General features: G+C 35.1%; 7 protein-coding genes and 1 non-coding gene across 16 annotated transcripts; 4 read left to right on the top strand and 4 right to left on the bottom strand.

The window, feature by feature from the left end:
• Positions 1-5,037: 5,037 nt before the first annotated feature.
• On the bottom strand, positions 5,038-11,827 carry LOC122023372 (calcium-dependent protein kinase 2-like). Its single transcript, XM_042581436.1, has 9 exons — positions 11,642-11,827; positions 10,374-11,187; positions 6,657-6,800; positions 6,412-6,564; positions 6,221-6,333; positions 5,979-6,146; positions 5,755-5,882; positions 5,556-5,655; positions 5,038-5,485 (listed from the first exon to the last, which is right to left on the bottom strand). Exons 2-9 carry the CDS (start codon positions 11,155-11,157, stop codon positions 5,411-5,413), a joined length of 1,665 nt encoding a protein of 554 aa, XP_042437370.1. The 5' UTR covers positions 11,158-11,187; positions 11,642-11,827; the 3' UTR covers positions 5,038-5,410.
• A 2,257-nt stretch (positions 11,828-14,084) lies between these two features.
• On the bottom strand, positions 14,085-40,155 carry LOC122023802 (protein high chlorophyll fluorescent 107). The gene is made up of 8 exons (XM_042582155.1): positions 39,606-40,155; positions 27,353-27,496; positions 23,261-23,566; positions 23,102-23,161; positions 19,493-19,738; positions 16,653-16,763; positions 15,742-15,918; positions 14,085-14,479 (listed from the first exon to the last, which is right to left on the bottom strand). Exons 1-8 carry the CDS (start codon positions 40,134-40,136, stop codon positions 14,183-14,185), a joined length of 1,872 nt encoding a protein of 623 aa, XP_042438089.1. The 5' UTR covers positions 40,137-40,155; the 3' UTR covers positions 14,085-14,182.
• Positions 40,156-52,461: 12,306 nt separating this feature from the next.
• On the top strand, positions 52,462-54,789 carry LOC122023975. Its single transcript, XM_042582443.1, has one exon. It carries the CDS (start codon positions 52,582-52,584, stop codon positions 54,475-54,477), a length of 1,896 nt encoding a protein of 631 aa, XP_042438377.1. The 5' UTR covers positions 52,462-52,581; the 3' UTR covers positions 54,478-54,789.
• Positions 54,790-59,893: 5,104 nt separating this feature from the next.
• LOC122023351 (probable alkaline/neutral invertase F) lies at positions 59,894-77,199 on the bottom strand. Its single transcript, XM_042581402.1, has 4 exons — positions 76,786-77,199; positions 75,543-75,974; positions 65,432-65,990; positions 59,894-60,260 (listed from the first exon to the last, which is right to left on the bottom strand). Exons 1-4 carry the CDS (start codon positions 77,197-77,199, stop codon positions 59,968-59,970), a joined length of 1,698 nt encoding a protein of 565 aa, XP_042437336.1. The 3' UTR covers positions 59,894-59,967.
• An 8,291-nt stretch (positions 77,200-85,490) lies between these two features.
• Positions 85,491-91,101, top strand: LOC122023350. Its single transcript, XM_042581401.1, has 4 exons — positions 85,491-85,700; positions 85,781-86,006; positions 86,118-86,180; positions 91,001-91,101. Exons 1-4 carry the CDS (start codon positions 85,491-85,493, stop codon positions 91,099-91,101), a joined length of 600 nt encoding a protein of 199 aa, XP_042437335.1.
• LOC122023824 (homeobox protein knotted-1-like 1) lies at positions 90,330-105,976 on the top strand. 8 transcript variants are annotated; one of them, XM_042582198.1, is made up of 7 exons: positions 90,330-90,672; positions 91,001-91,109; positions 91,196-91,430; positions 91,506-91,619; positions 91,763-91,928; positions 105,016-105,251; positions 105,328-105,976. In XM_042582198.1, exons 3-7 carry the CDS (start codon positions 91,218-91,220, stop codon positions 105,523-105,525), a joined length of 927 nt encoding a protein of 308 aa, XP_042438132.1. In that variant the 5' UTR covers positions 90,330-90,672; positions 91,001-91,109; positions 91,196-91,217; the 3' UTR covers positions 105,526-105,976. The 8 variants fall into 8 exon arrangements, with proteins under 8 accessions (XP_042438132.1, XP_042438131.1, XP_042438126.1 ...); XM_042582197.1 differs by having other exon boundaries at positions 90,331-90,672; positions 91,179-91,430; XM_042582200.1 differs by lacking the exon at positions 90,330-90,672 and adding an exon at positions 90,675-90,815.
• A 3,667-nt stretch (positions 105,977-109,643) lies between these two features.
• On the bottom strand, positions 109,644-109,717 carry TRNAV-CAC. Its single transcript has one exon. It is a non-coding gene; the product is annotated as a tRNA-Val (tRNA).
• A 3,279-nt stretch (positions 109,718-112,996) lies between these two features.
• LOC122023357 (ABC transporter G family member 3) lies at positions 112,997-129,515 on the top strand. 2 transcript variants are annotated; one of them, XM_042581413.1, is made up of 12 exons: positions 112,997-113,223; positions 113,883-114,536; positions 115,203-115,282; positions 118,969-119,255; positions 119,337-119,508; positions 119,612-119,725; positions 119,830-119,958; positions 123,898-124,089; positions 126,659-126,745; positions 128,580-128,852; positions 128,974-129,081; positions 129,176-129,515. In XM_042581413.1, exons 2-12 carry the CDS (start codon positions 114,041-114,043, stop codon positions 129,431-129,433), a joined length of 2,196 nt encoding a protein of 731 aa, XP_042437347.1. In that variant the 5' UTR covers positions 112,997-113,223; positions 113,883-114,040; the 3' UTR covers positions 129,434-129,515. The 2 variants fall into 2 exon arrangements, with proteins under 2 accessions (XP_042437347.1, XP_042437348.1); XM_042581414.1 differs by lacking the exon at positions 112,997-113,223 and adding an exon at positions 113,236-113,629.
• The last annotated feature ends 1,518 nt before the right edge of the window (positions 129,516-131,033 follow it).

Genomic DNA, 131,033 nt, shown 5'->3' with positions numbered 1-131,033 from the left:
TAGTTTACATAGTCAAAATTATCAGCAAAATCAGGAACTAAAATTTCAGATCTCAAAACGTTGAAGGCCACCCCAAGTTTGATGCAGCATGACATCAATCTGGAAAGTTAATATGTGTTGATAGTCCCCAATACTTCAATGCCGCAAGATCATATGCCCTACCAGCTTTTTCCTCCATATCATAACCGCCTGAGAGGCCGAAATGACAAAGATAAACAAATATTGAAACAGAAGAAATGAAGATGAGTTTTTGAGTGCAAAGCAAGCTTACCGAGATAATTAAACTGCAGAAAAAGCGTATTCATTTACGAGATTCGGCACAAGGAATAACATAACAAACAAGATTACAATTTGTAGTTAGAAGGGTTTATGCAAAAATTGAACATGAAACTGAAGTAATTACTTTCCAACAAACACTTCATCTCATTTTTCAACTCACCTTGCCGCCCTTTCCTCATCTGGCCTTCTTGCTTGCAACTGTTATCCCAAAGATGTGCTTCATATCTACCAGAAAAAGGAAGCACATAATAGCTAGCTGAAAATATATAGAAATCCAGAAAAAGGAAGCAATATATAATTAAGATTTGAATACATCATAAATTAACAACAAATAATCTTAATGAATATATATTTGGAAAGAACCACACTGACCATAGGCATTGAAAATGTTCAAGCTCATACTGTAAACGCTAGGGAAAACAAAACGTGCAAACCAGTGCAATACTGATGCTCACATAAAAATGTTCTACTCATATATTGGATTAATGCATGAAAAATAATTGTAGAAATCAACAAACCAGTGCAATACAGATGCTCACATAAATGACCATGAAAAATACTTGCAGAAATCAACATCCTAGCGCATGTTGTTAGAACCTGCAACAATAAAGATAATTTATTAATTTTATTTTCTCAATAAACAATAAATCACTATAATTTAACAAATTAAAACTTTGATAGAACCAGCTATAGATCCCAAATCAGGTTCATATGCATCGTCAAGACTGATATAATTATTATCTTCAATTGTTCTGATAATTGACACATTGTCATATATAAAATATATTAAAATATAATAAAAATTTAAAATTAATCGGTTCATACCCTTGCTGTAAATACGGACAGTTACGTTTGTCATGTGATACTCCCCGACGTCAACATGCACGACAAAGCCTGGAATTTGATGTTGATTTCTCCTTTGATGATTTTAATCCCTTCCCACATCCCTTAGTTCTTACTGTAGAAGGATCAATAATACTAATGCCCTCATCAATAGATTTCTTTTTTTGACTTCTATCACTGCATGTTGTACTAATGGACATCTCTTGAATTTTGTTGTAGATATAATCAAATTGTTCATCCAAGAAGGTTGTCCTCTCATTACTCAAAGATGCATCATCAACTAATACTGAAGCTTTATAGGATAACCTCGAGTGCCTCGACATCAAATACCTTTCTGAATCTGGATCATCAATGAAATGTTGCTCCCCTAAAGTATATATTGCTCCAACTTTTGCATCTCGTGCCCATCATTTGAGTATATACGTATCAGGCAAAATAAACACTTGGTTGATACGAAAAAAAGCTAACATATTTCTGCATGGAATGCCCTCAAACTCAAATTTCATGCAGCTACATGATATGTAGTCTCTTTGTTTGTCATGCGTGAGCACTCTTGGTTTTGAGGAAGAAGAACTTTGAAATTTCATCACATTGTAAACCGCTGATGTAACTCCTGTAAATGTTTGTTGCACATAATAACTATGACTCTCAGTCATTTTACTTTGAAACTCCAACCATTTCTTTTTTGTGTATAGCTTAACCATTTGAGTTTCCATTGGCCAGGTTGTCTTAACCTTGGGATGCTCATTTATATCAATATGGTCTGCAACTAACTCATTGTGTCTTTGGTGTCTCAGTGCTCTATTAAAACGGGTGATAAAATCCATTAATGAGTTCTTATTTGAGACATATTTCTTGAAAAATGCATGTGAGCCTTCAGATCTTTGACTACTTGACATTCCTGCAGAAAATACATGACTAAAATATACTGGAACCCATCTGTGTCGCAATTCATACATCAAGGATAACCAATCATTTTTCTCTAGGTTAGCACACTTGATAGTCTCTTCCTATGACTTCTCAATATCATCAGGTGTTGTAGAATTTGTAATGACATTCTTTATGCTGTGATAGTGGTTTCGAAAAGTCAAAGGGTCTAATTTTTCTGGGAATTTGTTCAATATATGCCACAAACAATATTGATGCACTGTTTGAGGGAATACCTGTGCAATAGCTTTTGTCATAGAAGGATCTTGATCAGTGATGATAATGTTTGGTGCACCTTTAGGCATGGCTTCTAAAAACTTTGTAAGCAACCAAACAAAAGACTCAGTTTTCTCATCACTAATAAATCCACAACCAAAAAGAATCATCTGATGATGATGGTTAACTCCTACCAATGGTGCCAAAATTAAGCCATATCTATTGGTGTTATATGTAGTATCAAATACAACTGCATCACCAAATACACTGTATGCCCTTCTTGATACATGATCAGCCCAAAAGCACCTACTAAATTTGTTATCTGAATCAGTCTGGTAATCAAAGAAAAAAGCTGAATTCTTTTCTTGCTCAGATGTAAAAAACACAATCAGTGTTTCAGCATCAATACCCTTTTGTTCATCTCTAAGATTTCTCTCAAAGTTTCTAATATCTTTTTCTGTGCAACCTACCGACTCAGGGCCTCCATACTCTATCTCTAATAGACGCATTTGTTGGCAAGTTGGTACATTGGCTTCTAAAAAATGTTTTGTCAATGATTTCTTGGCTACCGAAACACTACGATGTGAGCGTAGCAAATGCACATTTGATGGAGTCGAGAGCGGATGATTATGGGTTTCTATGAAGTTACAGACAACCCAATTAGGACCCGTCTGTTTCTTGGCAAATGCAATATTTGACTTACAACCCGTTCTAACTGCGCCACGTGCTCTTTCCCTTGTTACTTGATTAGGATTTGGATGTTTATTGTTCCGCATTAGATCTGTATGCCCTTCTTTAAAGCATACAATTTGTTTTCATGTCACTTCATTTGTCATCTTATTTTTCCTACTCGTGCTATTCCTTGAACTAAATCCGGCTTCTCGAGCATATTGGTTATAGAATGAATATGCATCCTCTAGTGATGGGAATTCCATTCCAATTTTTGGCTTTCGATCATCAGCAACTTGGGGAATGAATTCTTGATCATCAACTCTATTTTCTTCCATTTCTGTGCGCCCTCGCATTATATTTGACAATAGATAAATAAATAATGAACAAATCATGCAATTTCTAAAGCAACACAAAGCATGTAATTTCTAAAGCAAAATAAAGAAGCAAACTAATAGTTTTCTAAAGCAAAATAACATAAGCAAAATAATTTAATTTCCTGCTAGTATAAAACAGAAAAAAAATCTGAGCAAGAACAATTGGGACATTATCAGTGACATGAAATACTCAAGAATACATATTTGCATCGATATGAAATTTATTTCCCTGCTATGACAAAAATACAGATCAAGATCCTGCATCACTATTTAATACAGATCCTGCTATGACAAATTTATGACAAGAACTTATTTCAATGATGTAGGATCCTGCTATGACAAATACTGTGACAAAATTTGTGACAAATTTGTTCAATATGTCATCGATCTTGTCATAACAAAAATACTCAAGCATTTTGTCATAACATGAATTTATTTCCTTTGAAACATGAGTATTCTTTGATACAAAAAATACAGATTTTGAAAATTCAAAACAATACTCATATAGCTAAGACTGATGTATCAAATATTTGTTGAACAATTGAAGATAACAAAAATGAAGCACATGTTGTTAGCTAAGACTGTTATAGCGTAATTATCTTCAATTGAAATGACCACATAATCCTGATGTAATTATTATCTTCAATACTCATATAGCTAAGACTATTATCCCAAAAATGTTGGAAAAGAAATATGTTGGTGCTTGACACCGTGTTGCTAGAAATATGTTGGTGCTTGACAAATGCGAGCAAAATTTTTAGGGCAAACTCATAGGAGCTTGTCTTGCGTCTCGGTGAAGTTGTTCCTACGGCAGCGAGAGAGGGAGGAGAGACTGCGAAACGGCAAGCTTCGGCGATAGAGGGAGGCAGCAAGCTTCTCGGCGAGAGAGGGAGGAGCGACGGTAGAGAAGCTTATCGGCGAGAGAGGGAGGAGCGACGGTAGAGAAGCTTATCGACGAGAGAGGGAGGAGCGACGGTAGAGAAGCTTCTCGGCGAGAGAGAGAGGAGCGACTTCGCGGCGAGAGATGGGAACGACGCACGAAACCTCCTTCGCGGCGAGAGATGGGAAAAAAAACCCTAGCCTGCAACTTTGATATTTTGCTTTCCTTGTAATTTTTTTAGTTTGGATTTTAACTAAGGTGACGTGGCTTGCCAACTCACTGTTGCCGCACCAAACCGTAGGAGACAAACCGCAGGGGAGCACCGCCGATATATATATATATATATATATATATATATATATATATGGCGACAACATGTTTTCTATTTTTTTTATTTTTAAAAATGTGTTTTAGCTTATTCAATTTAGAGTTTTGTTTTTACAATTTAAGGGTTGATTTATAATATTAAGTTAAAAAAATTCCAAATCGATATTTTTTTAAGTGTCTAAAGAGTGCGTGGCGTAAGGTCCGAGGCATTAAATCTCATCCACCCAAAGTTCTAACTCAATACTCCACTGCTTTCACCTTCATTTTTGTTTCACCCATGGATCTTTGGGTGGATGCGATTATAATGCCATAGGAGCTCCCTTAATTTTTAATAGAAATTTAAATTACGAGAGAAAGGCCTCCAAAATATGTACTCTCCTATTCCTTTCCAACATGTAAATAGACCCTAATTAATAAATATTGTTTCTATCATGAATAGACTTTATATCTCTTTTGAATGTTAGTCATTTTATTTTATTTTTATTTAGACTTTAACTCGTCTGCAACATGACATCAGAATGAAATCCCTATAACAATGAAACTAGAATTCCATATAATTTAAGCATTTTACAATACTCCAACAATACAAGATTCATAGTACACAGATCAGTGGGCATTGTATGGCTCGACAATTATTAAAGTATACAATAATTTTATAAGCCTCTTCTAACAAAGCAGTCTCAAAGTGCAATCTTCAAACTATTGCACAAACACAAGTGCGAAAGTTCTTCCCTAGACAACTGATTTGGATGTGATTTTTTTTTTTTTTACATCAATGAAAATGTCCCAACTCGTTCTTTCCTCAATTATGCAAGGTTGACCTGTGAACACCAGATCACGATCCATACTGTATCACAGTGGTTAATGGTGCGATTGGATGTTTGTTGACAACCTAAAAGAGTTTTCCTTGCTGCTGAATTCCACTTCTCATCATTGCACAGAACTCTTCGTAGTTGATTCTTCCATCCTGCACGAAAGTAGCCATCATTTGTGTGTAATATAATCTAAATCATTATCTAAAGGAAAGGAGGATTTACATTGTCACTGTCAACTTCCAATATAATTTCTTTAATGGTTGCAATGTCGCCCATTCCGTGCTCCTGCATGGCTGATTCCAACTCATCTCTAGTGATGAACCTGTTAATCAACAACAAGAGCAGATGGTGAGCTGTTACTCTAGATCAATGGTAATCGTTAATAGTTCTAATAAGGACTAGGAAGGAACATAAGACTCACCCACTGCTGTCTTTATCGAAATATTGAAAAGCTCTGTACAAATGTTCATCTCTTTCTAGTTTGTGTCTGTGCATTGTTGCGGTTATGAACTCAATGTAATCAATAGAACCATTTCCATCCACATCAGCCTGAATGAAATCCACAAATAAAGATGAACAAATGCATTGAAAAAAAAAGAGCAAATGGTAACTTGAAATTTGCGTGTGAATTTAGTATTGTCTTACGGCATCCATGAGCTGCTTAACTTCAGCTTCGGATAGCTTTGAACCAAGCCGAGCTAACCCACTTTTCAGTTCTTCATATGTTATAGTGCCACTGTTATCAGTGTCCATATTAGTAAACATTTGTTTCAGCCCTTTGATCTCATCTTCAGAAAGACTTTCAGCTATGACCTAAAATTGTTTAAGCTTGCATCAGTACTCAAAATTGAAACTCTAATTTGACAAGCATTTCTTTAATGACCAACCTTTAATGCCAACTTCTTGAGCTTGTTCATTGCTCTGAATTGTTTCATCCTTGTGAGAACTGCACTGTCAATAGGTTTATCTGATGCCTCTCCATCTCTGAGCCATGGATGTTCTGAAAAATCAATAACAACATTTACGAATACTGATATATAATGGCTGTAAATCAGTGAATTATAAATAATAAACACACCAAGGATTTCTGCCGCAGTTATTCTTTTCTTAGGGTCCTGTGTCAGCATTCTCCTCACAAGATCTTTAGCCCTGTATGATATTGATGGCCAAGGATCACTTTCAAAGTCAATATGCCCTCGTAGGATGGTAGCAAATATTGCCTTATCAGTTTCTGCAATTCAGCAAAAAGACAATAGACAAACTTAACAGAGATCAAATGAAAATGCTTGGAAATTGTCAGGCATCCTCAAATTATGCAATTACCAGCCCAAAATGGTGGTACGCCACTCAGAAGAATATATAATATAACTCCAGCGCTCCAAATATCAGCCTCTTTGCCATAGCTACGCTTTAGAACTTCAGGAGCAACATAGTATGCACTTCCCACTATGTCCCTCAATGTTTTCCCTGCAGAAAATCCAGGATTATGTCAGAAATATAAATTAACAACAATTTCACAGTATAACCATCAGAGTATTCGACTAAAGCTGATTTAAACCCATAAATGTGCCAAATCTCGCAACTGTATGAATCCAACATGAAAGTACATGAAAACCATTTAGTGTATAGTTTAAATTGACGACCTTCTCATAAGTTAGATATAAGATAGCAAAATAGTAGGTTGGTGTCATCTGCACCACTAATGGACCTTTAACATAGCACACTTTGTTTAGTTCATCACATTTTCTCCACCAATGTACAATATGACGTAGCACAATTCTAGGTTCATGACATTTGTTCCACTGAAAGGACCAATCAAGTCTTCCCCTATGGACTAATAATAAGATATTTCTTTTGAAAGATAGTAGAGCTAAGGTCCAATACTGTCTTGCTCTCTCTGCTATGAAGCTATCTTTCCTACAGGGAAACCAACTAAAGAGTTTTTTTTTTCCTACTCCCATGTGAACTTTGACTTGACTAAACCAAGCATCTATAGAACCCCATTAGATATTTATGCATATTTTAAAAGTTTTCTTTCATCCATTTTCTCAGCAAAGATACACAATTTGTCACTATCATGAATATGTTTGGTCTATCTTTTAATAACCCAGTTGTGTCTCTCATTGATTCGCATCCCAACAATTTAAACTTTGTACTAGTTGCCTACTAAGAAAGTAGTACCTATACAAATTTGAAACTCATGTTAGCATTTACTTTTCCAGCATTTAGGTCGAAGACCATGAATTAGCCTTCTCTTTGTTCACAGCCTGCACTACATTACATCCCAATAGTCTGGATAAATACTAAAAACATCATCAACAAATGAGTAGTCAAATAAGTCTTTGTGCTTCCCACTATCATTCCAAATCTGACTGACCATATCTAAGTGGCATCTACAGATCAATTCCAGACATATGTCCATCAATAAATGATTTCTCTCAATGATGTTCTATTTTAACTGTGCATAATTTTTTACAAATTTTAAAAAATTATTCACTTATCAATTCTTTTTTTCTTTGTTATTGTCAAACTCTAAATATTTTGATTTATAACTCATGGCTATTCATTACATGCCTCCTACAAGAATAATCCTTTAGTCAGGCATGTGGAAATCTCTTACAGGACCGCTGCTCATAATGGAAAAAAAAAAGAGAGATAATAAGGAGAAATCAAGGAGGCATTGATTATGATGATGAAGAAAGTTAATATCCATGTTGATCCCAAACAGTGGCATGATGATGATGATGATGATGATGATACGTGGGCAAATACAATGGCAACGAGGAGAACAAGGAATATGAGGAGGACAAGGACAATAACCATGATAACGTGACTTGTAAGGTGATACGTATTAACTAAAAATCCCCGAGTGCTATATCATAGGCACACTGGGAGTGTAAATAACAATAGCCATATATATATGTTATGACAACAATAGAATCCCATTTTTGGTTTTTATTTGTGATATTTTTATTCCTCAGAATTGAAGACCAACTATATTTAATTGAACAAATTCCAAATAATTGGTGCGTGGCTGTAATAAATTATTCGGTGTTTATCTTCTTCTGGATTCAGAAATAGTTGCCAGTATTCAACCATGGAAAGAAGGATATTATATGTATATCAGCCTGATTAGAAAACTCATGACATAGAAATGATTGAACACTTGGGTATAAACATAAAAGGAAATTCCTTGGTCTTAAACTATAAAGAGTCTTAGAAAGCAGAAATTGGATTGATAATTCTGTTTCTAGCCATCCCATCAGCACTTTTAAGCACCATAATTTCAATTAAGGGCAAAAATTAAAAGGGCACTTCTTATTATTGTTTTTGTCAAAAGAGCACCTCTTTTTCTAAAATAAGTCAAAACAACATTCCGGCATATTTCTCATCTTGAAAATGATCTTATTCTAGTGTTGTTGTAGCAACTACAACGTAGTTGTTATGTGTTAAAGTAAGCTGGCTCAACTTAATCAAAATTGCTATGCATAAAGCATTATTATATAAAAATACTCTTTACAAACTTAATTATAATTGCTTAAACTTGATCAAAATCGCTTTGCTTGGTCAAGAACAATTCAAAATTGTTGTAGCAGCCAAGGTTCAAAATTTCGAACCGAGCCCAAGTTTCAAACTTTGCCTAGAATAATACTATTTTGGTACTGTATCGGTGTTTCAATGTATGATGTCGGTAAAAAATTAGATAGGGAAGAAGAAAGGAGATGAACAAGTAAAATTAGAAGATTGTTCATCATATTCTTATCACATGCAAAAGATAAAAAAAATCATTATTTCAATTCATCTTGACATGTTTTGTAGTATGTCAAAGGTTTCATATGTTAATATAACATGATAGTATTCAACATAATTGACATAACATAGGATAGATCACCTATGACAAATAGTTTCGAGTTTCGATTATTTATCGAACAATACATTTTGACTGTGCCACTTGACACGATATGAGATTTCAAACCAGGGCAACTATAGCATAACTACTATAACAATGTGGCAATTATGACATAGCCGCTACAATGTTGTAACAACTATAGTCACAACTACTTCAATAATTTGGAAGTAATTTTGACCAAGTTAAAATAATTTTGATCAAATTTAAACAATTTTGACCAAATTGGTAAAAAAATATTTTGATATAACAATGTTGCATGTATGGTAATTTTGACCAATAACATTGGAATATTCTGATATAACAGGTACTCAACATGACGGCTGTAGCTGCTACAAAAACATTGGAATAAATATATTCTCAGAATGCAAAATATGCTAAGGTGTTGTTTCGACTTCTTTTTTTTTTTAAAGAGGCATCTTTTAATGAAAACAATAATAAGGGTTGCTTTTTTTATTTTTGCCGTTCAATTAATAACTTCAAGTGTGACTGCTCCCTCTTGCATCTCTTAATTCAAGAATATAAAGACAATTGCAGCCCACATTTGACATAATTATTGTACTATACTTACAACAAACCATTTTGTCTAAAATTAATTAAGATGACATCAATTTATATTTTATTTTTTAGTTTATATCCATTATTCATTTAATTGACATAGTTCTTGTCAGGGACCTAAACTGTAGCCATTAGAATAGTTTCTTCCTTAGATGTATGAAAAATTCAACAGACTAATTACAAGAATGCTGAGATAGTGAGCTGATTAATAGAGATGCTTTTTAAGCATCCATACCATGAACGCAATGGAAGTTGTGAACAATAATAAACCAGTAAATGTTCTAATGTTTAATGAGTAACAGAAAGAAATCCAATATCACAATGGAATAGTTCTATACAGCTCAACTTTTAATCTACTAGATAATCTGTTTAACATAAATTTTGAACTTCAAGTATGTATAAGCTAAAACAACAGGAAGCTGAGCATATGATTGAACTACGAGATGTGGGCTAAACAAGGAAGTTGGTCTTGATGATGACAAACAACAAACCTAAAGTAAGAATTAATAAACCATCCCATTGGCATTACTTTCAATGTTGCTATTTATGCAAGAAAAAAGAATGGTGAAGATTACCTTCCTCAATGAAAACTGAAAGCCCAAAATCAGTAGCCTTTAGCATTGCATTTTCATCCTTTGTAGCCATCAAGAAGTTCTCTGGCTTAAGATCTCTATGCATCACCCCCATGAAATGGCAAATACTCACCACATTGACAATTGCCCTACAGATAGTTGCAGCAGCTCGCTCAGAGTACTGCCCTTTAGCTATGATCCTGTCAAATAGCTCCCCTCCTGAGCACAGCTCCATGACAAGGTTCACTGAATCTCTATCCTCATATGCCCCCCTGAACTCCACTATATTTGTCTGCCCTGTAAGGTGCTGCATAATCTCTATCTCCCTCTTGATGTCCTCCCGGTCACCCTTATTGGATAGCTTCCTCTTGGAGATGGACTTGCAGGCATATCGGAGGCCTGTGGCTTTCTCGGTGCAGAGGTATGTAACACCAAATTGGCCACGCCCGAGCTCCTTCCCTAGCGTGTAGAAGGACCTAACATCCTCAAAGGGCTTTCCAAGGATGGTGTCATGGACAATCAAAGGGGGCTTCAAGGTGGGCAGGGGAGCGTGTTGGGTCACCACCAGTTGGGGGGGATGTGATTGCTGTTGCAGTTGATGGGGGTGGCTGCTATATTGGGTCCGTGGAGGTTCTCCTGAAAAAGCTACGGCATTCTGCTTTGGCACTTGTTGCTGCTGAGGTTGGTAGGATGGTGGTTTCGGCTTTTGGTGCGAGTGACCATTGGTTCTCACACCACCAACACCATGTGGTGATGAGTCAGTTTTTTTGCTGAAACACTTACCCATATCTATGTCAAGATCTCAACAGCAGTTTATCTGTCAAATAAAAAAAAAAACAGGGCTAACACATATTCTTTCTCTAATTCAGAAAATACTTATCACAGATTCAGACAACTGGAAGCATACTTGTGAGTTCAAGAAAGAAACAACAGTTAAAGCTAGTTTCAGATTCTGGAACCAATCAATTGCCAATAAAGACTCACCATCCTATGACCAAATCTAGTGGAAAGCTACTTAGCCACTAAATAAGATGCACAAAAGGTCTACAATTAGGGTTAGCTCCAAGGCCTTCCAAGTTCCAAGATTCAACCAAATAAACAGTAAGATTCAGGATCAGAAGAAAAAAAAAAAACACAAGAGATCAGCTGTTGTCAAAATCCCCTTTTGACCTTGACAGCCAGATCAGATGCCAAAATCACCCTGCAAGATGATCATATTTGACTTATGAATCGAGTTTGAAGCGATACATCCGAGAGAGGGGGGCACAAACCTGATAGACGAACTGCGGCCAGATTAGTCTGAGGGGGCAGGCAGACTTCTCCGAGGCACGATCAGAGGAAGAAGGAAAATCCTTAATGGGAGAGGAATGGAGCTGGTTGCCTGATGAATCGTGGCAGCAACTCCTTCCTGGAGAAGAAGAATTGTTTGAAGCAACCCTCGTGGCCTTTTTCTGTTATAAATTTCTTGTATTTTATTCCTATTGTAAATTACCCTACACATTGAACTGTTAAATTACATATACCGACTTGGCAGAAAATTAACAAGGCCCTCTTTTTTATCCGAATTTTAAAAAACATCCCTCTTTTAAAATTTATGAAAAAGGGCATCTCACCCTTGCTTGCATATCGAAAAATCAAAAAAGGCATTCCACCGGTGACGACGGGTGATTTAGAAGTGCAACATCTATTAATTGTAAGTCTCATTTGAAGAATCGTAGTTGTTTAGGAGATAACTATACGTTTTTATCGTTGCACCATAGCCCTGGATACTACTTTCAATGTTATTGTAGTAGTTATGACCAATAATTATTTAGTTATAGTAGTTACTTAATAGCTATTACAACTATTTTTTTTGAGTGATTTTAATCAATTTAAAATAAATTTGATGAATTTTAAATAATTTTAATTAAGTTGGTAAAGAGTATTTTTTATATAAGTGTTCAAAATTTATAATTTTGGGTTTAAGATTTTAATAAAATAGTTAATTTTTCAAATTGTAGTAGTTACCAAGTATCTTCTACACGTTGTATTCTATATATTATGGCTAAACTCTAAATCCTAAACTCGAACATTGAAATAGTTAATTTTTCATATAGTAGTAGCTATCGAGTATCTTCTAGTAGTAACTACTGAATAATTTCTACATATTATGGTTAAACTCTAAATTTTAAAATCTTGAATCCTAAATTTCTATTATAAATTAGAATACTCTTATCAATTTTATCAAAATTATTTTAAATTAATTAAAATCATTTAAAATAGTTGTAGCAGCTATTTAGTATTGCAGTTAAAAGTGAAGCTATTACCTTAGTGATCCCTCTAGGGTGGCTTCATACACTCTGGAAGAAGATAAATTATGGAGGGCATTTGTCCTAGTACAATAGTCCTTTGCATGAGAGATCATAATAACTACTTAATATGATAATAAAAGATGGAATCCGTCATCCCAGCAGTGTTGACCCCACAATTATATGTGAGAAAATAAATCGGAACATTATAATTGACATAACAAGTATTTAGTATCTTCTACACATTGTTATGATTACGTATTAGCTTTTATTTATTATAGCAGTTAATTGTAGTTGTTATAATAACTCTAAGAATAATATTGTAATAGCCCCTCGGTATCTGCTACAATATATTAGATAAGGAATATTTCAGGGATAAAAATATCTGAGGAGCTGCCCTTTTATTTATTTATTTATTTTTGAAAAGAACGTCATGTTTTTAATGATTTGTATAATTTGAGATGCTTAATTTTTGCCCAAAATCTTTTGTATGGCTTTGCACAAAATAATATTTTTTTTTACATATCAAATTACGAATGAAGCGTTGTTTTAATAATTTTTAAAAGATAAACGTTCTTTTCACATTATGAATAAATAATAATATGGTTTGATTGTCACAAGGTGATTATGGGCGAGGGTTACAAAACACTTTGGTTGTTTATATTTGGAAGGAAGGGCGGAGTTAGGACCACCCTCACTTTTTGTTTTTTCTTAATTAGAATTTGGCCTTTGTCTTTTAATTAAAACCGAATAAAAGGGGACACAGATGCAAGTGTAGATAGAGCATTACAACTAGCCACATAAAAATAAAATAAAAAAATAAAAAAAAAAATAGTTTGATGCACAAAACTCCCGAGGAAGGATCCATTGTACACAATCTTATCCTGTTTTTTTACAAGAGACTATTTCCAATATTCGAACCCGTGACCTTTGATCACATGACAATAATTTTACCATTACAACTAACCACATAAGATTTTATTTTACTCGCGCATCTCTTTTCCATCTCTTCAAGTAAACACAACCTCAGAAGGACACTTGCGCAAGAACACAAATAAGTCAAACACTCACAACCAATTTTGAAGTCACAGCAACCCTCTCCTTATACATCAGAAGCACAACTTATAAGAAGACACAGAAAATATTCATCTAATTTGTAATTCAAATTTCAACTCTAAGATTGCACACTAGTTATAAGGCTACAAATTAAGAAATTTAAAGCCACAATAAACCTAAAACCACTTCCGTGGTGAAGCTTCTATTAACATGCTTTCTTCAAATTTCTATTATTATCGTGTAAAATATAGATTGTAATCACATACAACAATGGCAAATAAACTTACTCTACAGCGAACCTGAAATTTTAGAGGTTCTATTGTGATTCTAACGGTAAAAATGACACACTACGAATTTGCTACTACCAAGATCAAAAAATGCGATCCTCAACATCCATCGCCATGAAAATATCCAAGCTAAACAAATTCCTCACGAGATTCCTCGCTTTCCTCATTTAGAAGCTTTTTATCAATCCAGAGTCGATACATCGAGGGATAATTTAGTTTTAGCAAACACATCCAAATTGAAATCACTCTCATATGAGCCTGTATTCTCTTCGCGCTCCAATACATTATCTGTGAGAGTTGGGTTTCTCAAAAATTCATTGGAGCTGTTATTTGCAGTTTCCAAGCTTCTTAGAATCTTCTGCTCCTTTAACTCAAAGCTCGGGTCCAAATTTAACAGTCGCTTTAGGCTATCAAGAGCTGGATCAATAATGTCGGTGAAGCCCATAACCCATGAAGCATCATCGACTAATTCGGTCCGCTGTTGGAATAGCAAAATTGTTACTACACAGTCTGCATTTGATAGGTGCCGAGGAAAGCATTATAGAACTGTACCAACAATCAAAGAGTGCCAAGAAATATTGCATCCCTAAATTTAAAAAAAAAAAATCACAAAGATAGTCGGCCATTTTATATTATATTCATGTATATACATATGACTATTTTTTTAGCTCCTAATCAGCAAATCAGGACATTTATGCTATGTTTACTCTAAAGCATGGATGAGGAAAGAAAAGGAATCTATGGTAGAAAATTATTCTCGGAGGAAGAGAAGAGAAAGGGTGAAGAAATTCCTTCCTTTGCATGCTTGTTTATCTTGATAGAGGAAGGTGAATACATACAATATAATTTTGTAAATAAAAAAAGGTACATGCGTCATTTTTTTAGATATATGGTGTAATTTTGTGAGTTAAAAGGGTACATGTGCCAATTTTTTTGGTATATGGTGTAATTTTATAAATGAAAAGGGATACATGTGTCATTTTTTTTTCCCATCCGCTGCTTTCCGTCCGATTTTGAGGTGATCAATTTTGTCTCTAAAACCATCTGTTGATGGATTGCGTTTCTTTTTCATCTAAAAATTTTAATGAAATAAATGACAGAAACTTTTCCACTGCAGAAACTTTTCCTTAGTTTTGATTTCCGCTCTCCAAGTAAACTGACCATTAGAGGATTGTCCAAGATTACCCAAAACCAGTTAGCAAGCTACTATTTTAAAAACATCACACAACATGGAAATAAGTTATAACAGAGTTTTGTAATTGTAAACTTTCGGAGGCTTTAAAATTTCTAGAACCATTAGAGTATTTTGACTTGGCCTACATATTTATTTGAAGCTTGATGTTAAACGAATTAGGTAGACATCGTAGTTATTAATTTGTGATGAAGCTTATGAGCCTATATGGTTTCGTGGAAAATTCTAGGGTATTGAAGTTGTTGACTCTCAAGGAAAGGGGCACTAAAAGCACAAAGTTGTTAACAACGAACACTAGTGAGCTTGGCTCACCAACTTTCAAGAACAAAGCCAGTGAATAATAATAAAAAATCTTATTTATTAGACATATAAGACTGCAAATTTTCTTAATTTTAAATACTCTGATATATCATTCGTCCAATGTGATTAAAAGATATGAGTAAAATAATTTTGATTAAAACAAACAAGATGAAATAGAACATAAATGCAACAAGAAATTTCAGTATAATATGAATAAAGACATCCCAATTATAATAACATCGACTCACCTGTTGATAATATAGATTACGAATTTCTTCAGCCCGAACAGGATCACCTCGTCGATCCTCCAATGATGCCAATGTCATCCATGTAACATAACTCTGAGAATTTATTTCAAGTGAAGATCTAAACAATCTTCTTGCTACCGACAGGTTTCCTATCCTTTGCTCCAAGACACCCCATGCCTGCAAAGTTACACTAACAGAATTTTTCAAAATATCAAGAAATAAAGATGCAACATAAGTGAGATATTGTCATCCCTGAGAAAACTCAATAAGCTCACCAACAAATGCCGGTATGCTACTAGCTACCAAAAATTCATCTTCAGTTGTTATACCATAGATTTCCATCTAATTGGCAGACAATGAGAATAAGTGGCGATTACTTGCACCTAGGATATATTTTTTTGAGTTATTTACACAATTGACATGCTAAATATTAGAGAACTTATATAGTTTGACATATTAATAAGCTTGTTTAAGCAATGATGAAACCTTAATCACTTGTTTTCTTTCCAAATAGATACCATTTTCATTCAATCTTACTCAACCAAAGATCTTAGAACAAACTGCCAAGGTTATTCAGTTACATGCACTGAAAAGGTCCACATGAGCCACTTAACGAAGTAATCCTACTTCATACAACAATGATAATCTTTGGTTTGCAGGATAGTTGGTTATAGGACAGAAAGCAATGTATTATTGTCACATTTTCTGGTAGTAATAATACCGTTTGTTCATAAAATTGCATTCCAACCTGTATTAGAAACAAGTAAAAAGCTGATTTACTAGCAAAGAACATTGACAAGCACAACATTGAAAGTAACCTACAAGATTTGCGAAAACACAGACACCTACTAATAGGTAGAATGTGTATATTGGATTCAGGGAAAAAACAATATCAATGATATGGTTTCTACCTGTAGGCAACGAGCAGCACTTTCAGTAGTTGAATCAATTGATAAAGCTCTTTGGTAAAGCTCCTTGGCAGTGCTAATATTCCCCTCTTTCCACTCCATCCAACCCCATGCCTAAAAAAGAAATATAACTTATTGGTACTATTGCCAGTTAAGAGAGACATTTTAACAACAGTTTTAAGATTTGCAATTTTCCCAATATTCCCATAATTGAAATCAAAATTCACTCAGAACATGCAGATCTTAAAATAGCAAGGATGTTAATGTGCTCAATATAGATTTTCTTAGAGTAGGGTGAAAAAGAAAATGTCACAAACTAGTGTAGGAGCTCATCACGTGAAGATATTCACATAAACATCCTTGACAGGTGCCTTTCGTATGCAAGCAGGGAGCACAAATTGCTTTTCATATGCATTTATTATGGTTAGATCTATGAGTTAATTCTGTCTTTTCGGGTAATTATGCAACCTCCAAGGTTTTATCTGATGTAGCACCAAGAACAACTCACCTCACCAAAAGAGGGAAATATTATTAATCGATAGCTAATTCAATACAAAGGATCATAACCTCTTTTATAACAGCCAGGTGAGCTTTCTTTGTAAAAATTTGAGTTAGTTGCCTAAAACTTTAACAAATTATCAAACAAATGTAAACAACCTTTTTAAAGAAACTCTAACTACATCATCTCCCCCACCAAGGACTCAAACTTCGTCGAGTACTGGGTGTGGGATATTCCATCAAGTCTTATGGCGCCTCATGAAGTGTGGAGTAGCCAATCAAGGAGTGCATCTATGGAAGACGACTCAAATGCCTGTTGTTTGATCTCAGTAAATTAGTTAGGTATCATTCATTATAGTTCTTTTGTGATTCATGCATCTTTTATATCTAAGGGGCCTCTCTCGTAGACTACCTGCTAATGCTTCCATAAGGAGCTATTACTATCTATGTATAGATAACCTCTCAATCATATGGGTCAACTGCATCAAGGGAGGCAGAGCTGGAGCCGAAGTGGCAATAGTACAAATTGTGAACACATAAATAGACAACTCGACTGTCCCTCAATAAGATATTAGATCCTTTATGGAAAATTGACTAACATATATTTTAGGTGGTAAATCAACCATGTAACAACACTAAGACCTATTTTTCTCACGTGGAAAGGATCAACGAAGAGAGCAAGGAGTTTCTTGTGGTGGTTTTTAGGAATCCCCTCATGGTAGATGTGAATAAGAACATAGTCTCTTACATTGCATTTCTCTAGTCCACGACGATGGGGATCTATACGAATTTTATCGAGTTAATTATTCAGTACAAGTTTTCTCCTAACATTGGAACACACTCAGAAAAGTCCTTAGTTGGCTCAGAAAGGTAGAAGGTGGTATCTAAGAGAATGGTTGGTAATGAAGCCAACTCGATAGGGTGATGATCTTTAAACCCATAGACAATCACAAATTGACTTCTACTCATGAAACAATTTTAGAATTATTATAAGACAATTTAGTAATGGGTAAGATAAATCTCAATACCTTGGGTTTTCCCCTCCTAGACGCCTAAGAATTTTTCTTGAGCTACGATTAACCACCTCATTTTATTCCTCAATCTATAGATGAAATGCAATAAAAATTTGAGTTTAGGTCCCAAATAATTTTCATAGGGCCTTCCAAAAGAACCTAACAAACTTGACATCCTACATGATCAATGTGGGTAATCTATGTAATGTAACGATCTCCTTAAAGAACAACCTAGCCATATATGAAATTCATCATTGTCTTGTTGCAGGGAGAGAAATGTGTCATTTTATAAAACCTATCTACAACAACTAAGATACAGTGATGACTTTGATTGGTTCAAGGGAGACATAAGACCAAGGATTAAAAATTCAACCCATGTCGAAGTTGCGATTCTGGACCAGAACGATACGGTTTCGGTACCGTATCGTGCCGTGCTAATATAGTTTTGGTATTTTTTAAATATAAAATATATTAATTAAAAAATAAAATATTTAACATAAATATTTAAAAAATAAACAATATAAAAAATAATCTTTAGAAAAGGGAAAAGATATGAAAACAGATAAATAAATAAATAAAAATCTTATTATAATTTTTAAATTAAAATAAATGAAATATAAAATTTATTAGATAATATATTAGAGTTTAATAAAATCTCTTTAGATTATCTCCATCATTGCTAGAAGTTGATTAAAATAATTAACTTAAATATAATTAAAAAAAATTCGAAATCTGACACCACTCATGAGCTCGCGCGACTTCGGCACTGTCGGGGTTGCGCAACCCCTCATCCATGGTCGCGGGGATCGCATGACTCTTTTAATCCAACCACAGTGGTCGTGCGACCCCTCTGCAACGGCCGCAGGGTCGCGCAACGCCTCCTCGGCAGCAACGGAACGGTTATGCGACCCCTCTGCTGCTGTTGTGGGGTCGAGCGACCCCTCCACTGTAGCCACGGGGTCGTGCAACACGTCACAAGTGTCGTGGGTCTAGTACTAGGGTCGTGCTAGTGCCGGTCGCCACTAGGTTGAATTATAGATGCAAGCGAGAATACGGTGGTTGTTAACATGACTCAATAGGTTGTTGACATGATTCATCTGGTTATGTAATTGACTAACTCGCAAATCATTTAAACTACTTCTTTACATTATAAACATTGTAGAAAGATATTTTAGAAACCTTAACCAATTTTATATCTTTATAAAAACACTAGTTTTATACCATTTTATAAGATTAATTATTGACATGTGGCTACTATATAGTCTTTGTGAGAGTAAGGCTTATCAAAGAGGTACTTGGCTGTTATCTAAGCATAGAATGAGACAATCTTACCACCCAGACAGGTTGGTGCCTTGGGTCAAGTGCAGACGCTTTTCTAAACAATGAACGAGCAAGGTCTGTGGATGAATGCTTATATTCCAGCAAGGCTAAGGACTGAAGGATGACAGGATCCCTTGGGTTTACAGCATTGCCAATCTTCAGAAGCTTCCTTCCTCTGTCAATGTTGCCTTGATTAACCTCAAACAGCGCCCAGATATGCCATGCAAACCTGTTCTTGGGACTGGCCTGTACAGCTTCCTGTAAATCAGCCAAAAATGAATCAATGTAACCCAAGCATATCCACTTGTGTAAAACTCTTAGCCAACAAGGCTGAATGCATGAGAAATAACAAAAATTCTAGCCACTAAGCATAAGTATCAATATTAAACAGAATAAAAATCTCTAGTTATTCATAAACCAAGCCGCTAGTTGGAATTTGCACCATGAGAAGAGATTGGGATTAAAAAAAAATACTTTTTGTGAGGAGATATCAATTCCTCCATGTTAATAATTAGATTTTTATTTAAGTCAGTTCTTAAGCGAAGAAAATGAGTATTTGAATGACTTCTTCATGGAGTATATAGATTGATGGAGTGGATGATGCAGCATCAGAATCCAATCTCAGAGAAAAATCTTTCAAAGAGAAAAACTTCATTAAAGTTAAAAAATGTGTACATGAAGGGTGAAAATCCCCTTTTATAAAATGAAAAATAGGCTTTCTCCTAACACTAAGAGACTAGATAGCTTCGTAATAACTAGTAAAATTTAACAACCTTGTATAAAACAATTATAACCTACAACTTTAAACAAACTCTCATCTACTGCATTATTCTCTAGTATCAAAAAGAATCAACCCTAATAAATAACTTCGTCCATGATAGACCAAGGTCATATTATAATAATTACAATAATAGGACTCAAAATAAAATGAAAATATATAATTAAGCCTATATAAATTTTTTAATCATGACTATGGAGTTGCAGAGAAGTGGATGCTAAGGTGGATATGCGGACATACGTGTTGGGAATCCAATCAAAATCTCACATTAATCTAATTGAATCTTATTGGATTACTGGGTTAATTTAATTGGATCTTAAACTTATTGGATTAATGGTTAATCTAATATTTATTTGGGCTTTTAAAATAAACCCAAACCAAGCCCACATTATTAGATAATATCTTAGTAGATAAGATTTAACCACGTTATTAGATAAGACTTGGTGGTGACGAACATGTCTTATCTGAGATAATCCTAAAAGTTAGGGTTTAATCTAAACTTATATATATGCATGGTAACTAGCACTACAAGCGTAATATATCGTGATTCTCCAATTGTGCTTGTGAGACGGACGGCGGTTGTGCTCGTGTGGATACCGCTAGAGGCGTGAGCATACTAATCGTGTTGAGATTGACTAGACTCTCCAGATATGCAAAAGGGATTTTACGTATTAAGAGGTAACAATTTTCCAAACTAATGATGTAATATGAATTTCATGGATCTCTAGTGGGTTTCTTTTCTGCTACATTTAATTTAAATGCTTTATTTTGCTACGGAACCCAACAATATGAGGATGGATAGGATAAGAAATGAGAACATTAGAGAGAGTCGGGGTTATACCAATTGAGAAAAAACTCCGATAGATATCTTTAAGATGGTACGGACATGTATTAGACGACTCATAAATGTTCTAATTAAGCGATGTGAAACTATGATAAATACACATATTAAACAAAAATGAGAGAGATCAAAAAAGACTTGGTTAGCAAGATAAAACATAATAAAATTTATTTAAATATATATGATGATATAATAGGGAACAGAGCCCAATCACATAGAAAGATCAATATAGCAGACCCCATTTAGTGAGATAAGGTTTGATTATTGTTATTGACTGACATAGAATCTGTATTGACCCCTTATTGATAGTTGTCATCATAGTTAAAAACATAGTGATAATCAATAGTTGTATGAACTAAAGTTCGATCCCTGCCAACTATCCACTCTTCCATGAGTGCATTAGATATATAGAAGGCCTTGTCTGGTTATAATTTCCTGATTTTTTTATTTCCAGACCAAGGATCAAAGGTGCACTTCAATTGTCCAAATAAAACTTACCGTTCCACAGATTTACTGAAATTAACATTATGATGGCACAAGCATTCTGTAGCAAACCTATGTCAATGAAACACTAGTGTGCTGATGTTGTCTCATTTAATATCACTGGTAAAAAAAACTATAGTTGATAGACAAAGAACATACCAAGCGGCAAAACCCTTAGATGAGCTTAAAACCCTTTAATATCCTTGGCACCGGAAGTTGAACTTAAAACCCTTCGACAAAGTGGATGTACAGAGTGGATAACCTAAACTGGAAGGATAAGGATTTTGAGCTAACAGCCCATAACGTTCACCCAGACACAACATGCATTGTGATCATTACTCTATTACTATACTCTGTAAGAAGAAGATTTCTTTTATTGACACTAATATCAACTTAAGCCGGTACACAAATCAAATACTACTGACTTGGTCAACCTTGAAGTTAAAGTAAAAACCCAAATGTATTTCTTGATTAGGTTATTAAAATAGACAATTAGTTTAGTTGGTACAACATGACCGAGAAAGAATGAGTGCAAGTTGCAAATAAATTATTCAGCGAAGAAGTACCATCAAGACATTCAAGATCACTATGTTGCAATCGAGGCAAGCCCATTATATATTGGATAGAAATGAAATGAAAGTTGATGGAAAAGTACATTTTGACACTTTAAAAATCAATAGGATATCATAGGGATGAACCTAAAACAATCATCCCCGAGTGAAATTGAATATGAAAACAAGTTTGAGGTTTTGCATATACATTGCAACCACACATTAGGGAAATCCTTATCCACTTCATCAATGGACAACGGTAAGTCAAGTTGTTTACCCCAACTTCGATAGAAGAGACCTGCAACAACCAAATTCCTCAACCAATAATGCACCTCTTTATAGGGTGTCACTAAAATTGTGAAATCAACTAGTTTGAATCATCTTTAAACTATTATCTAGTGAGCAAAAATCAGTCCATAGATCTCTAGGAGATTAACAACCCTAACTCAGTCATTCAATACTTTCACTCTATCATACAATACTTTAAGTGTCGTGATAAGGGTCATTAGCATTAAAATGTTCTCATTGGAGTTAGAACCTAGGCATGGCCCTAAATATGGTGTAGCCTACTTTTTAACTCCAAGATGATGGGGAGGTCAAACCCTTAGCTGAACCATAAGAGACTTTCGAAATGTTAGAAAGAGATTATAGTACTTTATGCAATGTGCTACATCCTATCTACACCCACATCAAATTATTCATAGAAATGCACTAGCAATTTCATACTTATATGATCAATCCATGCTTAATGTTAAACTTTGTAAGCATTTCCTTTCTCTTTTTCCTTCCCCCTCCTATTTTTCCAACACATTAACTGATAGCCCAACTCTGACTGCGCCACTCGTGTAAGTCCCCTTGTTTGGTCCTCAAGTTTTTCATATAAAAGATAGAATGCATGCCTTGAAAAAGGATAGGATTGATTGATTACATTAAGACCACAAGAATAACCTGGAAAAAAAATTTGTCACCTCAAAAAGCTTTCTCGCCGTGTAGTTGTTCTGCTGCTGCATTTCTACCTGAGCCCATGCCTGATTCAAGAGGAACATGGGAATTGATGAATTCTCATCCATAAGAAATAGTAGTTGAGAGTAAAAAACAAGTTTTATAGATTAAAAAGCAAGTCTTACAAGCCAACTTGCACAGCTTTTAGGGTTGCATTTGGTAGCTTGCTGGAACAAGTACCTAGCCCTCTTAAACCTCTTTCCTTTTGCTTCAAGGATCGCAAGACTTTGGTAAATGTACTCATTTCCACCACAGTATTTAAGTCCTTTTGCAAGAAGATTTCTTGCCTTTTTTATATTTCCTTGCTGTATTTCTAGTACTGCCCATCCATGCCAAGCTGCAACATGCTTCTTGTCAGCCACTGTAGCAGCATCAAAAAGCTCCCTGGCCCTACGGATATTTCCAGCCTTACTTTCAAGCATAGCCCAACACTGTTCAAACAAAAAGGTATGATCATGCCAACTATGCATACTTCTCAGCATGAATTACACAACAATTCATCACTGTCAAAAAGATGCTAAATGAGTAAGATGCTATACCTGCATCTTGATATAATATTAAAGATAAACGAAGCTTTCATAAACTACATATCCTTTGAACTCTTAAAATGCCTAAGAGAATTCATGAGGATTATGAATCAAGTCCTATCATGGTTGTCAAAATCAGATGATAATCATACAGATTGTCCTATTGAAGCCACTGATCTGATCTTTCCTTAGAAGTTGGTCATCTTATTTAGAGAAGTTAAAGAAGTTATATATTCAAAGAAATTACTTAGAAATGAGCTAACAAGACAAGAAAATAAATTAAATTAATTGAAAGCTCATCAATTCATGAATCAAAAGGTGTGAATTGATTGAAATTTGGTCAAACTGAATTGATTTTGGTAAAGTCACAATCTAGCCAACCAAGTCTACCTCTACCTTTGTTGCAAGATCAACCAAAAAACTTTTCACTGCATGTAATATATGAATAAGTAAACGAAGCAACTCAATGACTCATCTATCGCTTCTTCATGTAGTGATGATACTATTGGTTGAGAGAATAGTGTAGGACTGCCATCATCAATATAGCTTCAAAACCTTGAAATCAATTAAACCCAATAATATAGGATATTAATTATTTTGGTAAAATATGTATAAAAATATATTATTATTAAATAATTTTACATTAATAAATGTATGGTATCAAAGGTTTAAAATCTCAACCCGTGCCGAAGTTTTAGCCATGGACGGGAACGATACGGTTGCGGTATCATATCGCACCGTGCCGATATAGTTTCGGTATTTTTAAATATAAATGTATATTAATATTTGATTATTAAAGATGTTTATATTTTGAGATGTTGAATTTATATTTTAATATTTCTCATAAGATAATACCTATTAAATTTTTATAAAAAATATTTTAAAAAATAAGTAATTCTTAAAATTCAAAACTAAATTTATAAAAAAAATTGTAAATTTATATGTAAATTTTAAATTATTTTTTAAAGTATTTGTAAATTTTTAATTTTAAAAATTGAATTTGAAATGTTTAAGAATTATATATATTTTTTTATTTTTTGATTATTTAAAATTTATGTTTAATTTTAAAATTATTTTAAAAATTTTAAATTATTTTGTAAAACATTTATTAAAATGTAAAATTTTTTAAAAATTTTGAAACGATTTTTAATATTTAATAATTATTATTAATAATTGTTTATTTATAAAAAATAGATATTTTTAAAACAAAAAATTAACTAAATCAACAAGACTAAAAAATCGCAGTCCCTCCGGCGCGATATCTACGAAGGATTTTAGAAATATATATTATTTTATTAGAATTTTTTAGAGTTTTAAATTAATTTTTATATATTTTAATGGAATAATTTAATTACAATTTTTTTATTATTTATTTAAATTAGGGATAATTAGATTATTAAATAAATAAATAAATATTTATTATATATTTTTAAAATTAAAATAAATAAATAAATTAATTAATTAATTAATTTTATTAGGATTTAATTAAGTCTCTTTGAATTATCCTCATCCACCCTGGTAATTGTTTTAATTTAAAAAAATAATTAAATAAAAACCGATCGAGCACAGTCGCGACCCCTCTAGCGCGGCCGCGGGAGTCGCACGACCCCTCCGGTGCGGCCGCAGGATTGCACGACCCCTCCAATATAGCCGGGGGTGTCGCGACGCCCTACCCGCGTGGCCGTTGGCATTGCGACACCCTTCCTGTGCAGTCGGGCGTCACAACGCCCTCCAGCGTGGCCGCGGGCGTCGCAACGCCTCAGCGGCTGCAGCGGAACTGGTGACGGGTTCGTGTCGGTGCCAGTCAGCAGGCAAAACGAAATGTTTCGCTCATTTCGACCGGCTCGGCACGAGATCTCAAACCCTGATGGTATCTATTAATATATTTTAAAATTTGATTCTTATTAATAAAATATAATTTACTATCAATTAATAATCTAAAAGATAAACATCTAGTTTAATAAAATAATTTTTTTGATAGTTCAGAATATTATTTTATTAAGTAATAACTAATATCGATATTGTTAGCCTAATAGAACAACAATACAACAACCAAAGTCTTTATCCCACTAAGTGGGCTCTATAGGATCGTTGCGCTAGAGAGGGGTGAATATCATGACTTTTCACGTTTTTCGTAAAACACTCGATAGAGAAAACGCAACGGAATTAAAAGTACAGGAAAACAAGCAATGCTAACAAAGACAAGTTTTACTTGGTTCAGAGCCTATGACGACTTCTACTCCAAGGCACGCACTTCAGAGTACTTTCGTTAGGCAATCCACTATCAATTCGAATTATTACAAAGTATATCTCGATTACAAAATAGATGCAAATATTTAAAAGTTACCGACAACTACAGATCTAAATATTCAAAACACAAATTTGATTAGCTAGTGCTTCTAGCACCAACAGGCTCAACTATATTGATCCTCTTATATTAGGCTCGATCCCTTACTATATCCTCATCAATATTTAAATAAATTTTATCATTACTAACCAAGGAAGATTAATGTGTGTATCTATCATGGTTTCGCATCACCTAATTGATGTATTTATTGGTTGTTGTGTCTCTCGGAGTTTTCCTTCAATAGACATCCCCAACTTTCTTTTTAATGTTCTTATTCCTCATCCAATTCATCCTCGTATGTCCACACATCCACTTTAACATCTTCATCTCTGTAACTCTCATCTTATACTTGTGTGCTCGATATATATCTCAACATTTAACTTCATATAACATGTCTAACTGTCATTTTTTAAAATATTCCTTTAGGCTTCAAAGGTACCTTACAATCATAAAGAACATCTTCACATCCTCCTCTATCTCAACCATTCTACTTTTATTCTATGTAAAACATCCATATTAACAATATCCATACTACGTTTAATACTACTAAACTTAAATTTCATATATTCAATCTTTACTCTACTAAACCTAAAACAATTTTCTTTCAATGTTTCCTATCAAAATTCAAGTTTAGGATTTACTCTTTCACGTATCTCATCGATTATAACAATGGCATCTGTAAATAACATGCACGTAATATGTCTTATATCGAGTTCATCCACGACTAGTGTAAAACAATATGGACTTAGAATCAATCCTTAGTGTAATCCCACTCTTGTTATATCCTAGTATGTATCCTTATTGAAATTTTGGTGCAGCTCGAGATTTTGAACCTTGATAATAATTACTTAAAACTTGTGTAATACTATTAGATAAATATATGAGTATCACATACCAACAGTTCTCTGCAAAAATGTATTGCATGCGATTTCACATTATGACAACACACAACAAGAACTGGGTCAGCAGGGAACAGTCTGTTTAGGTTGAAATAAAATGGTAGGACAGTTATCTTCTGCCAGAAATGTAAAAGCAACCAAGGAAAACCAACTCAATCCATATTGATTGCAGTTATCAACTATTGTTTGATAAGTGGATATGCTGCCGGTGTCTGAGACCAATTACTTTACTGTTTCATGTACTTCCTAAATCTGTAAAGAGTGAAAATTTCCCTTCTCATAACATCATAGAAGCAAAATAACAAGGTTTGAACATGCAAATAATATATAGTTCCAGTGCCACTTTCCTAGTTGTCAAACAATATGCAATAAAATACATGTATCTCACAAAGAAATGCTGATGTAGAGCAAAAATACTAAAGATAAAAAATATATGTAAATGACCTGCCAAATATAAGAATTTTCTCCTTGTGTAGCTTGACAACCTCTCTCGTATACTGATTTAGCTTCTGTGTACTTCGATTGCTTGGAAAAGAGCTTTCCAAGGGCCACATAAGCGCGCCCGTCTTCAGGCCAAAACGAAATACACTGAATTCAATTGAAATAGTATGAATATAACACAAAATAATAATGAAACAAAACTCCTTGAATCATAATTAATAACCATCTTAGAAACATTTCTTACCTTGCCATGTTTTGTGTATATATTCCTATATCTTGCAGAAGAAAATTCAATAAATAAATCTACAAATATTGTTCATCATTGTATAGCTTAAGAAGGGAGGAGCAGCCAATGCTAGTTAATGTCCATCATAAATGATATATAGTACAGTGATCAGAGCTACTTACAATATGCAGTGTATTATCTCTATTTCACGATTAGTTCATAAAATGTAGATCAGTTTCTTCAAAATAAAAGTATGGCAAATTACAGAACTGCGTAGCTAAAGTTGCATATTACCCAAATCCCGTAGGTAACTTTCTAAATTACCAAATCACGTACCCAATACCTGTTTGCCCTTCCACATTCATTCGTGCCTACCCCAATCGATTGTTACAGTGTAGCAATCAATTCAGACACTATTCATCAGTGCAGTAATATCCCGAATCAATTGTAGCAATCGATTAAAAAATCTGATTCGTGTTAAAAAAAATTGCTCATCTCAATATGGCATAATGGACCTCGAGAGTCGAAATGACATGGAATCAGATCCTATATATTTATCTAGTTCTCCTGATTATATCCATGCCCTCAAATATTACTTTCATAGCCATATTGAGAGCGACAATTTTTTTAAAATTGTTGCTCTCAGTATGACGTATGGAAATGATGTTTGAGGGTATGGATATAATTAGGAGAACTAGATGAACATTCTGAGCTCTAGGTCTATCAGCCCGTTTGGGACGAAACTGGTTGATGAACCTAAAGAGTTCAAAATGATATAGAATCAAGTCATATGTGCTCGTCTAGTTTTCCTGATTATTCATACATTCAAACATCATTTCCACATGTCATATTGAGAGCAATAATTTTTTGAACACGAATCCAATTTTTTTATCGATTTCTATAATAAAACAACCGATTCAGGACGTTACTGTGTGTCAATGAATAGTGTCCTAATCGAATCGATTGGGATAGGCACAAGCGAATGTGGAGGGGCAAAACGGGTATGGGGTACGTGATTTAGTAATTTAGAAAGTTACCTACTATATTTGGGTAATATGCAACTTTAACTATGTGGTTATGCAATTTACCAATAATAAGTTTAAAATGGGTCATCCAATGTCCTCCATAAATAAATTTATTATTCACTATAGCTAACTCCATAAATGTCCTAGTACTTTCTTAACATATCATGAATGTTTCCATAGACATATTTGACCTCGCGGACAATAATTCAATAACACAAAAAACATAAATATTTTTTGGCATCTCATTGGAGCAAGCGCCCAGCATCGTTGGCCCCAAGGCAAAATCCATGTAGGTAAATCACGGGGACTATTTTTTTTTCACCATCTCATGATCTTTATAACCATATATACTGAATTACTGAAGATTATTGGATATACTTCTAGTAGCAAAATCTATTGAATGTGATATGTAACTTCAATAATCTTCATATTTCTATTTGTATTTTCAGCCAAGTTAGTGTTGTGACAATTATCTTTCCCCGGTGTATATTTGCTTTGGCAAAAGCTAAAATTGCCCCATTATTAGTTGCCTAGTTACCAGAAACATGAAAACCCACAATGAAATAACATTGCTAAAAGAAAAGGTAAATTGGGCCACATTAAAAGCAAGGGATTTTGGTTCCACTATATAAGCAGGTACTTTTTGTAGAGTTTAATCTTCTACTTTTGCTTCTATCTCCAGTTCCTGCAAGAGCTCTGTTTGGTTCAAACAACTTTTAACTCAACTTTTTTGACCTCAAGCTTCAAGGTTGCCTCTGGCTTCCATGATTTTCTTATCTTCTTGACCAGAGCTTTGTTTCTTTAGCCACAAGAAGTGTTTACTTAATTGCCCCTAATCACAAGAATAGGTCATTTTTCTTTTCCCCCTACAGGTTGTCTAACCTACTATCTTAAATACTTAGTTGCCAGTCTTCTCTTCCCTCATTGAAATATGAAGATCTAGGTCATGGTAATTTCTGCCTCAGTTAGTTTTCACTCAATTAGTAACACCATTTATTATCTTGATAGAAGAGTGCTCCATCATAGTGGTAGGCCTATCCATCGCCTCTTTTGCCATGACCTCCACATCTGTTTTGCTCAGGGCTATTACATCATCTCCCCAAAGGTTTAGGAAGGACAAGGATGGCATTCCCATCTCTATTAAATTTGTGGTAGGAAATTCCTTTTTATATCTCATCTCTATTGGATAATCAACTCTAATGGGGCTTGGCTGATGTTTTCAGTGTCTTTCTTTGATTTGATTCCAAGGAACCTAATGTCAATTAATCCCTTTTTGTAAATATCACACATGTTAAATATTTGATTAACTTGGACGAAGCTCATTTACAAGAAATTATCTTAGCTGGTGTTAGGTGTATTTTATCTTTACAATCATGATAATTGTTTCACTTTCAAAGATAGGCCACACACAAAGTGGAGAGCCTCATTAAGTATATTGAATTAAGGTAAGCATCATGAATTATTTTGGTGAATTTTCAAAACTTGAAACATATTGGATTGTTAATTATAAGATCCAAATAAAAATTATAATAAAATTTATCTTATTTTTTTACATCTTAACTTATATATACATATAGTGTTCTATTTTATATATTAATTTTATTAATGGAGTAACAATGATATCGATTAAATATAAAAGATATGTAAGTCCCTATCTCATATTGATGCCAATGTATTTTTTTTTTTTTGGACTTCACGCTAGCTGTTGACTTCAAATCTCTATTGCATCAATAGAACTGAAAAGAGAGAAGCCGACAACCATATTACATGCAAATGGATGAAATTGAGTTTGGTGTCATGAGATTTCTTGGTCATCATTACTTCCACCCTTATTGTTGCGTGATGACTCCTTAATCACCATTGGATTCAACTCCACCTTAGATGTGATAAACGTTGTCACCCTGCGGCTAGATTCTTCTTTTACAGCAATGTTGTCTCATCAATATCATTATTGTCTGAACCATCTCCCTGGCCTCTCTACTTCTACCAAACAAAAAAAAAAACCTTTTCTTTCTTTTACAATGGTTTTAGTTTAATATTTGGCCTACTGGATTTAATATAATGCCTTAAGAGCACCCACAATGGGGTGTTAAATGGGGGTTATAACACCCATTTAACATCCCCTCTCGATTGTGAGTGGGCATTATAATGGCCACTCACAAGAGAGAGGAGAGAGAGTGTTCAAAGGTTTGAACACCTTTGAACACCTTTTCTCTTATTTTTTTTAATTTTTTCTTTTTCTTTTTTAAATTATAAAATTTTAAATATTATTTAAAAAACTAATAAAAGGATGAATAAGTAGATGGTGGGGCCCATATTAATGTTAAAAGGGATGTGAGTAAAAGAGATATGTTATTATAATGAATATGTGGCAGTGGTCCCCATATCTTTTGATGAGATGATGAATGTTATAACGGATTAACGTTGCGGATGCTCTAATAAGTTAGATTTTGGTTGGATTTAATTTATGTTCCATTTTCATTTTTAAAAGAAAAATCTACAAAATAAGTTAAATATTAAATAATATCAAATTAGTTGTTACATATGATATATAGTTTTACACTTATAGTCGCCATGGCTTTGAAACAAGTCGCCAAGGGTCGCTCCTTCCTCGTAGCTGACAATGAGGAAGCAGCTCCTACCATTAGATCCCGTGCTTCCACTTCAAATTACAGATCGTGCTTTTGCCACACCTAGGGGTGTAAATGAACCAAACCGCTCATGAGTTATTCGAAGTTCGATTCGATAAAAGCTCGTTTAATGAGGCTCGTTAAGATAAACAAACCAAGCTCAAGCTTCACAATATTCGACTCGTTAACTTGTGAACATGTTCGTTAAGCTCATGAATTAACTTTTAAATAAAATAATAATAGTTTTGATATTGAATTTATAAATTTTATACTCTACTTATGAAACATATAGATAAATATATTAAATTTATTTATTAGAATAAAATTATAAATTTTAATAAGAATATTATAATTTTCTCTAAATATATAATTTAATTTTTTATGAATATTTAAATTTATAATTTATATTTATTAAGCTCGTTTAGGCTCGATAAAAGCTCGAATAAGCTCGTGAGCCATGAATATATTCGTTAAATAAAGTTTGAGCTCGGCTCGATTATAAACGAGTCAAACTCAAATATTCAAGAGTTCGGCTCGGCTTGGCTGGATTACACCCCTAGCTACACCATAATCCCAAAGCATAAAAAATGTTTTCAGGGTAGGGTTTGCCAAGGTACCATTGTCAATTGCCTCTTTCCCCCAAGTTGTCCTACTCCCAATTTATCTATGCCTTTTAGAAAGCCAAAAGCAAAAGAAAGGCTCCTCTAACAAGTTTGGGTTTGCACCAAAATAATTTCTTTTGTAAAGTCTCTAAATTTCAATTTAAGCGCCTTGTCGATACATCACCAAAAATTTGGACATATAAAACTTATATTGTTAAATCATCTAAAAAGAATTATGTATTTTGAAATAATCAATTTTCATTAATAGTCTCCTCCCAAAATAATCAACTTTTGTTAAAAGCATCAGCAACTAATTCTCTATTTGGTTGTAGTTTTAATATAATATTTTTGAAGGTCACTAATAAATTATCATTATCACTTGTGGCTATTCGGTATTGATATGTCGGATTGAGATAATAGCCTAAAATAACTAAACATATACAATTATTAATAACAATATTAAAAATTCTTTATTATTAAAAAAATATGCAAGTACCAAATGAATATGTTTTCTCATTTGGTTGTCTCATCTCACAGTAATTATATCAACATAATATTGATACTTTGTTGGCATTTATGAATATCTCTTAATTTTCTCTTTTGCTTCCTTAATTCGGTGGTAAACATTCCCCATTTAGGCTTTTAATCCATGTCGATTTTACATAGAACATCATACAAAGATTCTATGTCATAAGATCCTCAATATTGTCCTAAAAATCTAGCAAATATACAATTTTTTACGCCTCCCTAACTCATTGGTGCTAAAGCATCTACAGGTTCTCAATCATGTTCATCAATCTGACTTTTTTCTAAACGACTTTTAATAAGAGAAAGTGAGTCACAAGCCAACTTGCTCTTGGTCATAGAATCGAATAAATTTTCTTATTAATTCGTGAGCATGATGATTATTAATGATTGGCCTCTTTTTACTATCTTCATTATATTAAGTTTAATAATATCTGTCATCATTAAATCAATACAGTGTGTTGATATGACTTAAAAAATGAGGAAGAAATAATTTCTTATACAAAAGAATAGGTACACGACTCTCTTGTTTATAGAGAGAATTTACAATAGAAAGGAAACTAATGAAAAAGAAATTAAATAATAAGGAAACTAATTAAAGTTAATAATTGACAAATGATCATTTTCTATTTTTCCTGATTTGCATATCTTTGATTTTAATGATGACAGGATTTCCAACACTCCCCCTAAGCTAGTTTGTAGATATCTTCCATAGCCAGCTTGCTAGTCAGCTTATCGAATTGTTTCTTGTGTAGTCCCTTCGTTAATACATCAGCTAATTATTCATTTGTTGGAAAATATGTCATGCATATTACTCCAGTGTTGATTTTCTCCTTGATGAAATGTTTATCCACCTCTATATGCTTTGTGCGATCATGAAGAACAAGATTATGAGCTATGGAAATAGCAACTTTGTTGTCACGATAAACCTTTATAAAAGTTAAAAAGAAAGCTTCAATTCCTCAAGAATTCTTTTGATCCACATTACCTCACAGATTCCATGGGCAACAACTCTGAATTCTGCTCCAGCACTACCAATTGTAGGATCGAAAAGAATTTAGATATCTCCACAATGGTATGACATTGTCTACTTTGGGCCTAAGCTCTCATGATTTTTGCTCTTGGGCTCTACCCAAAAGGCCTCATGTCAATGGAGATATATTTTCTCTTTATAAACCCATGATCTTTCCCATGTGTTTTCAATGTGGAACTATGTTTGTAACCTTGCAACCCCAACAACCCCCCCCCCCCCCCCCCCTCAAACAAAGGACCACAAGCTTCTCATGTTCGATCCTTGACTCACCAGGTCTTCCTGTCCCTCGGTCCACCCGACCTACTAGGACTTCCTGCTTGGTGTCTAGTCCTCTTGATCCGAATATAGGAGCTCTCACTTTCTTTGTTCGAGGTTAATATTGTACCCACATGGCTCAATCAGACCATAGCTCTTGTGCACAGTCGGTGGTTAAACCTTCTAGCAGTCTGGGCTCTGATACCAACTTAGAAAATGAAGAAGAAATAATTTCTTATACAAAAGAATAGGTACACGACTCTCTTGTTTATAGAGAGAATTTACAATAGAAAGGAAACTAACGAAGAGGAAATTAAATAATAAGGAAACTAATTAAAGCTAATTAAAGATAATAATTGACAAATGATCCTTTCCTATTTTTCCTGATTTGTATATCTTTGATTTTAATGATGACAGGATTTCCAACAATATGGTATCCAAAATAATGTTGGATACTCTTGTTCCAATAGCTCTCAATCCTTCTTGAAGTTGGCACCATTATTTGTAATCATCTGCACTAAATATTCTACACCTATCAGTTGAATTACACTATCCATTAAACGATATATGTAAAATGTGTCATGATATTCTGCAATTGCATAATGATTTATGAAATATCTCCTTTCAATTGCAGCATAACAGAATTGATGTATAAGTTTGTTTAACTATAGGCCTCATTACTTCTTCCATAATAGGATCTAAGTCTTAATCTACTCCACTTGTTCGTTTAAGTATGGGCCAGCATTTTCATATGTGATTAGAGGTTGGATACCAAGATCAGTTTTTTATATTGGACACCATGTTATAGTAGTATGTATTATTTTTTATATTAGGGCAAATTTAATTGAAATGAAAAAATTTAGTAATATATATCATCAATCTAGTCTGTTTGCCAATTGGTTTGGAAATGTCGGCAAATCAATATGTGCAATATCAATTGCACACCTTCATCCCATAGAAGGAAAGAAATCTCGTGTTGAGGTAACACGAACACTTGCACTCCTCTCCTATATTGTTGTAGTAATTAAGTCACTTCCACTAGCAACAGTTGAGCCATTTACACTAGAACCAACTGTATCACCACTATGGCATAAGTTGCTCATACTCATTTTAAGCTCGAGAGGAACAAAGAATGCTAAAAATTCTTTGTCATTTGGAATACCTTCACCACAACCTTCAAGTTCAACATAGACGGGTTCTCTAGAGGCTCATTTGTCAAAAAACAAATCATGATGTTATCTATATTCTTTTTTACTATCGAGTTCCTCCATTGCACCACGGATTTCTCGAGGAGCTTTTGGGCACTTACAAATATCCAGACATCCACCAATTAGGTGTTATTTTATGTATGTGGCCCACCGCCACCTCCAATAATATCGCAATGGAAATATTGCCAATGAAAATAATTCTCTAATCGATATGGATATCTCCAAGCTGGATTATAAGTATATTGTTTTGGTACCTTTTGACTACCCATGCATTATTAAAAAGTTAAGAGTATCAAAAAGTTAAAATACTTCACAACAAATATTCATAATTATAGCAATAAAAAAAATTAACATAAGAAAAATTTATTCTCCTATTGATAAAAAATTACAAGAATATCTAAATTTAACAAAAATACTAAATAAATAGAATAAATATCTCCATATAGGAATATTATTTAAAACTTTTGAATAACTATTAAACTAGCATACTAAAATTTAAATCTCAAGTTCGTTACGCTTATAAATACAACAACAACCGAGCCTTATCCAACTAGGTGATGTCGGCTATATAGATCATTCTATATCATTGGGCTCTATCCCCTACTATATCATTATCTATACTTAAATAAATTTTATCTTGTTTTATTGTTGCTAATCAAATCTTTTATGGTCTTCCTATTGCTTGTTTGATGCACGTATTTGTCATAATTTCACATTGCATAACTAGAGTATTTATTAGTCATATAAGTGCATGTCTCTACCATCTTAAACATGTCTCTCGGAGTTTTCCCTCAATAGATGCAACTCCAACTTTCTCTCTAATGCTCTGATGCTCTAATTCCTTATTCTATTCATCCTCGTATATTCACACATTCACCTTAACATTTTCATCTCAGCAACTCTCATCTTTTGCTCCTGTGCTTAGGTCATAATCCAACATTTAGCATCATATAACATAGCAAATCTAACCGCAGTTTTGTAAAACTTCCCTATAAGTTTTAGAAGTACTTTACGATTACATAAAATACCCGACGTTCTCCTTCATTTCAACCATCCTACTTGTATTCTATGTAAGACATTTCTCTTTATGCATCCATCATTTTGCAAAAATGATCATAAATACTTAAGGCTCTCCTCGGACAACTTGTTCTATCCTATCATAATAATTGTCTCATTACATCTAATATTACTAAGCTTAAATTTCATATATTGTCTTTACTCTACTAAGCCTAAAACCTTTCATTTCTAATGTTTCCCGTCAAGATTCTAGTTTAGCATTTACTTCAAGTGTCTCGTCTACCAATAAAATATCATCTGCAAACAACATATACCACGGTACTGTATCTTGAATGTGTTCAGTGAGTTCGTCCATGATTAACGTAAAAGATAGAAACTTAGAGTTAATCCTTGATATAACCCAATCTTTATTAAAAATGCTTCAATTAATCTAAAGTCTTCAGTCTAGTTATTACATCCTCAGACATATCCTTAATTAGTTCAATATATGTTATGCTAACACCTATCTTTTCTAGAATTCTCCATATAATTTCTCTGCGAAATTTATCATAAGTTTTTTCTAAGTTAATGAATATCATATGTAGATTTTATTTTTCTCCTGATACATTTCAATTAGTTGTCTAAAAGATGCATAACTTATATTGTTGATCGCATGATCCCAAATTGATTTTTAATCCTTACTCTTTCCCAAAATTTTATGGTATAACTCATTAGTTTAATACCCCTATAGTTTGCACAATTTTGTACGTCTCCCTTTATTTTATATAAGGGAACTAGAATGCTTACCTTCCATGATCAAGCATTTTTTTTCATTTTCAATATTATATTAAATAATTTTGTAAGTCATTCAATACCTTATTTCCCTAGACACTTCCATACCTCTATCGGAATATCATTTGGTCCAATAACTTTTTCATTTTGCATCTCATTTAAAGCTTGTTCTACTTCTTAAGTTTAAATTCTAAATTCTACGATAAAAAATTAAATTTTTATACTCATTTAACATACTTGAATTGCCTAAGTTAAGTTGGTCACCTAAACCTTCATTAAAAAGTTGATAAAAATACATTTTCCACCGCTCTTTTATTTCTCCAACATTTACTAGTACTCTATTGCATTCATCTTTACATCTTATTTGGATAAGATCTCTTACCCTCCTCTCTCTCTCTCTCTCTCTCTCTCTCTCACTTTAGCTATTCTATAAATATCTCTTTCCTCTTCTTTTGTATCCAACTTTCGACACAACCATTCGAAAGTTTAAATTTTTGCTCCATTCACTACTTTCTTAGTCTCTTTCTTGGCTATTATATATATATTTTTTAAGTTTTTCTAGTTCTTACAAATATATAATTCCTTATAGGTTGTTTGTTTTTCCTTCACTTTCTACTGTACTTTCTCATTCCACTACCAAGATTCTTCACTTGGTGGTGGCATGCCCCTTTGACTCACCGAATCACCGTATATTTCACTTAATATTTGTACTTCTATCTTCTCTTTAAATATGTACATTAATAAATATGACACATTAATAAAACTAAGAATTCGAATATAATTTTGAAAATTATCTCAAAATTTCCTAAAGAGTCTAATATAATTTTAAAAGTATTCATCATATTTAAAATTATTTAAAGGTTTTTAATTATTTTTAAATATATTTAAAAGTTTATAATTTTAAAATTATCTAAAATAATTCTAAAGAGTCAAAGATAATTTTAGAAATTATTCATCATATTTTAAAGTTATTTAAAAAAATTCAATTATTTTTAAATGTATTTAAATGTTTATAAATTTTTAAGATTACTTAAAACATTTAAAATTATATTTTTTTAATTCTTAATAGATTAAAATTTTAAAATTAATTACTAATATTTAAAAATATTTATAAAAATTAAAATTAATTTCAAGTTTTGATAAATTATGATTCAGATTTATATGAACATGAATTAATTGAGGATTATACTAAATCGACTACATCTAATTGATTTTAAATATTCCAATTCAAATGTTTTTTATTTTAACAATTAATTATCAATTTAATTAATTAATTAATTAATTATTAATATATAATATATAATATATAATATATAATATATATAGTTATAGTTTATTTTTTATATATAATATATAATAAATATTCTAGTTTATAAATTTATATATAATTTATATAATATATTAATTATATTGTTGTTATAAGAGTTATATAAAATAATTAATTATATCAGTGTTATATATATATTATTTAAAATAGTTTATATACTACATATATCTGTTTGTATGAATTTAATATAATGGTTTTGATTAAAATTGTTGCATTAAAATCTTTTTTCATTATCAAATTCCTATTCTCACGATTTTCTTCTTAATTTCTCCCCTCCCTGGGTTGCTACAGTCATGATTTGTTCTTGCTTTGTTCTCCTCTCCTCTGACTACATCTCATAAACCTTACCTATGCAGTATGCACATCGCTTTAAGCCGAAGAGTATCTGCCCTCACCGTTGCTATTCCTTGTTGCCGATAGATGTTCAATGCATGTTGTTGCTTCTTGGGTAAGTTCCCAAACATTTTATAGCCTTAATCCTCTCCCGTGATCAACAGAAGGAATCGTCTCAATTCCTTTTGTCATGCTCCATGCCGACAGCAAGCACGCGAGAAATTGATGGTTGATATAGGATTCTCATGTGATTGTAAAAGTCAACCTTTGTTGCTATTGTCACATCCGTGCCGGCGGATTATCAATTTCAGTCTAGTGCCGAAATGGTAAAAATTGTCCATTTCAGGTGGCACGGGTTGAAACCGAAATTCATGTTATATACCTTGAATGTTTACATTATTATATGTTAAATTGATTAATTATTTCTGAACCAAATCAGTTTAGGGCTATTGGGGGCTATATTTGAGTCTGCTAGGGAGCTATTAGGGTCTTCAATTAAGGGTGGGTCAATTTGGGCTTGAATTGGGCTCAAATCAGGAGAATAATTAGATTATGCATTGATTTTTCAAGTATCTTTACTAAAACCAACACGACCAAGGGAGACCATTGATGGCATAAAACACCCCGACCATACTCCACAAATAGTGGGGCGTCACTTGGACATAGGCAACCTAGAACTTCCAAAGATGGTGTGTGTTCAACAGTAATAGACCCAGTGAGTTGTAAACTCAACACAGAGTAAGAAGAGCATAATAGATGATGCTAGGGTAATCCAAATGTCAGCTAATCGACACATGTCCTTGACAAAGGTGAATAACTTGTGTCACTTGAAGCCTACAAGTACCAATCTCCACAAACAGAAAAAAAAAAGTTAAGAGACTTGAAAATCAGTGATCCACCTCCTTCGTGCTTCCTTGGGGCATTATAGAGAAACTTTGGCAAGCCATGGAGCACTTTGGCAGCCAACCTCTGGTGATTCAGAGTTTTCAACACTCTTGATTCTTAGCTCTATCTTAAAATTCTTTTGGATTAGATCCATGTAGGTCCATTTAAATGTGATTATAATTTAACTACAAAAATGGCAAGAAAATGTCTATAACCAAAGTTCATGATTATGCAATTTAATTTTCTTCCTATACTAGGACTGGATCAAAAGCCAGAAATTAAATGATGAATATGCCAAGTAATCCAAGTTAACAGAATGGTTCTTTTTCATTCAATCTAAAGTAATGATCGGCCCAATCAAAATTTACTCCCTCATGGCAACTACTTCTTACAAGAAGAAGGAGCGGAATATGCTTTACCTTAAGGAGAATCTCCTCGGCTTCTTTGAACCTGTACTTCCTAGTGAGGACTTTGGCACGGTACAGACCTAGTTCCAGGTTAATTCCGAGCGGCCTCTTCTCGCCAGCTACGACTCTCTCGGGTTCGAACATCATCATCTTTTTGGCAAACTCCGACAGCCCCTTATCGATCTTAGAAACAGAAGGCGTTCCTTCACCTCCCCCGCTCCTCTCCTCGATCTCCGCCAGAGAACCTGCTGCTGAATCCTCGAGGTCATCCTTCACGGGGCGGCGGACGACGAGGAGTCCCTCCCGGGCATTTTCGAGATCTTCTTCGACTTGGTCGTCTTCATCGACGCCCAGCTGGGCATTGTCGACCTTGTGCTGGAGGGGGGCAGGCGAGGAGTTCGTGGATCTGACGGGAGGGAGGGATCGAAGTGATGGAGGAGCGGCGATGAGAGAGAGGGAGACGAGATTGGAGTTGAAGTTGGAGGTCGGGGAGGATGGTGAAGGGAGTAGAGGGAAGTGAGCTTTGGGGGAGAAGAGGTGCATTTTCTATCCGATCGTTGCTTTCCCAGAGAGGTCGGGTTTAAGGGGTGCAGCGTGCAGGAACGTGGTGGATATTTAGCCACGTGGCTGATTGGTTTTGGAGAGACGAGGCCTAGCTTGGCTCTAAAAATTAAAAATGGCGGATCAGATAATATTAAATTTTAGAGGACCGATTTAGTCTCGAAAAAAATTTTAATTGATCGTTAGAATAAACAGTTTAAGGACATCTCTAATAAGTTAAACTCCTTCATAAGTTTTTTTTTAGATTTTAATATACCACATCAATACCGTATCAAAAGTAGAAAAATCTACTATTCTCTCCACAATAAAAAAAACCTCCATACAACTTTTTTATGAGTCCTACATTACAAATCATATATTATTATTTTTATTTTTTCATTTAATATCTCTATATAATTTTTACTTAATATTTTATTTAATTCTCAACTTTAAATTAATTTATTTGTAATTTTTAATTAATAAATTAATAAACTTATGATTTTTAATTTAATTTAATTTATAATTTTTATTTAATATTTAATTAACTTATGAATTTTAATTTAATTATAGTCATTTGTATTTTTTTTAACTTATCAAATATATTTATTTTTAAAAGAAAAATATATAATTTAACTATTAAATAAAATATTTAATGATTTTAAAAAAATAACATGCAATATTAATTTTTCAATAATTAATGGTTTCATCTTCAAGAGAAAAAAATAGGTTTGAAATATCAAACCTGCTCTTAAAATAAAAACCTCAAAGTTTATGTCTCCACTCATTAGAGCTTTTTTATTGAGCTTTTTCAACTCTATAAACCTGTTAAAAAAAACTGCATTGAAAATGCTCTAAGAGTTCAATAATATAGTTAGTTATGCTATTTAGAGAAAAAATACTTCTATAAAGAATAATGAATATTTAAATAAAAAATTAATATTATTTTATTACACCGTAGCTCCAGACTTTGCTCTAACAAAAGCAATATTGTAAGGATATACCTAATTCATTTCTATTATAACATGTCATCTTATTAAATATATATATATATATATATATATATATAATTCAATGTCACATAATCATTATAATAACATATCTTTTTGAATTAAATTTTTTTTAACATTAACATTCATTATTTATGGGTACAACACTTTATTTAATTATCTTAAAATTATATCATATTAAATAAATATATTTTAAAATATTTAAATTATTATTATTTTTAATAATAATCTTATTTTCTAAAAACTAATTTTAAAATCAAATTATTATTATTTAAAAAATATTTAAATTTTTTTAAAAATTTAAAAAAAATGTCCCAGGATTCATTTGTATTTCTTAAATTTAATTAATGTTTGATTCATAATGGAATCATCCACCTCTAACATTAATTAGATCACATCTTTGAATAACTAGATTATTAAAAAAAATTAAGTGGTAAATGGATTGAACTTTCTTAAATAAAAAGTTTATTTATGTTTATTCAATAATAAAAAAATTATATTAAATAAATAAATTTAATACTAATAAATTTGATTGGTTAAAATTTTTATTTAAATGTATAAAAAATAGTAATTTATAATTTTTATAATTTTTATTTATGATAAGTTAAAAATAAAAAATAATATAAATTTTATGTATTAAATAAATATTTAATCTAATTTGTAAGGACAATAAAATTATTAGTTAAGTTTGGTAAAAAAAAGTCTTGAGTTTTCCTGAGTTTAGGGTTGGAAATGAATCCAACTTTAAACATGTCACGCCCCGGAGGAGTCCATGTCTGAAGAAATTTCGGTAGCATCTTCCCTGTACGGCGAACAATCTGAAACTTTTCTACATCCTCATATACCTCAGCCACATGCGGCTGGAATAAAAACAATAATAAAATACAACCACACAAACATCCACGCAGTTTATATATAAGTAAACAAAACAGTAATACCACGACTCGAAACCAACCCTACTCCACTACACTTCTTCTGCCGTCCAGGCAGGCATGTAGTAAAACATATCGAATAAAAATCCATCGACATCACAAAATCCATACAATGTCTATACCATCACCAGAACAAGTTTAGCATAATCTAAGTAAGAACCCCAAAAGACCAACAATATCTATGAGATCTGGAGGGACTAGCAACTGGAACTCTCTCCTGACAGCATCAACCTGAAAAATAACACTCAGCAGGTACAACTGATATGCAAAGTAGGGAAATAACATCTAGCACTAATCATGCGTACAGTCTCCTGATATAAAAGGATGAAATGCAACTGAAGTAAACAGGAGAAAAACTGTACTAACCAGGACCTGGGTATAAGGACAAACAGTCCGAGTGGCATAGAAATCCTGTATGCATGTCAAACATAGGTATCCAAACAATATGCAGCATATAAATACAGCAAACACAAACACAAGCAATAAATGCATCATGCATATGATGTCAATGATGCGTCCTGGTCACCCCTGACACCAGTCAACCATCTCACACACAATAGTGAGACAGAATGGGTATGGCTCAGGATGTTGTCGAGTACACCTATCCTCCTACCCCAAATCATAAATGGGGGCGCTCAATGCTCTCATGAGGAATCCCTGCCGGCTAACACGTTGCATCATGCTACATGAGCGGACTAACGGAGCAACAAGACACACTGCCTGAATCGACCACTAACCCATGAGTGGTAGTGTGTGCAGATCCATGTAACTGGCGATGTGCTCAACAATAATGAAGCGGACTATCGCACAGCATGCAATCATGCAAATGGTGCATGACACTAACCACAAAATATCCTGAACTAATCCATATATATATAAAAGTGCACCATAGGTCATCGAATCAAATCAAAGGTACACAGAAAGTATAAAATCTAGGTCCTGAACATGGTGAAGCATCCTGAACATGGTGAAGCATGGTATATCACTACCCCTATAAGCATGTATAAGCAGGTAAGGAATACATGAAATGCAAAATAAGCAATCAATCAATCATGTAACTGGCATCGGGTAGTGATTAACCGAAACAAATAAGAGAACATAATTATTGCTACTTGTTAAATTCACTACTATGCATATCAAAGACATAAAGTCAAAAGTACCCGCCTCCGATATAAATCGAGCTAGACACCCTCTGTGTCGAAGTGCTCGTCCCGCGTCACAGTCCTGTGATACCAATGTAAATATATTTCATTTAACTACAATTCTCATAAATATCTAAATGAAATCTCTAACCCTAAATTAAGGCAAAACCCTAATTCAAAAGCACATAAACCTAATCAACATGTATCATAATCATGTTCCTTACCTAGACTCACATGATCATCTAATTAAGCAATAATGCTAGATTCGTAGACCACATCAGATATAAAATGTATCAAGATCTCTACATCATACCTTACTGCTCCTTCACCTCTCACAACCCTCTTCTGTTAATTTACAACCAGATAGGTCAATGAAGTCAGTCCCCAGTGGCGTTGTTGTCGGATCCCAGTAGCCAGAGCCGCTGCTGGAAACCTAGAAAACCCACCAGAAAACCCCCTTCCAGTTGTAATCCCTCACTGAACATAACAGGAAGAGATCAAAATTCCAACTAAATATAGATTCTTATCCCAACTTCAATCCAGCACTCCCTTACCTACAAGATCGCCGGAGATCAGAGAGTAAGACAAATAAGGATCGACCACTGATACTAGGGCACAGAGGAAATGGCACGGATGGTCTGCTCGGTGTCCCTGTCGGCTGCACCTTGGCTGGCGTCGGCGGCCTGGTGGATCCAATCTAGGCACGGGAGAGGGCAGATCAAGAGAGACCGGTGAGGAAATGCTCTGTCGTGATGCGTCTGTGCGGAGGTGACCGAGGGGGGTGGCCGGCGCTAGGCCTCGGCCGTCGGCTGTGGCGGCGCTGTCACTCGGCGGAAATGGCGGAGCAATATGGCTAGGGCAGAGGAGGAGAGGGGTTCAGCTCGGGAAGGTGGCTCGACCGGGGGGCGTTGGATCGGTGTCGGTGCGCAGAGAAGAAGAGAAGCGGCGCCGGTTGGTGGAGCAGTTAGGGCAGGCTCGGGGAATCAACGCAAGGAGAGAATCGGCACGCACGAGTTCGCGGGGGAGAAAGAAAGAAACGGAGGAGAAATAAAGAAAAAGAATAAAAGAAAAAGGAAGAAAATCAAACATTTCCTCTTTAAAACGGGGTAGCCTAAACAGGCTTTTCCGGGCCTCGTTTTCATCCCGGTTAACTCGTCCATACGAGCTCCGAAAAATTCTCGAAAAAATTTCAAAATTTTGAAAAATTCCCTTATTAATATTCGCCTATTTTCGGTATTTTATAAAACACATATGTCTAGTTCGTTAATATTCATGAGCAGTATTCTTGAAGAGTATTCGGGAAAAACATTCGTGATAACGTTTGTGAACAACATTCGTAAATAACGTTAGTTAACAACATTTGTGACCAGTGTTCTTGTGAATAACATTCATGAATAATATTTATAAGTCATGTCCATCAATAAAACTCTTATTAATGTGTTAAATAAACAAAAAAATAATAAAATGAACAAATAAATTTACATTATCAAACTTAACAATTTAGTTTAAAATGTAAAAGTTTCAAATAATTAAACAAGTTTGAATTGAGAGTTTGGTGACATCTAAACGAAGTAAGCTCAAGTTTAATTTGAACCAAGCTCAAACTCAAAAAAATCAAGTCAAACTTGAACATTCATTTTAATAGTTTAGTTCATTTTACACTCTATTTGATTTAGCTTGATATCAAACAAGTTTGGTCCCCTCGGGACGGTCTGGTGGCTAGCACATGAGGTGTTGCCACCACAGCTAAGGTAAATGTGTTCCTTATGTGCTAATCATTATTCGCCTTTTGCCACTTTGATATCGGATAAATTTAAATATCATAAAACTTGACTCAGCTTAGTTTAGCATACAAATTTGAACAAGCTTAATAAATATATAATCAAGTTTGAACCCAACTAAATTTGAATACCATAAAACTTACTCAGCTTAGTTTAACAAAGCTTAATAAATATATAATCAAGTTTGAACCCAACTAGACTTAGCTGGCTCGTTAAAATTGGTATATGGGTGAATAATATATATATTTTTAAAAAAATATGTATTTTGAAAATACGCTAACTAATTCAAATATTCAGCGGGGAGTTAATGGTTCATTTTAATTAATTCCATTTATAAGAATGAATTTAATATGAAGAATAATAATAAATAAAAGCTAAGTGACATAATGTATTTAGAGTCATCAATTTAGATTGGACCCGTCGGATTGATCCGTCTCGTCAAACTTCCACATTGATTGTGTCTTTCGATGCTTGGATATTCTTTGTGGTCACTCTAAAAAAAAAAGGATAATTTCATCATCTTATCGTTGTCATATCATCTCTTGAACCAAATTCTATGCTGACTAGATTATCTGATCTTCTATTTTTTTTTTCTTTAATTCAGATATCCAACTCTTCAAACTGATTAATCCTAGAAGTATCTAATCTTCTAATACGGTAAAATGATTCACTCACCCTAGCACCCCAAAATAACTTATCTTCTAACTTATATTGTGGTTGTCCGAAACTATGGTCAATCAAATATTCAGCTTTTCAAAAGTATTTTTCGATGTTATTTTTGAAAAATATTTTTAAAATAAAAAATATTTTGTTTAAAAATTGGAAGTCCCATATAAAAAGAATTGAGACTCCCTAAACTTTAAAGCTATGTTTTTTCCTCTAAAAATTACTTGGAACTTTTAACTTTATGTTAGGACAGTGTGCTTGCCTAAAAAGATTAATATGCAACAAAAATTATATATATAAAAAAATAAGCACAAGAAACACTAAGATTTTACGTGATTCAGAACCTCCAATTCTTACTCCACGACCTAAAGTCCCTACAGTATCACCATTATATTTTCTCCTTGTCAGACACCTTCTAGAGGTGGCGAAATCTCTTACAAATATGTTCTTTTACAAACAACACAAAATAAATACAAATATATAAATGATATTGAATGCAATCAAAATAAACGAGTTTACACAATAGAACTTAGCTTTGATCGTGTTATGGTTACTTGGAATTGCATCTTGAAAGTATGGAATGAGCAGCATTTACCCCCATCAATCAAGTTCCCTGATTGATTGTAAAATATTCTATTTGTTCGAACAGTGTCATCAGTCGAGATCAGTCGACTGTTAAAACACAACAAACGATTGATCACACCGTTGTTAGTGCAAGTAGAACCAAAGTTATGTTTTGATGTATAATAGAAGAGTTTAAAATTAGATTATGTATGATCTAATGTATTTATCAAGTGTGCAAGTGTAAGGAACTTGATAAGAAAAGACTTGGTAGGTCAAATAACCATAGTCCATATACTAAGCAGAAGGTAAAAGCCTAAGTAGATCAGTGGAACCAAGACACTAAGTAGTGAAAGACTTAGTAGGTCAAGTAGACACCAAGCACAAAGGATAAAGTCATAGTGGGTCAGTGAGACCAAACACTAGGTAGCAAAAGTCTTAGTAGGTCAGGTGAATAAATACTAAACAGAGGAAACCCTAATGGGTCAGGAAAATCGAACGTTAGGTAGCATATGTCCTAGTGGGTCAGTAGGCAACTAGACTAGACAATTGCTAACTAGACAAAGTAAACTCAAAGAAACTTCCTAACATATAAGGTAGGGAGGAGAGAATCTCCTTTCTGGGATAAGGGTAGTTTGTAGTTAGGCACAAGCATGAAGAAGAAATCACTTGATGTTTCAAAGTCAAGGTGGATAATTACAATGGTCAAAAGCATAGTTTTTTTTATCTATAATGTATTTGTGGACTAACTATGTATTGCAGAAAGCTTACTAATCAGACTTGGAAGGCCAAACTGATCGAAATCAGGTTTGGGTGACTTGATGTCAGAGTGACTTGAAGATAAGATCAAGTCAATTTGAATGAGTTGGCTAGAGATCCAAATCAGCCGGGCTTTCAAGCAATCAGAGATGGTACGAGTAATCGGAAAAGTGTTATGTTACCTAGATCCAATTTGTTCATGCATGAAGTTAATAGCTGAGTCAACAAAGTTTGGGCAAACAAAGTTGGGTCCAGGTGACATGATTAGTGCCACATCAGCAACTAGGTAGATGTCCATAAAAGGAAGCCAAGAGCTCATGTCCACGACTACTAAATGCATACACAATTGATCTCATATGAAAAGATACTAGTTACACTATCCAAAATTTCTCATCACTCAAAGTTTTCATTAAGCAGCCTTATTTCAAGTTCAGTAGTGTTATTAGCTGCCTATATTCTATTATATCTCACTTGTATTTGATTTATGTTCACATATCATATATATCTCATCAAATACTGTAAGAGGTTTCTCCACCTCCAGAATAGTTCTAGAAATGAGAAGATTAGAGTTGTTATTCGGGACTAGTCCACCTAAAGGATAAATACATAGTAGAGTAGCAACATTGAGGGGTTAAAACCACATTAAATAAACATGTCTCCGTATGCGTGTTATTCCGCTGCATTATACTCTATGTTTATTTCATTGAATTATACTTTGTGTTTATTTACTTATTTAATTTTTGTTGTATTATACCCCTTTTAAAATCACTATGATTTATTAAAAAAACACATACGTTATTCACCCTCTTTAATGTCATCTCAATCCTATAACTACAAGCCCCCTTAAACCTTAAACTCAAGTTTAGGGTTCATCAGTTGATTGTTAACACTCAAAAGCCAATTGATCACACCATAACAATGCTTGAAATCCCCTTAAACTCCAAATTCATGATTTCAAGTTATCAATCGACTGGTAACCTATATTAGTCGACTGATATCTTTGTTTCAACATTTCTAAGCTTGAACTCTCACTTTGTCCAGTATATGATTACCTTCAACCTACCAGAACTTTCTCTACCTAGCATTTGATCAACTTTGACTTGTTAGAGTTGTCAAATATCTAGTCCTCTTTGACTAGTTTAGACTTTTATTTTCATGTTTTTAACATCCAATCAACCTTGATCTGCCAAAACTTCACCATTGCTAGACATCTAATCCTCTTTGATCAGTTTTGACTTCCCATCTCATGCCTAACATTCGGTCCTCCTTAATCTATCATGTCTTTACCATTGTGATACATTTGATCCTCCTTGACCTATTTTGACTTATTGACTCATGCCTAACATTTGGTCCTCCATGACCTATTAAGACTTCACTTCTTGTATCTAACACTTAGTCCTCCATGATCTATTAGGACTTCACCCAACATTGTTACATATTCGATTACCCATAATCTACTTGGATTTCTCTCATGGCAACTCTCTGTTCTACTTTTAATTGTCAAGTGTTTGGTTAACTATAACTCACTCAAACTTCACCTGTGTCAATTCCCTATTGAACTTCCAATTGCCAAATATTTGGTTAATCATGATCCACTTGGATTTTACCCTTACTATCTTTTTGTTGGACTTCCAACTGCTAAGTGTTTGATCAACCATAATCCACTAGGATTTTTCCACTATCAATTATCCGGGCAATATTAATCTACTTGACTTTTCACTCAACCATCAAATATCGAAAGCCAAACCAATCTTAGTCAAACTTAACCCGAGGTCTATTGTACCAACAATCTCTTCCTCCAACAATCTCTCCTTTTACTTGACATCTCGCTTTAATCATCAAATATATTTATTAAATATTGAAATCCAACAATATCTCCAACTAAGGCTTGGTTAGCCTTGATAGAGGTCGATTGTACTTATAATATTTTCTTTTTTAATGTTGGACAATATATTTAAGTTAGGCTAATCCATTAGTCAACATCTCATATCTAAAAGATTCTATAAATTATTGTCAAACATGGAGATATTAGCTAATGTGTTAGCTTAACGAATGAGGGAGGAGAATGAAATTTATAGAATCTTTTTTTATGTATGTTAACGGAGAGAATGAGAGATTTAAATTAGGACATCATGACTTTAATACCACTTGTTATGATAATTTTTTTTTATATATTTTCATAATGGTATGATATTGTCCACTTTGGGTCTAAGCCTTGATGGATTTATTTTTGGACTCTACCTAAAATGTCTCATATCAAAGAGATATCTTCTATCTTATAAACTCATGATCTTTTTAGGTAAAGTAGTTTTTCCACCAAATGTCCAGTCATCCTTGACCCATTTGGATTTCCTCGTGCCAAGTATTCGGTCAATCCTTTGACCTACTTGGGCTTCCTGACACCAGGTGTCCGGTCAACCTTGACCCACCTGGATCTCCACGTGCCTAGTTTCACTCACCGAGTCTTTCTATTCGCCTAGTTTCACTAACTAGGACTTTTCATCTGTCTGGCTTCACTCACCAGGACTTTTCATCTGCCCCGCTTCACTCACCAGGGTTTTCACCTAGCTTCACTCATTGGGATTTTTCCACTACCCAACTTCACTCACCGAGACTTTCACCTACCTAGCTTCACTTACTAGGTCTTTCACCTGGGTTCACTTACCAGGATTTTCCAACTGCCTAGCTTCACTCACTAGGTCTTTCACCTGTCTTCACTCACCAGGATTTTTCAACTGCCTAACTTCCAGTTAGGACTTTCCCAGTTAAGTATCTGGTCAACCCTTTGACCTACTTGACTGGTCTTCACATCAGACTGGTCAAACCTTGACCAGAGGGGAATTGCTCCAACAATCTCCCCAATCGGTCGATTGCTCCTGCAATCTCCATATATTGTCAAACATTGAAACCCAAATATCAAGACTCAAGCTTAAGTCAACTCAAGCTTAGTTAACCTGGTCAACATTGACCCAGGGATATTGGACCAACATTTTTTAGGTACAAAAAGTCTAAAAATAAGTATAATTCCTCTTAAATTCAGCACTTTAAACTAGAATCGTGTATATTTGCTATCAAAATTACCCCTCATATTTTTAGGTATAAAAAGTTCAAAAATGAGTGTAATTCCTGTTAAAATTAAGTATTTTTTACTAAAATCATATATATATTCTATCAAATTAAGCACGACTTTCTAATTGTCTCTCAGATTTTTTAGATATAAAAATCTAAAAATGAGTATAATTACTCTTAAATTCAGCACTTTAAATTAGAATCGAGTATATTTTTTTATCAAAATTATCCTCATATTTTTTAAGTACAAAAAGTCTAAAATGGGTATAATTTCTGTTAAATTCAATACTTTAAACTAGAATCAAGTATATTTTTTTATCAAATTGAGCACGATTTTTTTTCTATTTAATATAATTTATCCTAAATTCAGCATCATTTAAAGAAAATCTAGTATATTTTCCATCCAATTGAGCACAATTTAAAGAACATCTAGTATATTTTCTATCCAACTGAGGTGGAAAAAGAGTCGTGCTGAATTTGATAGAAAATATATTAGAGTGTAGTTTAATGTGCTAAATTTAAGAATAATTATATTTTTTTAAATTTTTCTAGTTAAAAATATTAAAAATAATTAAATAAATTAATATTTATTATATTTAACCGAAGAGTGAAAATAAATATTTTTATCAATAGAACTGCATACAAAAAGTTTGAAAATTTACATGTAGTCTCTAATTAGAAACAAAAGTTTGCTGGTGAGGGTTTTTCATAAAGCTGTATCTTATCTATCTTGCACAAAATACGTAGATGGAACTTACGATAACAGGACGATAATGATTCGTTTTATATTTCCATCTATTTTTTTTTTAAGAGTAATATTTTTGTTTGATAGAAAATTAAAAGGTAACCTTTTATCATATAGTTAAAAAAAAAAACTCAAACAATAGTGTAATGGTCTGATCTCCCAATGGATAATTAAGGGAGATTGGAGAAGAGTACTTTTGATAAATTAATAAATGGTTTAATAATTAAAAAATAGAGTACATAATTTAAATATTTAAAAATATAATTCAAATTAATTTAATTCAATGAAATTAGTCATAGACGTGGATAGCATTGAAATTAATACACAAAATATTAATGGATTGGACAGATTAAAATTAATTTTAATAACTTTAACAATTAGTCATATAACAATTTTTTTTTTTGACTAGTCTAATTAAGCTTCAATGACTAAACCCATGGCAGCATGAAATTACACAAATTTTATTTTTTTAATAGCAAAATAACATGGCTGAGAATAAATATACACGATATATTATTATAAATAGATAAATTAATTATATTAATAATCAATAGAGGAAATAAGAATAATAAATTTATTTTAAAATTTAAAATGTAAATAAAAAAGAATTGGATAAAATAAAATAAAATCTAGAAAATCATTTATCATAATTTGAAAAAGTCACCCTAATATAAAAGAAAAATATTTCTATCAGAACTGATAAAATAAAATCAAGTGAGGTAAAATCAAGCTAATCATATTGAAAATTTTTTAATTAATAATTAATTCAACTTATTTTAATCGTTATCTATTTTTATTGCCACTAGTCTTTTCAGCAATGAAATAAGTGAAGATGACACTTTGTAATTAAATGAACGATGTCTTTAATATTAATTATTTGATGCTTGTATTGAATAAGATTTAAATAAGGGTGCAGATATAGATGACCTTATATATGAATTTTATATATAAGGAAAAAGAAAAAAAAATATACTTGACTTTCGAATTGACCATTTCCACGTAAAATAAGAAAATTGAAAAAAAAAAATATTGTTTAAATTAAAATCTCTTTATTTTCATTCTCTTTTTCTATTAATCTTATTTTCATGCTCATTCTCTTCTCCTATGTTCACAACAAAAGATAAATATATTCGTTCTAGAGTCCCTATCAATTCATCCCAGGACTAATACGGAGAAGGTAAATCACGGACGACTACTAATCTTTGAAATAATGACTAACATTTATCTCAATTTTACTGAGATTCAAACTACAAACTTTATTATGACAATACTTCATACGTTAGTCAAGACTCATTCGAGAAGATCATTCTCTTCTATTAGGTAAATCAGACGCCGCTGGAGCTCAATGATGATTTATCGTTGGAGATTTTTTACTTGATTTTATTTTAATAATAATAATAATAATAATAGTATGGAATATATTCCGCGTATAAAAAAAATAACTTTTTTTTTCTAGTTTTTATTTTCGATTTTAACTTTATCGCTTTATAGCAGAATTCAATTCCCAACCCGTTATTAAAATTATCGGATTTGACGTTGCGACTACTTTACCAGCCAATTATACGGAGGATGTTCATGGTCCCACGAGTGGGACCGACCAACCCGATTGGCGGGTGGGTCACTCCACGTTGACGCAACCAAGTCGCTATCTGATTCGCTTTCGCTTTCGCTTCCGCTTGCTGTTGGAGTTGGAGAAAGGGAGAAAAAGAGACGGAGGGGAGAGGAAGAAGAACCCTAATTCGCCACCCCGACGCAGGGGATTTAGAGCTGCAGATCGAGTGAGGAAATGGCGGAGGGGATGAAGCAGATGCTAGCGAAGCCGATCCAGCTGGCGGACCAGTTGAGCAAATGGGCCGGCGATGCTCCGGCCAACAAGCAGGATTTCTTGGAGCTCAAGGGGCGGGCGGATAAACTCGCCGCTCTCCTCCGCCAGGCCGCCCGTACTGAGCTCTACGAGCGGCCAGCGCGCCGCATCATGGACGACACCGAGCAGGTTCTGAGCAAGGCTCTTGCTCTGGTCGCCAAGTCACGCAAACAAGGCCTCGTCCACCGCCTCTTCGCCATCACTCCATCCGCCGCCTTCTCCAAGATCGCCACGCAGATTGACAACTCGATCTCCGACGTCTCCTGGCTGATCCGCGTCTCCGCCCCTCCTGCCGACGACGATGACGGCGGCGGCATGTTCTATGGCCTCTGCCCCATCGCGCAGAACGAACCCATCCTCACCCTCATCTGGAGCAACATCGCCACGCTTCACACGGGCCACATGGATGCTCGCTCCGAGGCCGCTGCCTCCCTGGCCTCCCTCGCCCGGGACAACCACCACTTCGCCAAGCGCATCATCGAGGAGGAGGGGATCCCGCCGCTGCTCCGACTCCTCAAGGAGGGCAAGACGGAGGAGGGGCAGGAGAACGCCGCGTGTGCCCTCGGCCTCCTCGGCCGCGATCCCGAGAGCGTTGACCGCCTTGTCGCTGCTGGTGCCTCCTTAGCCTTCGCCAAGGTCCTCAAGGACGGGCCGATGAAGGTCCAGGCTGTCGTCGCTTGGGCCGTCGCCGAACTCACCGCCAACAGCGATTCCAAGTGCCAGGACGTTTTCGCCCAGAACAACATCGTTCGCCTCCTCGTCGGCCATCTCGCCTTCGAGACCGTCGAAGAGCACAGTAAGTACTCCGTGCCTTCCAAGACCCTGTCCATCCATTCCTTCGTGCTCGCCAACAAGCTCGCTGCTACCTCCCCTTCCACCCTCGTCGACGGCCCGGAGATGGCTCCTCTCCGGCATCCCGAAAGAGGCCAATCGAAGACCAATCAATTCCACACAGTCGTTCAATCTACCGTTGCCTCCGCCAAGATCGGCAAAGATGCCCATAGCCAGAGCAGCAGCAACGCGTCGTTGCCCTGGAAACCACAGCAGCATTCTCGAGCCAGGGAAATGGAGGATCCAAGTACCAAGGCTTACCTGAAGACCATGGCTGCCAAGGCCCTGTGGCAACTGACCAAGGGCAACGCCGACATCTGCAAGAGCATCACTGAATCCCGAGCCCTCCTCTGCTTCGCCGTGCTCCTCGAGAAAAGCACAGGAGATGTTCGATACTATTCCGCTATGGCGCTAATGGAAATAGCCCGCGTAGCCGAGCACAATGCTGATCTCCGACGATCCGCGTTCAAGCCGAATTCGCCGGCGTCCAAGGCCGTCATCGAGCAGTTCCTCCAAATCGTGGACAAGGGGGAGTTCACCGACCTACTCATTCCTAGTGTCACAGCTCTCGGCTGCTTGTCCCGGACATTCCGAGCAACGGAGACGAGGATCATAGGTCCGTTGGTTCGCCTGCTGGACGACAAGGCGACGGTGGTGATGAGAGAAGCGGTGGTGGCACTGACCAAGTTCGCGTGCACCGGGAATTATCTACATGTCAGCCATTCCCAGGCCATAATTGACTCCGGCGGAGCAAGGCACCTTGTCCAGCTAGTCTACCTCGGCGAGCAGGTGCAGCTTGAAGCTCTGATTCTTCTTTGTTACATCGCCAAACATGTGCCCGACAGCCAGGAGCTGGCGGACGCTGAGGTTCTCAACACGCTCTCCTGGGCTTACAAACAATCGCACTTGGTTCAGGATGAGAGGGTGGACGAGCTGCTGCCCGAGGCCAAGTCTAGGCTGGAGCTCTATCAAGCAAGGAAGCTGTGAGTATGGCCTTTGTTCTTGTTTCTGATCACCGTGTGACTTTGCTCCCGCGGATTTGATTTGAAATGCAGAAAGAGAATTGCAACGCAAGACATAAAATAGAATAGACCCAATAGAATTCGAGCTTATTCATACATTGGGCTATCCTTTCTGATCAAAATGTGTGTGTATATTAGATTCCTTTCTCTTTTTCTCTATTGTATTGATACAAATTTTAGAGCCGGAGTTTGTAGTGGACCAGATGTTATGTGATTTGGTATTTAATCCTTTGTTTAGTGTTGATATTAATAAATGGAAATAATGTGTTCCTTGTTATGCTGTATTTAATTAATGATGAAGCTTTGGATTTTATTGCTTTTTTTTTAAAAAAATGTTAATACATAAATCATAACATGATTTCGTCATCTATTTGTATTTAGGTACAGATTAAAAGGGCGCCTTAAATTTTATAAATCATTAAAAGAGCGCATTTTGCTTAAAAAAAAATTAAATGAGCTTTGTTCGCATGATTTTATTCTCAAATTATTCTTTGACCCGTGATATTGTAAAAGTTATGAGTAGGTAGCTTCTAGAACGTAGTTAATGGGAGTTTAAGATTTCAGGTTTAGGATTTAAGATTTATATTATATATAATTAAACATATAAAAATTATTTAGTAATTAAGATTTAGGATATTTAAATATTATTATATTAAGATAGCTTCCACAACTTTTTAAAATTATTTTGATGATGTTTAAATAATTTTAATCAAATTAATAAATAATTTTTTTATATAATAATGTTTAGATATCCTAAATCCTAAATTCATACTAAATAAGGTGTAATAACTATCCAATAATTTATATATATATTGTAACAACTATTGAATAATTACCGGTGACTTTTATATAATATAAATCTTAAATCATAAATGTACTCTAAATATATTGTAATAATTATTAGATAAATTTATTTATTTTTTTTCAAATAAACAAGGAGGCTTAGTTAATTCCTAATTTAACTGTCCAATATACTTTATATTTAGTTTTGTCTGTTAGTATATCAGTTAAATTTTATATTAAAAATTCATAATGTAATGTGGTAAAAGATGATTCGCTTATCTAACATCTCTGTCAATGACTCTCGCTAATTCATCCTTAGATCAATATGAAGGAGGTAAATAACGAATAATTATTGAAGATGATCAAAGTATGAGAAAAGACATATTCGAACGCGTCAAATTTTGATCTGAAAAATTTATACGATAATATCCTATATCTCAACTATCACACTAGTCATTAGTATAGACGATCAAAGTATGAGAAAAGATATGTTCGGACATGTTGATCCGAAAATTTTATACATAATATCTTATATCTCAACCATTCACTGTTTCGAGTAGGAAAAAAAAAATCGATAACTTAATGTCATCGTGGCTAGTTGTCACTTAATTCCTATATTGGATGCATAAGTAAATATGATAACTTTCACATGGCCAAAAAACTTAAATAATCTCTCTCTACTTAAAAGTCATATTACTTATCTCTCAATGGACGTTATTTATGATTCCTCTCCTTTTCATTCTCTGTCTTTGCCTACGATATCTACTTCAATCATAATGCTCTTCTCTGTAGTCCTTCTGATACATCACATCATCATTTTTTTTCTAATTTTATGGACATTAAACCATCATATCATCAATTAATCTTGGTCAAGTCCAGTAATATATATATATATCTGTGTATTATCTCCAAGTCTCGGACGACTTGTGAGTTGTGTCTTATCCATCAAAATATCGATCATACTCCTTCCTTGCTTTAAGTCCCTCTAACCATTCTTATTCAAGTCTTAATCACAAGATGAATATCTATTCACCCCCTCCAGCATAATGACAATCCAACGCATGATCCCAACAATGCATAGGTGATACTATCCGTTCACAATGTTTGAGGAAGACCAATGTATTGATGGGATGCATTCGTGATAATTCCTATATCGGATGCATGGGTAAATATGAACAATTATAACGTGGCCAAAATAAATTAAATAATCTCGTGAAGCTGTGTTTGCGATTCCTCTCCTTGTCATTCTTTGTGTCTTTGCCTAGGATGTCTACTTCAATCATACTTTAATGCCTTTCATCTTATGGTCCTTCAAATACATCACACCATCCTATGGACCATTATATCATCAGCTAACTTTGATCATGTTAAGTAGTCTCTATATGTATGTATTATCTCCAAGTCTTGGACAACTTATGTACACGTATCTATCCATCAAAATATTGATGATACCCTATCTCCAAAGGTGTGATTGCACTAACATTTCTTCCTTTCTTTAATTCCCTCTACGCATTCTTATTTAATTCTTAACCGATAACAGTAAAGTATCACAATTATAATCAATAACTGACTATTTGGCTCAAAGATGATGTTTGAAATTTGTTTTGAAAATACGATTTTATGTTTCATTGGGGTTACTATATTTAAACTTGGTATTCAGAACAAGGACTTAGACTTGATACATAATAATTGAAACTTTTGTCAAGTTTTTTAGTTTGTCGATTTTGAAAATTAAGATGAATTTTCATTAAGAAAAAAATTATGTTAGATGAGCTTGAAACAAAACCAGTTTACAATATTTCATGATTTTTCAAAGTTTTGTGCAATTGTATACACATTTTTGAATTTGACATGAATGTGCAGTTTAGAGCACAATCAACTGAATCAGGTGATATGATCATTCGACTAGCTCAAGGATCATTGAATTGGTACCTAGTTAGAGTTGACTAAATTAGATCAAAAGTTTAGAATTGAAACTTTCAAAAAAAAAGGAAGGAGAAATTTTGATAATAGATAGACGACTTTCCTCTAATTTGTCTACCAGATAAATCTAGAGCATATATAACTTATGCATACTTAGAAGTCAACCTCCAGAATATTTATCTCTATTGGGAGTTATTTATCCAAATGGCTTGACCATTGCAACACACCTGTGGAGTGACTTTCAACTTGTTTTGATTGTATTTAAATTGTATATTCCATTTACTTACTTGGAGGATTAGGAAAACAACTTAATGATGAAATTTATGAATTTACATTGTTTAGTAATTTTTTTTTATGTATGTCAACGGGAAAGATAAAAAAAAAATCAAATTAGAAACTTTGTTAAATGTTTTTTTAATTCCTAGCTCTAGGCGAAACTTAGGAGTAGAGTCACCCTAACATAGGTCATTATTTTATTTTATGATTAATCTAAACATATTATAAAATATATAAGAGAATGTTAATACAATCAAGCTAATAATAACCGTAATTGATCATAAGTTTTGATATTTAAATAAAAAATTTAAGTTAGAGAGTTTCATATGATCTTTGTGTATAAAATTGTGCAAGACTTGGTGGGAATACACATGAAGATGACTTGACATCGCCAAGGCAATGATGACTCAATGTCTCAAACTCAAGGTCTAAACAGCCTCGGTCCTAACAATCAGGAGGCCCAGGGCGAAACGATCAAAATAGGTCTTTAATTTTTTTATAAAGTAAAAATTATTTATAATGATTTCTTCTATTTTTTCTAGATGTAAAATCATCTATAATATTATTAATTTTAAGATTTTTTAAAATCTTTTTTTCAATAGATAAAATTACAATCCATTTAAAACCGTGCTCGTGCTGGTGAAGTGGTAAAGGCGCACTCTCACTATGATATTATCGTGGAGTCGCCGATAAAAAGGAGAGCAAATAAAAATGAAAAGAGAAGGCTAAAAGAAAAGTGATGTAATTGTAAAAAAAAAATATGAGAAGTAGAGAATATGAAAAAGGAGAGAGTGCTGGCGGAGATTGCAATTTACTCGAGCTTGTCTGCTTATGCCGTTGTGCGGCGGCGGAAAAGCAGGTGCAAATAATTAATATATATATAAATTATATAAACATTTACAAGTTGTGGGCCCCTCCAAAAGCACGAGATTGTGCAGCGACGGAAGAGCAGGTGCACAGTGCAAGGTTTACAAAATTCTTAAAACAATATATATATATATTTAGAATTGTGGGCCCCTTCCAAACTTGGGGCCCTGATGTAATTGTAAAAAAATATGAGAAGTAGAGAATATGAAAAAGGAGAGAGTGCTGGCGGAGATTGCAATTTACTCGAGCTTGTCTGCTTATGCCGTTGTGCGGCGGCGGAAGAGCAGGTGCAAATAATTAATATATATATAAATTATATAAACATTTACAAGTTGTGGGCCCCTCCAAAAGCACGAGATTGTGTAACAACGGAAGAGCAGGTGCACAGTGCAAGGTTTACAAAATTCTTAAAACAAAATATATATATATATATATATATATATATATATATATATATATATATATATATTTAGAATTGTGGGCCCCTTCCAAACTTGGGGCCCTGGGCAATCGCCCAGGACGGCCCGGCCTCTGGGCCGGGGCTCAATCTAAATAGATTAGAGAAGAATTGTATAAGACATTTGAGGGTTGCAGAATAGAATTGTACGAGACATTTGAGTATTGCAGAATAAGAAGCATTGTAGTGCATCTCAATTGGAGGCAAAGTAGGTAGGCGTAGCATAAAAAAATGGCATAAGCAACAAGTCAAAGGGTTTGATGCATTTGAAGGATGAAAAGTCTGAAGAGAGATAGCCTCATAGCAAAGGAGTTGCATGGTAAATTCATAAGTGAGTTGAGAGAATTGTACCTCAAAAAGAGTATTCAAATTAGATATAGACATGACCATTAAAATACTTGTAGTTAATTATCCACTCAACTAAAAAAGGTCTTTAGTAAATTAGCAATTGAGCTGACTAAGTAATTGATTCAAGTGAATCAACTAACAAATAGAATATTTGTGTCATGGTTGAGTTTAGTCAACTAATGAGGCGCTCCAATCGATTAATGGCAGCTGAGTTGACTAGGCAGTCAACTCATGCTAGCCAGCGAACCAATAAAATTGTTTTAATTTTTCTGCAAACTAATAAACTCCTATAACCCTATACCATATGTTTAAGAAACTTTTAGTAAACTTGCAAAGACATACAAATGCAATGCCCCCCATTTGTCGCCTTCAACTATCCTCTCAAGAAAAATTATTTTTCTATGATCTAACATTTGCTTTCAAAATTATTTAAAAATTCAGAACTAGCTTTTGGCATCTTTAAGACGACTTACATTTTATATATATATATTCAGAATAATTTCTCAATTATTCAAAATTGATTAAAACCTTCTGGATAGCAAAAAAGACCAATAGAGGAATATACAATAGATGAGCATAAGGTATGCCTTTTTAAGTAGATCAAAATGAGACCATCCCTAAACAGAATGGGCATATGCATGAAGGGAGTAATTGTTTTAAAGAAAGTTATATCCAAAGGATGAAAACCAAGAGAGATATCATGCAATGAGAGTAAAGGTAGGTAAAAAATTCAAGTCAAGTTTTTATGAACAAATTCCGCAAAGTTGAAGCTCACCATTACGGGAAAAATGGGTGTTCGAATCATGACCACGATGACGATCGCGTTAGTGTGGGCCTCATCTGCCTATCTTCCTCGAGTGCTACGATTCCCAAAAGGGAGGGATCATCGAGCATCATCTTTGCCACCAAATAACCTGCAACCGACCAAGTTTGGAATTTCCGAGCTTGCTTCCCTACGTACCTGCCAAGCTTTCCATCATAGTATTCAGGCCAACTATCTTTCGGCAACCTGGTTTCGGCAAGGTCAATTGCTCGTTTGGCGATGTGAGGTCGCCCAGTCTTTATGGATGCAGCAGTAAGAAGCCACAGCAGAACTGTAACAGCAAAGAGAATATCTAAAGGTAATTTTGTCAAAGAAACAAATCTAATAGTTGTTTAATGGATCATAAGAAAATTATAAGGGTATATGAGCTTCTAATCCCACTCTAGATGAATGGATTTATAATGCTATAAGCCATTCTACTAATTGAGCCAAACATGGACTTTGCTCATTTCCCAACTAGATCCATTGTATGGTATATACAAAGTGGCAAAAGTCGCACCAACGCTCACGGAGGAGGTAAATCAATTCGACCCCTGACCTCAAATGGTAAATCTCTATCCACTTACCAACTTAGATATGTCCGTGGGGGCATGATATGGTATATACAACAATGCAGTGGTTTAGTAATCATATTATGTAAACAGCGATGATACTCCAAGATACTAATCCCATTCATTCCACATCAGTAAACCTGGCCTACAGGTCTCTGCTCCACATCAACGATCCAACTAACATGAATCAAGTCAAGTTCCTTACTACTCAACCCTTTGAATCCTTCTTACTATATTCGTCCCCCAGAACGTCTTGCGCGACTCAGTACCTGAGTATCCGAAGCACTCCACTCGGGATTACTCCCAAGGTGTGTACTCAATGCTCCCCTTCAAACTCCATACTCAACACTCCTCCCATCTAAGCATCCGAACTCTCCTGAGTCCTTTATGTTGTGCTTATCCCTGTGGCAAAAAGGTAAATACACTCATCCAGCGCCCCTATCTGTCTGTCCCGGATCCAAACGGAAGAGGTAAATCGTAGCGACTGAGAAAACAAGTGGCAGGTGGGGTGAGTTTACACAGATTGTAAGAATTTAAACCCCGCTAGTCCTGAGATTCGACCCCAAAACCTCATGTGGCAATCACTTCAAAACCTTACGAGGCAATTAACCTGCCATTTACTACTCAACTTAGCCCATGGCAACTATGTTGTGCTTATCCCTGGAATTACAAATAGAGTTCATAACAAGACATGGTCCTGTGGACTATAATTAGACATGAGCCTCACAGGTATAGGTCATGGTCCCTGCAGGTGCGAATCATAATTAGATATTCGTTAGGACCCTATATAGTTTGTGCTACTACAGCCTAGTAGGGTGCAACAACACTAAGGTTAAAGATACTGGTTATATATATATATATATGCACATGGCTAAGGCTTGCTAGAATTGCCAAACATATAACTCCAATAGAGACCTGCCAAATTGATAAAAGCAGTGATAGTGGCCTATCATCAATGGGGAATCTACATAATCAAGTGTTTCCCTCCAAGCCGTACCCAAAAGAAATTCCTTATGGTAATCATCGACTATTTTTCTAAGTGGATGAAATCCTAACCGCTTGCTAAAATCATAAAGGATGCGATGACTCCCTAAGAAGAACCTCATATGCACATTTGAGCTACCTAGAAAGCTTATGAGTGACAACGACAGAATTCCAAGACAAGAAAATTTTAATCCTGGTGTCAGGAGCTCAAATCAAGGTCACTAACATAGTCATTGTCCAAACCCTTAGAACTGAACTAATCATGTTATAGTAAGTTAGGCGGAGAAGCTACTAAGCATATCGTGATCTTACTACACCACGCAGAGGACCACCACTGAGAAGATTCCTTTCAATTTGGTGTACGGAGCAAAGGTCATCCTTCTTACTGAGACCACTCGGGAGGAAGCCAATGATGAGTCCAACATAGAGTTTCGAACTTTCGAGCCTTATACTTGGACATTGTGGAGAAGCAGAGAAAGGCCTCTATCAGGATGGAAGCCTACATGAGCCAAATATGTCAAGCCTACGATAGGAGGGAGGTACCACACTCTTTCCAAATTGGAGACCTCATCCTTTAAAGATCAACCTGTATGGGAGGTCAATAAGCTCAACCCCAAATGGGAAGGGTCCTTCAAGGTGATCTAGAAGCTTGAGGAGCTTAATACTTGGAGGATGCACACTGGAAAGCTTCAAGAAGTCATGAAATGCTTTCCACTTGCACTCATGCTATAGGTAGCCCAGGGTCTAGTACTGTATCAAACCGAACCAAATTGCACTTGTAAGCAAAGTCTATTCTCAACTCAACTGATGTAATATCTATCATGTAAACTAAATTATTGAGTGTTAACCTCATTCAATGGTGTAGTTCTTCGTTACCTCTCCTAACCCAACAATCTCAGGATCAAGCTCTCCCATAGTATCAGTGGATTACTGGATTACCAAAACGCTACGGCATCGACTCAGCAATTGCTCTCCCAAACTTCAATGGATTACCTAGAGGTTGCGAGATCGAGTTTCTCCCCCAGTGTCAATGGGTTACCTAAATGTTAAGGGGTCGACTCAATAATTGCTCTCCTCAATAAAGGGACAACTAGATAACTGCTCTCCCTTATCTCAGTAGATTACTTAAAGTTTGTGAATTAAGGGTGCGTTTGGTTCAAGTTATCTATATAATCTTTGTTATGTGATTACCAAGTAATCACATGACTAAGGTTATGAGGAATAAAACATAACCAAATATTGTTTGGTTCAACCTAAATAATGCAACAAAAATTTATTTGTTTGAAAGTTTTAATAATAAATAACCTAGTTTAATATTTTACTATATTACCCTTAGTTACAAAACCAATCATATATTATTATTATTTTTATTTTTTTTAAACTCTATGTTTTTTTATTTTTTCTTTTTCACGTTTTTCTTCATTTTTATGTGTTTTTTTATTTCTTTTCATTTTTATTTTTATTTTTTTATTTTTATTTTTATTTTTTATTTTTTTTAAGTTTTATTTTAAATTTTTAAAATTTTTTTTATGTTTTTAAATTTTTTTAATATTTTTTCCTATTTTTTATTTTTTTTATATATTTTTTATTTTTTAATGTTTTTATGTTTTTTTATGTTTTTTTATTTTTTACATTTTTCTATTTTCTTTTTTCCCATTTTTTTTATTAATTTTTATTTTTTAAATATTTTTTACATTTTTATTTTTTTTTAAAAAAAATTATTTTATTTTTTTCTTTATATTTTTTTATCACATTTTTCTCTTATTCGAGAGTATTGTAGGTAAAAAAAAAATCGTTAACCCCAGAATCAAGAAAAACCTCAGTTTTCCGATTTCAAGTTGCATGCCCCTTTTGCTGACATGTCGGGCATGAAACATTACTCAGTAATCATCGATTACCTAAACCAAAAAAGGTTTTCGTTAATAGCCTTGGATGGATAACCCCGAACCAAACGCACCCTTAATGTAATTGGATTCCCTAAATGCTAAGGGGTTGACTTAACAACCACTCTCCCCCATTGGTATAATCAACCTCGGATCAAGGTTGACCAAGTTCAAGTTAGATTTCGATGTTTGATCAATATGTTTAATGATTAAGTGAGACGTTATATAAGTCGAGATTGACCATATGCTTGATATTGGAGAAGTCCAAGTAAATCATAGTTAATCAAACATTTGGCAATTGAAAGTCAAAAAGAGAATTAGCAAGCAAGCAAAGTCTTGATGTAGCCAGAGCCGTATCTGAGCATAGTCTCGAGAGACATCTGTCTCAGGGCCCATTATCTTAGGGGGCCCTAAACAATATGATCTATTATATATACATATATTTTATCTTGAGTTTTTGTGTTAAGTGACCTAGGAAAAAAGTATTCACCCCTTCTATATATTTTCTTAGTCAGCCCACATATATAATATTCTGTCAATGTAATTAACATATTAAAATATGAAATTCTTTTCAGCTAGTCTTAAATTAAACGTTTCAACTTTCTAACCATCTCGTCTCTCGTCTCTCGGACATTGCAGCTAGTCCGAACATTGCAAATTTACAATAAGTTAATGTAATTATGTTTTGCAAATTGTGGATGATCGTTGGACTCAGACAGCGAAGGACATAACTCAAAAGGTCATAATAATTTGCAATCAATTAGTATTTTGCTTTGTATTTTATAGGTATTAATGAAGAAGACTTTTGATTAAGAAAAATTAATCGTACAATGTGAGGAAGCCCAATTTTGAAACTTCGATTCAGGCCTACGAAAACTCAGGTACGGTCCTGGATGTAGCCAATATGGTCGTCCATGTAGCCAGCTTAGAAATTTCAATCTTCTTAAATCCCAAAGTGATACTAGCCGGTCATTTGTTCCACATCAACAAGGTCAGCCCATATGGCTCTAGTCCACGTCAGAACCAAGGAAAGACCTTGAGAGTTGGCGAAATTGAGTTACCATTTTGATATTCAATTGACCTTCTTTGTTGTACTTACACCCTAGATTCTTATTTGCCTTACTTGTCTTTGTTTGTTTGTATTCTTCTTGTACGAGACTTGACATCCGAGAAGGAGAAAGTGTAGTAAGGATTTGATAGTATCTCACCAAGGAGCTATAGACTATAGTGTAGGAACGAGGGTTCCAAAATACGTTAAATCAATTTGTTAGCATTGGTCTTTATGTTTATTATTTCTACTGCATATAATCTGTTTGATTGGCCTTGCTAAGACAAGTACATAATTGTGTTTGCAAGTCAATTGCTATCAACCCTCTAGCCATCCAACAACTAGCCTCATGGGTTAAGAGATCTCACATTCAAGAAGATTAGAAATAATATCTTAATCTAAGTGAGAAATTTTAACTATGAATTCATCCGTTACGTATTCTTACTTACAAAATTTAGCTCAAGGTAATTTTTTTATTTGAGCTATACCGCCTAGTAAGTTAAGTAATTAAAGTACCAACATTTTATCTCAAATATTCTAAAAAAAAATGAGATGCCATATTATTATCTTCAAGCTTTGTTATCATTGACTTTATTAGATTTATTGCTTCATGCTCTAATAGCTTGAACAAATAGAATATGAAATGGAAATTTTGTTGATTACTTAACAGTATAACCAAAACATAATCTAATACTTTAGGGATATTCTCACCAAGTTCATATCTTACTATTTAATTGCTTGATCTGCACTAGCTTGTGCTAGTGCATCAAATTAGTTAAACATAAGAAACTATGATCAACTTGATTTTGGTCGAAATTGTTTATTTTATATAGCTATTCTCTATAACTTGGTAATTTGCACTGAATAATCATTCAACTATAGCATATGACTGTCTCAGGATAATGCATTGTCAATCTATTGAAGAAGCAATCCTGAATTTTGTAAATAAGATCAAACATGAGTTTTGAAGTGTCACCTGGCCAAGAGCCGCCATTATGGTAGCTCCATCTAGTGTTTTTAGGATCACAACCTGTTATGATCCGCCATTCATGTGTTTCCAAAGCTGGATAGCAAGCTTTTAGAGGCATTTCTCCGACCAATTCTTCCCACCGTGCTTCCAAAAGATCCATAATTGCATCGGACTGATCTGGAGTTGCTAAAGATGACAAAATTGCAATGCAATTACCTAAGCAAAACCAACGGAAGTCCATTCTTGAAGGACTGACATTTCCAATAAAATATCCACCAGGATTTGGCATGAAATCAAATACCCAATCTGGCAGAGAATCAGGCATGACATTGAACTTGTTTACAGCAGTATGAGAATATTCTTCAGTCTTATAGCGATATATGTCATTAAGCTGGCTAAAGTCGAGCCAAAAGTAAGTTCGAATGTGATAGCTCAAGGCTTGAAGACGTTTCGTTATCAGCTCCAACAACTCCTTGCCCTTGTCATCTTGTTTTAACAAAGTTAAGGCACACTTCAAAGCCATAAAGAATAATGCTTGTATTTCAATAGGATAGCCATAGATTCCCTGCAGTGCATGTTGTCATTGGGCAGTAATAAGAAAAGAATCTCTTATTCTTTTTAATCTAAGATTCATATTTAATCATTTCAATTCTCGATAAAATAACTTCAGACAACCAAATTAAATTTATTATGGCTATAAAGAAAAACACAAAGCAGAAAAGCCAAGTACTAATTACCAAAGGATAGAATTGCATTTTGTAGATTGTATAACTGATGACATGCATGTTCTAGAGTTAACCTTCAATATGAAGGGATCTATAAAAATTTTCAGATCATAAATAGGCCAAATGATTGGTTACTGAATCTTCATTTTCTGTAGTATCTCAATTAGATGAAACACAAGACATGATAAAGAGACTAGATGTTTGTAACATCCATAACATACCAACTACTAGTTGTTAGGATCTTTCGTACGGCTAGAGAGGGGGGTGTGAATAGCCGCCCCAAATCGCTCTCGTTTCTTCCTACAATTAGGTTAGTCGCAGCGGAAAATACAAAGAAACGAAAGAGAAGAAAACCAAACCTTAACACGAGGATGTAACGAGGTTCGGAGATTAGGACTCCTACTCCTCGGCGTGTCCGTAAGGTGGACGAGTCCGGTCAATCCGTCGGTGGATGAGTCCCCGGAAAACCGGCTAATACAATATACTCCTTGTGGGTGGAGAAACCTCGCCACAAACGTTTGCAACAGCAAACAAAGAGTACAAGAGCAGTAAGAAAAGCAATACAATATGAATACAATCGCACTCTACCAATTGCTTGCTTTCTTGTCGACTGGAGGTGAAGCAGCAACTTCACGCGACGCCTACAACAGCAGGAACCCAGCCGGAAGCTCACGCGAAGCTTTGGAGGAGCTCAACAAAGCTCAAGCACAGCAGCACTTAGAACAGCAAGAAGGAAGAAGGAGATCTATTCGCACAGAAGATGCCTCGATCCTTTATACCTGCGAAGAAAAACAGTGAAGAAACTAACCGTTGTGTCGCAACGGCTAGAACCCTGATCCTACGGACCGATCAGCCTAAGCGCATGAGGCTTCGTTTGTCACCGATCGGTCCCGGATCGATCAGGGTGGAGCCTGCTCTGAATCCTGATCGGTCCAGGAACCTCTGATCGGTCCATAGACCGATCGGGCTTCGCTCCTCACGCCATCGATCTATTCCTGATCGTGCGCGCAGACAGTGGGTGGATCGGTCAGACCGATCCACGGTTTCTCGCGAGGTTCCCGATCGGTCTCGGGCCGATCGATTGCAATCGATGAGCCATCGATCGATTACGATCGGTCACCGACCGATCGGGCAAACGCAGATATCCGGATCGGTCACCGGACCGATCCAACTCCTCGTTTAGAGTGCCCTCTCTAACCTAGTTCGGAGAACGAGCTACCGAGCCCTCTCCGACTCCATATGCCAAGCTTCACTCACTTGGACTTCTCAACACCGGATGTCCGATCACCCTTGATCCATCTGGATTTTCCCTTGCCCGGCTTCACTCACCAGGACTTTCCACCTGGCTTCACTCACCAGGATTTCACACTGCCTAACATCCCAGTTAGGACTTTCTCATTCACCTAGCTTCACTCACTAGGATTTTCACCGCCTCACCAGGATTTCCAATCTGGCTTCACTCACTGGACTTTTCACACTGGCTTCACTCACGGGACTTTCCTTGCCCGGCTTCACTCACCGGACTTCCAACTGCCTAACATCCCGTTAGGACTTTCCACCGGCTTCACTCACCGGGACTTTCCAACCGCCTAACATCCAGTTAGGACTTTCCGAGTCACTGCTCAGACTTCTCCGTGCCAAGTCTTCATACTTGGACTTTTCCTGCCAAGTCTCCATACTTGGACTTTTCCGTGCCAAGCTCCCGCTTGGACTTTTCCAGCCAAGTCTCCATACTTGGACTTTTCCGTGCCAAGCTCCTGCTTGGACTTTTCGATGCCAAGTCTCCATACTTGGACTTTTCGCCAAGCTCCCTGCTTGGACTTTTCCATGCCAAGTCTCCATACTTGGACTTTTCCCAAGCTCCTGCTTGGACTTTTCCGCCAAGTCTCCATACTTGGACTTTTTCCGAATCAGTCAACCAGTCAACCTTGACCTAGGTTGCGCCAATAATCTCCCAAACATCTATTCTTGTCCCATATCAAGAATAGAACTCTCTCACGAGTGTCAAACATCAACATGCAACACAACTAGGTCAACCTTGACCTAAGGTTGCACCGACAATCTTCCCAAGTCAAACATCAAAATACAACTCGAGTCAAGTCAACTCGAGTCGGGTCAACCAGGTCAACCTTGACCTAAGGTTGCACCAACAATCTCCCCCCTTTTGATGTTTGACAAAACCATAATCAAGTTAGGTTAACCCGATAACCTAACTTAGGTTTTCAACCATCTTCCAATGTCCAATGTTCTTTCCTTGAACATTCTCTAGACATTCTCCCTTAGGTTAACCCGATAACCTAACTTGGGTTCTCTAATAATTCTCCCCTTTTGACACACATCAAAAGTATTCCAATGTTCTTCCTCGAACATTCCTTGACAATCTTCCCTAGCTTAGGTTAAACCGATAACCAACTTGGGTTCTCCAATAATTCTCCAATGAACACTCTCCCTTTTGACACACATCAAAAGAATAAGGAAGGTATCAAGGTCAAGAGTTTCTTCCTAATGAAAGTCCCATACCTTTCATTGAAACTCTTATTTTCCCTCGATACTAAGCTCAACAATCCACTTAGTGATAATCCCATATCACTAATCCTCAAGGAGTAAAAACTCCCCCTAAAAGTCAACTCCCCTTGACTAATAGTTAAAACTCCCCCTAAAGGCCAACTCCCCCTTGACCATTGCACCAACAATGTCTTGGAGAGTTTCAAACCTTTAGAAATCTAAAAACCAACTTTCAGCCGAAATTTCAGACATGCAGTCGAATTTCAGCACATTGGCACGCTATCAGACCTCACTGGATCGGTCACCAGACCGATCCACAGCACTCTGGATCGGTCCAGTGACCGATCCAGCCCTCCCTGGATCGGTCCAGCGACCGATCCAGACACTGATCACAGAGATTTCTGATTTTTCCTCTCCCGAAATTCAGAAACCCCTAATAAATTCCAGAAAATTCGAAAAATTGTGAAATTTTGAGGATACATTCCTCATATCATACACTACCATGGAAAAATAATTTTCTATGAAAATAGTTTCCATTTTCAAATCTTGATACAAAGTTCAAAAACTTTGAAATAGTTCAAGTTTTAACTCAACTTTGTATCATAATGTTCAATGATGAATGCTATCACTAGGAAAGCTTCATCAAGGTTTTTCAAATCAATTTTAAAATGCTTTTAAAACCATTTGAATTTAGGACCATAATCTTAGGGCTAAATGTACATGACTTGTACATAAGCTTTCCCTATGATCCTCCATTTCTTGAATTAGGGTCATCTAGGTACAAGAATTATGCACCTTGATCCTAACTCATGATCCTAATATCTCACACACATCTAAAGTGTATCAAACCACATTCAAGTCAATTTGATGTGAGATATGGGTTAAGGTCAACTTAGGCTAAGTTCTCATGCATTTTCTAAACATCAATTTGATCTCAATATCAAAATGTGTTTTTCCTTAAATCAATTACATTGATTATAATGCAAGAGATGATGACATGGCATATAATGATATCATAAGTAAAAACATGTGCCAATGTCATGATGTCATGGCATAAAGTTTGAAAACTTAAATAAAGCATGACATATAAACTAGCCTAGCACTATCATGACATTTCAAATGATGATAAAACTAAACATGATGTCATGACATGTCATATGGCAACAAACCATGGTAAGTTAACACAAATAAAATACCTAGATTACCTATCTAAGTATCCTTAATCTCTTAGTTAACTTAAATTCTAATCCTAGATTGCCCATATATCCCTAAGAGAAACCAAAATCCCAATTATGGTTTTCTCTAGGTTTCTTAAATTGTGCCAAATAAGATTAAAATATTCTCACTTTGGCACACTTTACTCTTCCAAGGAGTGAATGATAAAGATTATCCCTTTCATTTTCAAAGGTTCCCAAAACCTTGAAAATGCTCCTGAGTGTCAATTTCCTCAAAGTTGGGTTAACTACCCTTCTTATTGAGTTGACACTCTCTAACCCATCTATGGGGTAGAAAATGCTCCTAGGAACCCAATACCTACTTGAGCTCATTGGGTTCACTAAAATTCACTAGGGATGACTTCCCTAGCAACCCTCTAATGACCCTCTTAGGCTTTAAAGCCTTGGTCATTTGGGTCTCATCAAGATCAACTCTAGGGTGACTCCTTGTGACCTTGGTGGTGGTCTTCCTAGTCCTAGGTTTTGTTCCATAATCGAATGGAACATTATGATAGGTGGGCTTGACCATTTGGGACTTAGGTTTGTGACCCAAACCTTTCTTGTCCTTGGGCTTTGTTTTTGACCCTTAAACCCTAGAGATGACTTCTCCATGTTTTTAAGAGCCTTTTCTAAATTATCAAGTCTTGACCTCAAGACTTGATTTTCCCTCTCTAATACCTCAAGTTTTAATTTGTCATTTTCTCTTGAGATATTCCTAGGCATGTGTCTAGTCTTTTTGGGATTTCTACCTAGGTTTTCCTTAACTTTAGAAGCGTTAATCCTAGGGTTGGTATTTCTAGTGTTATCCTTACCTAGGCTAACATGTTTAGCTCCTAAGCACATGTATTGGTTCCTAAAGTTAACATGCTTATCATTATTAACAATTGCAACAAAACTACTAGCATGAGTTTTATTAGAATTGCAATAATGAACCTTAGAGGTTACCTTAGGGTTTGCCTTAGCTCCCCCTATCGATGTGCCCGGTCTCTTGCCCTTGTGAGGTTGCCTCCCCCTCGGACAATGGCTCCTATAGTGTCCCCTTTGCTTGCATTGGAAGCACACGATGTGCTCCTTGCCCTTGCGTTTCGGGACTCCGGCTTCCTTGACCTTTGGCGCCGGTGGAGTCTTTCTTACCCTCTTTGGACACTTACTCTTGTAGTGCCCAAATTCCCTACACTCAAAACACATTATATGCAATTTACTTGAACTTAAAGTGTTTGAGTTACCTAGGATTGAGGATGAATGGATGTTCTCTTCTTCATCCCTCCCGGAGGTAGAAGCTTCTTCTTCGTGCTCCGATCTTGAAGAAGAACTCACTTCCTCTTCTTCCTTGGATGTTGAGTAGCCCTCAACTCCCAACTCGCTCCCTCCATGATGTGAGCTACTTGGCTCACTAGGCTCCTCTTCATGGCTTGAAGTGGAACTCTCCTCATGGTACTTGGCCAAGTTATCCCACAACTCCTTGGCATTGTTGTATTCACCTATCTTACGCAAAATATTAGTAGGTAATGAAAATTCAATTGTTTTAGTTACCTCATTGTTGATCGTTGATTGATGGACTTGTTCCTTTGTCCACTTGTTCTTCTCTAGAGGCTCTCCTTCTTTATCCATTGGAGGAGTAAACCCTTCTTGTACACAAAACCAATTCCACATATTAGTCCTAAGAAAATACATCATCCTTACCTTCCAATATGCGAAGTTGTCGTTGTAGAAGGGTGGAATGGTGATGTCTTCTCCGAATTGATCCATCTCTAGCGCTTGTGCTCCCACGGGTGTGAATCCGATGAAGAGCGACCTCGCTCTGATACCACTTGTTGGGATCGTTCGTACTCGGCTAGAGAGGGGGGTGTGAATAGCCGCCCCAAATCGCTCTCGTTTCTTCCTACAATTAGGTTAGTCGCAGCGGAAAATACAAAGAAACGAAAGAGAAGAAAACCAAACCTTAACACGAGGATGTAACGAGGTTCGGAGATTAGGGCTCCTACTCCTCGGCGTGTCCGTAAGGTGGACGAGTCCGGTCAATCCGTCGGTGGATGAGTCCCCGGAGAACCGGCTAATACAATATACTCCTTGTGGGTGGAGAAACCTCGCCACAAACGTTTGCAACAGCAAACAAAGAGTACAAGAGCAGTAAGAAAAGCAATACAATATGAATACAATCGCACTCTACCAATTGCTTGCTTTCTTGTCGACTGGAGGTGAAGCAGCAACTTCACGCGACGCCTACAACAGCAGGAACCCAGCCGGAAGCTCACGCGAAGCTTTGGAGGAGCTCAACAAAGCTCAAGCACAGCAGCACTTAGAACAGCAAGAAGGAAGAAGGAGATCTATTCGCACAGAAGATGCCTCGATCCTTTATACCTGCGAAGAAGAAACAGCGAAGAAACTAACCGTTGTGTCGCAACGGCTAGAACCCTGATCGGTCTGGACATGCTTCGTTGTTAGCGACATAAGCTTGTCCGAGTCCCCGACATGTATGGGTGTCGCGATCAGCTCGATCGGTCGTGGACCGATCGGAGGATCCCTGATCGGTCCATGGGGTCAACACCTAATTCGGTGCTCACTCGACACATTCCTCGAACAGAGTGGAGGAAAATTGAGCTCGATTCACCTTGAGGTCCGAACGGTTCTGACCGCGGATCAGGGAAATTGTCATTGACCGATGAATTGATCGGTCACCGGACCGATCAGGGCAAACGCAGTATCACTGGATCGGTCACCGGACCGATCCAACTCCTCGGTTTAGAGTGCCCTCTCTAACCTAGTTCGGAGAACGAGCTACCGAGCCCTCTCCGACTCCATATGCCAAGCTTCACTCACTTGGACTTCTCAACACCGGATGTCCGATCACCCTTGATCCATCTGGATTTTCCCTTGCCCGCTTCACTCACCGGGACTTTCCACCGCTTCACTCACCAGGATTTCACACTGCCTAACATCCCAGTTAGGACTTTCTCATTCACCTAGCTTCACTCACTAGGATTTTCACCGCTTCACTCACCAGATTTCCAATCTGCCTGGCTTCACTCACGGACTTTCCACTGCTCGGCTTCACTCACTGGACTTTCCTGCCTGGCTTCACTCACCGGACTTCCCAAACGCCTAACATCCAGTTAGGACTTTCCTCGGCTTCACTCACCGGGACTTTCCAACCGCCTAACATCCCAGTTAGGACTTTCCACCGCCTGGCTTCACTCACGGACTTCTCCGTGCCAAGTCTTCATACTTGGACTTTTCCCTGCCAAGTCTCCATACTTGGACTTTTCCGTGCCAAGCTCCCCGCTTGGACTTTTGCCAAGTCTCCATACTTGGACTTTTCCGTGCCAAGCTCCCTGTTGGACTTTTCCAAGCCAAGTCTCCATACTTGGACTTTTCGCGTACAAGCTCCCTGCTTGGACTTTTCCAATGCCAAGTCTCCATACTTGGACTTTTCCAAGGCCAAGCTGACTTTTCCGTTGCCAAGTCTCCATACTTGGACTTTTTCCCGAATCAGGTCAACCAGGTCAACCTTGACCTACGGTTGCACCAATAATCTCCCAAACATCTATTCTTGTCCCATATCAAGAATAGAACTCTCTCACGAGTGTCAAACATCAACATGCAACACAACTAGGTCAACCTTGACCTAAGGTTGCACCGACAATCTTCCCAAGTCAAACATCAAAATACAACTCGAGTCAAGTCAACTCGAGTCGGGTCAACCAGGTCAACCTTGACCTAAGGTTGCACCAACACTAGTCGTCCCTGTTATTCTATTAGTGCTGCCATGCATTACACAAGCCAACATGTGAGCTATTCAAGTAGGCTTAACTTACTATGTAAACGTAAAAAATTTTAGTATCCAAGTTTATATAAAGTGAAATGCTTGCAGGCCTACCAGGCCATATTATTAGTCTACAATTCAACAAATTTAGATTATATCAACGTTTACTTGGATTATATAACTCACTCATACTTGCTCAAGCATAATTCACTCAATTAAACTTACACAATTTCTTTATTACTACGACTTATAAAGTCAAACTTACTAATTATCAAAAACCTTTTAAAAGTAAAAAAAAAAGTAATCCCAATGATTAAAATATAGTTCGGTGTCAATCAGTACATGTGAAACTTCTCCTTTCGTCCGCCGACTAGCATGCAAAATAACCCAAGACAACCGAAACACAGTCAGATTCTTCCTCAAAAGTCAACAAAGCATCTACAAGGCCTACAAAACTTTCATGGAGGTCGCATGATATTTCAAGAGGTTGTGATCCACAAATTTAAAGCTTCTATGAATTGTGAAAATCATAGCGAAGCTTCCACTGGGTCGGTGAAGCTATAGTGAAGCTTCCACAAGGTCTCCATGAGGTTAGCAAAGCTTCCATGAGTTCGACAAAACTAAGGCACAACTTCTTTGAGATTGACAAAGCTTCCACAAGCTCGGTGAAGTTTCCTCAAAAGCTACAAGGTTGTATTGACTTTTGGAAAGAAGCTTATACGATCAGTATCTCCTCTCTGTGCAAAACTTCTTTTTCCCCTTCCCTTCCTCTTTTTCCTCCTCGACATATCATAGCATGGCACACCCAATAGATCTCCTTCAAGCTAGGAACTGAAACTCCGACTCAAAACAAGTTGTCAAACATTTACTAACCCATTAACTTATAATGGGTAATCACCCGCCCAAAACCCCATTAACAATAGCTCTAAACTTATAAAGATGTTTTATTAACCTACAACTCACGATGGGAGACAAAATTGGGGTGTTACAAATTATAGTGTCCAGCTATTATTTGTTCTAAAACAAATATAGGTGCTATATTTGTTTCAAGTCACTCGAAATATAACTAGTTTTCATGCAATAGTGATCATCTTCATGTACTTTAAGAATTTTAGTAGGAGGATGATCAGTCATTTGATATGTGTAACATTGACAAAAGATGTCTAACTTAATTGTTATGACTTAAAGCTGAGAGTGCAAAGATGGAAGTTGATTGGCACTCCAACTTATATTACAAATAATTCTAAGCATAAAAATATAGCGCACTATTTCTATGTTTGGAGAAAATCTCTTTGTTGCTTTAAAGCAAACAAAAATATGTGAGGAAAGATAAAGTGTGGAGTCCTCTCATGTTTAAGCTATTTTGTGATTTGAGACTACTGAATGTTGCTCTGTTTTCAAATGTTTGAGAAGTCTAAATCAAGTAACCATCAAAAACTGAATAATGTTTCTTTCATAGTAACATTTAAATGTGGATTTATATCAGTTGCACTTTTTGGGGGAAACAAAAGAATAATACAAGGATAATTGTATCCCAGGATATAGAACTGACCAGTATGTCACAAGTTTAATCTAGATTAAAATGAAACCACAATGTTTTGTTCCAATATCAAAGTATTTCTAAGTATTCCGTGTATGCTTGGTCTCTTGAGATTCGAGATGTGTACTAAATATCTAAAATTGGTAAAAACAAGAATAGGAATATTAGTAGGCTATCTCAGCTATCAGACTCATTTTATGCTTAAACATGAATGTTTAGGCATCTGCTTCTTTGATTTAGAATAAGCTACTTTATATCCAAAGCTTTCCCAAGATAGATGTACAAGAAATAACAATTCCAAAATATTGACAAGTTCAAGATGCAAATAAAATTAGAGAAAAAACAAACTAGTACAAAAATTGAAACGCACCATACGACGGTCAATCATACAACATCCATCGGCACAGAGCAAAGTGGGGAAAGTGTCAAACCCTTCTGAAAGGCACAAGGTCAAAATAAGACGTATACCCTTTTGACACTCAGGAGTGTCAGCCAAGGATGAGTCCCCTGTTGACCTTGTGTAAGCACGAAGCAATATTATCCACCAAAAACCAGAATCGACAGGAGCAACTCTACCAATGGCACTTTCCCCAAAATCAGCAATTAAAGTTTCTGTGTTACGGCGAGTATCATGCAAAACCTTGAAACTTGCTGGCATAACTCCAGCTCCTAGCTGGAAGCGATCAATCCTCTTTTCCCATGATTGAAGTCGAAGAGTTTTCATTAGGAAATTTTTAACAACTTCTGGTTCCCTATTCATCAAAAATGCCAAGGCACTAGGGAAAAAATCTCTCACAAACACCTGGAAAGTCACAATAGTGATATTAGAAATCCATAAAACCTATAATTCTAGCATGAAATGCACAAAACAAAGTAAAATAGCATTTTTGTTTTGCTTACCCACATCATCTAGCATTTAAATCTCATATAGAAGTGTGGTACCTTATCCTAAGAATTCACTTTTAATCAAATTAACTTATTATAGTAAAACCTAAGTCAATCATACAAGTTGAATGCAGGATGAATCTATATCCCAAATTGTGAACAAAACAATGGACTTGAAGTGCCAACTGAAAGAGTGGTCTATACATACCTAAATTGGAATTGAATTTACCACATTAAGGTCTTGTTTGTTTGGTGAAAGTTTTATTTTCAATTTGTAATTTTCAGAAAATAAAATAATTAATAATTAAAAAGATAAAAAAAAAAAACACTTATTACATCCTTCACCCGTAATAAATTCACGTGTGTAAAAAAAAGTAAATTCAAAATATTGACTTTATTTCTCTTTTCCACTTTCAAATTCTATTTTCTAAGAAATGAAGAATTTTTTTTAAAAAAAAAAATCCCTAACCAAAGAAGGCCCAAAATTGTAGCTTCATAATTTCCATCTATTAGAAATTTGAAAATATCCAGATAACAAGATAAAGACGGAAAAACACACACTATTATGAACAAGAAAAAATAGTCGATCCAATGAAAAGTGCAGGCTGACATTTTAACTTTTATTGATCTTTAAATGCAAACTTATTTACAATGAAAACTCATAAAAACTTATTATGGAGATATAAAAAAAAATCTTCAAAATTACAACTGATATAAGAAACTGGAACCTGATTATAGTTAAGTAGTTCTTCTGAATGATCCATTGCAGCAATTGTACCGAGAGGTCGTCCTCGAAAGTAAATCAATGCCTGCCTAAGAGCTTCCCAAGCTTCAGCTTGAATTTGGGAAGTGGTGGATGCCTTCGGAGAGCTCATTCTAGAAGGTGGTACACTCTCCAGATTCTCAGCTATCTTCAAATGGTCAAGGTTCTTCAAAGAATCTTGAATTGAAGAAAGATGAGGAGGTGCATGGGCTCCAAATAGATCATATAAGGCCCTAATTTCACAGGATTTATGGCGATCAACAACAGTAAGAGTCCTAGGTTTGATATCCATCTTCGAGAAATCATGTTCCTCGATTTTGACAGGAACGAATTCCACAGCTTTTGTATCACAAGTCTTAGTTGTATCTTCTGAATCCATGCTGACTGAAGGCATAACAGAGTTTGACGATGATAAATTAATATTAGTAAACAGCAACAAGTAAAATAGATCAGGTTTACATACAGTAAAAATCAAAATTTTAAGCAGCGACCTATTTCTGTATTGTAAAATTACAAACGATATGCAGATGTGACATAGTGCCAACTTAATTAAGCTTTTGATACCAACAAATAGCAGAAAGAAAAAAGTATGGATCCTCTTACCAGAATAAATAAGCATCAAATCGAATTAGCAGTGAAAGAGTTCTGATTACGATTTATAGTCATTACAGTAAATTTCCTCAATTCATATCCAACTCAATTTTAAGCTCAGTTAGGACTACAAATCAACATATTCAACAATGGCTTTGAAATTTGAAGCATCACATGAAGTTAAAAGATATGAGTTTGCATAGGAGCCAAGTAAACAAGTCCACATAACTATGATCAACTTTGATCAAACAATTAAGCACCAACAGAGAAATAATGCAGTAACCAAATGATTTTATCAACAGAGAAATTATAGTGCATGATAAGATTATTGCTTGACTTTTTAAGATCATGCATGTGAATACAACCATGGCCACATGTGTCACACATGAATATTGCAGACAACAAATCACTGTTGTTGTAACCATTTCTCAATAATTCTAGTACCCAATCAGTGTTTTGCCTAATACATCCTCTGTTTTTTCTTCCAAATTGTAAGTGCTACACATTAGAACCCTATCAATCAACTCCTACATTCTCTATGGATGTAGATCTTTGCATCACTAAGTTCTATAACTGGAAAAATACTAAAAAGGAATGTATACTAAAGAAATTAGAAGTCAAGAGACAATGGATATCTGTACTTCACTTGCCAACTGGAGATATATTATTCATGCCTCAAATGCAAGAGCACTAAAATATTACAATTGAAATCTTAACTCAGGTGCAGTTAATAAGATCTAATTAAATGAACTTACAATAAAGGTGTCAGACAATTGTCACCTTTATTCCCATGTTTTCAAAATTAGATACAATAGGTAATTAAATTTTTGACTAGAGATTCACCTATAACTCAAGGAACGAAATACTTTCATAAGTTAATCAAGTCTATACAAAATGTATTAATTAGTTTCAGAAATTAGGAAAAGTGAATATACTAGCAAATTAAAGTGAACTCGATGATCTTGCGATCCAATAAAGCTAAAATGTCTTTCTCGCAATCTGGTAGAACTGTCAATCACGTAGATCTAACGATAGAGTGGATGATTAACGAAAGATCGTTCCGTGTTTAGCTCAAACACGCATCATGCGCACTTCATGATGAACCGCAACCTCCATCCAAACGCAAGCAAAATAACAAAACCTACGAGAAACAAGGGCGGAATCCGCATATACGACCACGCGAATGGAACAGTGATAGAAGAAATGAGGATGCAGGAAAGAAACCAAAAGATCGTAATGGACAAAAGATCGAGCGATGGGATCGCGTTACCAGTTCTGCTTAGAAGACAGCGACGAAGTGGAAAAGTAGAGGAGAAGCGAATGCGAACTCCACCGCCTTCCAGCCAAACCCTAGCACCACAATGCGATCGAGGGAGAGGTGAAGTGAAAATGGGGTTAGTTTAGCGGTATATATAGAGCAACCCTGCGCCAGCTTCGTGCGATTTGAACGGCCTATGAGAGAGGAGAGAGAGGAGAGAGGAAGTGGATGCGGAAACCGAGGCGGCCACAAAAATACGTGACGTCGTAAGTGGGTGAAAGCCCGGGTCTTGACCGGCTATAGCCCGCAGCATTAATTTGATCGCAACCAATCCTGAATCCCCTGCCACCGTCTCGCTAAGTCACCTACGCACAGCTGAGTGCAACTAAATCACCGACGCAGCGTCCAACGGTTCGATCCCAAGAATCGGCAGTGTAGGCATAACTAACCATTTGTTTACTGAGATGAAATAAAAGATATAACGATGAAGTTGTGGATTCCTTTAGTTAAAACAGATAATATTTTTTTTTATTTTATTCCATTTAAAGTGGACAGATTTTTTTTAACAAAAAAGTGTTTAGTTCCATATGCATAGTTTCAGCTTATACTATGTTTACTCTTCTCTCACAGTGTTTCAATGTCTTCCCTTCAGACAAATAAAGAAACTTAATTCATCCTCGGGTGTTAGTAAATCATATCTATATGGCTCAGTTCCACATTAGTAATCCACGTTAGTAGGCCCAATACACATGACGCCGATCAACTTTTCAGTTCGATCTAACTGCTGTAGCATCCAACTTGACATATCGAGTTCTTAGCCACCGGCAAGCATCCAAGCAATCGGTAGCCCAAGCATTCCAGCTCGGCATCCCAAGTGCTCAGAGACTCGAGCACCTGAACTTAGCGTCCCAAGTGCTTGACAGCCTGAGCACTGTGTTGAAAATTGGACCAACAAACAAGTAAATAAATTACTTGTCTTACACTAACAATAACAACACTACAACACTTTTTTTGTGGATCACTCACAATTCTAAGACAAAGAAGAAAAATAAAAAACTTTGACTCATAAATTGATACTTGATTGATTAATGAAACTAAATACAAGGTAGAATATTTATAGTACTCTTCATACAATCTGGACCGTTCAATTAAATTAAATCCTAGCCATTGAAATTCTAATTCTTATCCATGAAATGAGAAAAACACTCTTAACCACACATTTAATTTTATCTTTTACCAAGTCGTCACCTTTATCTATTAGAAAATTAAATAGCAAATCTTATCTATAACTCTTATCTTTTATTGGATAAGTTTTATCCTTTATTTGGGTTGGAGTTGATATTTAACACTCCCCCTCAACACCAACCCTTTATACTATGCCGAGTTGTTCACGAAACCTTTTGAATTTGCTAGCGCTCAAGCCTTTTGTGAACAAATCTGCAACTTGATCATCTGTACTGATTTGTCTCATCTCAATTTCTTCTTGGATAACTTTTTCTCTGATAAAATGATAGTGCACTTCAACATGTTTAGTTCTTGCATGAAAGATCGGATTTTCCGCCAAACGAATTGTCGATTGATTGTCACAATATATTGGAATTGCATAATCAACTGCTTGATGTAGGTTATTTAATAGTTGAATCAACCATGTGCTTTCTTGAGCTGTCATTGCTGCTGCTCGATACTCAGCTTCAGTGCTTGATAATGATACAGTTGCACCAAGAAATTGCTCCAGAACCAAGCTTAAATAAGTAACCAGTTGTTGACCTTCTGGTGTCATGATCTCCTGCATAGTCAGCATCACAGTAACCAACTAACTTACAGTCTTCAATTCTTTTATACACAAGACCATAATCAATTGTGCTCTTCACATATCTTAGTATTCGTCGAACTGCTTCCAAATGAGGCTTCATTGGATTTTGCATGCACCGACTTATTACACTAACTAGCTGTGTCAGTCTGGACATCTCACTCTCGATCTCTGAGATCCGTGTCCCCCTCTCAGCGGCTACATGCTCCAGGTTTTGCAGCTCCGAGCTCTTCTTGGAGACTTCTTCTTTGAGAGTCACAATTGCAGCCTCAAGCTGCGAAATTTCAATTGTGATTTCATAATTCCGTTGCTCAACCTGTTCCCTGGCTTGATCCCTAGCCTTCGAGGCTGTGTCAATCTGCTTCATAAGCTCCTCGGAGATCTCATGCGCTCGCTTGATAACGCCATAGGTCACGGAGGGAAGACCGGTTTACTTCTGGGAAGTCGGTAGACCACTGGAGGCAGAGAAGTTCTTGTACCCGCTGACCTTGTTGGAGATCTTGCCGATGCCGGAAAGGAGCATCTGCGCGGCAGTCTCCATCTCGGACTATAGCGAGTCCTTGTGCTTCATGGACTCGTCTCTGAGTCGGATCGCATCGGCGAGCTCCGCTGCGGTGCGTTCGGCGGATCGCGATGCCTCGTCCCTTTCACGAAGGGCCTCATCGCGCCTCCTGACGGCCTCGTCCCTTTCGCGGAGCGCATCATCGCACTGACGGATTGCGTCATGAGCCATGGACTTGAGGCGGCTGAAGGTGCCCTCGGCGGCCTTCCTGGCGCTGCGTTCCTTCTCGAGCTCGGCGAGGAGGTCGCGGATGCGCTGCTCCGAGGCCGAGGAAGAACTGGCGGAGGAAGAAGGGAGGACAATAGGGAGGGGATCATCGTCGCCCTCGACGTCACTGAGGATCGCGGATTTGTCATCTTCATAGGCCATCAAAGCTTCAGCATCCCAATCATCTTCGCTATTCTCTTTAGAATTGGAAGTAGCCGTGTTGCTTTGAACGAACCTTTTCTTGGACCAACAATCTTTTGCCATGTGACCCACCTTCCCACAATTGTAGCACTCGTCAGAAAATTTTTTACGATCACCATAATTCTTCGAGGCTCCCCCTGGACGAGAGCTTCCATTCCCATGATAGATTTTTCCTTTGTCGCCATCCTTTTTAGATCTATCACCGGCATGTCGTTTGAAGCTGCCCTTACTTTTATTGGTGTAGAGCGCTTCCTCCTCACCCTTTAGCGAGACTTCTCCCATTTGCTTAGCCATAGCTTCTTGACCTGCAAGTACATTTTCAAATTCAAGAAGCGATGGTTGTGTTGGGCATCCTTGTATAGCAGCAATAATTCCTCGATATTCTGGCCTCAAACCATGAATAATTATTCTTTTTATCCTTGCTTCCCCAATAGGAGCTGATGGATCTAGCTCTGAAATTTTGCGACATATCAACTTCACCTTGTGGAAGTATTGGGCAATCGTCTTGTCACATTGCGCTATTGACAATAGCTCGTTCTCCAGAAGTTGCAATCTTGTATCATTCTTCTTTGAAAAAAGTGTAGCAAAGATATCACACACTTCCTTTGGTGTTTTGGCATCTCGGATGTGCTCCAACATTTCTTCTTCAACTGTGATCTTTAAGGCAAACATTGCTTTACCTGCCTTAATATTCCATTTTCGCAAAATGTCATTGGCGTCTTCTGCCGGCTGCGTAGCTTCACTACCTTGTAGGTAAGACCAAAGGTCCCCCACGTGTTGTAGTTAAGACTCCATGCATGTTGCCCACGTGTTGTAGTTTTTGTTGTTGAGCTTCTTGATACCTCCTACTACTTGAAGGTCCCCCATCACGTCGAAAAGCTTTGATTATACCAAACAACTTTGATTAAAAAACTTGTAAAGCATAAAACTCCTCACAATCTAAGATAGCTCCACCAAGAATAATCCCTGATTAACTTGGCTCTGATACCAATTGGTGAAAATTGGACCAACAAACAAGTAAATAAATTACTTGTCTTACACTAACAATAACAACACTACAACACCTTTTTTGTGGATCACTCACAATTCTAAGACAAAGAAGAAAAACAAAAAACTTTGACTCATAAATTGATACTTGGTTGATTAATGAAACTAAATACAAGGTAGAGTATTTATAGTACTCTTCATACAATCTGGACCGTTCAATTAAATTAAATCCTAGCCATTGAAATTCTAATTCTTATCCATGAAATGAGAAAAACACTCTTGACCACACATTTAATTTTATCTTTTACCAAGTCGTCACCTTTATCTATTAGAAAATTAAATAGCAAATCTTATCTATAACTCTTATCTTTTATTGGATAAGTTTTATCCTTTATTTGGGTTGGAGTTGATATTTAACACACTGTGACTTCGCACCTTAAGTCCATGAGGCACTTCGCTCAAGGGTATGCCCGAGCTTTGTACGTATCCTCTCAAGTTTCATCTCAATTATATATCCCCTCCAAGCGTCTCAAGCTCCCTCAAGCCCCTCATGATGGGTCTAGTCCCTCAAAAGACCACAAGCACGAGCCATCGCTAGGTATGGCTCTTACAAGGATGGTTGATGATGGGACATGACCCATGCAAACGCATGACCCGAACTAACTGGTACAGGTCATAATTGGCATGCGTACTGCAAAAATGGACTCTTGTTGGTGCTAAGAATGGGAAAGAATGTCTCTTGTCCTTCGCCTTCCCATTCTTTCTTATTCCTCCATTAATGGAGATAGAGAAAGATGAAGAGTCATCTTCCTCTATAAAAAAGCGTCCAAGGTAATTGGTGCAATGAGGAAAAGAGAGCAAGAAGGGTGCATGCATCAATGGTGTGTTGTGTACACAGGTGGGACCGAAACACATCAGAAGTACTGTCATAATTCTGTCGAGACTATGTGTCTTGCAGAGAAGAAGAACATTCAATGCATGAGATTTGGTTTGTGAACCATGAATAACTTTCCGATTCATTCATGATTGTTCTTCCGACGACAAGTGGTTCGTGATCATTTTTCCGACGACAAAGGAAGATCAAGATCTACTACAGGAGATCACTATGAATTTTACATATTTTATATTTATATATTTTTCATGCTTTAGAACTATCAACAATGATATCAAAGCACAAGTTGTAAAAGCATGAAAATAATCTGTATTACTTCGCTTGGAAATCGCAACTTTGTGTCGAAAATTTCCTCCCGAGCCAACAAATGGCTCACGAACAATCGCTGCAAGAACTAATGATCCGATTGTGCGCCGATGGTTGTGTTATGTGCTTCTAACTAAACTAATTAGATTTATTCTAATGGGTCAGACTTAATCAAATAGACATTGGTTTGATCAAATATACTTGAGTTTGATCAATAAGTCTGAGATTGACTTAAATGAGCTTAGATTAATAGAACATAGGTAAGAAATCTCAGTCCAGTTAGATTAGTTCTAATGAGGATATTGGACAGAGCTCAAGATCTAGATTCTCAATCAACCGATCAAATGGATCAGTCGATTTAGACTCCTAAAAATCAAGAAGATTTATTTTTCTTGATTAATAATGTTCGTTATATGTCTATATAAATTAAATTAAGCCGGTTTTGTACTGGTTAGTTTGTTCTGTACTAACTTATTTAATTTCAATTTAAAAATGACACGGATGATTACTAGTCCTGGAAACTCGAATAAGAAGAGTTTCCAATTCTGGATAATTACAGGATCTGGGCGTTGATTCGTTCACTGCCGGTGAATCCTAAGGTGGTAAGATATGGAGGATCTTCGAAGGGAGAACCTTATATGCATAGTTGTGTATGGATTACTTCACCATGAGTTCCTAGAGGAAAATCCTGAAGAATTTGAGAATGATCCAGAGAATATCCTAAAGAATCTAAAGAGGATTCTAAAGAAGTTTTGTTGATAGATCAAATTGAAAATCTTGAAGTTGGTCTATCTGAGATTGCCTCAAATGAGTCCAGGTTGAAGGGAATTATGTTGGCCACTGCACTAGTGTCTGTCCTAGTGGGAGTGGTGTCAGTCTATCTAGTTTGTAAGAGTTCTGTTATTGTTACTATCATTATGTATAAATAGTATTAGTCCATTTAGTTCATGTCCGTTTGTTATATGTTAACAATGTGTGGCATGTTTATATGAATGATATGTTCATTCATATGCTGATTACTTTACATGATACATGAAAAATGATTAGTTCATTTAATTAAAGAAATTATGATAGAATGATGATTAGTTCATTTGTTGGGATGTATGTAATAGTATTGATTAATGTTGATTTGATTGGATCATATAAATGATGAGTGGAAACGTAGTTATCACTTTGATTTTGTAAATGAATTCAAATTAATATTAATTTCTTGAAAATGACCATTGAAGAGCGTCCGGGATGGATAGACTATAAATTGAATGAATGAGGGAATTTTTTGGGGCATGATTAGTGATGATTTTTATTATGTTAAAATTTTATCATATTTTTTTTGAATTGTTTTCTGGTGATTGAACTAGCAATAATTTCTTGGTTCGGATTATATATAAATTTATAAGTTTCAAGTTGATTATCATGTATATCTTGTTTTGGTTATAAGTGGAATGATTTTCATAAATTATTAGAGGTTTTTTTTTTATTTTAATTTCTTGTTTGATATAAGGTGGTTAATTTAAATGTCAAGCATCAACATGCATGAAGTAGAAGAACAAATGGAAGAAGAGGTATTGGAAGAAGAATTAAATGAAACACTTAGGTGTTTGTTGGTGAAATTTTATAGAACCCTATGTGTGTTGATTGAGCATATAGCTTATATGCGTAGTGAACTTGTCCATCGCCCCTTAAGTAGACGACCAATAACTTCTAAAGGATATGATTATATTCATAGAATATTAAAAGAGGATCCTACACACTTTCGAGGAATTTATAGAATGCATCCTGGCGTATTTTTAAAATTGTGCAACATCCTTAGAGAAAAAACACCATTATAAGATACAAGATACATCTGTATTGAAGAAATGGTTGCCATGTTTTTACTCGTTGTTGGTCACAATACTCGATACTCTTTGATTCATAAAACATTTGATCAATCACACTACAATACTAGCCAAAACTTCAACAAAGTGTTGAAAGCATTAAATAACATTGCAGCAGATATGATGGTTAAACCTGGATTTGTAGTACCAGAGAGAATAAGGGAGAGTACAAGATTTTTTCCTTACTTTAAAGTAAGTAATGAAAATCTTCTATTATTTTTATTACTACTATTGCTATTATTATTATTGTTATTATTTTGTTATTGTTACAGGATTGCATTGGAGCTATTGATGGCAGTCATTTTCCAGCAATGATGCCTGGATATGATACTAATAGCTATCGTAATCATCATGGAATGATTTCTCAAAATATTTTGACAGCTTGTAACTTTGATTTAAAATTCATATATGTGCTTAGTGGGTGGGTGGAATCTGTTTATGATTCAAATGTTTTGACAGATGCTTTATCAAGAAATAACGGGTTTAAAGTTCCACAAGGTATATATATATTTTGTTCTATATGTTACTTATTTTATTATTATTATTATTATTATTTTTATATTTTTTTCAAAATTGCATATGTTATTTATATTTGGTTTGGTTTTATAGGTAAATATTTTTTAGTGGATGGGGAATATCCGAATCGGCTTCAATTTTTGGCTCCATTTCGAGGTATGCGATATCATCTCCAGGAATTCACTGGCCAAGGTCGTCACCTAGAAAATGAAAATGAGTTGTTCAATTTTTGTCATGTCTCCTTGCGGAACGTCATTGAGAGGGTATTTGGAATATTTAAATCATGATTTAAAATATTCAAAACAGCTCCTCCATTTACATATACTGCACAAGTCGAGCTTATTTTGGCTTGTGCCTGATTACATAATTTTCTTCGCAAGGAGTGTCGTTCTGATGAATTTATAGTTGAACCAGATAATGAAGCTTCATTATCCTTACCAGAATAAGTTCTTGGTGTCGATTGCTTTTAATCAATTATCTGATACTCAAGAACAACAACGAGCAAATGCAATGCATGGAGAGATACAATAGCGAATCGAATGTGGAGCGATGTTTATCATATTGGCAATAACGAAACTTAGAATTTTTCTTTTACATAAATCCACAAGTTTCTATGAAAAAGTTTATAAATGTCTGTAAAAGTCTTGTAAAAAAGTCTACAGAACTCCATAGAATTCTTTTCACCACTAAGATTCAATACGAGTCAATAAAAATCAATCAATTCCACAAAAGTCTATAATTAAAAAAAAGTCAATGAAAGTCATTTAATCTCTTGATTGAATACACCCAAGTAAAAAAATAAGAAAAGGAAGAGGGGTAATTTGAGAAATAAAATATAAAGAGATATATGATTTGATCAATTCTAAAATAGGTACACTTTTTAGGTAATATATAAAGCCTGCTACGGTGTTTGATAAATCACCGTTTACCTTTCATTTAAAAAAAGTTTTCATCTATTATAAGAATAGGATTTGTAAGAGGTTTTTTTCTTTTGACCTTGGATACTACAGTGAAAGAGAACGATAATGAAACCTTTAAGGAATGGACCATTTAAATTATCATAGGCTATGAAGTTGTAGTTTCGAAAGTTGTAGGCTCGAGGACAGTCGAACCATATTATATTATTATTTTATATTTCATTTTGTTCAATTTGTGTTTGATTATTTGTAGTTATTGTATGTTTTCACTATGCACACTAAGAACCTCCACATCACATCAGTTATTCTATTCAAAGATTTTATCATAAATTTTGAATAGGGTAGCTAAATTTTTTTTACATCAGCTACCCTATCTATTCCTTAAATTTTACATTTATGAACAATACTTCTCTAAATTTAGAAATATATTATATTTCCTAAACATTATAGATGAGAGAGAAAAAATAAGGAAACTAATATATGGTGCAGTGAAAAATGAATATTCAAATTTAATAAAGTAATTTTTTATCATAAATTATGTATTTTGAATAAGGAAGCTAATATGAATGCTCTTATTATAGGTAATAAACAAATAATGAAGGTTATGCAAGCGAAGAGAACCTATTTGCTCTTTTTAGAGTCTAGACCTTTTATACATTATAGTTAAGATGATTATGGTCATTCAAGTATCTCTTATAATCTATTTTCAAATTATATAAAAGGAGATAAATCATGAATAATAATTATACTACACAGTCTTTCTCTAAATTATCAATTATAATGAGTAGTTGTGAGGAGAGGTGTTGCTAAAGGCTAATAAATATTTGTGCACCTAAACTAATAAATAATTTTTTTATGAGATTTAAGAATTTGATTATTTAGGTACACAATCTATATATTTTGAGAGCCTAGATTAAGGAGGAAAGGATGAACAATTAAGTATTAGTTATTCTAATTGAAATAATTTAAAGATTGTTATATTTATTTAGAAGGAATTTAATTAATTAATTAATTAATTTACTTAAATAGAATCTAACTAATTGTGAAATTTATGGCTATTTTTATAAAAATTAAATTTAAAGGGTAATTATATATTAAATAATTTTAAACGATTTAAATTCAAATATGAATGAATTTCAGTTCTTTTTAAAAATACAAAATAGTTTTAAGTAGAATAATTAAAAAATAATTTATATGGATTGTAAAAAGTTCAGAATCTTTTATGAACTCTAAAATTAATCAAATAATTAACTACAATAATTATAATTAATTGTTATAAATTAGGATATTTTTTTCACTTGTAATAATCTAAAAAACACAAGATATAAAACTAATTTTAAAATTAACTTGTGCTATAATAAATGGCAATAGAAAGGTGCTTTCATGTTAAGAAGTGAAAAAGGGGGGAAAAAACTGCAAATCACTTTTTTTCATGTCACTTTCAAATTTTCTTTATAAAAGGTGACATAAGTTAATTTAAAAATTAATTTTTATAATAAATTATAAAAAAGTTAGATAAAAAATTAAAAAGCGTCTCTAATTATTTATATAGTTGGAAGGGTGATTCATTCATAATTTTCATACTTGAAATATTTTTTCTCAATATAAAAACATTTTTTAATTAAAAACATTCTACTTTAACATAACTTTGATTAAAATTATATTATTTTTAAGCCGCAGCTACTTTGCTTTGATATATATTATTCAAAGGAGGAGAGCATCGACCAAAGTTATTTCATTTTAGAGGAGTTTTGATTAAAGCAACTTAAAATGTTACAATTTTAATTATTGTGGTGTATAAAAGAATATTTAAGTATTAAATTATAAATAATTATTATTTTAATAATTTTAAAAAGAGAAATCTTTAGTTAACTAAATAATTAATTAGAAGTTTTTCTTTTATTTTTTACTAAATTTATATGAATATATATTTTATTTTTTTCAGAGTTTTAATTTTTAATAAAAAATATGGTATATTATTTGATATTCTTATCTCATACCATACATATTAAATTATGAATTTGTTTTATGAACTAGTTGTATAAATAAGATAAGTCTATATTGTAGCTGAGGGAAAATAGTTTCCTCTTAATTTTTTAGTTAAAAAGGCGCAAATTCATAAAATTAGAGGTTGAATAACAGAATGACACATCGTCCCCTCTTAACGCACTCATATAGATAACCGTATCATTTTTTTAAAAAAATTGATAGAGTAGAGTCTCCTTTTGGTTAAAAAAATAATGTTCCTATAATTAAAAAAATGATAAATTATCTTAAAATTCTTAATAATAAACTCAACCTCTTCTTTACTCCCTATGTCAGAAAATATTTATTCCATTTTCTACTTGTAAATTTTTCTTTACTCTAACTCCCTAATGCATATCGATCTTTATTTTTTTTAGGTATAAAAAGGTCAAAAAAAAAAAAAAAAATTCCTTTTAAATATATCACATTTAAATTAAACTTTAATATATTTTCTATTAAATTGTATATGACTCTTATTTCACTTACTAATCGATTAATATATTTAATTCTAATTAAATAATGTTGAATTTAAGAGGAATTATACTTTATTTTAATTTTTTTTACTTATAAAACATAACCAAATATTATGTTCTATAAATATATTTCCTCTTAAATTCAGTATGATTTAATTATAATCGAGTATATAAATGAATTAATTAAGTGAAAAAAGAATCGTACTTAATTTGATAGAAATAATATTAAATTTTTATTTAAATACGATAAATTTAGAAGAAATTATATTCTATTTTAGATTTATTTTACCTAAACAATAGGATAATTAGTTAACTCAGTTGAAACAAAGAAAATTTCACACGGAAAGAGTGAAAATAATTTTTTTTTACTAAAACTAAGATTGACGAGAAAGACAACAAGTTGTTTATGCAGTTACAGAATGCAGTTACAGAATGTCTCCCTAGTGTTAGTGTCAGATAAATCTGAAATGTTTAACTATTGGGCCGTCTGATGCTCATCGGATCGACCGTTTTTTAAGGGATCGATCGTTGGATAGCTAGCTGGTGTTAAATAACTTAATTAAAAAATAAAAAATGATAGTAAAGATAGAATTCGTTATTTTATCATCTATAATAAAATAAATCGAGAAATTATAATTAATAGGAAATTTTTTTTCTTCGACTTATCATTCTATTTCGTACAGTCAACTCCAATTTTTTTCCGGAGACTTAATTAAAAAAAAAAAGAAATAAAAACAGTGCGTAGAAGTCGGTGCAAAGATCTCGAAAAACTTGAGTAATTAGATATAGAAATTGCGCAAGCATAGTTAACTTTGGTTGGAGGCGTAAATGCTGCCAGCGAGAGTATTTCCCTGTTCTGAAACATTGCCCTCGAAGCCCGCGAACAAAAGTACTGCCGCGGGAACAAGCGAAACTGTACGTCCTCCCCTCCAGTCACTCCTCCACCTCCGCTCCTTCCCTGGGAGAAATGAAGAGGTTGAAATAGAAAATTAAATCGCACTGGCTCTTCCGTCCGTCCCTCCTCTTCCCCTTCTTCTTCCCAACTCTTTCTCGACGTCGGTTCGGAGAGGAGGCGAGCTGGCCGTCTGATCCGGACCAGGTCTCGCGCTTTGGGATCTGACTCGTGGCCGGATGTCGGAAGCCTGCTAATAATGATGGGACGTCGTCTCCTCGGCTTCGCCCTTTTATCTACTGTTCCTTCCACTATTCCGCCTTAAAGGACCGTGCCTCCACGTGCGCCCTCTCTCTCTATCTCTCTCCCTTCTTCTTCCGTTCTTCGTCTACCACTCCACTGCTGCACTGTGTAGCTAGGGCGAGAGCGAGCAGCCAGCGGACTGACTACTACTACTTCTCCCCAGCTCCCTCTCTTTCTCCGAGTAAAATCATTAAAATAAAATACGCGTCTATCTTTTAGTAAAACCTCAATAAAAAATTAGCTGCGCAGTTCGTTTATGTGTAAATTACGGTCGCTTTTTCTTCTGCTACTGGCCACTGCTCCTGTCGCTGCCGCTGCCGCTGCCGCTGTCTCTTTATTTTGTTCCTGAATCCTGATCCGTTGCAGGCGGAAATGGAAGCTGCTCCTCCTCCTCCTCCTCTTCTTCTTCTTCGCCTTCTTCCTTGCCAGATCGGCTGACCTCCGTCGCCATCCATCCACGTCGCTAATTGCCAGTGTAATATATATTCCTTCTGATCATTGTGCTTTCTCGGTCGCGTAGATTGATTTCTTTAAGCTCGAAAAGGGGTGCGATCGAGTTAGTTGGAAATTAAGCCGGCGAGCGATGGAAGATCTGTTCTGCATCCACCCCGGGATCTTGCAGAGCGCCGGGCACGGCGGGGAGGCGACGGCGATGGGGTCGCTGACCAGCGAGGCGTCGGAAGTGACGGCGGGAAGCAGCGCCGCCGGCTCCGATCTGACCGACATGCTCAAAGCCCAAATCGCGAGCCACCCTCGCTACCCTGCTCTTCTGTCCGCCTACCTCGACTGCCGAAAGGTTCGACCGCGACCCTGCACCCGTCTCCCACGTCTCGGTTTAATTTCTCCTCGCTTACCTTTGAAACTGTTTCAGGTCGGCGCGCCGCCGGAAGTCGCCACGCTGCTGGAGGACATCGAGAGCGGGAGGCGGGCCGGCTCCACCTCTGCCGGCGAAATCGGAGCCGATCCGGAGCTCGACGAGTTCATGGTACGATCCGACTGTTTCCCTCTACTGCTAGTAGCTTTCTCCCATCACCTCAATTGATAAGCCATGACGTCCCTCTCTCTCCCCTCCCCCTCTCTCTCTCTCCCTCGCATGCTACCGATGCATGTGTCCTTCTTTACCAACAGGAATCGTATTGCTTAGTGCTGCTGTGCTACAAGGAGAACCTCTCCAAGCCCTTTGAAGAAGCCTCGTCATTCCTCAACCACATCAGTGCGCAGCTCGCCACTCTCTGCCCTTCTTCGTCGTCCAAACCCGCCGCCGCAGCTGCCATGAACATGGCTCTACATCCAGGTACCTCAGTGATCTCTCTGTTATAAATTAAAGAAAGTTTATTGGAACGGTCAGTAATGAGCAGTCAAATCGCGTCCATGCAAATGGCGTGCAGCTATGTAGCTGTGCTGTGTCAGAAAGTAGTGGTGGCGTAGGGTTCAGTCGGACGTTGTACATCTCCTTCCTCCTTCTCCTCTTCTTCTTCCATTAACTTATATAATAGCTTATATATAGTGCAATACCTCTGGGATTTCCTCACTCGTACTATAGTTTGTACTTTGTACACTTTTTTTTTTCCTCCTAGCTCGATCCCAACTTCAAAACTATATAAAACTTTATCAATAGTAATACATGTTTCGCTATATTTGTCTCATTTGTCTTATTTTAGATTAAAAAAACTAGCTGAAGCATGTAATTAGCAGTGTTGGAAAAGGAACAGTATATTTGCTAAAACTGACTTTGGCTTTAATTTTATATTCATATTTATCAACTTTGAATGCTTATGGAGTTATACAAGAACTCTTGAAGCCAATTCTGAGCTTATTGATTGGTTAGTAAGATATTTGATGAGAGAAGTGCAACCCTTAGTAGTCTTGCTAGTTATAGAATCTCTCTAATTTTTTTCACTGAAAGTTAGGAGATGAAATAGATGGAGAAAGGAGGCTTAGATTGAGCTTTTGTTGGTGAAGGAATGAGGCAGGGTTTTTTAATCATAAGTTATGGAGAAAGATTGATCATTTTGTATACACTTGAATGGCTAAATGCATACACACTGATATTAACATTAGTCTTCAATCTATTTGTATTTTCTTATATACTTCAATTAGCTACAATTATGAGACTCGTATGGTAGGATCATAAGTTCCTTGACTTGCACCATTTTTAGAAATATGTTGCCTCAAACCGATATCTAAATTGAATATCTCTAAATATGGAACAATGTCAACCATTAAGATACACAAAGTAGAAGAAGAAGAAGAATATAAATACTATGAAAAATAAGAGTAATTAATGAGATTTGATGTAAGCTTATATTCACAAAAGATGTTAAGTTTTTGTAATATAAGAGAAAAGTACATTGAAAATTAGATAAATCGGTGTTCACACAGTGCATAAGAGACCTTTTATCAATTTACCCTATCTCCCTTATTATCACTAATAGAAGAAAAAAAATTTAGATCTATTACTCTTTGGACATTAGTTTTTTTCTTGTTTTTGCAAGCCTCTCGATCTCTCACAAACTTTAAATGCAACCTATGACATTTTTAAGATCAGAAATGCTCAACTAGTGAGAAATTCATGATCATCATGAAATAAAACCCTAAACTAGTGTTTAATTGACAACCCAATAATCTCCACATTAGTGATATCTTCACCTCGATCATATGTTATTTAGTTACTCTAGTTGATATTCCAAGGTGCCTCACTCTATCTTGACCTAGGGCATGTGTAATTGAACCACCTGATGCCCATTTAACTATAGAGAGATCCATTTCATAAAAAAAAAAAAAACTATAGAGAGATCCATTTGATCCCTATAAGTGCAATCGTACACTAAGTGTTTGTATATAATTATAGTGTTTTACAAAGAGTTTAAGCGCTAGCTTTGTGTATTTTATGTGTGTGTGCGTATGAACTTTGCAAAGAATTAGTAGAAAGAACTTGTAGCTTTCGGAGCATGACAGGACTGAGAGCATTTTGACTTAATGGCTCAGTGGATTTCTAGAGATCAGCGAAGGGTGGTATGAGACATCCAAATTACTGCACAACAAGGAGCATTGAGTTGGGTTGATAACTTTTTCAACAATCATAGGTGGATACAGTGAAAGATGACATGTAGAATGAGCCAAGGGTTTAATGCATCCAAGAAATGAATACTTGATGAGAGATGAATTCTTGGGAAAAGTATCTTTTTGAAAATAGGATTAAAATTAATGAGAATCCTATGCAAGAGGAGGCCTAAATAGAAATTTTAGAAACATCACAAGCCAAGGAAGAGGAGGTAATTCAAGTTCTAACCATTGGGGATGCTGTGGTGGACTCAAGATCATCTTCAATGGATGACTCAAGCAAAGAAACATCTACCTCTTCAAGAAGTGAAAAAGAGAGCAAGTCGATTGAGGAGGAGATTTTGAAGATTAATCTTCAAGTGGCTCAACCCAAGTTAAAAGTAAAAATTACATAATCTGTTTTAGGTGCAATCAAAGAGGGCATTACAAGCCCACTCTTTCTCATCAAGAAAGAGGTAAAGCAAAACGCAAACTCTAAATTTGGTGAATTTGATTTGGTCACTAACCCAAATTGTAGGAAGAAAGAAGTGAAGAAAAATAATATTGTATACTTCATTTGCTAAGAATGTCCTAACTATTGGTCTCATGCATCTACAATGGCTCTCTACTTATATTCAAAATCGCAATTGGTCCATACATGAATAGCAAGTCGTATAGACAATTTTCTTAAGTTGAAACCTCATATTCATTTTTCCAGCACAATCCTAGTCGATTGAAAATCATTTTTAGTCAACATATTCATTGCGAAAGTGTTAGTTGACTCTTTATCTTTCCAATCGATTCATTTTGAAAGTTTCTTAAAATCTCACTCGAGTCTTTTTTAGAAATGCATAAAAATTTTTATAAATCTTTAAAAAAATCCTAAATTTATAGAGATGTTTGTCTAATCAATGGCTACTTGCAAAAAGAGAATTTTCTCCGAAACTCTATTAATCCCTTATCCAAAACTAGCTAAATGGTTCAAATAAATTTTAACTTAAAATCATCTTAGTTTTGGTTCCCATCTTAGTTTTAGTTTTGTCCTTGGAGTTATTGTGTCGCGGTAGGACATCCAAGTTGTCACTTAGGCACCCACGGTTTGATCTCCAACTATGGCGTATTTATAGGAATTTTTCCTCCAAATGGGGCACGCAATTAAATGATGCTCGACTTCTAGGTTGGCCGTCGCTCATGCTTCCTGATTTACCCTGGTGACTGGTGGAAAATTTCTGTGGGGTCGGACCAGCCACCCATGGATAGTCAATGAGGCTAACTAAGTTTATCATTTTACTAAAGCCAAACTGAATTGCACCCATTGCATTTATTTGGCATCCAATGCAACTGAATCTAAATTTCATGCTTCATGAACATTCTCTACATGTTCCATGCATCAAACTTCCCTTAATGTGCTAATTTTCCGGGATTGAGATACTCATGCATCTCCCTGTGGCACATCGTGTGGACCCTTTCTATACCCCAAGCATCCCTATTAGGGCATGTTTGGTTCGGGGTTATCGCTGATAACCTTAGTTGGTTATCAACGATAGCCTTGTTTGGTTTAAGTAATTGGTGATTCCTGGTGATGCAACATTCCCGCCACATAAGCAATTAGGGAATAAAACCAGGAATCACAAAACCTTGAAAATCTTAGGTTTTTTACGATTCCTGGGTTATCAATATTTTTTTCTAAAATTACCCTTCGAATCTTCCCCAACATTCTCTCAGAGCTCAACGCCCCTCCGCCTCTTCCCCAACAGCCGGCGCTGCCTGCTGCCTTGCTCGGCCACTAGTTCGACCTTTCCCCCACTGGCACAAAGCAATACAGCATCGGACGAGGAGATGAGCAAGAGTAAATTACAAGGGACGAGATCTTCTTCCGCCTTCTCCCTTTCAATCTCCTCCACGAGATCTTCTTACCCTTCGACTTCTGCCCAATAACCGTCACGAGCTCGTCGCAGTCAACATGGGGCCGCGTCGATCACTTTCCTTTTTGGTTCCCCTTCGTGGACATTGTTCATAATCATTTTGTGCTTTTCGAGTACCAATTGAAACTGATTTGTGGGGCGTCGATGGCTTGCGGAGGTAAGCATATTAAAAAATTGGGAGAAAGAAGATGTAGGCGTGGAAAGAAGAGAGTAGAAAGGTATGAGGGAGAAAGAAGTTGTCGGTGTTGCTGCGTGGGAGAAAGAAGATGTCGGCGTTGCTGCCTGGGAGTCGACGTTGCTGCCTGGGAGAAGATGTCGGCGTGGAAAAATTGGGCACGAGAGAGAAGCACAGTAGAAAGGTAAGCATATTAAAAAATTTAATCACATGTCTTATCTGAATATATATAAATTTAAAGTATATATAATTAGTTAATGACATATCTAATCATATTTAAAATATATATAAATTTATTTTAAATTTTAAAATTATAAATCAATTTTATTTATTTATTATATATATTATCAATTTATTAATTAATAATATTATAATAATTTAATTTAATTTAATCTAAAAAATAATCATATAATTGTAAGGGGTAATATAGTAAATGTTAAATTAGGTTATACCATTACTTAGGTTGAACCAAATAAGATAAGGATTATATTTTATTCCCCATAATCTTGGTTATGTGATTACCAAGTAATCATATAACCAAGGTTATGTTTGATAACTTGAACCAAATACACCCTTAGAGTACAAAGACCATGGACCCAACTTGGCATGATTCACCCTAAATGGCTTCCACGTACCCGATGGATTTTCAATTTTTGTCTTCCTAGCATGAGATATGATTAATATCCCTAATTCGATCATTTAATTTTTAATATTTGTCCTTTGACTTTCTAAAGTCATTTAAATTTTTAGACCCATTTATGAATTTCTTTAGGTCTTTTTTGAATCCTTAACCTTTGACCTCAAAACTAAGTTTTCAATTATAAGTTTTTAATCCCCTTTGGATCTCCTCGACCTAGGTTTATGTTTCCCCTTTTTGGGTTGCCCTTGTAGGTATTTGAATAATCCTCCTAACATTAGGCATGGTAGTCCTATCATTTTTAATAGTTGGTACCAGGTATTCAATTTACGCCAATTAATCCTAGCGGTAGCCGGTCCGACTCCATAGAAGTTTCCCATTGGCCACTAAGTAAATTGGGAAACGCTCGCAATGGCAGTCTATCAGCCTTACGCCAACCACCCATTAAGGGAAATTCATCTCTTAATTTGTCGAAGCTTGGACTCAATCCTTAGATGTCTAGGAAACTGAGAAGATGCCCTACCGATGCACCATTGTTCGAGGGGCACATGGTAGTTCTATCATGAACCTTAGACCTAGAGTTATCATACAGTTAACTTTAGTCATGATATTTAAAATTAAAATTTTGCTTATGTAAATAAATATAATTATTTCTACTATGCATCATGGAAATGTACATGGAAGGAATATGAATTTGCATTTGCATTTGCATCTATCTTTGGAGCCCCTCAATTTGACCTCAAATTTCTTCCATTCCTTCATTTGCTTTTTTTTTTTTTTCATTTGCCCCTTTGGGTATTTCACATGGCAGTGATCTCTTGCCTCACACGTGAAGCAAATAATATGTTTCTTGTTTATCTCCTTCCTACAATTTGGGTTAGATGAAATATTTCATAATTATTTACTTTTACCTTTATCTCTTTCTACAATGAAAGGACATTCATTTTTGTAGTTCCATTTCCATTGTACCCAAACCATATAATATGCTACTTGTTCTTTTGGGCGGAGCTACATGAGTTTCCAAACTTCTCACATCTTGAAGAGTTGGATCACTCTCCACTCAATTCATCTAACAAAGGTCTCTCATCCTCATTGATTTCTTCAACTTGTGCACTTTGTACTTCCTCTTCTTGTGGAATTTTAGATTTTTCTTTGAATTCTTCCTCCATAACCTCTTCAATATTTTCTCCTTCTTGAGCTTTCTCCCTTTGAATTGATTTTTTTTAAATTCAATAACTTGTTGTCAAAGCTTCTTGTCATCTTTGTATTTTTCTATTTAACTCAAAATGTCGTTAGCTAAAATTGAAAGAATTGATTTAATACCTTTCTTGTTACATTTTCTTTTTTCGACTTAAAGCTTTGTTCACTTTTTTTGAACAGTTCTCTCCTTATCATTTCGAATCTCCTAGCCGCATTTCATGGCTAACGTTACATCGAAGTCTATGTCAAACCATGTCTCCATTCTGTTTCTCCATATCCAAAACTTTCCTCCGTGTGGTGGAATCTTGAATTGTATTCTCTAGCTTTTGTTTAATTAGCAGTTGAGCCTCATGAAGTGATCGACTCTAATATCACTTGTTAGGATTAGATGGTCAAACTAGAGGAGGGTGGATAATGATTGGTCAACTTGCAAGTGATCTACTTACTCTTGCTCTTGATAACAAATTTACAAGCACTCTTAACACAAAAAAAACACAAATAAAAATCACGTACAAGATCGCGAATATGTGGCATTTAACATGGTTTGTATCCCCAGGTTCATACCTTATGACCTATGATCTATTGGTGGATCACTCTTGGAGAATGTCATTATCTTTCTCTTTATCATTCAACCAAATTTCTTATATGCTCAATGGTTACAAGATTTATAAGAAAGGAAAAGCTCTAAGAATATAAGATTTCTAGTAGCGTTTAGCCAATTATTTTTTGCTAGCCTTAGTAGTTATCACCACTTCTTTTATAGTCTTTGAATCCTTGCTTTAAATTTGTTTGTCACCTAACAATTGACTAGTATGTTGCCATCAATTGATTAGTGCTCTAGATCTAATAGCTATGCCGCAATAACTCCTTTTTGCTTTCTCCATTGGCGGCCAGACGATTGGTAATTTACTATTAGTCGATTGATGCCATTATTTGACTCTTTTGTCAATTCAGCCACTAGGGATGGCAACATGCTGGATTTGGGTTGGATTCTATATCCTCCGTCTCCATCCCTATTGGGTATTCAACTTTCGTCCCCATACACATCGGAAAATCAGATATCCATACCCATCCAAATATCCTATTATCATCTACAATTGCATTTGTTTTCAAATTATTTTGATGAAGTTATGGATATTTACCAAATTCTTAAGAAAATAATATAAAAAAAATATTAAAGATAAAAATTAGCAAACTAAACATCAAGAAATAATAAAGAGGTGGGTCGCTGGTGAAATGAAGGAAAAGAATTTGTAAAGTACAAATTAAAGAGGTGTTAGTGGGTTTTGGATTTTATTTGGGATTTAGGAAAAGAAATCTTTTATCTGGTATTCGGGTTGGATATGGGTAGGATTCTATTAGATCCGTCTCCCTACTCAAATCCGAAACTTTCCATACTCGATTGTCCAATTATTTAATCAGGTTAAAAAAAAAAAATTCTTCTATACCCTCCTTCATTCGGGTCGGATTTTGGATTCTCCATTATGTGTGTTGGCTCCTCAAACCTAATCAACTGCATCGATCAACTGCTCTTAACTATAAAAGCTAGTTTACCACAAGATAAGGGCTTTGGTTTGCAATTGACTATTTCATAGTTGATTTCATTAGGGGTATTCTACTTTTGTTGTTGGTCAATTGTTCATCGAATGTTGATAGTTGATCATTACTATGACTACCTTTAAGGTTGTCTACGTATGTTTGAGTCCTCTCATTCCCATGGTTGTAGGTCACTAATAGTCATAGTTCACTAAAGACATATCATTGCAGCTTGACTTTGCTCATTGGCAATTTCTTGTTAGGTTATTCTGTCCTTTGGATGTGTACGAGCCCTTGGTGTTGAGATCAATAGAGTGGCTAGAGGGGGTGAATAATCTTTTTTAACTGATACTATGGTTACATCCTCATTTGGGCTGAATCCATGTCATGCCGAGAGACGAAATGTCTTTAGACTCTCTCGTCTACCTAGTTCTTGTTGACCTCGACTCATTAGGATTACATCTTCCTAAAGACTCCTCAGCATTGGGGCTTTACTCATGCTTAGTATCCAATAGACTTTAGTTTGCCGGGACTTCTCTTTGCCTAGAGTTCATTTCTCCATGACTTCAACTATCTAAAGTTCGCTCTTCTGCTACTTATATACGTGCCTAGATTCACTCCTCCACTACCCTTTTTGAGGGTTGAATGAAGATTTGATCAAAGGTTATAAATAGGGGTTAAGAGGCTATAAAATGAACTACTTACGCGCTTAACTTCTCTTTTCTTCCAATAGCGTTCTATGTAAGAAGAGGGAGGTTTTATACCTTTAGAACATATTCGAGAAGGAGAAAATTAATGAAATATTGCGGAATAACTTGTCGAATAGTCATAGGCCATGGAGTATAAATCGAGGGCTACAAAACCATGTAAACTCTCTTATTAGCATTATTTTTAAACTTGTTTCATATTTGTATTTTTTTTTTGTTTTTTGTTTTACTTTGTGTTGACCTTTCTTGTTGCGGACTAACCCTTTTGTAGAAGCTATGATCGGCTACTCACTGCCTCTATTTGGATCTTACAAATAACACGACGTACAAATGATTTTTTTTCTTTCTCTTGGTTTGCTTTTCTCAATCATGTTTAAAGATATGATCAACTTAAAGTGTGCACAATGGAAATTTAAAAAATTATTTCACTAATTCAAAGATGTGGTTTGGATCCCAGGTCCTATTTCATAGTCTAGTAATTCATGAGATAGATCAAACCCAAAATCCTTACTATGAAAGAAACTCCTTCAAGAGTGGTAGAGAAAATTCATGCAAAATATTTTCTTATAAATATAAATAAAAGCACAAGGAAGGTTTACTTGAGCACAAGAAGGCTTATAAATATAAAATATAAATGCAAGGAAGATATCATCGGACATGAGCACAAGAAGGCTTCGAATGAGCATGGAGGATAAGATAAACTTATTTGAATAGCTTCTAGTTGAAATCAGCCTACTCAACTCTCCAATACTCAATTGAAATCCCTATAAGAAAACCTTATCTACTAACGACTCTATTTGGTGGACTAAGTTTGCATATGGTCTTTAATAAATCATTAGTTGACTCCACGAGTGTCTAGTCAATTCGAACCACGTTCAGTCAATTAGTACATATTATAGTCAACTACTCAACTATCATTCCAATTGACTCAATTTAAATGGCAAGTCTTTGCTTAGGCATAGGATTTAAATCAACCATGTAGTCGTCTAAGTGATGCGGGTTCGACAGAGAAATCTTCTGGAGATCATAACTTTTAACTCGGCTATCAAGGCGCTCTGAGAAAAAAAAATGTGGAACCGCCACATCAGCGGCCCTCATAGAGCCGGTCCACGGATATGGAGGGAGGTAAATGTAGGCACACAGCTGAAAGCGCATGGTGGGAGCGCTAACCCCAGGTAATGACACCTCGAGGATCGAACCCTGGATTTCTCGGCCACGAAACCATGCACCCCGTAGTTGTGCTACGCCCTGGGGACTGTCAAGGCGCTCTCAGGCTTGAATTGAAGCTCGTCTAGAGACTTAGATTTTTTTATTCGGTGGAACCTGTAACCCTAAAATTTCGGATCCAAAAAACATTGTTTAGGGTCTTTTTAAAGGCTCCGAAGACCTTTTTTTTTAACTAATTTTAGTAATTTTTATTTTTATGATATTTAAGGTATTTTGGTATTTGCTTCTACCAATTAGGGTATTAGGTCTATATAAGCATCTTCTTTAATGTTTTGAGATAGTTATTTGATTAATTGCTATTTCTAGTCATCGTCTCATTTCCTAGTATTCTTCTTCAAATCAGGTTATAAAAGTATTGATTCCGGTATTCGTGCTTAGACTTTCAGCGGAGTCAATAGTTATCTGCTGCGTTACTAAGCATACCATTCGATCAGTAGTGGATTCGATCTTCGATTTTGCTTGACTTACACCTTGTAAGCTCTTGCGATCTTCTAAGATCAAGTTCATGCTTAAACTATGATCGAGAACTCATGATCTTGTCGAAGGCTCTCAATCATGCCTATCTAACTCGGAATCATAAACCCAAAGATACAACTTATTGTTGATTGTCTTTTAGTTGACATATCTTTACTTGTCTAAGTGTTCACATTTCATTAGGTCCTCATCTCTTGGATGCACCAAACTCATGACTCTACATGCTATCCTTCGTTGTCAACAATAAAGCCTACATCTTGTGACTTTTGAAAAAACTATCAAACCAATTCCAATCTACTTGTCATGGGATCCCTCGAATGTCCCAGATCATCTTTTTCCAAACTACAATAGACCTTTTTAACCTTGAGCCGAACTAACTTGATCGTGCCAAATCAACATCATAATTTGATCTCATCGAGTCATAAATTTTAAGAGCTTTATGTGCATATTTACCAAGTCCCTACAAACACCACACACACAAACACATATCACTAATATAGACAAAAATTTAATTTGAAACTCTTTATCAAACATACTAAAATATGCTAGTCAAATATAAACCACTTGGGGTATGATTGCACCAACAATGTCGAGGTGTGCTTGTTGGAAATAACCCATTGAACATGAATTGCCATGAGAACTCTCCCTCAAGCAAAGCTCTCCTAGATCCTATCATCGAATGATTAAATTTTCAATTGGGCGAGAGCTTTGCTAACTTAAACCTCGGATATACCTTTTTCAATTATAACTCCTCCAAGTCCTTGAATGTCATATGATATACAAGGAGATACAAACTATGCTAGGCATTAAATCTATAACAAACTCAAACAAATGCTTAGCTGAGAAACATGTTAGGGCCCTACCAATTTAAACCTATGAGAGATGAAGTGAGCTAAAATTCTCTGAATCTTGCTAGTAGATAATAAGCTTGTACGATGAAATAAGCGATCTTTGGCTTCTCAAAATCTAGAATGGATTCTTTGAATTGTTAGTCAGTCCTCAACCTCCTTGTAGATGGATCATAAGAGATTGCTAAAAGATTGAGGTGTAGCATGCCACCCTAATTTATAGTGAAGATAAGAAAGAAAAGAGAGCAGGACCCATCTTCTCCTAGATTCCTTAGGAGGAAATTTCAGGAGGTGGGGAAGGGAAATAAACACTTAGGAACTAGTTTTGCTACTTTCTCATAAAATATTTTCACCCAAATATGAAAAGGGCCCTTTTAGCTAAAACATTAATATTATTTTATTTTTTATCTAATTTTTATTTTAGTTCTTTAAGGGTTTTAAAATTTAGAGTAAGCTTTCGTTTTTATTTAATCTAACACAACACAATTTTTTATTAAAATAAATGATCATTTTCTCATCGTTTAGAAGATAACCATTGTTGAAAAGCAAAAAAGGGTGGGTAGGGTGGATTATTGGGTTGGGAAAAAGATATAAGAGGGAAATCAAGTGGATATACGAGTCTTAAGAGTGGCAATAGGCCGCCTAAAAAGTAGTTTGCTATGTTGTTTTAAATGTTGCATTGATGTCGTATCTTCTTTTCTAATGGAGGTGGAACATTTAACATGAGATTATACATTGTGTTAGACGAGATAATACTAGATTTGAGAAAGCAAAAAAAATTGTGTTAGATGGATTTATTAATCCTTTTTTTTTTAAAAAAAAAAGAAGACAATTTCAAAAAATAAACTTTACTTTTGCTTCATCTCCTAATAATGGTGGCTAGGCATTCTTGCATGATTACTAACCTTTTATGAAATGCAAACTAGGTTTCGCTTATTATCTCATACGCTTTACTACCATGTTAAATGTATTAATATACTGGTACATGCGATGCTAAGCAAGCATGGGCTTGATTTGCACATAGCCAAGCAAACACAAGTCGCCAATTCCAAATGTTTGTGCCAATTCATTCAAGTCATCAGGTTCTCCTACAAGAATTTGTCATCATCTACCATGCATACCCTTTAACAATTCCTTTCTTAGACAATTCTTATTAGTGCCACTAAGTATCATGTAACATCACTCTCTTCATGGCTTCATGCATTAGTCTCTTTGCCCTCCAATTTGATGAAATACAAGGAATAGCTTGATGATATATTGTATGTATATATTGGTGTCACTAGTGTATCTCGTCTTCTCCTCTAATTCACCGAGGCCATTAGGAAACTAGATCTCCTATCAAATATGAGAATATTCAACCTTTTATGGTTAGTAAAATACCTTTAATCCTCAAAATAAATCATATGTTCTTCTTTAATGTGAAATCTTCCCCTATTGCAAAGTTTACTTTGATACCACTTGCGAGGGTTGGTACTGGAGCTCTAGGCGACAAAAGGGAGGGATGTTTGTTGGAAAAAGTTTAGTTGGTAAAATTGAAAAGTGTAGACTAAAAATAGTTCAAATATATGAACAAGTACATCATTATATTGTGCTTCTTTGATCTAGTTAGTAAAGTACCTTTGATGCTCCAGTGAATTTCATTATGAATTTAACATTTTTCCTTCTTGTGGCTAGGGCTTGTTTCGTTTGGGGATTTATACCTCAGCACAGAACTAAGTCTTTAAACCTTGGTTCCAAATGTGGGTATAGGTAGCCACCATCTCATTGGGTTGATGGGATAATGGCACGCGTCGTGCAGGGGCTTATTTCTGTGTCAATGAGGCTTAGTATGTGGGAGTTATGATTAACTGTGAGGGATTAACACATGTTTTGTCGAATAGATCCGCATATAGGAGCTGTTCCAAGGACACTATGTATGCTTAGAACCCTCCATATCGGTCGGGTGATCACTTTGAGACATACAAAAAGAGCAACAATGACATTGAAGGGGGTGCCTTTTGATGGGTCACTAGACTAATTACAGTGGAAGCTTGGCTCAACAAGAACTCCCTATTTAATCACTATCTTAGCCCAAACCCCCCCTAGTCAATATCGACTTTAACCTTGCAGCCACCTCAAAGTGCAACTTACACCCCATCGTACCCTTCGAACTAACCACATCCCATATTGCATGAGCTGCATACGACCAATTAACATCCAGGATCAGCTGAATTCAAGCTAGTTTGATCGGGGAAAAATTGTAATCATCGCTGATCCCGATATAGTCAAACTCCTAACTCTTCAGCTACCTCTAGACTCTAGCACGCGACCCAAATTCAAAAAGTCCAGGCAGGGATCAAAATCCTGCTAGACTTCTGTTAAGCTAGAACATTAGAACACTGATGTCAAAGAATTCCATTTGTTTTCAGTCTGCCAATTGTCGAGGGAGACAAGGAGAAGTGTGCTTGACTTGTACCAAATCTTAGTCGTGTCTGCTCATGTCACTTGCTACATCCTTGTATGTTTTCTGGTTGCTCCATCGTCAATCGGATACCTGCCACATGAATCATTTTTGAGTTCTCAGTTTATCTTATCTGCATATTCTATGGTAAGAATTATTTTTTGTACCAGGAGTCTCTGAAGATGATCTAAGTTGTGGAGGACTGGAAACGTCGGAAGGCCAGGAATGCGATCCATCCTTAGCTGGCCATGACTTGAAGGAAATGCTGCAGAAGAAGTATAGCGGCTATCTGAGCAATCTGCGCAAGGAGTTTCTGAAGAAGCGGAAGAAGGGAAAACTGCCTAAGGATGCCCGAATGGTGTTGTTAGACTGGTGGAATACTCATTACCGATGGCCCTATCCGACGGTAATCGACTATACTACTACACTATATTGTTTTGTGGGGTGACTATCATCTTGATCTCTTGAACTGGATATTGTAGGAAGAAGATAAGGTCAAGTTAGCTAAGAAGACAGGCCTTGAACAAAAACAGATAAACAATTGGTTCATCAACCAACGAAAACGACACTGGAAGCCTTCAGACGACATGCGCTTTGCACTGATAGAAGGTGTCAACAGCGCTTCCGGTGAGACCATGTTGTGCTTCGATAAAGACTCCATTGGTTCTGAAACAAAATAACTAGCGATCGATCAGCATGTTGCCGCAGAATTCCTGTAAGATTGCATCGGCGAATTTGTGCTTTATAGTGTTTTGAATTGTTGGATGTTAGCTAGTTATCGTATGCTCTTACGAAAGTTGTATAGTCTACAAACATAAAATATTTTGGTAGCACTATTGTATGCTCGGTAAACCAGATGATGCGCCCTTCATGGACGACCCCTCCCGTCTTAGTTGTGTGAGCCTGCTAATCTTGCGATGTACACTGAAATCTCTAAAGCAAGAGCTATGCAAGCGGTTCATCGAAGATTCTAAATGACAATACTAGGGAGTCTTTTTTCTTGCAAGTGATCAATGTTAGAATGTCTCTTATAAGTTGTTTGTCATAGATATAACAATCATATAAGATCTTGAATTAAGATTTTAAATCATGATTATGTTTAATGAATACATGTTGTGGTGATTATCTTCATTTTGATTCTTATCATGTGACCTTGATGTCGCGGGGGTTGAAGTCGTAGAAAGAGTTTCGCGTAAAATTATAGGTAAGAATGTATAGGATAAATCTAATGTGATTTGATTCTTCATCAGAGTATTACTTTCACACACTAATTCTTTCTTTAAAAAGTTGATCTTGTTTCCTTTGTTGGATGCACCTAGGATGTTTTCTGTTATATTTTCTTGCACCTGAACACTTGTGTGTTCTTTTATGTTTAGTGTTACAACTTTAAAGTTTTTATATTTAATAACTCGTTTAAAGTTAGGAAAAACTTACAATAAATTATAGCATAAAGAAGATAAAGTTAAAAATGCATCAAAATTTAGAGATAACCAAAATTGCAAAAATGGAGCCAAGTATGATAAACTTTAAACCTACTTTTCCCCATTTGTTATATATCAAAGACATGTGGCGAGGACAAATAATTTAACCTAGATGATAAAGTTTACCCTTTTTTTTTTTATTAATCCAGACATCCAGCTATATAATATCTATTTAAATCGACTAATCTTGAAGATGATTGACTCCATAAAAATTTCTTACTAACCATTAGAGTAAATCCGAAAGTACAAATAATGAGCGATCTAGCATCCCAAATTTTCATCCCACTGAATGAAAATATAATGCGCCATAATTAAAAATCAAATTGTAGATATTTAAAAGATTACATAGACATTCTACCGCTATACCATAACCTAGAGCAGATAAATCCTATCCTTGAAAGTGCTACAGGTAAAAATTTGGATTAAAAATTTAATTTCATGACATCTATAATATTTGATTAGTCGTTTGTTAATTAATTTGTTAGTTCATAGTCAACATATATGTTTTTTAAGTTTTTGAGTGAGTTTGGAAAATCTTGTGATAGTAATTTTTGTTGAAGCAATCAGGGTACCCTAAGTTTTAATGTTTGGGCAAAGATTTAAGTTAGATTTATTGTTATATTTGATATGCATTGTGAGTGTGCAGGATACAGGCACAACAAGGAAAGTCCAAGTGTGATCTTGACAAAGGAGAAAAGTCCAAGGATGAGTCTTGGCGGTGTAAGTTCAAGCATGTAGTCTCGGCAACGTAAGTCTAAGTGTGACTTGGCAATGGATGAAGTCCCGGAGGCACGACCTCTTGGTAAAGGAAGACCCGACAACAATAACAAGGTCGATGGAAGTTCCAGAAGGCAAGACGTGAAAGATGGGGAGACATCTGAGGGGCGTAAGGCTGATGGAGGAAGCTAGAAGGCTAGATCTAGGTTGGTCAGGCGAGGACGAGTGCTGAGTAAATGTACTTGGAGTTAAATCCTAGGATCAAGGGGTACTGCAGAAGTACTGTAGTATTACTGTAGCAATATTGTAGCATTACTGTAGCAGTACTGTAGCAGTCGACTGGGAGCGAACAGAGGGCTGATATCGAGCCGTTGGGCTGTAACGATCGAATTTCCACAAAGGCCAGTCGACTGATGGTTTTGATAGTCGACTGGTAGGCAGGATTTTCCAACCCGTGACCTATATAACCAAGACTTGAAAGCTTGGTTGAGATTGACGAAATAGAGGTGGTTAACCCCTATTAATAGTCTACTTGTGCCCTACCATCTCAAGTGTTCTTGTGAGAGTTGTGGTGAAGTTTCTCCACCCACAAGGAGCTACGTGAGCTAGCCGGGGTTTGCCGAGGAGTCATTCACCGATGGATCGGGATCGTCCACCTTACGGACAGCCGTGGAGTAGGAGACATAATCTCCGAACCACATTAAATAATCGTGTAGCTTGGTTTGCATTTGTTGTCTTGTATTTAGATTAGCTTTCTACTTGTTTGTATTTCCGCTGCGTAACTAACAAGTGTAGGAAGAAGTGATCGATTTAGGTGAGACGCTATTCACCCCCATCTAGCGGATGTTAAAATCCCAACAATTTTTTTTTACAAATTGCATACATATACGACTTGATATTCTATATTAATGAAAAATATCTAAAAATTATTAACCTAAATATTTTTCAAAATATCAATTAACAACGCGTGCTTGAAATATGTCAATAAAGTTTCTACTGGATGTTCAATTGATTATAAGATGATAAATTTATTATAACTCTAGTCATTTGACAGTCGGTTATAAGTTGATCCTATAATTTATCTCCATTCATATAGTCTAGGGAGGGTCTATCAAGGACACTTGGGGTTAGTATAATCATTCCAATGAAATATATCAATAAAGCCCCCGAGGCAATGGTGCAGCGATAGAGCGATTTCTCTGTTTTTCAAGCATCTAAGGATCGGTCCCAACTTCATCGAATTAATAGATAAATTTTTCTTATTGAATGGTTGACCTAAGAATGATGGATTAATGGGTTATCCATTGCGAGTGCTTTCCGATTTATCCTAATAGTCAGTGAAAAACTTCCGTAAGATGGTACTGATCACTCTTAAAATTAATCGGTATAAATTAGATACATGGTACTAATTAAAAATAAAATAAAACATGTCAATGAAAACATATATAAATATAATAACATGAAAATATCCAAACATTTGAGCATAAATATATTTCCATGTCAAGTATGAAATATAACCTCCAAAATTATAATATAAATCCATACATGGCCAAAGTCAAACCAAACATTCATCCATTTCTATGTATTATGCTTCGATGGCAGATAAGACAACATAGTATTATTTTCAACTACCCCATTTAAGAGAGTTTGAGAAACTAATAGCTCCCATTGATATTTTTTTTATCCAACTTGTATCCTACACTATTAGAATCCCTATTATCACTGCTACTAGGCTTCCACTTATTACTAAATTGAATTAATATGTTGGTTCAAAGAAAGATATTTTAGGTATGTTTAGTGTATTTCATGTAGATAAATATATATCTATGTTACAAATAATTAATCCAAAAATAATTATTTTTAGGCCAGATATATGCTTAAAAGTGGCTTACATATAAATAACAAGTTAGTTCATCATGCTCATAAGATGTCAACCCAAAGAAAAACACGGTGTGTGACATATTAAAGTTTGTAAGTGATAGTCTCATACTATAATAAAAAATGTGATAAAAGACGATTCGCTCTCTCCCAGTGCACTTAGCATCCCCACCAACCCGTCCCTAGGCTAACACAGAGGAGGTAAATCACAGATAACTATTAATCATCAGTGCAGTGGTCAAGATATGGAGAAAGACATGTAGTCTCAGACTATAATAAAAAAAAATGATAAATCTAGCTAGCCCTGAAGTGATCGGTCCAGTCCCATAGAATTTTTCCACCGGCCACTAGGATAAATCGGGAAGCGCTTGTGGTGGGCAGTCAAGAAATTCGGTATCCTTTGGTTATGTATATAAAAGATGATTTTATTGGTTATGTGTATGATATGTTGACCTAAAGGAAGATAATGTGATGTTATACTTACCTTATAGTAATCTGATTTATACTAGGTAAAAGTGAAAAAGACAACTATTATCTTTTGAAAAATATAACGGGGTGATATTTTATTTTTGAAAACAGAAATTCTTTTAAAAAAAATAAATATTAACGGGTGAGTGGTAAGACAACAATCGTTATACTAATATATGATTGCTAAATGTTGCCTGATTGTCAGTTCGAACCATGCAGACTAAAAAAATGAAGGAATTTTAAACATTGATAAATGTCTGAGCCCAGGTTCGAACTGGGGACCTTTAGTGTGTGAGACTAACGTGATGACCAACTACACCACCCAGACAACGCTTAGATAGACGATCTATAAAGTTTTAAATAATTAATAATTAAACTTACCTAAGCTTGACCTGCGTTAACCTCATTGGTTCAGATCGTGATTCGCTACTGGACTGAGCGAATTTGACTTGTGAGTTCGTTTTTGACCTCAACTAGTAACTACACTTTCAGTTTGATTCCTATAAGTCGCTTGTGTCCTAGGAAAAGTGTGATTTATATCTGGTTTGCAAATGTTTGATGAAAAAAGAGCAGAAAATAAGCAGTGGTGGGGTTCAACTTGTTCTTATTTTCAACTTGTTCTTACCAATGATCTACCCTCACCCTCAATTTTTGAGGTGAACGTATCTTCATCTTCATTCTCAAAAGTTAAGTATATCTCAACCTCTAAATTGTCATATAGATGAAACAAAGAATTTCTCTCTTTGCCTTTGTCATTCCTCTCAATTGAGGATGAATCTTCATGGAGCTTTACCAATTTACTTTAAAGCTCTTTGACATTTTCATAATCTCCAATTTGACTTAAAATATTACTTGATAATAAATTGACCAATAATTTGGTCACTTTGTCATTTGCCTCGCATCTTTTGATTTTCTCCTCGCGTCATTTGCTCTTCTTGAGAATCTTTCCTTTGTCATTTGTTGGAGCTTGAAAATCTTCCATTAAAGTAAATCATTGCTCTATCTCTATCATTAAGAAATTTTCATTCCTTGATTTTCAAGGATCGAATCTTGTCGATACGAATGGTGGAGGCACTCTAGTATTATATCCGAGTCCATCTCAGAAATTCATCTTGAAGTTAAGTTTTCTAAATGTATTATCTATTACAATCTATCTATGTTCTTGGCGATAATGTGAGATTATGTTGTTTCTCTCCTCCATTTTCAGTGAAATATGTAACTTGCCAACATTATTAATATGTTATTATTAATCGTTAGTAATTTTAAGAAATAAATAATAAAAGGACCTATAATAAGAATAAAGATAAACAAATGGTAGTGTTTGGATCTTTAGGGCATAAAGTGCAAAATAAATAAGATCACAAACCTGCTTTCATAAGCAATATAAAAGGTCATCTGAAAAAAGATTGCCCCGAAGTACGCCAACTACGTGTTATAAAGGGTGAATGCTTCAATATTGTTACTTAAGAAGTCAATTTAGATATTGTATCTAATCACATTTGGTGGATATATATTGGTGATACGCAACCACCGCCTAGGTGGGTTGGATGTTTTTTTCATGGGGAATGAACCCCACGAGAATCGACCCCTAGTCCTAATGTGGCAAACCACCACTTGAGTACCAACTGTGCTACTACCCATATAAGTGTCATTATACAATAGTCTCATAAGACAACTTTTGTTTGACAATGAAAGATACTTCTATACAGGGAATGACAAAAAAACTAAAATAGAGTCAATTTATGTTTTTAGGTTATTTATAAATTAATGTCCTTTTAAATTTAGAAAATATATTTATTGAATCATTTTTAGATGGAATTTAAATTTAAGAAAGAACTTAAATTTATTTTCTAATTTAGACAAATTGTGTTATTTTTTGTTCATTTGAAAATAAAATTTTCAATTTTTTTTTTAAATTCAGTGTTTGTTTTCAATGACTCATTATTGATAAACTGTATAAATTGAACACCTTATCTACATTGACAATGAAATAATGCATAGTATATATATGAAACATAATTTGATTATCGAGAATTCTTTCAGTTATGACATAAATATTTTGGACATATATTCAAATAACTCATAGAAAGACTAATGTCACATGAAATTCTCATTTTTTTAACATGTCAGATTTTGATGTTTGCAATAATGGGTTATGGGGAAGACCACTGAAAAATGAAATAGGGGTGCAAGCCAATGTAGTAATGTTTTAGAACTAATACATATAGATATTTATGGATCATTTTCAAAGACATCTTGGATGTGTTTGATTTCCTAATATGTGGGCTTACATGTTGATTTAATAACATACCTGATAATGCCATAATGAATCAACCTAGTAAGGTCCTCTAATAAAGGTATTCACGGGTTCGAATAATTAGATGTAGATTCATATGTATAGAACCCTTGAACCTAAATCTATTATTAATGATGGACTGATAACAAATTCATGCCCACCATATAAAAGGCATGGTCCCCATAGGATTAGGGATTCTGACATATTTCATCAAATCAAATTGATGTAGAGGATATGATGCCATCATCCTAATATCCTATGGAAGATTTGTCTTGTGTTTCTTCGTAGGATCTCAAAATTTCGTTAACAACGCAACAATGATGACATCTCCGCTGCAATCAAGTTCTATTTATCTTGTCATTGTTCGTTTAAAGTTTTTGTCGCTATATTCTCAATAAAACTAAATCTTGATGCATGAATCTATTTTGTATTCATATAGATTAGAATGCTACGTTGTAGATTCTTATTTCTCATCAATACATTCATTCATTACTATGTATTATATTATAAGACGACGCAAATGCTACTTCCAACCATCCCAACTAATTAGAGATGACCCGAGAAATTAATAATATGCAATTTGTAAACTATATAATCAGAATTGAAATGCCCAAGTAAATTTAATATTTCAATTCTGGAGTACTATAGCTCCACATTAAGAGTTCTATTAAGATATTTTAGGATTCTCTTACTAAGAGATTCTAGGATTCTCTTACCATCCACTGAGTGAGATTCTTTTGTATATGACCTATTATTACAAATAATATATTAGGTTGATTAGTAGTTAGATAGAGAAAGTTGACTTGACTTGAGCTCGACCATGAGGTAGTTGACTTGACTCAAGCTTGATCATGAGTCAGCTAAAATGATTCGAGTTCGACCATGAGTTGGTTAACTTGACCTGAGCTCGATAATGAATTGATTGAACTCGACCGTGTTCATTGATCATTTCTAGTGCCTATTTAACTGGAGTTGAACTCAGTTTGATTGGACTTGAGTTCGTTTCAAATTGATCGGGATCCTCATTGACAAAGTCATGGATCAGTCACATGGTCACATTAATTTATTTTCTAAGAGTCGTGATCTAATTTAATGTTTATTGCCATTGATGGTGCTATTTCATTAGATTTTTATTATTTAATTTTTAAATAAGTTTTTTTTTGCATATTTAATTTTGCATATACTTTATTTAAATGCTTCGCAAAAATGGTCGATCCGCCTACTAATTTCATTTTAAATTCATGAAAAAAATAATTTTAATTGTTTGTGCGTTTAATTGTGATCGCGGCGCAAAAGGGTCAAATAAAGAAAGACAAAACAAAAGTATTTCTAAAACAAAAGGCGATACTCTCTCTCTCTCTCTCACTCACTCTCTCTTCTCAGAAACCTCCCGGCCGCCTCTCTCTCTCTCTCTCTCTCTCTCTCTCTCTCGCTACTTCCTCTACAATCGCGCCAAATCTACCACCCCATGCCATCTTCTTAGCTCCACCTTGCAGCAGTGGCGTTCTGATCCGTTGCTAAGATCTCCTTCCGACAGTGTTCGTCTCTATCCTACTTTTTTTTTGTTGTAATTAATGCTTTGCTTTCTTCGCCTGTTGCGGTTTTATAGAGTTTCAGCTTATTCCATGGTTTTGGAGTTTTTTTCCCTTTTCTAGTCATACATGGAACGGTTGGTGAATTAGGTGTTGGTACGTGGTACATGTCGAAGCAGTTTGGTGGGCGCTACCTTGTTTCTTTTCCTTTACCTTTTCCGGCTAGGGTTTAGACGTTTGGGAGTGTAGATACCTGAAACGAGGGTTAAATGCGTCCTTGGAGTGTTATTGAAGAGAACAAGTTGTTCTTCTTTCTTTTCATATATTCTGAGTAGTTTCAGGTGCTTAGGTGCTATGGAATCTGGTCAAATAAGCTACTTCTTCTCAGCTTCGAGCTGGCAAGAGTAGTCGGGTATTTTTAATTAAATGCTGTTTTCTGATAAAGCTATCTGTTTGATTGAGGTGTAGCGATGGGAAAACTCTTGTGATTATTTTCATTGATGTGGCACATTTTTCTGAATCAACATTCTGTTTAGGATTTTGGAGCAGTGTCTCAACATTCATTTTTCTGAATCAACATCTTGTGATTACTTTCATTGCCTATGACATTAATGATTCCAAGTTAGCTTTCACAACGTCTAATTTTCTCTTTGAACTTTATGCAGGTTAGAATAACTCCTTCCATAGTAGTTAAGAGCTTGTAGGCTGTTAAGGTAGTTGCAAAATGGTTATGTTATTATATTTGAAATAGACGATGATCCAAAGTAGCACAGAACCTTTCACTGCATCTGCTGACCACTATTTTCTGATGGATTGATACTATATGTCATTAAGAAAACAAATGGAAGAGATACAATCATATTCAGATAACTATAGGTCATCTTCATCTTCAGCAAGTAGTCCAACTGGCAGACCACCACCAGGTGCATTCTTCTACCTGAGGAAACCAGGTACCTTGAGGAAACCTATTTCATTTGAGGACTCACCAGAATGGGATGATACAGAGATTGATGCTTGCCTAGAGGAAGTTGGTGATTCGATACATATAACAACCGCTACGGACTCTCCATCCTTGTCTAAGATAAACAGTGGTTCATTGACATCTCCATCATTGCCTGAGGTTCGAACGTCTTTTTCTGCTAGGAAAATAGCTGGGGCATCTGTTGTATGGAAGGAGTTGACTGTTACATTAAATGAAAAAGGGAAGTACTCAGACAAGGTTGTGAAAAGTTCAAATGGGTATGCTCTGCCAGGAACTCTTACTGTTATTATGGGACCTGCACGATCTGGGAAATCTATGTTGCTTAGGGCGATTGCGGGTATGTATCAAATTTAATGCTACTTCTGGTGACACGTTTAATATTGTGGTGAATTCTAGTAAAATCATGTTCTCATGAGAATTGAAAAATGTTTTCTATATTGTTGCGTCAAGAAAACTAAGCAAATGGTTGGTATTCCTGTATTTGTACAGATCAGATGTTATTTCTCAGAACCGATGATGAAGCTTATCCTAAACATGAATTGTTTTATCTTATCTATAAAAAAGTATAATTCGATAATAAATCATGTGACCAAAATCAAGAAGTTTTGTTAGGATGCATAACATAGAAACATGAAAAACAAAAAAATTGGCCCCCAAGGTGCAACGTGTGGGCACATGACATCTTTAGCATAATAGTCAGGGGTCGATTTTTAGAAACTGACGACCTGGGGTTTACTCCACCATGCGCCTAACGCCTGTGTACTTGCTTTTACCTCCCTCCATATCCGTAGGGCCGACACTAGGGAGGCTGTTAATGTAGCGGATCTACATTTTTTTTAATGAAAAACAAAAAGTTGACTATTTTTGGCAATTTACTAGTATAGATTTCTTGCAACATTGAGGATAAATTTTCTAGAGTAATATTGTGAGAAGATATTATCTTAATTTATCTTTATCATTTTTGAGAGTTTATAGATGGGGCTTTCTTTTATGTATTTCTTAGGTAAATTGCAAGATCCAGCTAGGATGTATGGTGAAGTTTTTATAAATGGGGTCGAATCACGCATTCCATATGGTTCTTATGTAAGTGATTAGTTACTTTTCCTTTTCTACACAGCTGTTCAGTTTTTTGGACATATCCGGGTAACCAACCCCCAAGTGGTCATTGCTCATACTTATTGTTGTTATGTATTATTATTGTTATCTTTCATTTATGTTAGAATCCTAGTGGTATCTTATTTTTTTTTAAATTTGGTAATTTGAATAAACCATCTATACAAACAAAAAATTTATGATGTGAACAAATCTTCATATAATGTTGTCAAAGTAATTAGATGGCATGGCATTTAAAAGCAGTTTCTTTTCTCAAGGTTTTCCTTGTTTATTTTTTCTTCTTAGACTTAACCCCAAAACAGAAATGACCTTTTGATGAAGTTAGGGACAACAATGAATCATGTACAAGTTAGGCAAAAAAGCATGATGCAAGATTTCATAAAGTTGTTTAGAACCAAAGCTCTCAAATAGGGAGGCATTAAATTGTGTTTAACCTAATGCAAACTAAGTAAAATTGGAGGTAATTAATGAGACATATTATTGGCGAGATTAATGTCTAATCCAATATGCAAAAATGCTCAGAAGTTTTATGCAAATGACATAAAATAATTTATCTATACAAGGAAGATGACAATGACCAAATAATCACAATAATCTATGGTAATCTAGTGCATAAATTCAGAGATATCAACCACCGTTTGGCCTACTTTCACTATTTAGATTGACTACCATGGATTTCTCAAATCCATTATGAAAATGCTTTGTCACAATGAGAATTTTCCAGGTCCTTACTATTTTTCTGATTGGATCTAGCTAATATTAGCATTTGCAACCCAGGATTATTTTCCAGGCATTTTATTATATGAAAATTTTTGAGAGTGTCTCACTTTGGGTTATCTTTCTTCTTCATTTTTTTTTCTTTACTTAGCCTTTAGACCATCTCTTTTCATGTTCCTATTTTTTTTCCTTGAAGTCTCTTAATTCTCAATTAATGAAAGCATGGATGAAATCTCATATTTAAAGGACAGGTTCGGTGCACGAAGCTCCCACCAATGTGGGGTCTTGGGGAAGAGTCTATTGTACGCAGCCTTATCATGCTCGAACCATGACCTCTAGGTCGCACATGGATAAAATCTCATATTGTGCTCCATAAATCATGGAGCGAAATAGAAACAATGACACTTAGTTGAAGGTGGAGGTCTGATGGCATCTAGGTCAACAAGGTGATGGGTGGAACTTTAGGAAATTGGTCATGGAGGGCACAGTGATAACGGTCTAATCAGTATATAGTATTAATCTTCCTTCTCTTCCATCTATCTCCTCTTCTTCCTCTTGTTGACCCCCCTTATCTTCTCCATCTTCTTCCAGCTCTTCTTCATCTTCTTTGTTTCCCCCTTCACCCCAGTTGGTATTAACCAACACTTAAAACCATCTCTTTTCAGCTAGCTACCATATCCCCATTACAAAAGCAGATTTTAAAATTTGGTTCAAGGACTTGTAGCCACTCTTGAAAATCAAAGCAAAAAATATAAGGTGATGTGGAAAAACTGATATATAACAAAGACAAGAACAATCTCAAGAGTGACAAAAGAGATTATGGAAAAAGCACAATATCTATTTATCAACTCCTATATCATTTGATGAACTTTAGCAGGATGCCACTTTGATCCAAAGAAAGGCTCTGAGACTACTAGGGTCTAACTTGATGAAGCTTGAATGGGCTTAAGATAGCTTGATCAAGTTAAGAATAATCCAAGTTAAGAATGATTAAAGTTGTTCCATGTGTTTATATAGGAGTTTAGAAGTACTAATGCCTCGGGTGAAAATGGTTACAAGTTTCATGGCTGTCAAAATCTTATCATTCATGATGCTTATGAGACGATATGTTGTAATTAACATATAGAACCATATTGTTCTTAGATATGAATTAGAAATGAAAATCACCATGACAATTTGGCCTAATTCAATATAAGTCAATACATATTTTATTTAATATGGTTCTAAAAATAACAAAGTAAATTCATTAGAAGCTAAATCTAGTCAACTAAAGAATATCTAACCCATGAGGAAATTAAATTAAACCCAATATATTAGAAATTAAATCAAATTCATTTTGAAATAAATCATCAATTTTGTGCTAATGTTACAAGCATAGAGTTTGAATAGAGTCAAATCTTGAAGTTAATGATGACATAAAAAGAAAAAAAAAATCTTGTCACATAGAGATACAAATATGTCACATATATGTTACAAGCATAAAGGTTGAATAGAGACAAATCTTGAAGTTAATAATGAAATAAAAGAAAAAAATCTTGTCCCATAGAGACACAAATATGTCACATAGAGACACAAATAGGAACTCAACACCTAACAAGGATTGAGAAAAATAATGACAATGAGGGTAAAGTTTGATAGTGAAGTGAGGTCTCATGTCTTTGAGAATAATGACCTTTTTTTTGTCAAAAATTTTTTGTTTCTCATTTCATTTTAATTTTTAGTGGGCCAATTAGAATAAATAATAATTTGTACATTATCATCAATTGAACATATTAACCTATATATTTTTTGTTACAATTATCAACTTATTAAATGTCATTTTGTGCATTGACATGGGTCAAATTTACCAATCCACTTATTTATTGGCATGTGAAATCATCTTGAGACAACAAAACTTCTCTTGATTTGTTCTTGAGTGACTCCATCACTCTGTCATTTCTTCCTTTCACAAACAACAATTGCGGTCTCGATTCGTTTGTTCGCAAGTGCTACCACCATCGCTAATTACTTCAATTTTAACTTTGTAGCCAAACACAACTGGTTTCTGTGAAAACAAAGTAAGCAATTCACTCACTTCTCCACTTCCTCTTTCGAATCTTCTGCCTCTTCTTTCTCCTCCTAAGTGCGTTCGGTATCGCTTGTTGCATGCTTGGTATGTCACAACATTAGATTTTTTGGATGGGGAATTGAAACTCCATTTCAGAACAAGATTTTATACCTTATTCCAAACTATTCAAGAAAAAGTAAAATTATTTTAAACTTGTATTATACTATTTTTTTTGAATTTTATGATTCACAGTTTAATACGTTTTAGATTCATTAATTCACTAAAATAATCCATGACACAAATTGATGATTTGACAACCTTAGGTAAATAATTGTAAAGTTTGTACTATAGTTGTCATTATCTATTTTTAGAGACCTCGTAAGGACTACTGAGGGTTTCGTTGACAAATCAACTGATTTGATATTAGATTGGATTTAGTATGGAGTTGGCTTGGATTCAAGTATTTTAGGCTTAAATTTTACTACTAATTATTTGCAAAATGTGATGATGAAAAATATATAGCAAGAATTTTTGCTCTCTTCGGTACTTAAAATAGTAATGCTTCTAGATATTCAAACTGTTATTGTGAAGCCTTTTCCTGCTTAGCAAGTAGTTTAAGTGATACAATTTGTTCCTCATCTTCTTAGTGTTGAAAATTTAATCCATCTATGTTCTAGCTTTTCCATGGTTTAATTTGTGTCATGGAAATGTGTCTTCATGTGGGTAAAACACAGAGCATCTACTAGCATTTTGTGGCATCATGAGAGTTTTATGCTTACTGCTTAGATCTCTATGTTATTTTTCATGCTTTGTATCTGTATGTCAAGATCTTTTGTAATTTCTGCAAACATCCTGCTTTACTATACCTCTATGCTCAATCAGACCTTTGCAGGGTTTTGTTGATAGGGACAATGTGTTGATTGAATCACTCACTGTACGTGAGATGCTATATTACTCAGCACTTCTGCAACTTCCTGGTTTTTTTTCTCAAAAGAAGAATTTTGTTGAGGATGCCATTGCCGCAATGTCTTTGGGAGATTATGCTGACACAGTTATAGGTGGCCATTGTTGTAAAAAAAATCTACCTAATGGTGAAAGAAGGCGTGTCAGTATAGCTAGGGAGCTTGTAGTGAGGCCACATGTTTTATTTATTGACGAACCACTTTATCATCTTGACAGGTTGCTCAAATTTCCTTTTAAAAGATCTATCATAAGAAATTAGTTGTGCATTTGATGATTAAGTGTTGATTCTTCTCTCAGTGTATCTGCACTTCTGTTAATGGTCACATTGAAGAAACTTGCAAGCACCGGATGCACTCTTATCTTCACAATGTATCAGAGTAGCACAGAGGTTTTTGGCCTCTTTGATAGAATTTGTTTGCTCTCAAATGGAAACACACTCTTCTTTGGAGAAACATTGGCTTGTTTGCAGGTGGATGCTTTTCTAGTTTAGTCTGTGCTCCTGTGCTACTCGAAATTTGCATTACTAGCATGTTATTTTTAATTGCAGTCACAAGACTGAAACTCTCTTGCAGCACTTTTCTAATGCAGGTTTTCCTTGCCCAATCATGCAAAGTCCCTCTGATCATTTTCTACGGGCCATCAACACTGATTTTGATAGGATAATAGCAATGTGCAAAAATTTTCAGGTTCCACTTTTAACATTTGATTTTAGTAATTAAGATAAAAGCTTGTGCATTACTACCGAATGTTCTTTAAGCACTGTATAACTGCTCCTTAAACGATTCAACAGGAAGACAATAATGATATCTCATCAGTAAACATGGATACAGCTGTTGCTATCCGAACCCTTGAAGCTACTTATAAATCTTCAGCCGAAGCTGCTGCTGCAGAATCAATGATTGTAAAACTGACTGAAAAGGTACATTTCTGATTCTGAATTTGTTTTTATAGACTTTGTCATGTACGACTTGTTCTGTTTTCTGTTATTGCTGGATGATTTAAGCTTGTACGAATAAACACAAAAGTTTAAACAATTGAATCTTTGAATGAATTATGCAGGATAATTATCTGATTTTTATCTCGGGGAGTGTGATTCTGTTGCAAATATACTCTTTTATTTGTTTCATCTCATCTACTTGCTTTTTAGTATTATCTGTATTTTTTTAGTAACATTAGCTTTAACATGGAAGAATAATACATGAGAAAAAAGATTCTAATTCCTAAATGATTTGACTTTCTATAGTTGTTTTAAGTGATGTGTTGAAAATTAGGGTGATTTATTTTTTACTTAGCCAAAAGGTGACCTAGCATTGACTTGTTGGGATATTAGCTAGTGTCGGATATTAGCTAGATGAAGACCTGAAGAAACAACTTTGACCTAAGATGGTCAGTGAATTCAAATATTTACCATTCAAACCATTTTATTTGATTATAACGTGGATTTTGATTGATAAGCTATAGCCAATGCTAAGGCATATCTAGTTATATGCATATTGACTTAGTCTTGTTTAGGGTTTTATGATAAATTTATAAATATAATTATTGTTCATGAAACACAATGCAATATAATAAATTTTTTTTTCCATAAATTCTACCTAATACCAAAGCATCATTCTAGGTTAGATTTTTTTGATGTACGTATTCCCTTAAATGGCGAGGCCAATGACCTCCCACTCGCCACTATCACTTTCTCGATCTTCTATTTTTCTTTTTCTAGTTGATCCTAGCTGTGAGTATAGGCATTACATGGAGTAGAGCCCCACTACGCACATCATCCCAATTGCACAATACCAATATTATAAGCCATATTGCTTTGCACTTCATCATGGTAATGATGATGATGGAGATCATGCCTTCTCAACGTCTTCTACTTTAATTGCTCCAATATCTGCACCTCCTCTCCACTTAAGAGAAAAACTAACCAATGCCAAGTGGTTTAAAGTGCCTCTGCTAGGAGCCCTTTCATTACTTATTCAGGAGGAGAAACAATCGACATCGAGTGATAAGATAGTTTTTTTTTTAAAATTTTCCCTATAAGGAAATTAAAATGAGGGACTAATTTTCTTTTCCTTTTCTTATTATTTTTTCCCTAGTCATTCTCTCTCTTGTAGACAACCTAAAATGGTCTTGGGGGAGAAACCACTAAGTTAGGAACTCTCTTTAATTTTCTCTTGAGGTTGAGGATAAGGCAAGTGATTTCGTTGGAATTATATCATTGGACTCATTTTTGAGGGATAAATAACTCTATGATGAAGTTGTGACTACTGTTATCCTTTCTTGGGGTACTAAGAGTGGCATTACCCTTGAATCTTTCATTTCTTTTTCAAGTTCGGTTAATGTAAGCTTTTGATGGTCCCTTTCTTATCTGTGAATCTAATTATGTCTGGTAGGATAAAATTGAACGTTCTTTGTATTTTAAGATATATTCATTTTCCTTCCATCATGAGTGATAAAAAGATCATACAACTGTTGTCTACCATACCAAGAGTAACATGAGGATGTGCTCTCATACAACCATTGTCTAATATGGGAAGAATGTAACAACATATCTCATTAGTATAAGATTCCAGTTGGGTAAGAGTCAAACATTTGTCATTAATTGATGATGGTGCTTTGACATAGCCACACCTTTGAAAGAACTCGCCTAAGGTTCTAGAGTAAGTTAGATCTTTTGTTAGGTTTACTTCTCGGTTGAGGGAAAATAAACGAAAAGAAAGATAAGAAAAATTAAAGGAAGAGAAAAGAGGAAGGAAATCAATTCCTTTTGTGGGTTTTATATTCATCTTCCGTGTAAGGTAAATATGGTACTTTGTAAAGGAGTATTACAAAGTTGAAAATCTTGCTCTTTCATTGATTTAACATTTATCCATTTGAGAACACGCAACATTAGTAAGGACATTTGTGGAAATAACAGTCATGCAAGTCATATTGTTTGAAAATTTTTCATGTTTTATCTCATCATATCATGCAGGAATAAAAAATATTGTTGCACTTCCATGTAATATAATGGGTGGGAAGGTAGGAATCCTATAAAGTCTTTATAATTTTTTTCTTATCCTATGACCCATGTACTTGTATGTATCTCTCTCCATATTCATGGGGCCGACATTAGGAGTGCCGCTAAGATAGCGGATCTACCTTTTTTCTTTTTATAATAATCTTCTTCTTCATCTTTGTCTATATAATGAATACTTGTCGATATTAAAGTTAGGGTTTAAGTTGTTTGTTGATTGTAATACTTGTATAAGGTCCTTACCTTTTATGAATATTAAAATAGTTATGCAAACAACTTTGTACTAAATGTGATGCAAAACCAAAATCGGCCCGTTGAACCACATAGAAACTAGATGAAGTTGGTGAAGCGAAGGGATAATTATCTCACGAAGATAAAAAAAAGAACCTCACTTATTATTGACAAAGTGGAATATATCATTAATCAAAACTTGAATATTATATATACACAGGGCACTACTTTTATAAATAAAATTCTAAATAAATTAGGAAATAAATACTATAAAATCAGGAAAACACGCTAGATCATAATTGAGAATACAATTGTCGATTAATTATTAAGAGAAAAATGTGATAACCCAAAATTATCAAATAATTTAACAATTTAGCAAACAATAAAATATTTCTTCAAAATTTAATTATCAAATAGTTTAACATAGTGATTCAATGCCAAAGATGGAGGAAGAGCGCACAAAACGTCACTGAGGAATTGGTCGCTCCAAAACCATGTTGGGTTCAAAGGGGAATTATTCCTTTTAGAATTGCTAGGTAGTCCTCTGTGTGTGTGTGTATTATGACTTTAAGGAATATTACAAGTTGTCTCTTTACCCTAAATGTATTTACACCTGAATCAGTTGCCCATAACAAACAAAAATTTTGGTCACCCAACGAACTTTGGTCAACTTAGCAAAAGTCTTAGCTCGACCTATTTAGTGTTTTATAAGTAAGGTTGTCCGAAATGCCATTTTTAATTTGCCAACACAATTTTTGTCACTCAAAATTGGCTATTGGTTCTACACTACTTGAAACTTTCATAAATCACTTGAGACCATAAGAATAAGTTCTGCAGGTGGCACCCCCAACCTATAAGTTAAATCCTATCATTACAAGTGTTCTATCTAAGACAAAATAAAAAAAGGCAAACACTACGACTCATTGGATCCATCTTCAAGCACGGTGCCATTCTTCAAGGTAGATGCTCTACATAGCTTCACATTCATTCCATTAAGTGCATCATGAATCTTACTCCATCTCAACATTAAAATTCTCTTGACAAAGGGTAATAAAGTTATCCTACGCATTCTTGACAAACATGTCAAAACCAAAAAATTATGCTATAAAATATCATGATCAAACATGACCACAAGCAAGGAGCCAATTTTCCGATATTTTTTTTTTTTTTCAAATCCCTCTATAATTCCTTCCCTCCATGTTTCTTCCCTTGTAAACAGGCTGGTTGTCTGTCAGTTTCATTGCTTGAATTACATCTAAAATTCTTTGAAGGTAAAAATGCACATAGGACAATTTCAACAACAACCATTCTGACACCTTGACATGTTTTTGAATTACAAGTTTCTGTCTCTCTTAAGAAGACTTTTAAAATTTCAAGTTTAAGCAGGCTTCAGGAAAATAGAAGTCTTTTGAGTGTACAGTAGCCAACATGTGTGTTGTTTTCACGGTATAATAAAATGCAACGTTAGTCTTATTGGAGCTGATTTTTGAAAAATAATTTTATGAGTAATGACTCGACAAAAGATTTGATTAAAGTAACATTTACCAGAGCATTTTTCCTTAATATGTTTTATTAGAGATATTGTTTTTAAATCATGTGGAACTTATTCTGCAGGAAGGTCCTTATCTTAAGAGTAAGGGTAAGGCTGGCAATGCCACTCGTGTTGCAGTGCTAACATGGAGGTCCTTGATGATTATGTCAAGGGAATGGAAGTATTTTTGGATCCGACTTTTTTTATATTTGCTTCTCACATTCTCCATTGGCACCATATTCTCCAAAAGTGGTCATTCTTTGTCATCTGTTACAGTAAGCTAATTTAACACTTCTAATTGCTTGGACTCATTAAATAGGATTTTGCATATTATTACTATACTAAAGCTTACATGTATGATATACTAATTTAGTCTCATATTTATACTTGTGAACTAAAAAAGATGATTTAGAAGCTCAACTGAGTGAACTATTATTACCATGGGTTTTCACTATTTTTAGCCAAGGATCAGGTCTAACAAAGTTAAGGTTAGTGCTGTTAGTTGGGGGTGATGTTATAATTAATTGGTAATAGAGAGGGTTTGGTTTGGAAAAGGTTGTTGCCGTGATTCTTGACTATAAGATACACTTAGGACCATGGTTTAAAATGTCGACCCTTGTTGAGGTTTTGGTCCCAGATCGTTCCGATACGATTTCGGTATCGTATCGTGTATCGACAATCGTGTTGTGTCGATACGGTTTCGATATATATATTAATTAGTAGATAAATATGTTTATGATATATAATTTAAAATTAATTGTATATTGATTTTATATAAATTTTTAATTATTGGACAACTTGGTTAGAAAAAATAATTAAATATAGTTTTTTAAAAGAAAATTAACTATTTATTCATTTAATTAATTATTCATTTAAATAATATAGATTTTAAATAGTAAAAAACATTAATTAAATAGTAAAAAATCTAAAATAATAAAAAAAAATCATAATATAAATCTAATTTATTAAAAAAATTAGAATTTTTTAAAATTTATAAATAAAATTTAAAATAATAAAAAATATTAGAATATAAATATGAATTATTATAAATTTTTAGAATTTTTAAGTAAAATTTAAAATAATAAAAATATTAGAATATAAATATGAATTATTATAATTTTTTAGAATTTTTAAGTAAAATTTAAAATAATAAAAATATTAGAATATAAATCTGAATTATTATAATTTTTTAAGAATTTTAAATGAAATTTAAAACATTAAAAAATAAATTTTTAGAATATTAATTTAAAAAATTAATTAAAAAAAATAATTTTAAATATATTTTATTGGGATAATTCAATTAGGATTTATAAAAGTCTATTCGAAATAGCATACCTTAGGAATTGTTTAAATTAATTAAATAAAAATTTAATTTAACACCATAAAACATTGTCGTGGGGATCGCAGGGGGCGTCCGGCAGCGCTGGAAGTGTCCCGCGACGCTTTCGGTGCCGTTGGAAGCTTCCCGCAACGCTTCCGCCAGAGGCTTCCGACGGCGCTGGAAGCTTCCCGCGACACTTAACTTAACACGGAACGACATTTCACTCCATGCTTAGGACCTCAAATCTTAAGTGGCAAATATTATAAAAATCCTAGCGTCTCAAATTGAATTGTTGACTAATTAAGTGAAGATATAAATTTAGACGAGCTTGGTAATTTTAATTTAGGAATACATATTTTGGGTTAGTGGTTTGATCTAATAAAGCTATCTAAGTCAATTCTTTGATGTGGTGGGATCATGAGCGTATCCTTACTGGTTAATATAAATTCAGTTATTAGACTAACCTCCTTGTTTCTCTCTCCTATTTATTTACTTTAAATGTTTAATTCTATCGTCCTGTCTTCTGAGTAGCTTAAAAAAACTTCTGTAAATTTTTTCTGAAGTTTGAGCAAAATTGCTTTTGCCTTGTAATAATTCAATGACAATGAACTAACTGCAATTACCTTACACATAATCACCAAACAGTATAACTTATATAACCAAAGAGGCTTTTTCCATGCTGTTGTCTAAAGCACGATATGGATTTTTATCCTAATACCAAGGTTTAAAATCTGGACCTGTGCTAAGATTTTCTGGATCGAAATAATACAATTTAGGTATCATATCAATATATCATGCAGTGACAATATGGTTTTGGTATTTTTTAAATATAAAATATATTAATTAAGAATAAAAATAATATAAATATTTAAAATGCAAAAATAAAAAAAAATAAATTTAAAGAATATATATAATTAATGGGATAATTTTATTAGGGTTTATTTAAGCCTATTTTAAATATCCTTATTATAGCTAGAAGTTGATTAAAATTATTAAACTATATTTATTTAATTCGGTTGCGCAATGAGTCCGTTGCAACTGTGGGGCTCGTGTGGCGAGTCGAACACAGTCGCTCGGCTCTTGCAACGAGTCCGCTGCCGCCACGGGCTTGCGTGACGAGTCCGCCTCAGTTGCGGAGTTCGCGCGATGCCTCTATGGTCTCGGGGATCGCGCTACGCCGCCTTAGAGGCTGTGGGGCTCATGCAACGCCTTTGAGGCCGGCCGTGGGCCTCGGAACCTCAGGAGTGTCGGTTTTGGTCTCTGGGCGGAATGAAATGTTTCGCCCGATATAAGCAGTTCAGCACGAGATTTTAATCACTGCCTAATACCCTTGACTGTGAAGAGCACTGTGATAAATTTTAGCTCCAGATGATTCATGTGGTATGATTTCAATGATTTTAAAATCAATCTCACAAGATATCTTCATTGATTTTGTCATATGTAATCATATAGTTGCAATTGTGATAGCATACTATTAAATACCTCTTAAAGAAGTCTAAGTCTTATCATTTATTTAATTACAGGTAAGAGTTTCTGCTGTCTTTGTCTTTGTATCGTTTATCCTATTACTCAGTATTGCTGGATTGCCTGCCCACATAAAAGAAATTAAGGTATGTTGGCAAATTTTGATGGTTATGTCATATGATTGTGCCTTTTTCCTGAGTTGATTGCCTCTCTGAATGTATGTTGGCAAGTTTGGCCTTCAAGCTATCTCTTAAATTGTAGTACCACTCATGAGAAGGTTCCTGTGCCTCTTCGACCTGATTTTAAACAAGCCTGTGGAATTTGATGTCTTATTTAGAGTAATGATGGGGCATCTATGTTTTAATATGTGAACATAGTTGCTAATATTTCATATTTTCATTTCAACTTTGTGAATATATTTTTATCCTGAAGTTGTATGATTAACCTATTGTATCCCTGAGACATGTCAATAACTCAGATAAAATCTTTGTGTATTCTATTGTTAAGGGTCCTTTGGTTCCCAAATATTTCAGCAAACCTCTCCCTATATTTTATACATAAACCTGTTTACTCTAATTTTTATGCAAAACAACAATTTACATCAGACACCACCTTTACTCATGAATTCAAATAACCATTTAAACATAACCATATCATCAGTTGATCACATCACAACTTCAACAACTACACAAGGAAAACCATCATTCATCACATCTGACAAGATAATTTAACTCTACACATTAAATTGAAAAACAAATCACCAATTCACCATATTGGAAAAAGAACTACCAATGAAAATAAAACATCACTCATCTAAAGAAAACAATAGTTTATTTAATGAATTTGCAATCGTCATGTAATAAAAAAACACATAACAACTGCCATCAAAGATAAAAAAGTAAAGATGCATCAGTGGTGCGTGGTGCGTGATGCAACAGTAAAATTAGTTTGCAAAGAAATTAATGAAACAGGGGATAACTATCTTACGCCAAGAGGAAAAAAGAAGCTTACACAAATTACTCAAATTGGAGTTTTGTTGAGATGATTAATGCATTGAGGCAACACTATTTTTATAGATTAAATAGTAACTAAATTAAGAAAGCAATATCACTAATTAAAAAATGAAATTTAAACGTGCTGTAACCAAATAAAAAAAACTCTTACTGGTTCCAAAATTAGAATAATTATTTAAAGTTCAAATTTATTCCTTTTTCATCATTCTCCTTTACGGGAGAATCCAACTCCAAGCTAGTTAATTTCTTTTCTTGTTGTTTTCAAGCTAAGGGAACAATTGCATCTTTAACTCTATTCAACAATATTTCTTCGGTATCTTTCTATGCAACAATTGCTCATAATTTTTTACTTCATTTCTTTCTTTTTTATTTGCCTCTTCCAATGAATGAAAAATGTCTCATTTTATCATAGGGCAAGAATGATGTACATGGCTGTATTTCTCAAGATAAGCTTTCTTTTTATGAATTTTTCAGACATTTATGAAAATAGTTTCCAAACAAACAAATATCAATATGTTACCCACATTTTCTTGCTAGGATTGTTTTTTTTTCTTTTCTATTTTTTTTAAAGAAAAATCCTTGTTCACTGGGAAACAATTAGCAGTCGGTCTTAATGCATTTCAATCTTTTTTTGCTGCTGATCATATATATATGTATGTAGGTATGTATGCTTATCGTAAATTTAAGAGCCCAAAGTAAGAGGCATACTATATTCCAAATAGGCAGTTATTGATTATTCTTATTGCTTCCTGAATAGTCAAACTTAGTTGTTCCATAGATCCTGCATCACTGTAGAAAATTCTTCTTCAACTCTAGCATTTAGTGGATATGCATCTACACTCATGCTTTGGCTAATTTGATTTCAGGTGTAACTTGACAAATAAGCTGAACCAGCAACATATTTGTACTCTTAAGTCTGCAAGTGACTGCTGCTGAGAAATCTGACCTATATGTTTACATTTTGCAGATATTCTCCCATGAGGAATCAAATGAACATACTGGGGCAGTTGTTTTCCTACTTAGCCACTTGCTATCCAGCATTCCTTTTTTGTTCCTCCTTTCTATTTCTACATCCCTTCCGTTCTATTTCTTTGTTGGGATGAGAAATGAGTTCAGCTTATTGATGTACTTTGTTCTGAATGTTTTCACGTGCCTATTAGCAAATGAGGCGCTTATGATGGTGGTCGCCTTGATCTGGCTTGAAAATTACAATTCCATTTTGACCCTGATTTTCATCCATGTAAGTGACAGCATATTCTACAACTAAACTTCCTGATATCTTCTACTAGCATTGAAGTGCATTCATAGTTTCCTGCTGTTACTATGAATGGGGTGGTTAATCTGACAGTTTGTTTTTCTAGGTAATGATGATGCTTGTGGCTGGATATTTGAAGATAGCAGCTGCCCTGCCAAGACCTATGTGGAAGTACCCTCTCTCCTATGTCACCTTCCACACTTACGCCATCGAGGTTCTTTATCACTCCCTACTCGAATTGTCCATCTCCGGCTCCTCTGTTGCCTACCTGTTCTGGAAATTCTAACAAGTTATTGAATAATATGCAGGGTCTCCTTGAGAATGAATACATTGGAACCTCTTTCGCTGTAGGACAGGTCAGGGCTATTTCCGGCGTACAAGCAGTTCATGCTTCTTACAACATTTCTTCTTCCGCGAGTTCGAAGTGGTGGAACTTGTTGGCACTGTTATCGATGGCAGTCGGATATCGTGTGCTCTTGTTTGTTTTGCTTCAATTTCACATGAGGAAAAACGTCCTCAGTTGTAATCTATGCTGGCTTAAAATGAATACTACAATGTCAAGGTGAATTTTAGTTTAGGTGTCTGTCTGTTTTATTCCAGATAACCGGATGAACCGAGATTGAAATTTATACTTGTTCACTTTTTGCATGGTCCCAAAGTAGTAATCATTTGGCAGAAATTGATCAAATGACATGGTTTATGTATGCATATGTATTATAAACAGATCCAAGGGTAGTGCAGAAGAAGAGTTTTTCAGAATGGTCTGGGTGTCGTCTTAGAGGCCTTGAGAACTGCCTGAATCTTATGGTCTACCATTGATGCTTAGCTGATGGGAATATTGCTAGTTTCAAACCATACAAAACTTTCTTAAGCTTAAACATTAATAGTTTAGATATTTTAGATTCTCAAAATCGGGCGATTGCTCAACAAACACTTTCTTAATGAATCCATTTAGGAATATCGATTTGAAACAATTTAAATCTTTTATAACTCCTGGTAAAAGATGAAACCCTCACTTTAGTGGCCCACACAATAGCGTATATAGAGGGAATCAACCTCGGATTTATATGTGGTAACACCTCTGCCTGAGCTATCTGCACGAGCTCGTGGAGGCTTTGAATCTTTTATAATCGAACATATACTAAAAGCATCCGGATAGATTCTAGAGCTATAGGAGGATAAGTATTTCATAATCTAATCTTTCAACTTAGTTGAAATCTCGGGCTACTAGAGTCTACCCTTTCCTAACCATGATTCCTTTATCATCCAACTTGTTCTTATTTTTTTGGTAAATAAAAAAATATTAAATAAAAAAAAGGGATACAATCCGGATTAGGCAGGCCTAATCACCATCATATGTGATCCCATAGCCTAGAGAGCTACTTATGTCTGATACAACATCAAATCAAAATGTACTCTCAATGATTGGTATACATGAGTTTACACAATCCCGAAGATCCTCTCAATATCTAATTGTCCATCTCCAAAGAAACTTTTATTCCTCACTCGCCAAATATAGTGAATCATGGAAGACAAGGCTAAGTGACCGGCCTTTGTTAACACCTTACTCCCTCAATAATATCACCTAAAGACTCGCATCTGCCTATATTCATATCTCCTGTCGCATATGAAGTCAATCTATAATCCATCTCTATAACTCTACAATAGGGGGAACCCAAAGAAAAGATCCTCCTGTGACTCTATCACCTTACGGCAGAAGGTGCAATGTTGATCCTCTAAATACTCATGTCTGTGTCTAGTGGGGAGACGTAGCTGCGCCAGTATCTAGAATGTAACTGCATGACTTAGCTGAATATATGTTTTCCACACTGTTTGGACCCATGACTTTTTAGGACTAGGTTGTCTAAAGAAGTCATAAGCTTGAGTCATTTTATTGTCCTGTGCAAACCAATCTGCCATTATCTGTCTAGCAACCTTTGGTGTCCCAACAACCAATAAGATAAGATCCCATATTCGAAGCAACTGCTTAATCAGTGAAGAATCTGTGTGGACAACCTCCTAGGATCATATATATGTGCACCTCAAGTAAGTGTGATGCACTTGCTTTATCTAACATGCATCCTTCTTGGCTTGCATCCGCCATAACACTTTAGCCAAGCGGGCTAAATTCCAAGCACACAGTCCTGAAATCTCAAACCTCCTTCA

This window comes from Zingiber officinale, chromosome 9B (genome assembly GCF_018446385.1).
Source record: "Zingiber officinale cultivar Zhangliang chromosome 9B, Zo_v1.1, whole genome shotgun sequence".
NCBI classification, from domain to species: Eukaryota; Viridiplantae; Streptophyta; class Magnoliopsida; order Zingiberales; family Zingiberaceae; genus Zingiber; species Zingiber officinale.
Note: the sequence above shows the minus strand (reverse complement) of the source record. Positions and strands in the feature narration are given on the sequence as shown.

Excerpts from the sequence above, each read along its gene's own strand:
- LOC122023802 (XM_042582155.1), bottom strand. The coding sequence starts at position 40,136 with ATGCACCTCTTCTCCCCCAAAGCTCACTTCCCTCTACTCCCTTCACCA. Across the intron at positions 19,739-23,101 it reads CGGCGAGAAAGCTTTTTGAG|GAAGCTGTACAGGCCAGTCC; the intron begins GTGACAAATTTT and ends GCTGATTTACAG. Across the intron at positions 14,480-15,741 it reads GTAATCTATATTATCAACAG|CGGACCGAATTAGTCGATGA; the intron begins GTGAGTCGATGT and ends CTATTCCAACAG.
- LOC122023350 (XM_042581401.1), top strand. The coding sequence starts at position 85,491 with ATGGTTGCCATGTTTTTACTCGTTGTTGGTCACAATACTCGATACTCT. Across the intron at positions 86,007-86,117 it reads CGGGTTTAAAGTTCCACAAG|GTAAATATTTTTTAGTGGAT; the intron begins GTATATATATAT and ends TTGGTTTTATAG. Across the intron at positions 86,181-91,000 it reads ATTTTTGGCTCCATTTCGAG|GCGGAAATGGAAGCTGCTCC; the intron begins GTATGCGATATC and ends GATCCGTTGCAG.
- LOC122023357 (XM_042581413.1), top strand. The coding sequence starts at position 114,041 with ATGTCATTAAGAAAACAAATGGAAGAGATACAATCATATTCAGATAAC. Across the intron at positions 114,537-115,202 it reads GTTGCTTAGGGCGATTGCGG|GTAAATTGCAAGATCCAGCT; the intron begins GTATGTATCAAA and ends TGTATTTCTTAG. Across the intron at positions 128,853-128,973 it reads TGACCCTGATTTTCATCCAT|GTAATGATGATGCTTGTGGC; the intron begins GTAAGTGACAGC and ends TTGTTTTTCTAG.
- LOC122023351 (XM_042581402.1), bottom strand. The coding sequence starts at position 77,199 with ATGGATTCAGAAGATACAACTAAGACTTGTGATACAAAAGCTGTGGAA. Across the intron at positions 65,991-75,542 it reads GTATGATTGACCGTCGTATG|GGAATCTATGGCTATCCTAT; the intron begins GTGCGTTTCAAT and ends CATGCACTGCAG. Across the intron at positions 60,261-65,431 it reads TAATGGCGGCTCTTGGCCAG|TTCTGCTGTGGCTTCTTACT; the intron begins GTGACACTTCAA and ends TTGCTGTTACAG.
- LOC122023975 (XM_042582443.1), top strand. The coding sequence starts at position 52,582 with ATGGCGGAGGGGATGAAGCAGATGCTAGCGAAGCCGATCCAGCTGGCG.
- LOC122023372 (XM_042581436.1), bottom strand. The coding sequence starts at position 11,157 with ATGGGTAAGTGTTTCAGCAAAAAAACTGACTCATCACCACATGGTGTT. Across the intron at positions 6,565-6,656 it reads CGTACCACCATTTTGGGCTG|AAACTGATAAGGCAATATTT; the intron begins GTAATTGCATAA and ends GCTGAATTGCAG. Across the intron at positions 6,147-6,220 it reads TCAAGAAGTTGGCATTAAAG|GTCATAGCTGAAAGTCTTTC; the intron begins GTTGGTCATTAA and ends AAACAATTTTAG.
- LOC122023824 (XM_042582198.1), top strand. The coding sequence starts at position 91,218 with ATGGAAGATCTGTTCTGCATCCACCCCGGGATCTTGCAGAGCGCCGGG. Across the intron at positions 91,431-91,505 it reads CCTACCTCGACTGCCGAAAG|GTCGGCGCGCCGCCGGAAGT; the intron begins GTTCGACCGCGA and ends AAACTGTTTCAG. Across the intron at positions 91,620-91,762 it reads CGGAGCTCGACGAGTTCATG|GAATCGTATTGCTTAGTGCT; the intron begins GTACGATCCGAC and ends CTTTACCAACAG.